At 26.0% G+C, this 144,179-nt stretch overlaps 1 protein-coding gene across 1 annotated transcript; it reads right to left on the bottom strand.

The window, feature by feature from the left end:
* Positions 1–27,729: 27,729 nt before the first annotated feature.
* Positions 27,730–29,610, bottom strand: LOC129609744 (protein SHQ1 homolog). The gene is made up of 5 exons (XM_055521859.1): positions 29,352–29,610; positions 28,998–29,292; positions 28,756–28,939; positions 28,550–28,688; positions 27,730–28,492 (listed from the first exon to the last, which is right to left on the bottom strand). The coding sequence occupies exons 1-5, from the start codon at positions 29,507–29,509 to the stop codon at positions 27,901–27,903; spliced, it is 1,368 nt and encodes a 455-aa protein (XP_055377834.1). The 5' UTR covers positions 29,510–29,610; the 3' UTR covers positions 27,730–27,900.
* Between the last annotated feature and the right edge of the window lie 114,569 nt (positions 29,611–144,179).

Raw genomic sequence — 144,179 nt, 5'->3', positions numbered from 1 at the left:
TAGATAAAATGACATAGGGTATTTCAATGTTAAAATTTTTTCCAAAATTTGATTTACAATAAATTACATTAGTTTTTCTACCGTCAACCGCTTATGTCAATGCCATAATCTTTTTTATTGTATTCAATCACATTATTCAACAGAAGAGAACTCTTTTATTTCATATTTTTATAGACTATTTAAAGAATACGGGAATTATTCTCCAAATTTTTTATCCTTTTGTTCCTATTGATAACACTTTTAGCTCTTCTTTTCTCTTTTTATTTAATACTATTTTTTTATTATTTTTCTTCTTTTTTTTTAATCTTCTTGGTTATTTTCCCTCCTATTATTATTACTATTTAAAGTAATTTCAGATTTAAGATTTTATTTTGCTTTACTCCTACTCTTCTTCCTCTTGCTTTTCTTCTTTTTTTTATTATTATAAGATTTTCTCTATTTCTTCTTCAATTTTTTGACATTTTATCCACTTGATTTCTTCCTTCATTTAAAAAAAAAAATAAATTCTTTCTCTATTTATTTTGATTTTATCTGATTGTTTCTTTATAAAATAAGACAAAAAAAAACTAGAAAAAGTAAAAGAAAGAGAAAGAAGAAAATAATCTTATAGGAAATCTATACAATATACTTTTTGTATAACGGTAATGAGAAGTGGTTAATCGGTCATAATACCAATTTTATGGTATTTTGGATTTCTCAATAAAAGAAGTTAGACCAGCAGAAAATTAGGTAAATATATTATAACAAAAAAACAGAAAAACAAAAATCAAAAAGAGACAATCAAATAAACACACACACATTTAAATATATTAACAGAGAAAAAGTTATTATTTCATTTTACTTTTCGATTTATTTTATTATTTATTTTAGATTTTTTCTCTTTTACCTCCATTTTATCTAATAAATAAATCTTAAATATAAATTTAAAATAAAATTTCAAGCTATACTTTTAGTAATAGGCACGAAACGTTTGGTTGTAGTATTGAGACACTTTGTGAAATATTAGAAAAATATTAAAATTTTAAAATGTTTGATTTTTAAGGATTAAAAACAGGAAAGAATGAAATTTTTTCATGCTGCCACTCCGCTCAGAAATAACCATTTAAAAATCAATTCTCTGGAATTTTTTAACCGAAATATAAATTTAAATACTGATATTGAATTTAAATACTGATACAGAGTATATTAAAATTGCTACTGAGTCATATACGAACTGTGAATTACAGTTAGAGTCAAACAGTATAAAAATCTCATAAATATTGGTAAATTTTCAATATTTCAGTAGACTTTTTATTTATTTTCAACTTTCACATAGACAACAATTGTTTTTTTATATAAAAAAAGACATTTTACAAAATTGCAGCAATAATAATCATTTCCAAAAGAAAACAATAAGTACGCCTTTAATTGTTTAAGCACCTTTAATTATTTCTTCTCATTTTATTCTTATGAGTAAGAAAAAAAGCGTAAAGCAAATCGGCTTACCAACTGGTCTGATTAGCATAAAATTAATTCAAGTATAATTCATAAGTTCGTTCAAATCATAAGTATAGGTTGGTACACATTTAATTTGGTACGTTGGTACACAAAATTTTAGTGAATATCAAACATTTAGTCCAATTTTTTTTTTATAACAGCCATTTATTAAAACATTGATTCTAATTTTCCTAACTCTCCATATATTGAATTATTAAATTAATAACAGCGTTAATTTTTATTATTATAACATTTAATATTGCACTTCAAAATCATTTATTTTTTGTGAATAAGATTTGGTTGGGTCTCCTATGTTTATTTAAAAATAAAATTTTGTTCGTAATTATTATTTTGGCGCATTACTTGATTTTTGAGTTTTTTTTTTTGTTTTTGCAATAAATTTGACTTACTGCTTTTTTTCACCAAATTTTATATTCAAAACTAAAAAGGATTACTGCCTTTTCCACGCAAATACGTACATAGTAAGCTATAGAGTTAAAAAATTTAATTATTTTTTTATAGTTTTCACTTTAAAAAATGAGCAGTTAGTTTAACTATTCATGTGGTGTAAAACGATTTTTCAATTAAAATTACATAATGTTTAACAAAATGGGTGTATATGGAGGGAAAAAATTCGATTTCATACAAAAATTTAATAAAATTGTAAATAGCAATCACAGCTATTCAAAAATCAATGAAAAATTTGTAAATATGTCCTCATAACTTGACAAAAGACACCATTTGTAATTTATTGCATTTGTATTGTTGTCTTTTCAGACACTTTCATTTTATTTTATGATAAAACAATGTTTGAATTCTTCTGATTATTTTCACGTTCTAAACCGCGTTTGAATCCAACTTCATAGGTAATCTTTTGAATAATAAAAATTTTTCTGTCAACAGCTTAGCTATGCATCAGTTTTTTCTGTTCAATTCAATTAATCAATTGCGATTGAACTGATTCTATTAGAATTTAGAATATTTAAGTTTTTTTTTTGCTATTACCAAAAATTTTTAATTTTTTAGATATGTGATCGGATGAATCAAAATATTATCAGCGATCAGTCAAATAATTCTTCGATGTTGAATTAGTAGTTTATAAATAAATCTTCAAAATTGAATTAGCACTGCCACAACGATTTGTTATAAAGAGATTTTTACTTGATTTTCCAGAAAATCAAGCCCATTTTATCCAACTAGCATATTTTCTTAAATTTTTTATCTCATTTCAACTCTATTTTTCTAGGAAAAACGTGGTAATGCGAGATAAACAAGTTGAGCTTTCAAGAGCTTTGCATTACTAAAGTTATCATGGAAAATAATGTACAAATCTTATGATTTTAAGTCACATAAGAAAAGCATTTAAAATTTAGTCTAGTCTTACGCTTATTATTACAAAAGCTTATGGCAATAAATTTAATCATTTTTATGGGAAATATACAATGCAATTTTTCTTTTTGACATAAATTTTGATAATCATTCACATAAAACTTGTTTTGTTTTTATTTACAATTCGAAATTCACCAAATTTGTACGACAAATCTACTTGGTATTTTATGCGTTTATTAAAAATATGAAATTGTAATTCTAAACATATTCTGTGCCATATTAATTCATTACTACTCATTACCGAATTTTCAGATATATTTCACATTTTAATCAGTAAACACCATTAAACTAAAACACCACATGCTTTAAATAGCTGCAATCTTTAATTCGAAATGCAAAATTCAGAATCGAAAATATATTATACCAATCGTAAAACCAATAAAATTACCCTATTTTAAAGTAATGCTGTCTGACGGCATAAAAATAAAATCGTATATAATTTTTCCTTTTGTTTTCTCTTTATTATTTGTATGTTACGTCATTCAGCTAATAACTACATAATATGTACACTTGCACATAAATATTTCACGTTAAGGACATGCATGTAATTCACAGCAACATATTCGAAAAACGAAAAATAACATAGAAACAAAAAATATTCACGGAATTTTGAAAGTAGTATGCAGTTAGACATAAGCTACCTACTTAAGAATAACATTACAAAAGATTGTCTGTGTAAATAACTAAAATTTTTGCAGTAACTCTAAGGTTTCCTTTACACTATTATTAAAGTTAAAATTTTCTATAAGCCCTCTGCAATATCTTTTATCCTAAACAAGAGTAAAAGAGATTTGAAAAAAAATGAAAGGATATGTAAGTAGTAGGATAAAAAGTGTATATGAGGAGCACATAGTATAAAATATTCGACTTATACAGAATATGATATTTACATATATATGAACAATAAATATTAAGCAGCTACATCTATAAATTTACAATGCATTTATGGTAGAAATTAAAATTTTCAACGTTTTTGTTTTCTCTTTCTTTTTTTTTTTGTTTTCGTTTTCACAATAGAAATTGGTTTTACAGTAGGAAATTAGATTTTGTAAATATACTTTAAAGTTATTTAAATTTTTATTGCTTTTTGGAAATATTAGGATTGAGTAAACTGATGACGAAGACATTAGTAAAATACTATGGCTTTTATAATTGCAATAGATCCTGGATGACCAAATGCGATATTAAATTTTTTACCTCTTAGCTTACGTTTTGGAATATGTTTGCAAAAAAACAGGTTTTAACTATATAATCCACTAATAAGGTATAAAAATTAATTTTACAATTAACAGTTCAGGCCAAGCAATAAGCGAAACAAAATTTTACGCCTAAATGTATGCATATTTTCACAATTTTCAATGATTCATTAGGATATTCATAAATATTATAATATAGTTAGAAAAAATCAAATTTTTGGAATTTAGAGTGGGCCCATTCGCAATTACTTTTTTCAAAGGCTTATCAAAATCGATTCAACCGAACTTAAAATATGAAATTAGTTTCTTTCTAAATGTCATTTAATTACATTTCTCTATTGTACATAAACGTGCAATTCTGCTGAGAGTATGACATGCAAAATTTGGCTATCGGAAAAATATGCCCTTATTCTATGAAATTAAAATGGAATTAAAAGGAATCAATAAAGTACTTAAGTGGCTATTTTAAATTGAAAAATAATAATGGTAATATTATAATGAGAACTCGAATATATGTACTTTAAATTTCTAATTTAAGCCAATAACCTGATATTGATTGAGCAAGTAAATGATCTTTTTTCAAAAAAAGGATAAACCAAATGTACATTTCATTATAATTATTTTATACTTAAAGAGAAAGTATTCATCAATTGGGTTTTGAATTTTTACAAGTACAAATTTCTAATTTTTCCATGAAAAGAAAAAAGAAAAAGAATTTAAAATCTATGTATTTGTAAAAATACCTTGTTTCATTATTGCCCCCTATACAAATTGTTTCGATATTATCTTAAAAATTCTAAAGAAATTCAATATTATGAAAATGAAAGGCATAGAAGTCTATATAGAAAGAAGTAAATTTTAATTGAAAGATTAGAAAGTCCTGAAATAATCAAAATTTATTGCAAAAGAACAGTAGTAGATTTTTATTAAAAAAGAAAAACAAACATTTTTGATTTTTTTTACTTTGGGGTTAAAATCAAAGTTAAGGACTTTAATAACATTTTCAATCCTTATACAGCCATTCAATCCTACATTCATTTTTCCTTATTAAAATCGAAAAAAAAACAAAATTTAAAATGAAAAATAATATTTGGTTTTGAATTTTATGATGCCTAAGAGAAATATTTTGTAGATTTATATCGGTATTCTTCTATTTCTGTTTCATTTCAGGATGAACGATCATCTTATATATCTTTATAAATATTATTTGACTGCAATTTTGTTCATTTTGATTTGTTATAGATTCACACAAATTAAACAACTTTACAAAATTTAATAGAATTTTGCTGTGCGTTTTATTTGGTAGAAATTTTTACCAAATTAGTAAATATTAGTGTATGTATATCGAATGATCTATAACAGCTTTCGTTAATAATGTTTTCACTTTTTAATCAAAAATATTTTATAGAATTGAAAACATTAATCTTAAAATGAATTTCATTCCAATCGAATAAAATAAATCAATTTTGTTAAATATTTTTAAATAAAAAAAGAATTGAACAACTTGTGTCCTTAAAAATAATTATAGCTTTATTTAAATATGAATAACTTTTTGAAAAGGAATAATTGTATAGCTTCAAAATTTCTCATAGGTTGCGGACAGAATGAAACTAACAAGAACATTGTTGTTTTCTAATTTATAGGAATTGTGCTAAAAATAGTTTATCAACACAAAATATTATCCTTTGCAAATATAATGTGTAATGTTTATCGACTTTCCGATTTGATCAACAAAAACAAAACCTTGCCATAACTTTATATTGGCCTTTCCAGCAAAAAAATTACTTCATAGAAATAAACAAAGAAAATTTCCTAATACAAGAAATTACAAAAAAAAACATCTATAGAATATTGTACAGAAAAGATGTTCTGTAGAAACATAAAAAAGGACTTTCCAACTTTTAATTGAATCTTTGGCTTACCTTTATAACATCATTGATTAACAAATATAAAGTTTTAAAAATTTTAAAATTTTTAATATTGAAATTCCTAATTATCATCCTTCAAGAACATATTATATTAACTAAAAGTGGAAGCATAAAAGTTTCATATCTGTCATCATATAGAGTATGACATTACAAAGTATCAAGCTGTTATCTCCAACCACGCATTGCCGCTACAATCTCTAACACATTTTGTATTCAGCTATAATTAAATTTTATATGTACCAATATTAAAGTTCATGTGATTACGAGTATAATATCGAGAATACTTGTATAATATAATATTATCTTATACATAAGGTTTGGCGGGTGTGGGAGACTACAAATATTTTCGTTTTGGAGATAAAGGCTGTTGAAAAAAAGGGTACTAAATTTTTCCTGAAATCATTATCAATAATTCAATCAATGTATTATTTGCACTCCCTACTTCACCCCACCCATTCAATTTTTTACTGAAAATTTATCAAAGAATCATCCCTGAAATTATTTGCCATATCGTGGGAAACGCCCTGCATAATACGAGTATATTAATACATCTCAAATTTATATAGTATATTAGACATTTCTTATATTAGTGATTGGGTTTTTGAAAAGTGTCTACAAATAAACTTTTATTATTGTTTAATTGAGTATTTAGGGTTAAGTCAAATGATTATAATAAGATAATATTATGTATATACCTGCATTTCAATAGCTGTCACACGTAAGACCCTTATTACTTTAATTTTATCGGTTTAGCAAAAAAATATCATAAAATTCTTAACTCGTTCATTATTAATATTAAATAATTTTAAATAAATATCCCAAAATATCAAAATATGTCTTGAATATATTCTAAGAAATATTAAAACGATTTCTTTTCAGATTACTGCCTAGAAACTATGAAAAGAACCATCAATAACAATCATAGCTTCACATTTTGTTGAAAATTTATTTTTTAGAATATAAAGTTAATAACAAAATCACTTTACAAACGTATTTAATTAAATCAATATTGTTGTATTAAAGTTGTCTTATCTAGTATGTTTAACATTATTACACCCACTTGGGTATAGACAAAAAGGATTGTCTATGTAAAATTTTTATGTAAGGAAATATTCGATTGTTTCTTTTTTTATTAAATTGAACAATAAGAAACGATTTGTTTAATAATACAAGGATGTATTGAATAACAGGAAAATATTGAAGACGAATGGATTTTTTTCCTATGCTTTTTCTGTTTCCACACACATTCTTACACGAAATAAAGTCTAAATTTTTCGTTTCCTCTTTATTCGACATCAATTTCCCTTCTGTTATTTAATTTTTTTTTTTAAGAAAATTTATTTTCTATTTTCTTTTTTTTATACAAATTTTTTTACATAATTTATTTTTTGAAGCCAAACAAATTTCAAATTTAAATTTTTTATTATTTTTCTTTTTTTATTCGTATCCTTAAATTCTATATGCTAACATAGCTGATTAAGTATGTACCTTTATTATAAACAAATACAGAAGTAGTAAAGAAATGACTGCGAAAACATTCTAAATCAAAATATTTTAAGAGCTTGCTGTAAATACGTGCAGTTTAAAGTACAAGCATATGCTGCACATCAATTAAACAGAATTTTCTTAGTAAAAAATTAAGTAGGTATTATAAGCGAATACTTTTCGCAATACGATTGAGGTTTCCGTTTTTAAATTGAAACACAGTCAACTTTAAATAAAAATTAAAAGTTTTCAGATTCGTATAAAACTATATTTTATTAACCTTCCCCGTTCTATTTAATAATGAAGACTCCACATTTTTTTTAAATAATTACAGGAAATTATTTGGTATGCAATAAGAAATCATTCTATGATCAAAATTCACTCAAGACCCTTAAAAGTTTTGCCATTTCTGCTATATAAACAATATTATATACATAATTTATGCAATAAAAGAACTGTAACAATAAATATATCATTAGTGTGTGTGTATAACGGTATGTTACTTTTCCAAATAAAAATTTGAGTAGATAAAGGTGTTCTACAAAAATATTATAAAATTTAATATTAAATCGATTAGAATTCCCGGAAAAATAATACAACTCTAGATGTATTACACAAAATATCGAATATGGTATCATACATACAAACATAATATATTTATTTATATTATTATTTATATAAGATTGTAGGAAAAGTGTTCGACTTACTAGATTTTCTTTTTTTTTGTAAAATCAAAACTTGAATACAAGTTAAAGTCTGTAGTGCAACCATATGAGACGCCAATAATTTTAATGCACAATTCTGATTAATATGTGCATTGCTTTTTCAGACTTATAAGCGTATTGCAAATAGCTAATTATCCCCAAAAACTTTAAAACAAATACAATTGAACTAGAATTTAGGAAATCATTCAAAATATTTGATTTGAACATTTAAATAGTGAAATGTTAAACCAAATTGTAAAAGTAAAAATTTTGGTTAAGTAAGAGCCCATTTCTGCGAATATAAACGTAAAGTGTTATGAGATAAATGAAAAGAAACAATTATTTTAAAATAAAAATTCTTAAAACATAATAATTAATTATGGTATTTATATTTATTCTTGCATATATTCCTTGCATATATGCATTAAATACGCAAAAAAATATTTTAATTAGAATAATTAGTCAATTTTTTCTGTTAAATTTTGTCTATAAAAGTTATTAATACTGGTTAAAACAAATTGTAATCTGCATGCAAACAGTCCCTTGGACATGCAAATTATATTGTAACCTAAAAATAGGCAGCAATTGTGTAGCAATGACTAAGAATTCAAATATTATCATACGAGAATGTGCACACAATCACAGTATTATTAAAATGGGTAGTGCTCGATATAAAATAAAAGTTTATAAACATGGAGTGTCTGGAGTGAATGAACATGAAAGAATTTTATTTTAAAGTTAAATTGGTGCAAACTATACAACATTTGCACAAAATAATTTTTCATAACACATATCAATAATATGATGACATATTTCTGTGAAGCTATGTGTTTTTAAATCTCTATTTTCTCGTTTTGTACTATACGTTCCTGATTTTTAAGTAACATTCCAAGTACTTTTAAACCTTGCTCAGCGAGAAGTACATTAGTTGATTCAAAAATGAAAACGTTCATTTCTAATTTTGAATGTTTTTAAAATTTGATGTCCTAAAAAGGCCTTGAAATAAAATTTAACAGATTCATGAATTAAAGGATTTATATTCAATTTTTCCAATTTAGTTACCAAGTTTTGTAAACTTTTCCGTAAATGATTAGTTCATAAAGAGTTAAGTCTGAATTAAGTTAAGAAAATTTTCCAGATCTATAAATTCCGATAAATTATTTTTCGAGTTTTTCGCTCAGATTTCGTTCGAATTTAAAATAAACAGTTTTCGTGTAATAAGTTCTGCCAGGAAGTATTTAGTACTTCCTAATTTGTACTTTCGATTTATCAGACTGGAACAAACGGATGAACGAGAAATAACTAAATATGGAAATAGATAAGTTCTCTTTTCTTTCAGATCTTTATTTCTTAGCTTTACAAATAAAATGATAAATTTAAAATTGAAGAGTTGGACAAGAATTATAAAAATTCTTTCATTTCGTACAATTGAATTTTATTTAGGTGATTTTAAACAATAAACCGCTCCTTTCTCACCAAAAGTTTCCAAAATAGTAACGCTTCTCTAAATGTACTACAAAAACACAAAAACCGAACTCAATAGATTAAAGTTTTTAAACTGCCCCAACGCCTTTCAATTGCACACACGCATCGAAATTCTTTAAAAATATACTCATAATTGCCAATTTTTATAAGGGTATACTAAATTTGCCTAAGTTCACTAGCTAAGTTCACCAAATTTTCACAAATGATTTATTATACTAAATGCCAGAACCCTATATTTAAATTGGATATGATCGAGGTACTGATTCAGGTAGCTGTCATACTACTTTAAAATTTATTTGACAAGTAATTATATAAGTTCTGTTAGGACCAATGTGTTTGATAAAAGTCGTTGAAATTGCTTGGCTCCTTCTAGTAACTACTATACAACTTGAAAAGTTATTTGGCATTATCTCAGAAATTATTGAAGCTATAATATAAAAATTTCGTAAAAACAAGTGTATTATTAGGGCTATTATGTGTGACAAAAATCAATGAAATTTCTAGACTCTATGATATATTTACCGTCAGCTATGATATATTTACCCGTACATTGGATAACAAATTCACACGGGTATCACAGTGTTGACACGGTCAATTCTATTTTGCCTCTTTTTTTTCAATATTCTCAACATTTTTTTTGAATTTTTAAAACTGATAAAGTCGTGTTAAATTATTCACTTAACTTGAATTTTATGAGACAATATTAAATTTTAAAATATTGTCATATTACAGTGAAAAATATTTTCATTTCAACTTAAATCCTTTTAAATACGAGCATTATTATTGCACCACAATAAATAAATGATGACGAACAAATAAATCAAATGCATTTAATTATATAATGCGCTGCTATGTACATACATACATACATTTTTTTCTTCCCTAAATCAATTTCATATAGAAAATAAACTCTGAATTCACAAAAAAAACTAAATGTAATAGTTCTCGCAAAATAAAATACGGTAGCATAATATTTTCTATACTACACAAAAGCAAAAGAACAAACCAACAAACCTATAGCAAATTTCAATTAACATTTCGCATTTTTTTTTTTGTAGTCCTTTGCAATTCCATAAACTTTGCAATCAATTGAAAAACGAAACTAAATAAGACTGGAAAAAAAAACGAAAAATATGTGTCTCATCATATCAAAATGTTGAGTATATGAAAATAAGTTGTACATATACCGTTATATACTATAACTTATTCTAACATAAATAATGTCATCATGAATATAATTTAAATGCAAAGTATAATATAAAACGAGAAAAGATAGAGTTTAATCATGTCAACTATGTGATACCCATACGAATGTTTTCCAGTATTGCCCAACTACGTACTTAGGCAACAACAAACTAATCATGTCGGAATAGAAGTCATATAAACAAACTCGTTCATGTAAAATTTTAACATTGTAGTCTTTAAAGTTTCTGATATAATGATCAATTTACGTTTTTGTTAACTGACGGTTGTTGTTAGATCTGAAATACCTAATGGTTTTCTTACTAAACTCTTTCAAGCAAAATTTCTACAATCTAGGCTTCAAAAAATTAGCTATTGCAAATGCCTTTTACACAAAATTTATCAAAATATTGGTCGTAGGCTTGAAGGTATCCGAAATATTACCAATTTACTATTAAAGCTGTATAACATCCATTGTACGACTAATTAACCCTTTTATTAGACACATAATTTTGCGGTTGTAGGACAGCTACTCGAATCTTGCTTCCACTTGATCGACTCAAAATTTGTCACACATAACAATTATTTTTGATATATCTCTATGTCTATTTCCAAGCGATATAAATAGAGTGGTAAACTTATAATATTCTTACAACATTTTGTTTGTGCGCTTATAAATATTAATAGAAAGCTATATACAAATATGGTAAATACATATATATTTGCATATATTAACTGGATATCAGAATAATCAAATTAAATTGGTATTCAATTGAGGATTTATTATCAATTCAGTCGCGCGTTTCGTTAACCAAATATGCAAATTAAAATAACAATGAACAACAATGAAAAAATATTATTTTTATATTATTATATATTAATATTATATTGTACATTTTCAATATATATAATGTTATATACGAGAATAATATGCAGATAATTTTAGTATATAGTATGTGCTATGTGTTCTTATATAAATACCACTTTAGATCAGAGACGGATTTAAGTGATTTAAAATGATAAAGAAACAAGTACGGAAAAACTTATGAAACAATTTAAAAAAAATTAGCTTAAGATTAAACTGAAAAATATTTTTCAAAAAAAAAAAGCTACTGTATGGTTAGATATTCCAAACTTAAAGAATTTGATTTAAAAATAATAATTTACTGAAGGGCCCTATCTATATCTAAAGAGAGCATTTTATATTTTTTACATTCATTTTAAATATTCTTATTAAATGTAAATTCACTTTAACATTTTATTAAAGTAATATATTCAATGAAATATTTATGTAATCCAACTTCCAATAAAATATCAAGAAGGTAATTTGGGTTAAACTTATTCTGTCGAAAACCCAGAATATTCTTTTATTCGTATGATTACTGTCCAAATTAACCGTATTATTGCGACTATTAATTTGACTCACACTTATTTAGTGCGTAATAGGACGCTGTAGAATTTATAGGCCCTGTTTTAACATTTGACACAACCGCCTCATATGCACTAAAACCGACTCTACTTTTTATTTATTATAATATCATATAAAATATTTATCAGGATTCTTTTACTATACAGACATAGAATTTTTTCATATTAATGCGCGAATACATCAACAAACCACGTGTTATACGATACCTACTTAAAACATATATCCCCATATACATACATACTTACCTGTTACTATATACCATATATCTGCTCAAGTGAATGAATAATATGCCTACATATATCATATTATATACAAGATTTTATTGTTTGTTAAATATAGAAAACTCTTTTAGCTTTCAGAGTTCAAAATACTTTTCTTCGAGGACTTCGACACAAAAAAAAATATAAATATTTCATGATATTTTTGCCGCTTATCTACATACATATAAACCTATATTGAACCATATTATATTGTACAATAATGTAATTGTAGTTCAATTGATATTATTGTTATATTACTACTGTTATAAAATGGTATATAATAGATTTTCATATAATCAATAATATATTAGTAAAAAATAAAAATAAAAAGAAAAAAAAAGCATAGTAAAGAATACAGATAAGTATGTATATATGAATGGTTGACATTATCGAGACAGTTATTTACACTTCTACTGTTATATTGTTTTTTTTTTATACTTTATTATACATTTTGTGTTATGTGCATTTAAAGTAAACGTATTTTCTCTTATTTTAACAGCGAACAAAATAATATTATTTTGTTGGGGTTTTGGCAGCACCAGTAGCAAATTGCTGTCGATTGTTTTCCATTTTTATTTTTTGTTTTCTGTTAGTGTTCATATTTTTGTTATTATTCTTCATCTTTGCATTTAAATGCAAAATGCCTGATAATGTCCTATTATTTGAAAAGAATGAAATTTAAAAATAATAAAAAAAAAAAGACCAAAAATTTAATACGATATCTTTGACTATAAGGCACGTTTTTGGCATAATTATTGACATGTCATATCGGAAATGTTATAATTTTAATAAATAATATGATAAATAAAATATATACAGAAAATAAGCGTATGTGTATGTGAGTAATAAATTGAATTGAAACCTTAGGGTTAAAAGTTATTGAATATTTATTCTTTAATCTTTCAAATTGGGGGAAATTCCTTATTAAGACAAAAGAGGAAAAGCAATAAAGCAATATTTTAAATTAAATATGCGGCGTATATACTATTTAAAATTTTCAGTTCTATAAACTCAAAACTGGTTTTAAAAAGTACCTAGACAGTGAAACTTTTATTACTTTACAGTTAAAATTGAAAACCTACGCCATCTACTTCCTCCATCTAAGTACGGAGTAGAATCGGCATAGAATCTAAATTATTCGACGTTCTCCTTTTCCAAACAAAAATTTGAAAAAATGTATAAGCATTAGTTGTATCTTTGTTAGCTCGTCCACTCAAAATCTATTCAAAAAGTTTCTAAATGCACATTATTTTGTGCACAAGCCAATTTTTGAGAATAACTTTTTCCTCCAAAAACCTTTTGTAGGGGAATAAAAACCTCTAAAACAATTTATCGTTTTATTTCCCTACAAATATTCCAGTTTTTGTCAGAAGCCGGCATCGAAAACTACAAAGATTGCTTAAATTCCACAGAAAAATAAAAATTATCACTTACCATTTTTTAATGTGAAATAATATATGTAGACACTTATGGAAATAATAAAACGGGCTCTAAAATGCCGTCATATAAAAACATTTCAAATTTTTAACATTATATTTCTTCTATAGACAGTAAATCTTAGAAGATATAACCATATAATTTCTTCTTTCCCAACTCATGCTCATGGTTATGAAAATTCGTTTTTTTTTTCAGTCTTATTTAGTTTTATTCTTCTTCTTTTCCAACTTTCGCAGCTCATATTTATGAAATGAATTACCAAACACAATTTTTGTTAAAATTATGTTAATAAATTTGCAATACAGATTGATAAATTAATAATCATTGATTTTTTTGTATTGTCATCCCGAAATTATGCAATAAGAGGACATAATAAATACTATTATGACATTATTTTGGTCACACAATTTCTAGAAGGCAACTAGTAATTTTATAGAAACTTTATAAGAACACATGGAAGACATCAAAAATAACTAATTTTTTAGTTTCTTAGGCAAATGTTTCGAATTCGGTAAGTAGGTAAACTAATTTGCGCTTATTTTGTAAATATGAGTCTAACCAAAATTAAGTAAATAATATTTTCTTGGTTAAGTGAAATCTTCTACTTTAGAGAGCATGAAATTGACTTGGTCCGAATTTTTTGAATTTTTTATTAAACGACATTATAAATATTAAACGAAATTTTCCATTTATTTTATCCAATATCATTTTGCTTTGTTGTTATCTGATACCTTGATATGCAGATAATGTTTATGTAGACAAACGCATATAAAAAAAATTTTGCAAAAATTTTATGGTTGAAAATTATTTGCACACCTATTGTTCCAATAATTAACATTAATATTAATTTTAATATTTGCAATACTTTTTAGAATTTCATAAATTTAGATATTTTGATAGCTGATGCTATTATTTATTTATAAAATGTCCAACAATTAAGTTTAAATTTGTTATCAATAATTTTGAGTTCGTTTATTGCTTTTCTATATTTGTATTAAATCGGAACAAAATACAAAATGCAGAAAGAACTGCTATTGAAATGATTTACCAATATTTTTTTACAGGTTAAAACTTAATTTTAATAATGTTCAAAACAGTTTTGAATCTCTTACATTGTAAAAGAACAAGTTATAAAGAGTTGTCGTCATAATTAACACGTTTTACATTTAAAATTGTAGATTGTAATGACATTTCTAATAAAATTAAAGAGCTTTTTAAGTCTTAAAAATTTATGATTTTTTTAAAAACCAATTATAATAAAAACGCTCCGTACAACAAACTATCTCTTAAAAATTCAGTACATGACTTACATATGTTGGTGAATTAACCCCACAGTGAATATTCACATTTAATTTAGAAGTATGGATTAAAATAATTCGGATGTGATGTGATGTCAACAGAATGACATTACATACCGAACCTTATTTTAACGGTTTATTTATTTCACTTATGATCGGCCTACAAAATTGTGCGATGTGAATAAATGTGACGTAAGGAAAGTGCGTTGTGAGAGAAAAAAAACAACGCCAACAAGATTTAAGTAAAATAAATAACTGTAGTTAAATAAGAGAAAATGTCGGCCCATACTACACAAAACTCAAAAACATTCTAAGTACTTACTATTTTATTGTAGTAAATTTAGTAAACGATGATTACCATTAACTAAAATTAGAATCATCCTGAATGTCATTGAATTGAGAACTAATTAGTATACTTTAAACTGCAATAAAATTCAATGGATATTATCAATCAGTTTGCTATATTTTAGCAAACATAAAAATGTAAGATTTTGTTAAATTATTCTAGACTTTCATATTGCAGTAATATCGTTTTTAAGTTATGTAAAACATAAATCGCTGAATTAAATTTAAAACCCATATTATAGATTAATATTGGAGCTCAAAAAGAGTATATTATAAAATTCAAAAACAGGTCCTTAGCACATACACATATAAAATATCAATATAATTTAATTTACAATAATTTTAATAAAATTTAATATAAACGCACATAATGCACACATACTTATAAGAGGTAAAAGATATTGCTATAAAATTTCTTAAGCTTTATTTATGTAAATAATATAAATAATAAATTTCATATATGTATATACCTACACATAATATACTTAATGTATAACAAAAATTGAATGTTCTCTAATAGCAGCTAGTATCATAATATTTTTTTAAATAGAATTCATTTTTTATTTGTTTTGTATATTTTTCGACCTAGAGAGAGAGAGAGAGCCATTTAAATTAATTTTAAAGAAACGCCATATACAATTATATTATATTTATAAGCATACTTATACATACATATTTTTCTTTGAATACTTATATAACACATAACCTATTATTTTATTGTTGATTTCAACTCTTTAACGGTATAAACTGCTGGTGCATTTTACCAATTTAATGTATATCGAAAGCAATTTGAACCCAACAACGAGAATATTTCTTACAAAATTTATAGAATATAGGGGAATAAAACTCTGAAATACGTGACCCTATTTAAGATTTTGAACAACAAGCAAACCATACCATATAGCTACATATATGCTATAAAACTAAAGTTTCGAAATATAACAGTATATTATAGTTCCTAAAGGTATGAGTTTTCACTATAGTTATAAGAACAAAAAAAAAGATATACACCATTAAAAATTGTCTAGTGTTATAAATTTTTTTCTTTATTTTTCAATTTGAAAAAGATTTCCATGGATTTTTCAACTTCAAAATGAACCAAAAAAAAACACAGCAAATTGAAATCAAAATTACATACACACTTATATACATGTAGATAAATGCACCCAGTACATTCAAGTGTACATACATTTTATTGCACTTATTGCTTTTTTTTTTAATAAAATTGAAGTTATAAATAAATAAAGCTCTTGAAATATGAAAGTGAAAATTGAAATTTATTATTTTAAGGTTGGGTTTACAATTTATTTATGCATGGATGTGTATTTTTTTTATACTTTTCAGTCTGTTTTTCATTTATAATTTTATAAAAAGAAAATTGATAACAAAAATTCGAAATTTTAGTTTAATTTCGGAATTTTTTTGTTAGAAAAGTAAGCTGAAAGTTTTTTCAATTAAATTTATTTTGACAGTTTAGAAATCTCTCCTCTATTTAAAATAGACCCACAGCTTAAATAAATGGTTTATAACGTAGCACGTTTTGATAATACCTATAGTATTTAATATGTTATATATTAAATACTATAGGTCTATATATATATATATGTATATATTATGCGAAACATAATAAACTATATATATACATATATATATGTACATATACATATATGTATATTATGTGAAATATTCACCTTTCTTTTTTTAAATTTTGGTTTTTTTTTTCAGATGAAAAGTCGTAGAAGTCTAAAATTTAAAAAATTTGTGTAAATTAACCAGTAATTTGATTGCCAGCACGAGATTATACCTAACTAACTACCCTCTCAAGTTATCATTCTCGAAAAATTCCAATTTTCAGCTTTGTTTTTCTTCTGAAAATTTAAACTTTTTGAAGTTTTTTTGAAAATTAAAAACTAATCGTAACGGTATTGCTATTAAAAAATTTAGTTATTCATCTTAACTCAACTAATTAGTTATCGAATTTAAACAGTACATCAAGACTTCTTCTTCTCCTCATCCTGAAGGTATGCAATTGTATATAATTTTTGATGCAATTGCATATATAATATATTACCGTAAATAAAGTAGAATATTGTTAAAAATAAAAGAAATAATTTTTCACATTCAAGAAATAATTTTACTCTTTATAAAAATTTTTAGAAGTTACAAAATTTTTTTGAATTTTAGACAAAATTCAATTTCTACGCATTTATTTTAAATACATGCCCATAATAAATACTTGTTTATGACATAATAGACGCCAGGACACGATCTGTATAAATTAAATTTATCCAAAATTTATATTATATTTTCTGATAAATTAATGAAAAATACTAAAATTTAAATTAAAATTTAAGGTTTTAACATTTTCTTTTTTTAATTTTATATTAGTCGAAAGATATACTTTTTTTTAAAATATATTTCACTCTTATAAAATTTCAATGAATTCGAACAACCCGCTGACTTTCGCATTTTTATTAAGAGTTGGACCTTGAACATATTCGAATTATTTATGTCAATCAATTTAGGCATAAATAATTAGAAAAGATTTCTCATTTCGATGTCTCTCATCATACTAAATTTTTTATACATAAAGTTTAATTATAAGTGTGCACGGATCCGACGTTTTCGAAATCTAAACATCGACCCGTTTTGGCTAATGTTTTAAGATTACCTATAGGAAGAATATTAGAATTATTATTAATAGAAAATTTTTTATTAAAATTGCATTACTAAATTTTAATCTCATTACAATTCTATAGTATGAGCTAAAGGTACTTGAACTGCTTTTAAAAATTCTTTTCTCTTTTTCTATTTAGTCAAATTTTTGTTAAAGTAGTATAGAAAAAATATTATATTTTTTATTAATTCTGACATTTTGATTTATAGCACTTTTTATCATTTTACGTACTTGCCTTTCAACCTAATTTTCAAAAAATATTTTTTTTAATTCATGTATGTACATACCTATACATATACATCTGTGTAGGTTATTTGCTTAAAAATAAACACTGCTTTTTATTGAATGTGGGGTGCTATTATTTATCAGTAAAAGTAAAAAAAAAACAAACCGTGAACAAAATATTCATCAATATTATTGAAAAAAAAAAATATGTCGTAAATAGGGCATGAAACTTGAAATAATTTTTTTGAATAAAAATCATCCCTCCAATTATTTCGTCACCTAATTTTAGAAAAAAAAAAATAATTTCACATTTATTGGTTTTAATGGTTTTCCCTGTAATTGTAGAAAAATAAAATAATAAAAATAAAAATTTTGAATTAAAAACACTTTGTTGGTTTACTGAAATATTTAAGTGAGGTTATGATGTTGGGTGTCAAAAATATCACCTTAAACATTGAATGGAATTGAATTGTGCATTTATTAATTTATTTATATAATGTATAAACTTTTTTATAACTAAGAAATTAATAATTTTAAGAGCAAATAATAAGTAGAGAATGTTTTGAAATTGATTTTTTTAATATATCGTCCCTGTTGGTTTAAAAATTTTAGTTTAAGACCAACATTCGGTTTGAAAACAAAAACAAATTTATTAAAGTGAAGAATTAAAATGCGAATAATGTTTTTTGAAGAAACGCATATAGAAAACAGTAGAACCATGGCGACATAGGGAGTAATTAAATTTGTATATAAATTTTTTGAATACTGAACGTCTGTACTGAAATTTAGAAGAGTAAAATATACATTTATATACAATAGTTGCGGTATGGTACCTAGTATACATGTCCCTGTACCGTTTGTACGGCATTTAGGTTACCTAAAAGGTGCCTATGATATTCTTATTTTAAAGTGCTTATGTAAATTTATATATATGAAGTGACTATAAGTTCTTATTTTATACACATACGTACATTAAAACCTACATGGAATAAACGTTTTGCAACCTCTAACTATAAAATTTATACGATATCACTTAATCGGAAATATGTACATTACAGGCCGCTAACGCACAGGTAGAAATCTAATAGGAATTCCATATGACACAGATCTGAGATTTTGGTTTTCTCTTATACATACATTTTCTCTTGTACATTCCTCTTATATTTTCTCTTATATTTAAAGTCAACAGTTCATCATTTTACCTTAAATTTACCAAAATTTGAGTTTATACTAATAATTGCATCCAAATAATTTTCAAAATGGCTAAATAAAAATATACTTGTATGTGAATTTTTTTTTTCAAAATATACAATATTTTACTGTTCTACAATATCCTTAAACCCAATTCTTAAAGTTCAATTACTTCATTTAAGGGAAGTTATTTCAAGGAAAATAATTTTATCAAAATTTAAAGCGCGCAAAATTCAATTAAAAAAATTCGAATCAAACCAATATAGCACATTTCTTTTAAAAAACAAGTACAACTTTAAAAACTTTCTACTTTTATTATTATTTTCGTTAATATTCATTAATATTTTATAGATAGCTAGCTAGGTATATTATGGAATAAAACATTAGGTGATTCGATATTTCATTCGAAATATGGTGTAAATTAACAGATGATTCATCAATTTATTTGGCTATATCTTAGAAACTATAAAAGCTGTGGTATTGAAATTTCCTCTAAGTAAATATGTTAGTAGGGCCTATGTGTGTCATAAAAGCCATTGAAATTGCTTGCCTCCATCTGGTAGCTGCCATACAACTTCAATAGTAGTAAATGGCACACACAGTATTTTGAAAAACACATAGTACTGCAATTTTGCATAAATTAATATGGTAAGTCAGTTATAGCATATTCATTCGCACATAGGATAACAAATTCGTACGGGTATCACAGAGTTGACAAGGTCAACTCTATTTTTTCTCGTTTTTTTTAGAAGCGATAATTCGAAATGGGGTTGGGTATAAAGTAAACTACTTACTTATTAATTATTATAAACTGTCAAAACCTTAGAGCCATGCAAATTACCGTCTAACGGAAAAACGAAATAAAAAATTCTTAAAAAAAAATTGGTTTATGATTATGGTGAATTTCAGACACATTTACGAACAGATAAACGCTCTGACGAAAGGACAGAGTAAATCTAACAAATTCATTTTTCCAATTTAAATGAAAATGTTCTATTAGCGGATTATATAATATATTGATATATAAATATATTTTTTAAAAACACGCAACCACAGATTATTTATACTGGACTTAATGAAATGCAGTATTGCGGGAGACTCCTACCTTTGTTAAAATATTATTTTAGTATAAAATTTTCAAGAAAAAAAAAATTCCAAAATAAAATTTTACATAAATTAAAATAATTTCTGAAAATGTAATATTTTAATAATATTTCAACGACAACTAAAATAACGGTGATTATACAAATAATAAAATTTAAATTATTTTGTATATGGATAACAAATTGAAAAACTATTTTGGGCCTTAATGCCGGATATTTAGAGATACTATATGCAATTATTAGGGCAATTTAACTGAGTATAATTTAAATTTGAATGTTCGTTAAGAAACCGCCAGTTTATAAAGTGTTAGAGTTTTATACGCTACATTAAAATAAAGAAAATGTTATACCAGACACATAATGTGTAATTAATTACATAATAAAATAGAGAAAATTTTCACACCCGCAAAAGGCCCGAAAATTTATTCTACATAGTAAATTTATTAAATTAGAGTTTTTTATAAACATTGACTGCTAGTTGTTAAATTAAACTGAAAAATTTATTTAAATTTACAACAATAATTAATAATTTTACTACTACTATATTCTCTCAGATTAATTTCTAAATTTCTGTACATAAAAAGACTAAAAATATATTATTTACTATAATGTATAACGCTATTTCATGTAGCCATAAACTAAATTTTTTTGTATACTCGTAATTTTCTTAATTTCATTTTTAAACAAAATTTGTAATTTATTTTTATAATATTTAAATTAATTGTATTTTTATAATATTAAAAACTTCCATATTTTTTGTACAAACTTAATTTATATAAATCACCTCTATTTTATCTTAAAATAAATTTCTAAAATAATAAACAAACAAATTTAAAAACAGTTGAAACCAAATTAGAGAAACTACTATATTGTATATAATATTTAAAATAATTTTCCGTCCTTTAAAGTTTTTGACAATTTTACTATGTTTTTTTTATATAAGTCTAATGAATTTTACTCTCAATTTTAGTAAAATTTCACCAATAATGTAAGGAGAATATTTTCATAACCTTCTCTTCATAACTAAATTTATTTCTGTATGACAAAATATATTTTTCTAATTTTTCGTTTAAGATTTAAGGTTTACTTAATTGAATTAAAAACTATAGTGAAAAGAAATGGTGACAATACCAGATTTGCATTTCACGCTAAATTTGGTTTATGTGAGAATTTTAAATTAAAATTCTTTAAATAGTTCCTTAGAATTCCATTTATCCTGATTTAACTGTATATGAAACGAAAAATCAGCTCTTAGTAAAAAAAAATAGAAGTTGGAAAAATAAAACCATAGCCCATGGGAATATATGTATAACAATAGTTGACATTACCACATAAAAACCTCAAAAATGCACTGTTCACATATTATTATATAGGTAAGCTTTATACGAGTATGTATAAAATACCTATATATATTATGTATTACGTAATATGTATATAATATATACAACTTATTATTTTATTATTATTATTATTATTATTATTATTATTATTATTATTATATAGATTCACCCCCTTGGTAAAATCTGTACAGTGACTTGATAAATTTTGAAACTTTTTTCCTTCTGTCATATTTCCAGAAAAAAAATTTAAAAAAGTGGTCATGCGTCCATCTGACCATTTGTCGATCTGTTCAGAAAATTTGTAGATTCTTGAAAATAAAAGTATTAAAAATATTCTTGAAGATAGAAGTATATTTGCAAATAGATATTATTTTAAGGGCAGCAGTTTGAAGGTTAAATAGCTTATCAAAACTAACATTTCTAAGTCACAAAAATGCAAATATAAGACTAACTGCTGCATTAGACTAACTTCAGAATCAAAACTGAAGCAATTATGTAAGTTGCGTAAATGAAAGCAGAAAACGTGAGATTGTTTTATTTATCTTTCAAACTATCCTCAATCCGGTGTTAAAGGACTTTTTAAGGTAATTGTTTTTTACAGTGCAACTTGAATTAGTCAATATTTTGTAACTTTGGAAATTTATTTTTTATTTCACAAAAATAACACCATTAATTAAGTAAAATAATTTTTGAATTGGAATAATTCGGAAGCACATTTTTTCCTTAATTTGTTGAACAAATGCGTGAAACGTAAGTTTAAATATTTATTCTATTGCCCGAACTTTAATATTCGGGTATTAGAGTAATTAAGTTTTATCAAAATTCTTGAACTAAAATTTAATAAATGCTACTGTTTATACTTTTTATGAACGAACAAGTAAAATTTTGTTTTTAACAACATAATATACGAATATGTATGCACATATGTATGTATATGCCTGATCATATATTTTTATAAGTACATATGTATGTATTAATATATTTTATATACATATGTGTATATATTTTTATAAGTACGGAAAAATATAGACTAAGGAATTGAGTTTTGCATGCTTGTCGAAATACGTATATAATACATCTGTATGCTAAAATCTAAATATATGTGTATATATCTATGTTATTTAAAGATGTCTAAGATGTACTATAATATTTGGGAGGAAGAAATGACAAAAAATGAGATGTATGACAAAAAACGCCCTGTTAGCACATAATAAAGTTAGTCATCTCTTGGTCATAAAATTGTATTGTTGTTTTATTCTTTTGCTTTTTTTAAAGTTCTCCTTATTTCTTTGTTTTAGTTTTTTACTGAGCAAGTCTTCAGTTTCTTACTATACGACGACATCATGTTTTTTTCCCCATGTTTTTTTTTATTAAATTTAAAAAAAAAAAATATATAAATTAGAAATTTAACAGTTGTTCGAAATGCTACTAAGGTTCTAGAACTAAGGCTTAATAATTAATCATTCATTATAGGTAAGGGGTAAATAAGAATATAGAGTAGGCTAAATCTTTATTGTTACTCTAATGATAAAGGCCTACTTATATGCCGTTTAACTTTAAGTAAAAAAGCAAAATTACCATGTTTTAAATATTCTATATTTATTTCAAGTAGGTAGAAACAAGGTAAGTAGAAAACAAAAGTATATCTAGGCATCTTAAACAATTCAAATTTGCAATTTCTGGTTTAATTTGTCCGCAAAATTTCAAAATTCTGTTTGCAAATGGTAAACTTAAATTGTAAACTTTTGTAAAAATTAATTTTCACGAAAAATTTTCATTTAGAACCAAAACTTACACTTGGGTATTATAAACCTACTATGATCTTGGTAAGAGCATATATTTTAATTATTAAAGTTTAAGCATTTCTTTTATATTTTTACAGAGTAAAAACAAACAAAACTTTTTTGTTTTTATTTTAAACGAATGCAATATTTTTTTTACAAAAATTGCACTTACCAAAAAACAAAATAAAACTGCAAAAGTTCTGGAACTAAACACCCCTTTAAACTACAATATAGAATTTTTGAATTTTTTTTTTAAATTTTTATTACCACAAACAATGAGAGAAAAAAAATAAGACAAAAACAAATTATCTAGAAAAAACGTAGAAAAATTTGTATATTTGGACTTTCATTTGCACGTCTGTATGTATTTGTATAAATTGTAAATTGCATAATAAACATAGGAATGGAGAACTATAGAAAGGACCAAAAATATTTACATAAACAGAACAAGGAAAAACCACCCATAGTAATTTTTAATATTTCGCCTTTCTGAATATTAAAAATATTAAAAAGTTTTTGAAATTTGTTTTTAACTTGTATCAGTTTTGTTTTTATTTTTTTCTTCTCTTTCAATAAAAAAATATACAATTTTTTTATTTTCTGAATTTTAAAATTTCGCCAGAGAAATTTCTTTAATACTCCTTTATTCCGGAAATTTCTTTCTTCTGAACTAAATTCTAAGATCCTAAAAACTAAGATTCTGAACTAAAACATATAAAGCAACGTACCTTTAAACCTCCCATAGAGAAGGTTACATATAGCTTTCGAATTTGAGTAAAAAATAAAGTCTGTGCATATTCTTTTAAAAAGGATTTCAGAAAAATAAAAAATTATTTTTTTTTTCTACTCAAATTCACCTTTCTACAGTGATAGACAATATAATTAATTACCAATATAAGCTAATTCATACTATAGTATTGAAACAAATGTGACAAATTAGAAAAATTTAAAATTTGTTATATAAATTTAAGGTTTAACAAGGTTCTGCAAAGTTCTAAATTTTAATTACAAAAAAAAAAATCGAATGAAATTTTAATATGACTCCTACTTTCTAGGATGCAAAAAGTTTTTTATAATTTTCATTAATTTTATGTGCGTTTTAATTGAATAAATAGAACCCAACCAAAAAGTTTAATGTTCTAAATATTCTATTAAGATTTCCCAAAATCAATCTCTTTAAAAAACTAATTTTTTCCTTGAAATGTAAATTTCCAAACTTAATTAATCTAAGTTTATAGTAGATTTTATCAATTTTTAACAACATACCTTTAAGAACATCTTTGAAGGTAAAAGTTCTAGCATTAAAAAAAATAATTTTATTAAGCCTTATTTAATAAAAATAATTTTAAATTCCACAATACTTATTCTCTTTTTTTACATTCTACCCAAGAATGTAAAAAATTTATAAAACTCAAAGGCAAATTAATATGAGTCTCTTATCAATTATTCAGTAAAATTGTATATGTTCTTGTGGCCTACCTACTATGTAAAAATGCTAAAGTCGCAAATTAGCATAAGTTGATGCGCGATTTGCAAGTTGTTTGGTGCTATGTAACAAAATCGCATGGCAAAATTTTAAACTAGCAGCATTTCTAAAATTTTTTGTTTTTGAAATTTCTGACAGCTTTTTCACTTTGTAAAGTAGTAAATTTAAAGTAAGCATTATTTTAAAATAGCCATACATTTAAATGTATATATATGTACATATGTATAATATTAAGGAGGCGATTATTGTTAATTTTTTAAACAAATATGGATAGCAAGACTTTTATGAAGGTTAAGATTTAAATATTGTTCTTGCTCAGCAAACCATTTTACTTATTATAACCGAAGTTTGTGAGCCTGCAGATGAAAAGTTCAGTCCCATAAAAATAAAACTGGAAAGGAGCAAAGTCGACAAAAGAGAAGCGAAACAAATTTGGCATAGTGGTATTTTCTTAAGTCGGAATAGTTTTGCATTTTATTTTAACCTATAATTATAATTATTAATTGCAAAAATTTAGTTAATTGCAGTAAATTTGAAATGCAAGGTTCTTTAATTTAATAAAGCAAATGTAACACTTATTTTGTATAAATTAATAAAAAGTATGCGAAAGGAGCATTCTGCAGTACCACTTTTGCTACTTTCCCATACGCCAATTTGCGATATTCGATTAACATAGTGTCAAAATTTAAAATGCAAGAATCGTTTAGCGAAAGTAGCACTACATAGTAGGCCACATTATGAAAACCAGAAAAAGTACAATAACAATTCGAAAGTAAAATAATTAGAAGTACCTATGTAGATATGCATGATGCAAAACTGGCCTAAATGTTATTATTTGTCAGAATATAATTATTATTAATTTATAAATTTTTATAAAATTTTTTAAACAAATAACCGTACAAAAATTCCTAATATAACGCAACCTCTTATTACCTTGTAGCAATTTACCTACTCATGTACAAATTCATTTATTGTGCGATAATTTATTTTTTTTCACATTTGAACTCCCCTATAATAATGTGCATACAATTAGTAAATTGTAGCTTAGGCAAACATCAGGCATTAGTTTTTTTTGGAATCTCCTATAGTATAATTTCATTTACAATTCTTAAAACATTATAGGAAGGATTACTGTATATATCTACTTACCTCACACCGGGATTTTTTTCTACTATAGATTGTTATGAAGAAAAGCGTTGAAATTTAATTTATAAAACTAATTTAATAATATTAATAGCGAAAATTTATGTACGTATACATGTAAGTTTTAAATGCATTTGCCTACATACATACTCGTGTACCTGCATACATTTTCTTTTGGTACGCTAATAAAAGATAAGTGGACAAAAATGATTAAAATTTACGATTATGAAGCAAACTTCAGTTTATTCACCCCAAATCAAAATACATAGTTTACTTATCTAACACATAATAACAAACAACGTAATAAATATGTTTTCGTTATTTTTCCTATAAACACATGCTAAATTATAGCAATGTTTTTTCCTCAAAGTTAAAATTTTTATCAATATGATAAAATTTAAACAATATTTTATTCCTCCCCTTTAATGTAGAAAAGCAAAAATAAGAAAATTACTTGAATTGTTATACAAATGCAAGGTTAAAAAAAAAATTTCGTAGTTTGTTTACAATTGGTGTATATTATATACGTAATATGGTATTCAAATACATATATATATATATTTTTTATTCGTACTTCACTCCTGAGAGGAGCATAGGACTGGTACACGATATTGACGAGCCTACCGTAGTTTTATATTAAATATTTAAGGTCATCGATATTTACTATTTTATTTTGCTGGTATTTTTAATATTGGATATTATTAAAATATGGCAATTAGTTAATATTTGTAAAAAGCTATATAATATTGAATATAATTTTTACAGTGCCCTGACTAGGCTTTGAATACATATATACATACTTACATTATATTTATATATTATATCCATACATAGAGACACATTGTATTATTTTTTTAGAGATTGCTTAAACTACCCTAAGTATGTAAATATTACATAGATATGTAATATTTACATATAAAGTATGTAAATATTACATAGATAATACACAGATCCGGATGCACTTCTTTATTAGCCTGAAAACAGGGTTTCACAATTCAAACTTTGAATAACAAGGATATGCTATAGAGAATTGTATATTCTAGCAGTACTTTAAGTTGGAATCAATGCACTAACATTATTTTTCTTTCATTATTCTCACAAAGAAATAAGAAATTACAATTTTAAATAATTTGGAAATAAAATAAATTTTCATTTAGAGTTTTATTTCTTTTTTCTTTATATTTTATCAAGTAAAAAATTATTTATAAATCCACGCAAAAATATAAATTTTACAACTTACAATTTTCCATAGATCCATTATACACCCACTTATTATATTGCATCAATAGTAATTATGCGGTGTACAACAGAGGAAATTTTTATAAATATATAACAACCTATTTGTAATATTTGTTATTAGTGGAACCGGAAGTTTTTTCATTTGTTTCGTCATCTGAAGAAAATAAATCATTATCAATTTCATCATCTGAAGAAGATTCGTTTTCATCATCAGAATCATCTGAGTTCGTTAAATGAATATCCGATATTAATTCTTTTAAAAGTTCTGTTTCGATTTCAAGCAATTGTAATCGTAGGCTTTTTTTTGATACTCTCAAAAAAGAATTTTTCAAATTTTTTGCCAAAAATTTGAAATTGTCTGGTGTCGCAACTGTATTCACATATATTATATAATCTTCAATGAAATACTTATTTAAAAGTTGCCTACTATCTTCACATTCCAAAAACGAATAATACGTTAATATTAATTGCTTAAGAATCCATTTGAAACCTTTTTGTAAAGCGTGAATAGCATCTTCGACACAAAGTCTACCCAAATCATAATTGCGATATAAAGGATATATTAAAGACCTTCTACAAAATATTTCAATTGCACTTTCCAAATTCAATGTTGGTTCAAAATAACTTAATGCAGGAGAAAGAATTGTTCTCGTCCATGCACTTTCACAATTTTGTTCGCCACCATTTGTTCTAAATAAGAAAAAAAACTTATAATCATGAAGCTTATGAAAATTTATACAAAATTACCTGACATCGTAACAAATTGCAAGTAAAATTCCTATTAATTCATTATCGATTCTTTGGCGGTTATGTTCATTAAAACAAAATGATGATTTGGAGCATATAGTCTTTAAGGTATATTCTTCTTTTGAACTTAAATTTGAATCTAAAATAAAAATTTTCAATTTCTTTAGTTTTTCAAATATGGTTATAAATAGTTCAAAAATATTTACCATTTAAATTAAAAGTATAATTCATAGGGTTTTCATGACCATCAGGTACTTGTAATTCAATAAAATTTAATTTATATTGGTCTTGAGAAAAATCTTTGTATTCATCACGTTCTCTTTTACAAAAGCGATCAATAGCACTTTTATGTGAAGGGTTTCTTATTTGGCAAATTGGTTTCAAATCAGTCTACAATTAGAAAAAAATATTTTGAGACAAATTTTTTTTTAAATGTATTAATAAGTACTTTAAGCATAGTAGTATCTTCGAAATAGTTTCCATTAAAGCCATAGTTATATGAAGTTTCTATTGGTGTTTCAACACCGTCTACCTTTAAAATGCAGGTGTCAGTAATTTTTTTCATTTTTAAAATATCAAAAGTGTCTCCATTATTATCGTATACATATTTTTTATCTGGAACTTTTTCTTTTTTATCGCTCGGAAGACAAGGAATTTCAAAAGAAATATCTGAAGCACTTCTATTATAGTTTATTATAAGGCTTTTCAAATCTTTTACATCAAATTTATTGGAACATTTTATCCTTTAAAAAAATTATTTTATTATTAAAACATAAAACATAAATTATTTTTTTACACTTACTTTTTGTAAACATTATCCCAGTTAAATAATAAAATGTTCTCATTTATCCATAAATCACAATTAAATTTGGACGTTTTTAATGATTCTTTTTCAATATGTATTTGAATTTCACACATTAAATCTTTTGGAACGCATTCAGTACTATGTAAATAAAACATGGCGATAAATTAAATTTATTTACAAAAACTATTTCTACAGTATATTTAATATTTTCAAACAACCAACAAAGTTATTTTGTAAACAATAATTTTTTTTTCTCTTCTTTCACGTGTCTTGCAAAATTTCACTTTTTGACATTTTCAGTGACAGTTATCAAAAATTATATAACAGCAATGCCAGTATAATAATTATATTCTTTCATCGAAGTTTTTACTCTTAACAAAATAGAGTTTACACTATTATGTCATTTATGCCTTCATGCGTGTCTCTACTGCATAGACATACATATAAAATGTTAAAATATCCGCAAATTCTTTAACGTCAAAATTTTGTTTTCAGTCTGCAAACTGTCTGACGTATAAAACTTTTACGGACAGAAATGTAGTAAACTTTTTACCCGTAATTGACTTTGAATTTTGATCATCCGTAAACGTCAAATCAAAAAAAAATATTTTTTTAGATTTAAAATAATTTTACAGTTACATATTAAAAATTAACAAAAAAAATATTTTTTATATTATTTTTAACGTAATGATAGTCACTCAATACATCAAATTTATTTACTGAATTACTACGTCAGACTGTCTGCATGTAAAAAAAAATCTACAATTTTGACGGTTAATTGACTTTTTTTAAACGTTTAAGAATTTAAACTTTGACTGAAAGTAAAAACGCAGTAGAGTATTCGTAAACTCAGACAACTCAGATTTTGTAAAATTTGACGTTTAAGAATTAGAAAAATTAGATTATCCGATATACTAGATGTATCTACTGTTCGAATAAATTTTAAAAATTAAATATTGACTACGCGTATGAAAAATTTTTTGGTTTTCATTTTTTTCTTGACAAGTCATTATTTTAGATATAATTTTGAAAACATTGTCAAATATAATTAAATTTGAAATTTTTGGAATTGTTGTGTAAAAATGTGAAGTTTTAATTCCATTTTTTTTGTATATAAATATGCATATGTACCTCAGTTCTAAATCTTAAAGTTTTCCTTTATATGACATAAAAATGCTAATTTTTGAAATTTTGAAGTGATTTTCAATTTTAAGAATTTTATAAGAAGAAAATAGTTGCAATAATAGAGAACTTTTCAAATCTCGAGAACTATTTTGATAATATGCTGCCATATTACTATAAAAAACTGGAATTTTTTTAATTAGATGTTTAAATTATGGCAACAATAATATGGTACACATTTATTCATTTCGCGTTACGTTGCTTATAAATTTAATTGCGCATGCTACACGATATGCATTATACGTTAATTTGAAGTGAGCCTTTACGTAAAAGTTATTAAAGAATTATAGAGAAGGAATTTTTAATATGTAGTTTTGTTGTACTCCGAAATGATTTTTGGAAGTTTGAGATTTTGAAATAAAATTACCTGTTTTTCATATTATGTACGATGAAATTAAAATTTTGACAGTTTTACTTTATTGAATTTCATGATTTTTATTTTTACATTTCGGGCATTTTCGTATATTACATCAGAGGTGAACTGATTGAGATTTGTCGAAAAAACCGCGTTGGTTTTTAAAAACAGGATTCTCAGATTACAAAAGTTTTAATTTTGAATCTGATGAGATTCAATCTATGAGTTAAAAAACGAGAACGTCGTTAATTTAAATATCCCTAATTTTGAAAAGTGGTGAACGCCAAACGCAGTTGATTCCCGTTGTTAGCCCAGAACAACAGCGGAACAGCAACATCAGCTCCTCAATATTTTGCATATAATGTTATGCACACATGGAAACAGGTAATGTAAAAAAAAAACTTGCAGCCGTAAATCAGTAGTATAGGACTTAACCGTCAGGGTTAAATTCGCTAAGGCAATTTGCTTGTGTTTTTTAAAATGTGCACATATATGAATTGTTCTGTTTCTGTTATCAACTTAAACGAAACATTCATTGTACTAGCGATGTGATTGTGGTATAGAGAAAGAAAATAATGAACATACTAGTGTATTGATTTATGTTTTTTTTTCGATTTATTTTTTTCGAAAATTTTTTTTTTTCAATTTATGTACACATTTGTGTACATGTATGTATATGTATGTTTGGGTATATGACAGTTTTTTTGATTTTGAACTATATTATCAGAAATTGTATATTTATACCCGTACGAACGTATGTTCGAAGGATACATTTTTACAATTTTTACAATATTAATATATACCTTGACGTTTGTTTAAAAATTTCAATTTAAAGTTCTGTGCAAATCTTAATTTTTAACAAGCGTCGCCACATCATTAAAAACATAGCACTTTTAAACTTACTAACTAGCTCTTTATTGCTCAAAATTATTTAATTGGTTATTTCTGGCAACGTTTAAATGACATGTATAACAAGAGCTAGCTTCGTTTTTTCCATACCCAATTTACTTTTATTTTACGTATTAACTACGTATAAAACGCATTTTGGGAAAGTGTACAAAGTCAAGAGTTTTTATTAAACTTTTTGGAATGTGATTTTGTAAAGTTTACGATGTAAGCCTATTATTGAAGTCACGGATTATGAGAATATCTATTAACTTGAAATTGAGGCAACAGGCCTGAAATTGAATTGCTTCGAAATTTTTCCCGCCGGTATCCCAATTACATGCAATTGCCGGCCAAGTAATGGGTCTGAATGGGTATTAGATTTGTAGTGATCTTGAATAAATATATTTCTTGATAATTCTTGGAGCACTATATCTTTCTTTTATTTTATGAATAAGCTATGGCAGATATAAATTTGAAAAAATTGCACAATTAATAAAATTAATAAATTTTTGGCTTTTATCTAGTCAATTAAGAATTATTTATAATTCTTTTCTATGGAGCACTTTTATCTTCTCAAACAAATTGATTTCTCAAAGCAACGTAACTCTAAGTATTGATTGAAAACGTAATATTTCGTTATTTACCATTACTTCTTTTTAAGTGAACTTTTTTAAATATCGTTTTTTTTAAATATTTATCTCTTATGTAAATATATGTAATATGAAACCTAATACAGATAATTTTTACACATTTTGACATTTATTGAGCCATTTGAATGTTAACAAATTTCGGAATGGAAAAAACAATATTTTCTTTTACCAAATGAGTTCCATATGTTATACTGAAAATAAATTCAGAAGTTTATTTTCTTTTTAGGTGGTATAAAGTGGAATGGTTGCAACGAAATCCAGTCAATTTAATTTGGAAATGTTATATAACGTAGGTACAGATAAAAAGAAAAAAATACAAATCAAAGAAAATGTGGTCTCTAGTATTCAACAAAAGGAAATATCAATCTGGTGACTAACTGAAAATGTTATTCGTTCATTACATTCGATACAGGTGAAAATGGTTAAGAGAGAGTATAAAATAATAAATTTCGTTATATGCTTTATTATAACCAATTTAACTTACGAATTTTCTAATAATATGAGCCGGGAAATATTTTATTGAAAAACGAGCGCATATTATATACCCACGTTTATAATAACAAGCGTAGGTAGATTTAAGAACATAATTATATGTATGTAAGTATGTAATATGACCTGTAAGATTTGTGATATATTTAAACTTACATAATCATATTCCACTTTTTATTTGCTTACTATTTTATATTTGTTTATGTTAAATATATAAACCAACCTCTATAAAAAAGGGTGAGCATTATATTCTGCAAATATTTAGTGAAGGAAGATCAAATCAACAACACAATGAAAAATAAGATGAAACTCCTATTGGAAAATTCCCTTTCAACTTTGTTTTGCTTTTTTTTTCTTTACACAAAAGTCATAAAAGGCAACAGGCAGCCGCACATAAATTCACATATGTTTAAAATTGTTTTGGGAAATCGCATAACGTAAAATGTAGAATTATATTTTGTTTTATTTTATATGAATTTTTCTTCTAAAGCCATAACGGTACATATGCGCACATATTCATATGCATAAAAGCATAAAAATAACATAAAAATTCAAAAGAAAAAGAAGCATTTTTTTAGCTATCCAAAATTGCAAAAAAACTGTAACATTATGAAAAACAAACAACCAGAAATACGAATAAAAAGCAATGAACCTTGTTAACGCAAAGCTCAGTTCTTTTTCCTTCTTCTGCTTTTTATATTTGATAATTTCACATTTTTGTAGCATTATTCAAACCAGAAAAAGAAAGTTATTCCTTTTTCCAATTGATTTTCATAATGATATGCGTATATTCTTAGTATGGTTTATTCTCTGCATCAACAATGATTTAAAATCGAGGTGAATCCGTAACATGAGGTGTATGATTTTCAAAACTGATTGATATCTCTGAAGGTTTTAATAACTCATTTGTTCCTTTTTAACTCATTTGTTCCTTTTACCTGTTATAATTAAACATTGCAATTAGGCTGGTATGACTTTTTTTGTTGCACTACTGCAATTACGTATTATTTTTGTTCAGTCAACGAATTAAAGTTTTGCCGTCAAAAAAGTATGTTCCAAAATTTAGAAGGTTCATGAACTTTATTTGAAAACTAGAACACTGAAAAATGAAATCAAGAAAAGAATCACAGTTTTCCAGCATTACTGTATGTTGCACATGATTCATTTGAAATATCCTCTTTCAACCGGTGAGTTAATCATATGTTAAATTCTCTGATTTCAAAAACCAATAGTTAATTGAATAATCTTAATTTTAAATTTAAAACACACAATCACACAATATAATGCAATTTTATTTTAAAAACGAGAAAAAATAAAGTTGACTTTGTCAACTCTGTTATACCCGTACGAATTTGTTATCCTAAGTGTGAATAGATATGCCATAACTGACTATGGAACAGACTTTTACTTTAAGTTGCCGTGCTACCATAATAATTTATGCAAAATTTCAGTACTTTTTTTCAAAATACTGTGTGTGCCAAACTACTATTGAAGTTGTATGGCAGCTACCAGAAAGAGCCAAGTAATTTTAAGAAATTTTATCAAACACATCGGTCCTACTAATATATTTGCTTGTGTGAAATATCAATATTACAGCTCTTATAGTTTCTGAGATATAGCCAAATAACTTTTGAAGTTGTATGGCAGGTACCAGAAGCAGCCAAGTAATTTCAACGTCTTTTATCAGCACATTGGCCCTACTAATACACTCGTTTGTGTGAAATTTTAATACCACAGCTTTTATAGTTTCTGGGATATAGCCCAATAATTTTTGAAGTTGTATGGCAGTTACCCGAACCGGTACCCCGATCACGTTCAATTTAAATAGGGTTCTGGCACTTACTACAATAAATCATTTGTGAAAATTTGGTGAACTTAGTTAGCTCAATTAGTTTTTGAGTTATCGCTGGGACGGACTGACGGATGGACAGACAAAGCTAAATCAACTCAGAACTCGACGCTGATCAAAAACATACCCTTGAGTCTATACCTAAGCCTGTCATTTCTTAGCGTTACAAACGGTAAGGCAAATTTAGTATACCTTTCGAACATACGTTCGTATTAGTATAACAAGCAGAAGCACAACGCTTATTCAATTCATGCAGTAATGCTGTTAAATTTTTGAAGAATATTCCGTTTATATAAAATGAAACATTGTGTAGGTGGGAGTGTACATATGTGTGAAATTACATCAAATAAAATTTGAATTGAACTTTAAATATAAAAATTATGCCAATTTTGAACAAATATGTGGTACATACATAATAGAAAATTCCCATAAATTTTTAAAAACATTGACATACATATGTATATAATCATGTAAATACATACATATTATTTTAAAATATTTAAAATATACTATGTACATATACTAAGTACAAGCAAACATTTTTTATATTAATTATACAAAAGTAATAACTTCCTTTTTAAATTTGAAATGTATATAAGAACCAATACAAAGAAAACCATAAATACACACGAGAATTTTAATTAAAGACTGTTAAAATATTTTTTTTATATTATTTCAAAATAATAAAAAATGGAAAATAATTTCTAAGGAAAGCTTTAAGGTAAAAAAAATATTTAATTAAAATTTTTTTTCGTTTTTGCAGTTGGAATTTCATAAAATTTACACTATTTTTTCAATTATTCCATTAACATTTTTCATTTTTTTTTGTTTCTGAAAGAGAGATTCTTCTATATTATGTACTTATATTTCAAGTGAGAAATTGCTAGTACAAAATTGAAATTAATTCATGGTTTGATATTTTATTAGTTATAAATTTTTAATAGTTTGGTAACCTTGAAATTTTAATATGATACACGTGAAAGTATATGTTATGACTATATATACATATAAATATAATTTAATTACAGTGAACATTTTTATGTAGATACGTTTTATATTTAAATCTACATGAGTATAATATGTAAGTATATATGAGTATATACAAGAAGACAAAACCCTTGTTTTGAGATAATTTTGGACTCTAAATAAATATGAGTTTTACGATTATTTAAAATATTAATTAAGTTTCTGGTGAAATCATATTTTTTCAAAACAAATGCTAAAATTTACTATCACACGAAGGCATGCGATATCTTGGGGGGTCTCTCTATTGTGATTGGATCGCAATTCTGGCAGAGCTGTGTGGTCACCATAGTGTTACAGTTCTTTGGGTCACCGGCCGCCATATTATGCCGAGAAATAAACGGATGGATAAGCTGAGTAGGTGTGACTCGGCCATTAACATTTTCACGACGGAACAGGTTTTATATTCCAATCAATACAGTGAAACTGAATATAATATACACATTACCTATCGTGCGCCGACCGCAGGTGGAAAGCTCTGCCTAGATGCGGAAGAGCAAGAAGAATGTAGCCAAATTAGAAAAAAGGATTACCTTAGGAAAAAGGATTCGATGGGAACAAAAAAGAACCTTCTCGATTTATAAAGCCTCAATGCCAGTTTTTCTGAAAAACCGAATGATTTTTACATTTTTACTTATAACTTGCTGCATTTATACTTAAATTTTCAGGAAGAAAGTGATGTTAAGAACTAAAAAAGAAATCTTAGGAAGCAAAGAATAGCCTAAGAAGCTTTTAAGTGTTATATTTTGGTTCTGTTACACAAATTTACGTTATATAGATATTACAAATTACACATCAATTGCAACTGCAATTGATTACGATATTTTACAATATTCTGACGTAATTTCCTCCAAAATTCAAAACTAGTACTTTCCAGATTACTAGACTCATCGTTACTGCACAGCACAGTACATTTTAAGGCTTCAATTAAAAATATAACTTTTTTTTATAATATTAAAATATTTTACTTTATAGTTATTTTAATTTTATTTTGCTATATGTAACGGGGATTATCATATACATAACACTACAGAACCTGTGTTCCAAAATACTTCAAATTTAACTTGGAAATTTTACAGAATTTTAAATAAAATACGAAAAAAAAAAAAAGAGTTGACTTTGTGAACTCTGCGATACCCGTACGAATTTGTTATCCTATGTGCGAATAACTAATGTGCCATAACTAACTATGGGGCAGACTATTACTTTAAGTTACCGTATTACCATATTAATTTATGCAAAATTTCAGTACTATGTGTTTTTGAAAATACTGGCCAAACTACTATTGAAGTTGTATAGCAGTTACCAGAAAGAGCCAAGAAATTTTAGCGTATTTTATCAACCACATCAGCCCTAATAATATATTCGCTTGTGTGAAATTTCAATATCACAGCTTTTATAGTTTCTGAGATATAGCCAAATAACGTTTGAAGTTGTATGGCAGGTACCAGAAGGAGCCAAGTAATTTCAACGACTTTTATAAGACACATTGGCCCTACTAATATATGCGTTTGTGTGAAATTTCAATAACAACGCTTTTATAGTGTCTGAAATATAGCCAAATAACTTTTGAAGTTGTATGGCAGGTACCAGAAGGAGCCAAGTAATTTCAACGACTTTTATAAGACACTTTGGCCCTACTAATATATGCGTTTGTGTGAAATTTCAATAACATAGCTTTAATAGTTTCTGAAATATAGTCAAATAACTTTTGAAGTTGTATGGCAGGTACCAGAAGGAGCCAAGTAATTTCAACCACTTTTATGAGACAATACCACAACTTTTATAGTTTCTGAGATAGAGCCAAATAAATTTTGAAGTTGTATGACAGCCGCCCGAACCGGTGCCCCGATCATGTCCAATTTAAATAGGGTTCAGGCCCTTACTACAATAAATCATTTGTGAAAATTTGGTGAACTTAGTTAGCTCAATTAGTTTTTGAGTTATCGTTGGGACGGACGGGCAGACAAAGCTAAATCAATTTAGAATTTAACGCTGATCAAAAACATACACTTGAGTCTATACCTAAGGCCGTTATTTCTTAGCGTTACAAACGGTAAGGCAAATTTAGTATACTCTTCGAACATACGTTCGTACGGGTATAAAAAAGATTTGATGTGAAGAGTCTCACAATAGAACTTTCTAAAATATTAAAAAATACTTATTGATTGCTCTTTTTAGTTTTCCAAAATTAAATTTATTTGCCAGAATTAATTGAAAACGTAGAATTGGACTAAAGACCCAGCATAAAATTAAAAAATATGTATAATTATTTTTCTTAACTCACACAATTAACCCTTAAAATCGAGCATTATGTTAACCCCTTTTTATATTAATTTTTGCTTTATTTCAAAGACTGCATAAATCGTTCATCCTAAAAATATGCAATCCTAGAAAGAGTTTTGTATATGAATGAAAATAATTTTAATAGTGTGATAGGTATACATAGACTGTATTTAAAAGCAAAATTTTCACTTGTTGAAGGGAAAAGTGCTACAATACAAACCATTGGTTTGACCCAACTTTATTTCAAATAATCTTGCTTCTCCAAAGTTTTGTTTCATTTACATTAATGCGTATTCTTAGACCTCATTTTCTATATCGACTTTATATTTATATGTACGTATGAAGATGACATTATCATCTTCTCATTTCATTGCTAATGTTTTATTATATATCTGTCAACTTATTATACAATGATTATAATCAAACTTGCTTGGGTAAGGAATGTAGATAAAGAGACAGTTGACAAATAAATCGTGACTTCAAGAATGCTGTGGTTCATTATAATTTTGCTCGGGTAAATGAAAGTTACTTTACTCTATTTTTATAGTAAAAAATGAATACTATATGTATACATATAATATCCTTTAATATAATAGAAAAAAATGGTAATAATAATAGAATTGAAAAGGGAAGAAAACTCAGAACAAAATGAGTACAAAGCGTTTCTCTTAAAACAGTAAAAATATTTGTTTTTCCTTCTACCCTCTTATATGACAAAGTTCGTGTTATTATAGTGAAGAAAATATGAGTTTAGGCATGGAATTTTGGAAAGTATTTAAAGTAATAGAGACAAATAATAGTTAGCTATATGATTAGGTAAATTTTTCTATACTTGTCATCAACTGTCCATTATATTCTACTACAGCTATATTTCATGAACTCTGACAAATTCTATGCTGGTATCCTAAAAAGCTTTTCCAAGCCCGTAAATTAAAATTCCTTTAAAAATTGGCTTCTCTTTTGTGTAACTTTTTTTAATCTTAAAAAATCTTTTGTAACTTATTATTGATAAGTCAATTTAATTACAGCCGACTTCTACGATTGAGTTTTTATACTATACCCTAATAACTTCGTTTATTAAGAGTATTCTTCATTTCTAAACTTCAAACGCTCCTTTGTATGAAAATTGAGTTTTATAGCCTTACATAATAGTTTCCGAGGAATGATTGAAATGATCTCGATTTTTTCTTTGTATTTTTTAAATTCACTACTTCTTTTTCTTTTTGATTTGAACATATTGTTTTACAACTCCTACTTCATGTAAATAAATATGTAATTATTATTTCTCAACTTCATTTTTTTTATTTTTATTTCATAGTAAATTATGTGAGAAAATTAAAGTTTTCTTTCACCTTAGTTTCTCATCTCATCATCTGCACCTCATTTAACGACTATATCTGTTTATGAACACACATTATTATTAAAATAAAAGAAAAAAGTGGAACAGAAAACTTGCGAGAAAAAAAATTTAAAAATGTGAAAAGAAAACAAAAATATTTTTGAATAGCTCGCGAGCAGCATCACACAAACATTATGAGAGATAACGTAAAAGGGTTGTTGCTGTTAGTTACTTGTACTGTACGTAATCTGCGTAGTATACATAGCAAGTTTAAAGTATTAGTGAATGAAACTTTTTTTCTTTTTTCATTATTTTGTAAATTTTTTCATAATAAAAGTGGGGGTAAAAGAAAAGGAAAAAGAAAAAATTAAATAAAATAAAAAAAGTTTTATCCTTTTTTTATTTTTTTTTTTTTTTATTTTTGTTTTCCTCTATAACAAAAACTTTTTTTTAACGCTACTGTTTTTTTTTCTTCTTAAATAGCGTAAAGGATTTTTAATTAAAATGGCATTGAAAAGTTTTCACATTAGAACAACTTCGGGGCAAAATCATGCTGGGTTTAACGAATATTCACATACATATACGTAAAAATTTATTTATTTATTTTGCTTTTGTTTGCTTGCTCCTGCTTTTGTTTTGCTTTTTTTTCCTTTAATATCCTTGACGCGTTCATGAAATTAATTATGAGCTATGACTGAATAATGTTACAGTTATTTTATATTTTGTTTTTTTTTTTTTGTTGTATGTGTAAATCGCTTAGGAGGAAACACGTAGAAAAAAAAACACAAAATTAAATAAAAATAAAAAAATGCTGAATGAAAAAAAAATTATTTGAATAATATAGAAATTTTTTTATTACTATCACTGTTTTTTTATCCGTCGCACTGAAATTTTTAATATTTAAAGGAAATTGTGTCTACCTATATATCCTAGATTAACTATAGGAACTATGCTATAATAATATTAAAAATAAAATGAACAATTTTTAATTATTTTTATTGATTAGTAGAGCTGCAGTAGCTCAATTTATAAGATACAGATATTTTTAATATTTTCAAGATTTGAGAATTTTTTGTACACAAAAATGTACTTCTAGATGGGAGAGATTATTTATTGAAATGAGAAATCATTATTTGAATTGTGGGTATATTGGCTGAGTTTCAGCATCCTATACTCAAATTGGGAAGACATTTTTTACTATCTTTATTTTTTAATTCAATAGATTTTATTATTTATATTCCTATATTTTGTGAAAGAATTTATAAAATTCAAGCTATAGCCTTTGTTTTTCTCTTAAACTAACAGCAATAATTTGGAACAAATCAAAATATAATTCTTTTCTTAGAATATTATGGTTATTATAATTTCTTGTTTCTATCATCAAAAGACTTGTTTAGATTAAAAATTCAATAAAAAATTAGATTAATTTTGGATAATTGATCATTTTCTGTACGTATAAAACATTATTTTACCACTTATACCAATTTCGAGAAACTTTTGTTCTGTGAGCTCTATAGAAGCAAATAATAATTTGTTTTTTAAAGAAACAAATATATATTTATGTGTTTCTACTTTCATCTAGGAATTTGTTTGAGATGTCCACAAATTTTATGCATATGAATCAGTTAAAAGAGCAGTTCATGTAGACTACAATGCAAATCTAAAAATATTTTAATAATATCTTAGAAACTGTGAAACATAAAGTTACTCAATTTTAATTATACTTAATTCTCGTAATTTTGCTATAGAATTTCAAAAAATAACAGATTATTCTTCGGAAACGATATAAGGCCTAGTATTTTACTTTAAAGTGTAGAAATTAGACAAATATTTCGACAAAATTATTAAAATTTCGGTTGCGTTAATTAATTCGAGAATTTTCAAGAAAACTTTATTAACACTACCAACATTCTATTGAAATGTTAACAGCATATAAGCATTCTTATCACAAAACTCTTAGCAGACATTTGTATGGGTATCAAAGAATTTTCAACTATATTTTTTCTCATTTTTAATTAGCATTTATTTTAATGAGAATGTAATTTCTTTTAAAAATGAGAAATACAATAATTTTTTTTGTGGGAAGAAAGAAATCTCTTTAAAATATTTTGAAGGAAAGTTTCTGTTCTCTGCGTATTTTAATTTTTAGTTTTAAATATGCTATATATAACAGGTTTAATATTTCAGAGAGAATTCTATATGAAAACCATAAAACTCCCCAGTCTATAAGATACTATCAAATTGGTATAGCTATATTTTTTCATATAGTTTAAATAATCCGAAAATAAGAGTCTTTCTATAAAATGTGCATGTAGATATTGTGATTTTTGTAAAATTTCAAAATCACAATATTTTTATTTAGTATAATTTTTAATATACAATAAGCTTTTATATATGTGTATAAGTATTTATAAAAATTCGCACAACACAATATTTAATCCAATAAAATAATTTTACCCTACAGTCATAGTTCGTTTATTAAAAATTTAAACTTGATTTTGGAATATATTTATATTTTTATAACTTGGATAATTTTTACACCATGTATACACGTACGAGGTCTAAATATTCACACTATTATGTATTCTAAGTCTATGTTGTTTACAAGTGATTGTAATTTGTTTTGATTGTTGTGCTTGTTGTTATTTTTGTTTGATAAGTTTTCCATTTGTTTTTGATTTTTCTTGTTTTTTTTTTTACCCAAACGATAATAATGTGTGAAAATATTAAATTTTATAAAAATATTTTCAACTGTTTTACATATTATTGAATATAACAGTTTTTTTTGTGAGAAAAAAAAAAATTTGGTACAATGGGGAAAAATTTTCATACCACTTTTTTTTATTGTTTTATATTGTTATTTTTTTTTCAAAAATTTTTATTAGAATTTTTCACCTAAATTGTTAACGTTTTGGGTCGTGTACGTGCTGCTTACTTTTTTTTTGTATTTTTCATTTTACTCTCCTGCGAAGTAAATATTTGATGCGGTTTTTGTGGTTATTTGTGTGTGACTTATCCTATACTCATTTAAAACATTATAAATTTGTAACAAAATAACCTTATGTTAACGGTTTATAAGAATAAAGCACCAAAACATATAGGTATCTAACGTTTTTATATCTTATAGAGAAAAAAAATATTTTTAGGTTTATTTTGTACATACGAGTAGTTGGTATTTTTATTATTATACCATTCGCTATTGCCGTTTCATTTCAGTGAAAGTTAAATATGAAAAATCAAAAACAAAATACTAAAAACAAAGAAAGAAAAAAAAGGATACTTAAATAATGGCATCGCAGTTGTACTAAGGGTGCTTGGTATACAAAATCACATATGAACATTATTGAAAATGGCGTCATATGGTTTGAAATTATTATTTTTTTTTATTTTGATTTTTTGTTTTTATTTTGTTTAACTCAGAAATTTTTCAAAATATAAGAATAAAAATAAATTTCATTTTTATTTATTTTTGTTACTTTTGAGCATATTCCCAACATGAATTGGCAAATGTGTGCTTTTTAGTTAGATTTTGTTCATCTATCCTTGTGTTTCAATTTTGCGAAAGATCATAAGAAAATGGAATAAATTTTCGTAAAAAAATTTTTTTTTGTAAAAAATTTCTCGTTTTGCTCTGAAAGTTTTCTACCACAATATCAAAAATGGCGTTATATTATGCTTGCTGTGTCTAAGCTTACACTACAAGATTTCACAATTGTCGAAAAATAACGAATTGCATATTTATCAATCAAATATACCAATAGCATTGTTGAATCGATGAGCCTTTTTGATTCTGTTTTTTTTTTATGCCTACCATATTTTATACGGGTGTATTCACTTTAAGCTGACATATGTAACACCAAAATGAAAACATTTGCGACCTGGTGAAATACATAAATATATTCTTTCTTATAATAAAACTCTATGAATAGGGAACCTAGTTACCTATTCGTCTGTTCGTCTGCAGTTCCATAATTTTACTACATTCAAATTCGTATTAAGAGTGAGCGAGGTTAAAACTTGTTCGTTGCGTGCAAAGTCCCAGTAGTGTCTTTAGAAAAATTAATCAAATATGGTTGTGCAGAACATTATTGAAAATGTTTAATTTTCAACAAGTTATTTTAAAATAGGATTTTCAAAGTCTTATGTCCTGAGAAAAATGTTAAAAAAATTAGGCTAATATTAGGCAGGCAGTTTATCATTGTAAGAGTGTTGAAAAATTCTACCAAAAAATTTGCACTGAATTTTCACTTAGATGACAAGTTATGGAAATTTCAACATGTTATAGAAACTAATAAATTGTTTATTTCAATAGAATAGAATATTTTTTCGTCATCCATCTGTGGTCCCCGACAACCAAAATTTTAATTTCCTGCAATTTATTCCTTTGAAACGTATTCCTTTGAAACGTATTCCTATCTGGAATGTAATTATCATTGTGTATGTTTTACTGATCTAAATAGCCGTGAAATGCTAGCATTAGGTTCATGTATTTTTTTCACTATAAGGGGACACCGTCATGATATTACAAGAAAAATTTAAGTAAGATATTGTTTAATAAAAAATATTTTTAAAATTTTTTAGAATTTTAAGTTGTTTGAGGGAAAAACGGTAAATTTGAGCTGGAACTAAAATGAAATTTTATTTTTTTAAAAAGATATAGCTACTAGTAAATCACAAACATATATAAAAATTAAAATTTACAAGTTTTTTAATCAAAAAGTTTAATAACGAGCACATTTTCATGTACTAATTTAGATTTATTAGAAAATTGTTTTATGCTTCTTTTAGATTCTCCACATACGAGCACATTCTATGTATATTCTAAGTAATCTATCTATATCTACATCCTAAGTAATCTATTAAAGAAAATTATTTAAAGATGAAGAAAATTCATTTAGTTTAAATTTTTGAGCATTTAATATAATATTAGTACTCGTATTTAATTTGATTATAAACTTTGGGATCCTGAATAAACACATGATACTCGTATAAACTTGTATGTACGCATATTTTATGTATAAAGATTTTTGCTAGAACCATCTTGAGTAACTAAAATGATCGCAAATAAAGAAAATTTGATTTACGAACTCTTCCGTAAATTTATTAACTGTAAAAGTATACAATTCTGCAGAGATAAAACAATGGTACTAAAATTATATTTACTTGTAATAAGCCCCTGAAATGTGTGCACCTTATAAGTTGTACTTTCCGTAAAATGTTATAAATGTATGGTTGTATATCTTCTATTATATACAGCTATTATGTTTCATTTCACAGTAAAAGATAACATTCTAATAAAACACATGGTGTGGTGAAAATATTGGTAAAAAAAATTCTTTTCTTAATTTGGATTTTCTAATTTGATTTTTTTCAATAATATTTAAGAGTTCTCCCACGCGTTTTTGTGTAAAATTATTAAAAATGTAAAATGGTTTATTTTTAATATACCCAATATAACGTGTAAATTTCCTACATGTAATATTTTTTTTTAGTTTGTACACATAGAATGATTTTATTAATTTTTATAAATATTTAGAATTTTGAAAAGAAAAAATGAGATTTTGTAAAAAAAAAATATTTTTATGAAAAATATTTATGAAAAAACAGCGGATAAATAATCGATCTTATTGAATCGATAAATCAATTATTAGAGTATGCTTATTAAATATAATTTCATATTGTCTTGGCAGGCACAACTCTATATTAGTTTAATGTTAAACCACATTTTTATATGACTGAATCATAAATTTTAGATAACGAATTCTATTTGGTCTCTCAAAGCTACAGTCAATATGAGAGTTGATGAATATAAACATGAAGATATGTGACTAAACCATATTTAACGTTGATAATTGTGTTGAATGATGTTCGAAGTCTCAAAAATAAAAATACAAAAAACAAAACAAAAAAATCGCCTTGCTTAAAGTTTAACTAGTCTTCTAAGGTAAATAAAAATTAATTAATTTTTGATCAAATTGTCAAATGACCGAATCTGTTAACTCATATAATTCCGAAAAATTATTAGACTTAATAGTTTTAACCACAAACTATCATAGATTTATAAAATACTTAATGAAATTGAATTGAAGCGTATAGGTGTGCTATAGGAAATCATATTGAAATTCACTAAAAATGAGTTGAAATTAAAGTGTCAGTCACAACAGTTATTATTAATTTTTAAAAAACCATTACGAGTAATAAATAAATTTAAAATCCTTAAATTTAAAAATGAAGATATTAATAAGAAAACCATTAATGAAGTTTACACTCTTCCAACTTCTCTTTTAAACAAAATAATAGTTTAATTATAAGCAATAGTAACTTTTTTAATTCATTATAATGCAATTTCATTATTTTTTTTATACTTAATAATAGAGAATAGAAAATAATATAAAAAAATTATAAGAGAAAAAAATTCACAATAGATGAGATAAGAATGTCAAGAAAGTTCAACCTAATTTAACTGAATACCTACATATTTATATTACGATACGATGGCGAGAAAGCAAAATTGATAGTAAAATTAAAAAGAAATAAAAAAGAGCGAAAAAATTGCAGCACGAAGAAAAAAATGGAATAAGAAAAGGCTACTATAGAAGATAGGGAATTATTATGACCAGCACAACCGAAACAATATAGTAAAGGTTTAAGTTAAATACCTAAACTAAATTTGATGAGTTTTTTTAAAACAATACCATGTGTTACCTACGTACTAAACGTTTACTCTGTACCTACATTCGGAAGTAATACTTTTTCCATGAGGAGTAAAATACAGCTGAACATACTCTTGGTTCCGGTTGCGCATTGAACAAAAAAATGTTTGGATAGATTTATAGCGATACGTATTCATTGTTGTTTTAAACTTTTTTAACTTAACAAAAATTGAAATTAAAAAAAAAACAATTGCTTACGTTGAAATTCCCCCTATTAGACTTACCTGCTTTATAAAACTTACTATACTGAAAAAATAAATCTTAAACTTAACAGCATTGCAAAATTTTTTCAAATAAATTTTTTAGATCACTGCCTATTTAATGAAATTTGATTGACATTTAACTATTTAGTACAATTTGATTAAAAGCTAATTTAAATTCTCTGGCTTCTCCAATCAGATCAGGGATTTATTGCTCCAACCACATTTTAAACTTTTGCAAACGGCTCCACAATATTTTGAATAAATTTAGATAGTATTATTAAACCCATTTGTGAAAAACTTCATTATTCTATAGTCTGAACTGTGTTTGAATTACAAAGTCTGTTAATCATATTTAAAACTGAATAACAATTTCTGGAATTGTTATCTTGATTGAACTCACATTAAATGAGACTCTATATACTAAATTCATTTAATAACTTTGTGCTTTTCTTGTAAAATTTGAAATTTTGTAAACTTTATTAAATGAAGAGCAATTAATCATTTGGAAGACCCTTGGAAAGGCAAAAGAAAAAATCATTATTTCATAGCATCATAATTGGAGTGATAAATTGATATAACTGTACAGTTTAAATGGATAAAGATCGAAAATTACCAAATATTTTTCAAAAGAGTAGATCGAATAATTCTGTAACATTTTCATTTCATTTATGATATTAAGTAACTGCGATTCTTGTTGAATATTTCACCATTTTGAGCAAAAGTTTCAATTTATTCTGAAACGCGAAACAGTTCCCATATTTTCACCTAATAACGTAATTTTTTACATGCAATTCAAGCTTGCACATTTCAAAATTTTTTATACTTTTTCCAACTGAATGTATACGAGTATTGTATTTCAGTGTTGTCTGGTTTCTTTAGCCATACCTACAATAATTTTTTTGTTTTGTAATAATATTTAATGGAACATTGAAATAAATTATTATTGCTATCATGCCACAAATACTTAACAGCAATCGTTATTAATGTATAATGATATAAATTAGGTGTAAATTCTTAAGACATTGAATTATAGATGCTCTACTAAAGAATCACAACTAAGAAAGGTTAATGAGTTAACGTTATAATAAAATCACAAACTTATATAAATTTCTATTAACAAAGTTTTAATTCTCATTTTTTTTTCATTATCCTCTTTTTTTCTTCCCTTTTTAATTGCTAATATAAAAGTTCTGACAAACCTATAACGTTTTTGTTACCCTTTCAATATCCTTTTGTCGTAAAAAAAAAATTTATTTCTCTTATACTTTTATTGTTATTAGGAATTTTATGAGAATTAAAAGATGAATTTTTTATTTATTTATAAGAAATCTCGCAATATTTTGGTTATAATTTTTTGAGAAAAAAATATGGGAATTACAGTCTTGCCTTGTGGTATTCTGTACGAAGTATTCATAGAATAAATAGTCTCTGTAATGTAAAAGAAGCAAGTCTATATTAAGGAAGTGCTAAAAATTATTTAAAATTAATGTACCAATAATAAATTCCTCATATTTCTATATTAACATTTTGGGGTCTTATGTAGGAATGAGGATGGCGTATTCTTACAGAGTAAATAAACTTCCATATTTTTTAGTAATATCGAAAAAAGAAACACTGAAGACTATAATTTTTGTTTAAAGTAAAGAAAAGTCATTGTACATGAAACTAAGAAATGTTATTTTTAAATAGAAAAAAAATCTAATGTGGCCAGCACATAACCGACCGCAATGTGTGTTGTCTAGTTAAGTGAAAGTGTTACAGAATATTATAAAAATGTCTGTCAAATACTTCTTTCCAATTTTTAGGACATTAGTAAGCTTATAGTCAACATACCTAGAAAAATGTGAATTTGGCTCTAAGTAGAGTTTCGCTTTGTGCTATCCGAATTCCGTGAAATGCTTGCCAGTTAGTTTGGGTAACAACCAGAACTCAAATATCAAATTTCAAGAAATTCCATCAATTCGTTCCGTAGATATGGTGAAAAATGTAAAATCGGCCCGCAAATCAGTTTTCGAGCCCTAATCCTTTCAAAAAATCTATTTGTTCATTGTTTCAATACGAAGAATTTAAATATTAAATTTCAATGAAATCGGTTGATTATTTCTCTTTATATACGCAAAAATGTATATTTGGCCCGTAGTAAACGTCCAGTTGCTGACACCTGATTTCTTCCAAGTTTCTTTCTCCTAAAAGCAGATTTCGCGGACGGTCGAGCTAAGCTTATATATAAAATTTCAGGTAAATCGGTTGAATATTTTGTTTAAAATGGTCAAAAATGTAAAACAGGCACGGTAAAAAATGCAGTTCCCGAGGCCTGATACATCCCAAAAGTTGATCAATCCGTGCCATGGTCGAAATAAACTTACATATAAAATTTCATCTAAATCGGTTCAGCCCAACTTGAGATACACGCGTGCATACACAGACCGACACGTTGCTAAAAATAGTTTATTTACACTTTTCTACCATGGGGAAGTGCATTCCCACCGAAAACCCGATATGCAAAATTTGTTGTCATCACACAACCTACCTATTGTATACACAATGCGCTCGGTAAATATAATATGTATTGACAGTGAGTCAAACAATATTCGTGTATGCGTAAATTCTATAAAAATATTACACTAGATTAACGGTAATATCCATACCCGTACGAATGTAACTTCGAAGGGTATTATAGATTTGGCTTACCGTTTGTAATGTTAAGAAATAATGCAAGTGTATGTTTTAAATCAACGTCAAATTCTGAGTCGATTCAACTACGGACGGACAGTCCGTTCCAACAATAACTCAAAAACTAATTCAGCTAAGTTCACCTAATTTTCACAAATGATTTATCGTATGATAGTAATATACCATATTCACATTTGAATTGGATAATTGGGTATGATGCGATCGAAACAGTAGTTCAGATAGCTAACATACAACTTCAAAAGTTATTTTGCTACATCGCACAAGCAAATATTTTCTATAACATAGAAATTTCTCTCAATCAAATATATTATTGGGACTATTATGTGTAATAATAAATACAAAAGTGTTAATTTATTTCAAGTCGTTGAAATTTCTTGATTCCTTGTAGTAGCTCTCATACAACTAGTATTACAGTACTGATATTCTGCATAAATTATTATAGTAATATGGCAACTATTATTTCCGTGCGAAAGTATATTTGAAGGATATTATAAATTCGCCACTCTGAGATTTTTCTTCCTTATTTCCCAAGTGAATGGTTGAATACAGCCACATACAATTGACCAACACCACATAGACAATTTATTTCTCTTTTTGAAAACAAAACTACTTTTTCTCGTTTTCTGTTAAAATTATATATAGATATAAACATTATATAGAATTCTAATAGACAATATTAAAAAATGTGTGATTAATTTATTTAGTATTCGATTGGATTACTATTTTTGTAGTGATTCTTAATTTAATATTAATGGATAAATAAGGAATGAATCATAGCGTTTTAAATTTTGAAATTTTATTATTAGCTAGCGTGTAAAGAATACAGCTAACCGCTTTTAAAATATGATATAATTTTAAGTTTGCTCTATAAATCTAAAATTGGTTCAAATTTTTTGCTTATGTTAAATTAATTTTCGATTCTATTTCGTATTTCAAATTAGAAATTTTTTATAATATTAAATTTTAAAATGTGAGTTCTTTGACAAATCATTGAAATTTCTGTAATATGTCACGTACCTGTGTATGCATATGAAAAAGTAAGCTAAAAATTTAAAAAAATACGCAAATATTTAATCTTTTTAAAATCTTTTGAATATTATGCAAATTGCATTTCCTTGACAAAGCTTTGATAACATACATATAATGCTATTACTACTATTATAGTCTTGCCAAGGATTTAAAATACGAGCGTATAATCGTATATAACAGCAATTCTATATTGTCCTATATAAGTAAATTTATTTACCACAATTCGAAAACTTCATTTTGGTGACCTTACACGTCTATTAAAATGCAAAATTATTAATAAGTAGTTTAAAAGTAAAGTTATATATACAACTTTGATTTTGTGAAAATCAGATATCAGTCAAATTTCCCTTTTAGATTTTTTTAAATGATCAAAATGAAAAAATGTGAACGATTTAAATAATTTATTCACAGATTTGAATCTTTAAAAAGGTTTGTTCCATAAACGCATGCAATATTATGTCAAGACTGTATCAGAAGTCGCATAGCCGTAATAATTTAAATTTTTTAATACAATTATTTAGGTAATATTACAAAAAATAATTTTTTACAAAACCACAATCATCTTTTAATAACTTAATGGTTGCATATATTTATCATGACAACAAACCTAAAATAATTATCCGAATTAAATTTGTTATTTAAAATATTTAATTAGATTTACTGGTAAGAAGATATTTCGATATTACTTGAACAAAACCACAAACAATAACCTCGATTCCCTCTCGAAATTTAAAAAATTTGAATTTTTCGGCAGTTTTGTGTATTTTGGCATATCAATGAACCTGATTTAATTAATATAATAATATTGTTTTTGAAAGCAGTATTGTCATTTGTTGAAGAGAGAGTTGGTTTTTTTTTCATTGGTTTGACTCCACTTTATTAATTTCCTTAAAACTTCTTTGAAGCCTTTTATGAAAATATGTGAAAAAGACAGTCGAACGTAACTGGAACAGAAGTGAATTCGATTTAATACAAACAATTACTGTTTATGTACCTACAATTAAAATTTTTGAACTTAAAATATTTCGAATACATACCTACCTTTTTCCCTTCATTTCTAACATTACGCTAAGTAATTAGACACTTCCTAATTATCGTATACTTTTATTTTTTGGTGTTTTCTTATGAATATGTAATAAAAAAACAAAATACTTTTGTTTTGCTGATTTTTTTTTGTAATTTTACAGCAAAAAACATTTAAACAACTGGGTTGAATTTTAAAAAGTTCTATAAGTTTTTCATTTCTCATTAGGGAATTTAAAAAGGAAAAAAAGCAAAAAAATGAATTCGGGAAAAAATCTATACATAAAAAGTATTGTAATTCATTCATTGGATCGTACAGCGTAAAGGGATCGCCTTAGTTCCCAAGGGGTAAAAAGTTTGGTTTTATTCATTTAATTCACCATATTTCCCATTACTTTACAATTTATCTTTTTTTACCTTCTTGCAAATTTATTTTTTTTTTACTCCGAGAATCAAAGAATACTACTTTCTTTCGAAAATGTTGAACAAAAAGTTTTTAGAAAATCTTCTTCAAAAGTACTTGTGTTTTACCACATTGATGGACAAAAAAATATTGTAATGCTTTATTTGAAAAGGACATGACAATACCACATTCACCTTACATATTTAAAAATAATATTGTATAAAATGAAAATGTAAGAATGTTGTTATATGATTTTAGTAGCTTAAAATCTATACGTATATCTTTATTATGTATGTCTGTATGTATAATATATTGTGTAATTTGTAAAATGAAACTCAAATATAGTTTTTAAAGTGATTTAAAGATGAATGAAACCCACTATTTTAAAAGGTATTATGAAAAAAATTTTCATTTTAATATTGATCGTATGAAACTAGTATAAAAGCGTAAAATCTTACAGTATGACAGATATTAGCAACTGTGGCGTATTCGAATCCAATATGCATCGGAAGCATTGACAGGCATAATGTCAATTCATTATATTAATTATAGCACTGACACTTTGGCCAGACGAGTTGTCTAATCTTGGAGAATGCTGTCGCTGATACTGGGCTCTTATGTGTTTTGTAGTGTCATGGGCAATCTGACAGTTTATAACAAGTTAAGCTTATTAAATTCAAAACTTAGAGTTTGATGGAGTTTGTCCAATCGAGAAATTTCACCCCAATATTTGGGTTCGATATTTGTCTAATACAAATTCTTCAATTCTGTCTTCGTTTACTAAAAGTGTAGTGAAAAGGTAAGGAACAATGTGACCTTCAAAATAACTATCGATGACGTAAAATTAGAAATTTTTAAAAGTACGATTTTTATGTAAATAGGCTTAATGAACTTAATTCTAGCAAATATTAACAGAATCCTTAAAAAAGGAAAACTGGAATCGCATGCAGCAAATATTAATTAAAACAGTAAGAGTGAGTTGGTCTCATATAAGAAATATTTTAAATAAATAATTTTTTAGTTCCAAAGTGATTTTCTTAGACTAAATTTATTTGACGGTTTCACAGCTTTAATAGACAAATATTTAAATTAAAGTACGCTTTTATAATAAAAGAGTACATTAATACACAAATTTAAAGAACAATATTGAAGAAATAGAAATTCTCACTAGGCCTCACATACTGGGCGTTGTTATAAAATGTAATAATAAAATTCCAAAATTATAAATTCTGTGAGGTTTTCTAATTACAAAATTTATTTTAATAATTTTCATGTTGTAAAGAGGATTTCCTTTTTTATCTCTATAGTCCCTCAATAATAAAGTACAGACATCTTCATTTGAATTTATGTTGTTATTATTTTTTACTTGCATCTTATCCTATGATAATCTAAAAATCAATTTTCACTTACTTTAATTTATGTATACTTTTTTATTATTAAAATTTTTTCTTGTACTGTTTGAATTGTTTTTCTTTTTTGCTTTCAATTTTTTACTTAGCTTTTTAATCTTGAAATTCCCTTGATAGAACAGAAGAGAGGGAGGCGGTTTGGAGTGGAATAAAAACAAAATAAGAGCAAAAGAAAATTTGCAAAAAAATAAAGAGAACATGATATTTTCATTCGATGCACACGTATAAGACTTTAAACTGTACAGTACTGAAAAGTGTGCACTATTTCCTATAGTCAGATGTATATAGCTGTAAATAAAAGTAAGTAGTGATAATCCTCTAGTTATTTATAATGGGAAAATGTGCATGTATGTATGTATTTAAGATTTTTAAGTATTTTGCTGACTTTTGTATAAAAAGCACTTATCAAAAAAGAAAAACTTTCTCGCCGCATGAATTTTATTGCTAAAAACGGTTTTAAAGTCTTCAAAACCTTTGAGAAATAAAGAAAAAAGTAGCCAATTCTCTTTTTGTATTTGATTACATGGTTCCTACTAAAATAAGAAAAAAGGAAAAAAAACGAAAATAATCGGAAAAAATTTAAGTTAACTTTTAACCTGTTTATTATCCTAAGGGGACATTGAGTAATTCCCATCCCAACTAATCCTAATCATAATAAATATATTGAAGTAAACATAATAACTTAAGATTCAGGCCAGAATAAGAAATAGAAAAAAAGAAATAAGAAGACAAAATAAAAAATGTCGCGGGTATCGATTCCTTTTGAACTTTTTTTTTCTCTTGGTTCATTGTGGTCTATTGGGAAAAATGAATTTCTGTAAGTATAAAAGCGATAAAGAAAAAAGAAAACAAACAACATTAACTTTGTTTCTTTCGTTTGGATGATTTGTAAATGGAATGAGTATCTGGGGAACGGTTAATATTTAAAATTATTTTTAAAGAATTACCAAATAAACTGGATACCATTTAATGTAATTAACTCCTAGACTTCCATGCATCTATACTGTATCGGAAAAAGAACGAAATATATAGTATGATAAAAAATAATGAAACCCCATTAAAGGACATTAAGGATCATAAAAAATACACGTGTACGAAGCAGAAAATACAAATTTTTCAAAATAATATGAAATCCTTCACTTATTTGAAGCATATTTTTAGTTTTAATGAGTTATGCGGGAGAATATTTTAATATAATATTATTGTTTTGTAAATCAATAAAAAAAAATATTGCAAAATTGGATAAAAGTTTATTTAAGAGAGTAGTATACTATGTTTCATACAAGCTATTTTACCTTAATAAATTTAAAATAAATTTTAGTAATTTTTATTATACAACCTTAATTATTTAGATTTTACAATAGACCTCATAAATATTCTGTTGTATTCGGCAGTGTCTGCAAAATTAGAAACAAAATTAAGTTTTATTAAATATTTTGTTTTAAACTCTAAAGTCTCTGGCAGATATGCAATTTTTAGTTTTGAAATTATAATTTAAATGCAAATTAATTACGCGCACATCTAAGCCACTAAACCAGCCTGGGCCCTGAGAAAAAAAGCAATAATTTTTAAATTCAAAATGCGTTGTTTTATTTTTTTTGCGGTCGCTTCGCCAAATAATGGCAACGTGTTTTTTAACGTTTAGTTTTTGAATGCGAGTAATTTTCATTGTCCAATTTTTTAATATTCAAAATTAATAGGAAAATCATAACACTTTTTTTGTTTTTTTTTTTAAATAAAAATTCTTTGTATGTATAAAAACATCAATATAATATGTCAAGAACCTGTCAAATTTTGACATAATAAATGACAATAGACTCATCAAAAACTTTTTAATACTATTACATTGTACGTGGATGAAAAAATACCAAATTATTATTTAATAGAATATTTTTTATACATTGGCATGTTATGCACATATTGTGTTTATATTTTATACACTATGCATATGTGTGTATGATACAGAGTATTGTTGAATACATGTACCCACTCATACTCATGTTATCTCATACATTTAGTATGATAGATGATGTTTTGATATTTGAAAATGTTTCAATAAAAATATGCTTTGTCACCGCTTAAAATTTCATAAAAATTATAAAAAAAAATAAAAAGAAAATAAGAAAATTTTTATTCTTCATTTTCTTTTTGCTCTGAAACTTTTTTAAATAATAATTGAAAAGTTGTTTCTTTTTTTAAGGATATTTTGTCCTAACTATAGAAAAAAAAATGAAATTAGCAACAGATGAATGATTTCATTGTATTTTCAATAAATCATTATGTTTTTTAATGGTTTTTAGACATTTTTAAAAGATTATTCATAAATATTTTAAAATAATTTAAAAGTGATGGAGAAATTTATGACTGTCAAAAGGAAAGCGTGTAACATAAAGTTTTTTTTTAAATCAACTATAAAAAATTAAATATTTTAAACCACTTCCAGAGAATTGGAAATGAACGACGCGACATACTAAATCTTTTACGTAGTTTTTATATTGCTGTTGTTTGAAATTCAAATGATATTTTAAAAGGTAATTTTAACATGTAACAGAATTTTGACATTACGTACATTAAATGTACAAATACCTTACGTTTTTATGTGTATATGTGTATATTATAATATTTATATCAATGTCACAAAAATTGGTAAAGTAATACTCTACGATTTGCCGAATTTTCATGTAGGAAGAATATTGAACAAGGAAAATTGCAAATCGGCCAAAATTAGTCGAATTGTTTTAAATGCTAAGCTATCAGTTGTGTATATTTTATAGTGAAATCCAATATTAAATATTATAATTAATAATTTTATAAGAATTGATTTTCAAATATTTTTATATTACATCAAAACGAATGTAAAGTGAATAGAAAAACAGCGAGATTTATTTATGTTAGTGTGAAAATTTTTTAATTTTACTTAAGACTAAGTATTTTATGATAACGATATTCTGATTAATTTTTTATATTACATAGCAAGTACATATTACGGGTATTCATTTTAATCTAGGAATTATGGCGGTTTTATTAAAATCACCAAAAATTCTACTACTAACAGTCACAGAATTTTTTAGAGTTCAAGATTATTTTGAATTACATACTTATCTTCATTACTTACAATCAATTCTATTATTGCTTTAAGAAAGTATAATTAATTAATAAAACGATAAGCGAAACTTCAGTTTCCTGATTTCCTTATATCCATATATGGTAAACAGGACGATAAAGGTTAATTCAATTTTAATAAACAGATAAAATTGAAATTGATTGATTCTATGGTCATCAAACCCCAATATAATGGATAGGATATCCCCATTTATGGCTCTTAATTTGTATAATTTTAAAATTTCGACCTCTTCTAATACAATATTTGACATATGAAGAATTTCAATTTACAAAATTATTAATAATATGTCTTTTTTTTTCAATAATAAAAAAAACAGAAAAACTAATAACATTTTCCACATTTTTGACATTGAATGATTTTGAAAAGGTTAAAAATTATCTTTTAAAATAAATTTTTGTTTCAATAAAAATTTTCGTTCTGTAAAAGACATCAATGTCATATTATTTGCTCTTCTTTAATTTTTTGTTAATAGGAGCAAATAATATCAATGGTTATCGAACTATTTTTCAAATTGAAGAACTGGATTTTTCTTTATTCTTGTTTTTTTTTTTTGGAAAATTTTTGTACCAAAACTCTTGTAAAATGATTTGGTATAGGACCCACAGAATGTACTTCTTACATATACATACATATATGTATATTAAATATATATACCTACTATATTTCAAGGTCTACTGAACTCTTATGATTCGTTAGGGAATATTATGATGTAAGTGCATATTACGTATGTAAGTATGTATGTATGAGTATTTTATAATGCTTTGCTCTTATAAATTGACATCAGACGAGAAAATCATTATTTTAATGTACACACTTTTCATGTATTCATAATATTTTATTTATTTATAACAAATCGATTTTTGAATCCGCAGTGGATGTGCATATACATACAAACATTTATGTATCTATGTTCATATATGTAGATATACATATAAAGAGAAAAATAGGATCATTGTAATTACCTGGAGATTTTTATATTTAATTGAACATGAAGGTTTTTAGTTTTTTAATATTTTGCGATAAATTTTGCAAATAAGGAGAGTGTTGTGTGTGTGTGTGTACGTAAAAAATAAATTAAAAATGTTGCTTAATTAAGATTTTTCTTTTCAATAATTTTTATTATGTAAATCAAAAGATAAATGTGGCACTTATTATACCCGTACGAACGTATGTTCGAAGGGTATACTAAATTTGCCTTACCGTTTGTAACGCTAAGAAATAACGGTCTTAGATATAGACTCAAGTGTATGTTTTTGATCAGCGTCGAATTCTGAGTTGATTTAGCTTTGTCTATCCGCTATTTTTTCCAAGCGATTCTATTCCATTCTATCCAAGCGATAACTCAAAAACTAATTGAGCTAAATTTTCACCAAATTTTTACAAATGATTTATTGTAGTGAATGCCAGAACCCTATTTAAATTGGGCATGATCGGGGTACCGATTCGGGTAGCTGCCATACAACTTCAAAATTTATTTGACTATATCTCAGAAACTATAAAAGCTGTGGTATTGAAATTTCACACAAACGAATATATTGGTAGGGCCAATGTGTCTGATAAAAGTCGTTGAAATAACTTGGCTCTTTCTGGTAGCTGTCGTACAACTTCAAAAGCTATTTGGTTATATCAAACTCATATAGAAACTGCAAAAGCTGTAATATTGATATTGCACACAAGCGAATATGTTAGTAGGGCCGATGTGCTTGATAAAATTTGTTAAAACTTCTTGGCTCTTTCTGGTAGCTGCCATACAACTTCAATAGTAGTTTGGCACACACAGTATTTTGAAAAACACATAGTACTGAATTTTGCATAAATTAATATGGTAATACTGCAACTTAAAGTCATACGAGTAGTCTGCCCCATAGTCAGTTATGGCATATTTATTCGCACATGGGATAACAAATTCGTACGGATACCACGGAGTTGACAAGGTCAACTTTATTTTTTCTCGTTTTATTTAAAATTTGTATTCTATACTATTTAAAAATTAATTTCGTTTGTGTTACTCAAGTATTAATTAGAAAAAAATTAGAGATTTAAAAAAAAGTGTGCCTCATTTTGAAATCAATTAATATGAAATAATTAATTTTTACCTTCTTAGCAATAAAAATATTCCAAAATAATTGGTGATTTTTTTGTGTTTGATTCCTGTATAAATTTTTTCAAGTATAAGTACAATCACTTAAAATTTACATAAAATAAAATTGAGCACAACTCGTGAGCTACGTTAGCGATAATATTAGCAACAGTGATATTAAATTTTTAATTTAGAATTAAATTGTTTATAGTTTAAAAATATAAATTTAAGAATTTAGTTTAATTTGTACAAATTTAAATTTACTTCTGTTGTCTGATAAAGCTAAATCGACTCAGAATTCGACGCTGATCAAAAATATATACTTGAGTTTATATATCGGATCATTATTTTTTAGGTTTACAAATGGTAAGGCTAATTTGTTATACCCTTCGAACATACGTTCGTATGAGTAGAAAAATGTAGTAGGGGTAATGAATTGAATATTTTACTTAACTTTGGGTAGTTGATGTTGTAACAGTGTAACCGGTTATCAAATCATCCGAATTCGTGTCTAACACATTATAAAACAAAAGATCATTTATAATTTTTGTGTAGGCAAGGAAAACGTACCACCAACGAATGATATCTTCCTTTTTTCTTTAATGGATATTTCATTTTCTTAATAAGATTATTCATTTTTTTAATTGGGTTTTTCAATTTTTTCTCAAATTACCAATTGAACTAGTGAGATAAAGAATCAACGCCTTCAGACTGTCAGGTTCTCGTGCCAATTGATTTCTGTTTGTATTCAGCAGGTATGCGTATTAAAGAAATAACTATGGCCTAAATCAACTTAAAGATTTGCTCAACATAATTTTATGTGTTCCACCCTCACACATTATTTAATTATACACACTACCGATGGTAACTTAATTCCAATTGACTGAATATTCATAGATTGAATATTATGAATGTTGTGCCGAAGGTGTATAAAAATAAATACTTACTTCAATGATCGTACAACACTGTTGAATCTGAAATTATATTTTTATTTACCTATACTCTTATATAAATTTTACAAATAACACTTTCATTTGTACACATATTATGAATTTTATTAAAAATAATCAATCAAAAAGATTATAAAAATTTGTGTATGTGAATTTATGTATGTATGTATATTTAAATAAGAGTGTATTTTATAGAGGCCTTTGTGTTTATGCAGATGAAAAGGATTTATTACAATTATTAAAATTTTTCGAGCCAAATATAGAGATGATTTAGTTTTTTTGTCGGTTTTTATTGAAAAATTCATAAAATTACGACTTTTAAGTTAATCGGGTATTAAAAAATTATTATTTATTATGATTTATAATATTTTTTTTATTAATTAATAGCAAAGTGTTAAGTTTTTAAAAAAAAATGTTAGAAAGTTAAAAGGTTTTTAATAAAAATATCATATTTTTTTTTAATCATATTTTTTGAAATTATTTAGAATTATTCAATTATTCAGAATATTGACCTTAATACCCTCAAGTATTATGATTGATAAAGTATTTATTATTAACAAATAAGTATGCACATACAATATAAAGAAAAAATTGTGTATAGGACACACGATCGAAAATGAGTTCACTGAAAAAATAAGTAAAAAGTTTTTTATTTTATTAATAAGTTGATTTGAAATTTGATTTTTGAATTCAATTGGCTTCGCAGATGAGTATGGTAACTCCAACTCCGCAATTATTGTAAATATAGTTGGATTTCGTGATATGCAACAATGTTTAATAGGTTACAAGTTAAACTCATATTAATAATTATTTCTTTTATATTAAGTTCTTAATTATTAAGAACTTTCTTATAATTATAATATATTGTATATGATAATCAGGCAAAAAATTGTAGAAGAAAGATTTTTTGGTTATGGATGAATAAAAATAAAAAATTAAAGTGCATTGTTGTAAAAAATTAACTAAAAGTTGTAAAAAGGACCTTAATTAAAACAGAGTTTTCATTATTTTAGTTTTTGGAATTTGATTTAATAACTTCAACTAGACTTATAGGAGGACTGTTATCATTATCTAATAGTTTTCTAATATATTTTGTGTGAAGTCGATTAAGGCAAATTTGTTCCATTACGACTCATATTTACAGCTCAAGTATTATATTATATTCTCGTGAACTATTTTCAGTGATGAATTTATGGGGATATGTGCAATATTCTGCCAAAACTACTTTCTATTTTTCGGTGTTATATAACAGTAAAAATAAATAAATAAACTTTAACAAACTTGATTGACTGGCTTCGGCCAGTGGCACTTATTGACTTCTAAGAAGCAAAGACTAGAAATTAGCAAAAGCTTTTAATTACGACCAAAAAATATAAAGCAATGATTGTAAAAAGCATGTATGGTGCAGATCATAACAAAAAAAACAATAAATTTAAGGGTTAGAAAATAAATAAAAACTTGCAGATACATAAATTAGCAAAGTACTGCCTAGCTGATTACAATTAGCATCATATTTAGCGTAATATGCATTGGCATTAAATTAATTGTTTTGATTTCGAATTAGAAGAATTTTTTCTTCAATAAATAAAAACTGTAGGGAATGCTATTCCGGAATAAAACTAATGTCTTCATTTCTGACGAATAATTTCTGGTGCATATTAAATGGCTTTGTATCTCCGTCAGATCTTTTTTCCGCTAAAGGCAATATTTATACCAAAATCATTAAGAATTTCATACTACCGAATGCAGAAAAAAAATATTACAAGAAATATAGAATTTCATTCAATTAATTCAGATTTATTTACGGGCATAAATAAATTATATATAGTTAAAATGTGCAATAATATGTGCCTGCTGTGAAGATTTTAATTTATTTTCACTGCTGCACTTAATGTCAAAATGAAATTATACTCTCATATTAATGACTCGTGTCCATTAAATGAATAATATGTTCATATATTATTTTAAAGAATTTATCCACTTGCAAACTGTCATCCATGTACTCGTACGAGTTCATGTACATTGAAATAATTTGCAGCCTCAAATTACTATACAAGGTGAACTGTCTTTATAAAAATTTAATCTTGATTGACTGAACTTATTGTTTTTTTTTTTATTTATTAAATTATCTCATATATTCACTATAAAATATTTCCGTTAATATTTTATATTGTATGTGGAATGTATCTAAGTCCTTTTTGATGTTAACGATTGCAGTTTGCATATATACCAAACAATATTACTTGCGGAGGAATTTATGAATTAAAAATGTATCATGTAATCATCATGTGTAACACAAATTGTTCCGCTTAAAGCACTTTCATAATATTTTGTATAGTAACTGTAAAATGTATAGAGAATGTTTTCAAGTTAGATAAGTTATTAAAAATAAAATTGAAAAAGTTAGCACTTTTTGACTTATTCTTCTTAGTAGTACTTGGATTTGGAGGCTGAGATCAATGTCATCAATACCTTATTATCAGAAAGATTCAAAAGTCTTAACACTAAATCTATTTATTATAAATTTTTCAATAATAGATCTTCAAAAACTGCTCCATATGAATTTCATCAATGCAGGTTTTTACGAGGTACTATGAAGTCCTAAGAATCAAAATTGTTTGCAGTCATAATTTGATCCTGCTTAAATCAATTTTTAATTTAAATTAGTTAAAAGCTTAGATGAATTATAATATTTGTTGTTACATGAATACAAAATGAAATTCTCATTTTTCGACGAAATTTTAAATTGACCAAAACAATTTGCACGTCACACACGTTACTGTTTATAAGAGGGAAATGATTTCATAAAATTAAATCATTTATTTATAACCATTACTTTTAGGTGCAATAACCTGATGCTTTATGTTGCTCATCAAATATAATGTTTCGTTTATACATATACATAATTATGTTTGTATGTATGTACATATAGAAATATTTATTATGTATATAAACAATTTTACTTAATCGGTTTTTTGCTCCTCTTCTTGCTTTTTCGTTTTTTTTCGTTTAAATTTTTTTTTTAACAACAAGAAGAAGAATTTTCATTAATTCACCTGCATGTCCTTCAACAAAAAAATTAAAAATATTTTTTTCATTTTCATCCAATGTCCTTTTTTCTTTTTTTAGTTATTTTTTTTTTTGCTGCGATTAACAATATAAAAATGTAAAAGGGTCAATGTTCAAAATACCATTGTGTTTGTGTTGCAAAAAGGGAAGTTGTGTGATAGCGCCAAATTTTGAATGCCGTGTTTTCGGTAGAATTTGCATTTTTCCGTGATAAAAAATTAGAGAATTAAACTTGTTTCAGAAAGATGTCTGTCTGTCTGTGTACGTCTATTCCTGTAGTCTTGTATCACGGTTTGGTTAAATCAATTCTAATAAATTTTGTATATTTCACATTACATTGATCATATGTAACAGATTGAACAACTTTTGTTGTATGCCAGGCTGAGTCTTTAGTACTATTGTTCATTTTTAATTAATTTCATAAATAAATTAACAGATTTTCTAACATAAACCACATCTGCAAACAAAATTAAAAGCAACATTTAGTAAGTATTTTTTAATATTTTTGAAAGTTCATTTATGTGCCTGTTCACATTAAACCTTTTTTTATTTATTTTGCTTCTATCATATTTTATTTAAAATTTTGTAAAATTTCCACGTTATTTTGTCCTGATTTTAAAATTTTGCTCCTTTTTTGTTTTTTCCATATAATATGAAGGTACGTTGCATATAATTTTAAATAAATATTATAAAACTTATAAAGATTTATATGTATTATTTTTTTATAAATTTGAAGTATTTTGGAACACAGATTCTGTAGTGTTATGTACATATATGATAATCCCCGCTGCATATAATATAGCAAAATAAAATTAAAATAACTATAAAGTAAAATATTTTAATATTATAAAAAAAAAATTATATTTTTGATTGAAGCCTTAAAGTGTACTGCACTTTGCAGTAGTGAAGAGACTAGAAATCTGGAAAGTACTAGTTTTGAATTTTGGAGGAAATTATGTCCGAATATTGTAAAATATCGTAATCAATTACAATTGCAATTGAAGTGTAATTTGTAATATCTATATAACGTAAATTTATATAACAGAACCAAAATATAACACTTAAAAGCTTCTAAGGCTATTCTTGACTTCACGAAAATTTAAAAAATTCAAATTAAATTGAAATGATTTAATATAGTAAATGATAAAAATTTCAATTCCAATCAAATTTTGGTTAAGCGTAGCTATGCTAAAAGTATATGTGAAAAGGTGTACAGAGTGCAATATCGTTTGCTAAAATTAAGTGTGTTAAGACTTTTTTCTTTTGAATTAAGTTTAGCTTCAAAATTAAAAAAAAATTACTATGGATATATTTTTGAACAGAGCACATTAAAATATTACTTAATTTGTATAATATTAGAGCAAGTTATAAGCAAAGCAGCAAGTTATAAGTAAAAATGTAAAAATTTTTCTGAAAAACCGGCTTTGGGGCTTCATAAATCGGTTAGGTGGCTCAAAAAAGCAAAATATCACTTGATGTTCTTTCTTCCCAACCCATTCTATTTCCTGGTTGTACCTAATTCAAATTTTTCTTGCTGTCTCTCATGTGGACAGGGCTTTGCATTTGCGGTCGGCCCACAATAGATAATGTCTATATATATCTAGCCACACATAGCCAGCTCAATCGCCCGTTCATTTCCTACTATATTGTTGGGCGATTGACATTTTCTTTAAAACTAATTCATATTTTAGTTTCTGAAAATCTAATTAGTGACGCTCCTTAAACAATAATATGTTCCTAAACAATAGTTTGAGGGAGTGGTTCTGCTAAAAATTAAATCTAATATATTGGAATTTAAATTACTACAGAATTTTTGTTTTTAGATTTAGGAAATTTTTTTCTCTAAAACCCAGATTTACGTTTATTTTTAGAATTTTTAAATTAAAATTTATTATATTCGAAGAGATATTAAAGTTTTCCTTAAAAAATTCATTTTTTCTTCAATGGAAGTGCGATCGTATTGCGGTTAATTGACCAGTTAAAATATTTAGTGTAATTAAAAATAAATTTCAATTAAAAAATGGTGTGGGAGGGGCGGAGAAGCAAGCAAAAACAGCTTTTTTACATTATAATTTTCTACATATCTAAATACACTTATTACATTTGTACCTATTGTATGTGAATATATGCAAATATATTTACATTAAAATTTACTTTGTTTTGTTTAAAAAAAATTAAAGAATGTTAGACGCGATAACATTATTTAAATATCACTTTTGGGAATTTCGCATTAAAACAAAAATTTCAAACATTTGTCTTTTAGGGAAACAAAAAAAATAAGGAAAATGAAACAAAAAATGAAATATAAATTCAAAGGATGGCAGGTGATGGCTACAAAAAAAGTGGCATAATAAAGGGAGAAAAACATTAACCTGGAGTTGAAGTACAAAAAAAAAATTAAAATTCGAAAAAATATTAAAAATCAACCTTAATTTTTTTTGTCTTGTTCAGCTAAAATCTGCATATGTACATACACGCATACATTTATTTTGTAAGTACATTCTAAAACATAAATTGTTTTCAAAATAAACAAGAAAAAAAAATTCGTATATGTTTTGACAAACATACATGATATATAATATATGCCATAAATGTGGTATGACATATCAAGGAGCACAATCATGTGTATTCAGAAACTTCTCTGGTGCGGTTCTTTACGTTTTATTTGCTTGAATGTGTGTACATACCTATGAGTATATACGTACATGTATATGTAGTTATGTTATGTTTATTGTAGAAAAAACTTTGACTTTTCGCTTAATTTTTCTTCATTGCTCCGTGTTTTTTTTTTAACATTCAAATTCACAACTTTAACCGGAAGGGTATGATTAATTTCTCCCTGCTTTATCACGCAGTTATATGATGCAGAAGATGAAAAATGTGATTATATTATTACTAAGACATCACATACAAATTGAAAATATTTACGGGTTCATAAATTTATGTTTAAATGGAGTATTCTAAAAAGGGTTATATATAAATAGTAATAATAATGAACACGATTTGTAGCTATATATACACCTAATGGTGGAATTTTTTTTAATTTATATAATATTCGCGAAATAGTTGAGAGCGGTTTTTAAATGGAACGTAAAATTTCATTGTTCACTTAAAAATAACACATGCATAATTAATCTGTTTTATGTATTTCTATGCAATCGAACTTCTCTTATGAGAACTTTATGTTAATTTAACTTCTCTTCAAATCAAAAACTAAAATATATTCAAGTTAATATTTAGTTAAATTTTTGGTTATTGTATCTATATTAGATTTTTTCTAATTCAAAATTCATTCCTGATATTTTTGTTTGATTAATTCTTTATGGTTTTATTGAATCGTTGCGTGAACTGATTCTGATGGGAGCAAAGAAATCAAATATTTGAAAGGAACTTAGATTTGGCTATAATAGTAAATATATTTGGAGCTTTCGAAGAAGGGGGTGATTAGGGGGAATTCGGTGGAGGGGTTCTGCATCATAAGAATCATCATACCAAAAATAAATTCTTGTTACCAAAACAGGCTTCGAAAGAAAAAGCAACGAGAGGGAGTAGAGCAAAGGAATCCTTAATTAGGAAGAATAAAATATTAGATTATATCTGATTAATCGTATATAGAACTTTAAAATATATATATACCATGCCAATAACCGAAAATTTTAGCTATGCTCGGGAGCAATACCTTAAAGATAACAGGACTCATTTTCAAAATTTTCTTTATAAATTTAAATAAAGTTTAGTCAAACCAATGGTTTGTATTGTAGCACTTTTCCTTCAACAATTCTGCTTTTAAATACAGTCGATGTATACCTACCACACTATTAAAATTATTTTTATTCATAAACGAAACTATTTCTAGAATTGCATATATTTAGGAAGAACGATTTATGCAATCTTTGAAATAAAGCAAAAATTAATTTAAATAGGGGTTAACATAATGCTCAGTTTTAAGGTTTAATTGTGTGAGTTAAGAAAAATAATTAATTTTTTTAATGAAATGGAATTTACCGTTAACTTTTTGCGTTTATAGAAATTTGTAAAAGTTTGCAGTTTCGGAAATATAAGGTGTCAAAAATTCAAAATTCACAAATTTCAAGGAGCGACACCTTGAGGGGGGGTGGTGATGGAAAAAAATTTTCTTCTAATGAAATGAACTATTTGTTAATGTCTAAAATGCTAAAATTTCAGACTCCCACAACTTGGGGTCGAAAGAAAAACAACATCAAAAATTTGGAAAAACGGATTTTAGATAACGGTAAATTTTAATGGCCATTTTGTTTTTTTAAAAGTTTAAATATAGTATGTCGCGATAGGAGAGCCATCCTTTCTGCGTTTGCAAAATTTGAAAAATGCTTATAATATAAATAGTTAAAAAATGGCATTTTTAAGGTTTTAGGAGGCATAACTTTTAAGGGGGGGAAGATAGGTAAAAATTTTCTTCTATACCAATAAGCACTTTTTTTTCAAAAATTTTTTGGAAATGTGCTAAAACCTGAATATTTAAACCTGGAAATGTTACATTAAAAAATTTATAGAATTTTGTATATGAGTTGTTATAATAGTTACACATACATGAGTATTTTGCGTTAAACACATACTAATGCGTAATATATATTATTATTTACGACTATGTGGAAAATTCAGTCTACAGCAGTACTTTTTTTTAAAAATTTTTTTTTTATTTTTCTTTTAAAATTATTGTTCTTATAATTTGTTTTTTTTTTTTTTGAGGTTTTCGAAGGTTCATATCAGATCATTCCGGCTCATCATTTTTCATTTTAGATAAAAGATTTTTTCTGTTTAATTCCTTTTTTCGTATTTTTTTTTAAATCACTGTAAATTTTCCGCGGTTTTTTTTTTTTGTTTCTCTCTGTGCGCCTCTTTGTGTTTTTGTTTTTCTTGTTATTTTACAGTTTAATGTCTAAAAATGGAAGTAAGTAAATAATCATAATATGTACATATATCGTTATGTATGACGTGTGCTGTATAAGAGGGTTAAAAAAGAATAAGATTACACAGAGAAAATGATAGAAATCGGAGATGAGATTTTTCCTGAATCTTTAAATAAATTACTTTTGAAGAATTAAATGTCGAAGTTGATGAAAATTTGTTCACGTTTTTTTCTTTTTGTGTTTTGTGTTTTTGGGATGTAATTTTTTTTTATAGCGGAAAAAAAATATCAAAGAATATCATCAATTGAATGATTTATTGGCATTAAAATATGGTATAAAAATCAAATAAAATTAAAATCAAAAATTTGACTTAAGGTGTTAAAAATTTTTAAATTTTTAATGCTCATTTTGTGTGTTGATATGAATTTCAATTTTTTTTCATATTTTAGGAGTCTATCTTAGATTTTGTAAGGGGTTTTTGCACTTTTTTTTAAGAAATTGATTTATTATTCAATTAGAATATGGTAGGAACTTTCTAGTTATCTAGAAATGGAGTAGATAAATTAAATTAGGAGTTTGGATTTTTCTTAAGAACTACATTATTTTAATGTTTTGAAAAAAAAGCAGGCAATTAAGGAACAAACTAAGCTCTTTAATTTTATTTGAATTTGAATGCTGTCCTCCACTCTTTTAACATTTTTAAAATTAAAGTAAATTGATGTATATTCAGTTACTGTGCAATTAATCTTTATAGATATTTGTGAGGAAAGTAAAATATAATAAGTAAATCACATTATTGTTTAATTCAGTGGCTTCAAGCACAAACGACTTAAGTCTGTTTCAGTGATTTCGACATCAGCGCATATTCAATACCCTTCAACACAGTAATTTACGAATGATGGTAAAGGTTTGAAATCCAAAATAGTTAAGGGTATTAATCTAGAATTTTGAAATTTTTTAAAGTACATAATTTATCGAATCCGATTATTCGAGTCCAAACAAATGATGATACTATTTCGCAGTATATCAAAATATAAACGTATAACTCGATGTATAAAATGTAAAACAACTAAAAACAAGGGGTTCAGCACTGGCTTCAGAGGTTTCACAAAAATGAAAGAATATTGAGAATTTGTACATACACGCTAGACCCAGCATAATAAACATGCTTCAGATAATGCCAGAGCTTTTTAGCTCATTCATATACAATGTAGATAATATTTTAAAAGAAAGTTCATTTAACAGATTTTGGATTTTTTCAAGTTAACTATCATTATAAATATCATAGGGGAAAAATTTAAGTGCTGTGTAAATTAAACTTAAAAAAATCTTAGAATTTATGGTAGAAAGTAAGTGCACCTCTAAGTCAAAATGTTGTGTAGTTTCTTAATTTTAATTCATTAAATTATTACGATTTTAACTAAAATTGTGAGTTAAATTGAATAGTTCTTAAAAATTACCTTAATCCTATATTTAATTATATTGATTAAGAACAGCCTTGAAAGCCCAGAATATCGATTTTTATATTAAACTTAAATTTTAAGTGAAATAAAATTTCTTCAGTATTTGAAAGAATTAATCAAATTTTTTAAGATTATTTTAAAGAACTGATAATTACGATTAAAATTTCTTGAACTGAAAGAATTCGTTTTTGTGTACGTCAATTTATCATTCTGACGTTTGTTGCTCATTCTAAAATGACAAAAAATATTTAACAAAGTATAATTTGCACGTCTTTGCGAAAAGAAGGACAGAGCATAATCGCCAGAGCATTAAATATTACAGGCTAATGAGAAAAATTAAATATTCTTTCCATTTTAGCACGCAATCGCATATAGGATGAACTTATTCAAGACAATCGTCAGGCAATTATTTTGTAAATATTTTTAAATTTTTGAACTGTCGGAAATATTTTCATTGTGTAAGATGAAATTTTATAAAATGACAATTACATGTTTGTATCCCGAGGTGAATCGTTGAAATTCTAATCGTAAAATTTTCTTTGTAAAAATATTTTTTATTTTGTCGGGAAGGTTTTATTGCTAATACAATATAAAAACTAATTAGTTTAAATATTCATTATACCTGCTAAATGCTGTACCCTTGTATCAAAATTTTCATATAAATAATTTGTATATATGTGTGTACATATTCGCTTTGTTTTATTATCTCGGTATATCAGGATGAACATAATAAAATAGCGTACTTGAGTTTTTGGTCATAAAATTTGACAAAATGAAAGAGAAGAAAGAAGAAAAAATGCACTAAAATTAATTATTTGTTTTGTCCTTTAGATGCTGACATTCACCGGCACCCATGAATATGTACGTATCCCATGTAATGTTAGTATACGCAAAAATTATGTTAGAAGAAACATTAAAGGTTGCAAATTACGCCCAGTGTAATAGTAATTTTTTAATATATGTATGAATACATATATGTATGTGTAAATAAATTATAAGTTTTACAAGTTTTTTTTACATATAAACATAAACTTATACAGACATGTGATGGTTAAAACTTTTATCTTCAAATTTTTTTCTTAACTTTCATATTCAGCAGAACTTTATAAACTAATTATGCAAAATATATTTATGAGATATACTTCGTGTTCATAATGGCTGACGAAATTGGATCAGTTCCACAAAAATTATGTTGGAAATTTTTAATTGGATTAGTAAATAAAAACTATGTTGCGAATTTTTAATGAGTAAAGGGGGCGATTTTCGTTTACTCGATTCTTTAAATTAGGGCTTGAAGTCTTTAAAAGATCTACATTGAATTTGAACATGAACTGTATTGAACTATAACTAAAATATATTGAGCAATTTCAATTTTTGTTCTGGTATTGCACTTTGAACTTACCTGAGATGTATAATGGTAACAAGTTACCTAATAAAAATATTTATTGCAAAGTTAAACCAATTCTTTTTCAATAAATAAAACTGTTAAGTATAATAATACGAAAATCTTTGAAAAGTTTAAAGAAAAAATTAACCGCATAAGTGTAGCATCCAAAAGCTTAGTTTTAACACCAAAATTCGTAATCGAAAAAAGTAAAATTATGTAAGTCAAAGTATGTATTTATGACCATATTTTCTGACAAGAATAAATTATTGCTAAATTTCTTGCCGTTAATGAGGTTTCGTCGAGAAGAGAATAATGTGGGGGGAAAGTTTTTCTCTCTAACTAAATAAACTACTATTTATATTATTTTATATCATAAAATAAATTTATGAAAAATTATGCGAATAGAAGTGAAATGTTATTTTGTTATTTTATTTTTTGAGTGAAATTTTTCCAGGCCATTCTGCGAGACAGAAATTATTCTTGACGAGATATCATTTTTGTATTTAAAAATTAAAGTGTATACAGATTTCTAGATGGACCAACAAACGGATGAATAAATATTATTTTCCTGTTTTATAAAAATTTAATTAAATTAGAAATATTTAATTTTTTTTTAGAATTTTCATTTTAAAAATCTTCAAAATTATTTAGATTTAAATGATACCCTTAAAAGTGAATATTTTAATTACAGGTCTAAATATTCATTTTAAATTTGTTTTGGCAGCTGACACTCATGTTTTAATTAAATAAAACTAGATTCTATAATATTTCATATAATATTACTTAGTGCTCAGTTCTTGTCAATTTCATGCCCACATGAATAATTTTTGTTTGTTTATAAGATTGATATGTGAGGTAGTGATTATGTCAATCACCCATTCTGCAATACAATAACATTTCGATACTAATAAATCTACAATAATAAACTATTCTTATTTGATTGTTGAAATTAACATGCTGGTGAGAAGAAAAAACAAAAACAAAAAAATAAACCAAAAATAATTTTTTATTTCAACTTTGTATTTTGAATGCAAGTTGAAATTTATTTTTATAATAAATTGTATAACCAAAATGTATAATATTTTCAAACACATTTACATACATAAATATAATTAGGGAAATTTAATTTTATTATATAAAATATATGAAATACACAAGTTTAAAATGTAAATAAATTTAGAAAACAAAAAACCTCAAAAATATTTTTGTTTCCATTAGAAATACACTCATGTATGTAGGTATTTATGTTCACGTATAGAAAGCCATTTATAACGGGTGTATCTGGGCCAATAAAGAATAAAGATTAATACTGTTAAAGTCACAATACCTAATTTTGAAAGAATCAATTTTAAAAACTTCTATTTTCATTAAATTTAGGGAATTTTAAGAATTATGCATTTTCTTTAAGTTATTGGGGTTCGTATTATACATTCATGTGTACCAATGTTAAATTAAATAGGTTCGTATTACAACATTTCAATATCTCTTTGCATGTAAACCGCTACATTTACAATAATTTCCAGTAAAAATAATTTTAATGGAGAAATAGGTGATCAGATCATATTCATTAATTTGATCAAATTAATTTGATTTCAAACTCCTCTTTCAACAAATTTTTAAGCTCTCCTTTCCAATTCCTTTTATTATTTATTTTGGAAGGAAGTGTCAAAGGAAATGCTAAAGCTTGAAAATTAACATTATTTGGTGAACGCTATTTAATTCTTCAAACACTATTTTTGGAATATTTTTATTTTTTTTTCAAACTATTGATTCTCTGCAATTTATTAATATTGTATCGAACAGCTTTATAATATCGTTCTATATAGCTCTATATTAGTTATGCCTACCAGAATATTCGGTGGGCTTTGAAGAAATTATGCAGCTTTTCACAACTTTATATATATGTGCATATTTCACTCAAATAGAGGAATCTGGTTGTCTTATTCTAGCTTTGCGACGTTTTCTAAAAGGTGTTGGCTTTTGGTGTCAATGGGAACTGCAGTTTTCTTATTTTTCTTCTATTGAGGTCACATTAAGTTCAAATGCAATTGTTATAAGATTTTTGTTTTTTAATTAAATGCTATATTTATGTATTATCTTGTAATACGCGCAAAATTAAACGTGAAAAAATAAATTTTCACCCGGTAATAATTCACTAAGGTAATAATTTTCTCTTGTATTTTAATTGTTTCAAAAACACAGTAATAAAATTTAAGCTGTATTTGAAATTGTTATAAAATTTCATTCTAGGAATTAATAATACTGTAATAATAAATCACAATTAAGCATAGAAGGCTTCGAATAATATTTTAATATCAATAATTTTCATTTCTATTAAAATTGACTTAGACATTTTTTTGTTTTATACCAAATTAATATAAATAAATTATTTCGTAGTTATTGTTATATTTTTAACATCTCTTCAAATCTATAAACAATAATAATATATGAAATCTATAACATAGCGTACAAAAGCATCGTACTTTTTCAGAAATTTTACTATAAAATTTTCATTGTGTTTATTGTAAAGTAAAATTAGAACCATAAAGAGAGCACAATACAGGAAAATGTCACATCAATATGGGTTATACACACGACATCTCTTATATTCAAAAGAATGTCACATTTCATGAAAAATATTTTTTAATGTGTTTTTTAATTTTTTTCTACAAATTATGGTTTTTTACGCTAAAATAAAATTCACAAATAATTTATGTAAAATTACATTTTGTAATAAAATTATTTTCTTCCCATTTCTGGTATCGTTTATAGCATTTTTAGATGGTTATAAAGAATTTTGTTATTTTCCATTTTTTTTTTTGGTTGATTATTTTTTGTTTTCATCCATATTATATAATTAAAAAAGTAAAATAAAAAAAAAAAAACAAAAAGGGTAATGATGAAAATTTTCAAAATTTTTGTATAAATTTTTAGTTGAGAAATGAGTTTTTCTTGTTTTCAAAATTTTTGTGTTTTTTTTTTATTTTCGCTACGTTAATGAAAAGTTTTTTAATTAATGTATGTGTTTAGTGTATATGTCCTTATAAAATGTATGAACTATGTATGTTAATTTAAGAATAAATTAAAAATTTTATTATTATACATAATTATATTTGCGAGAATTTCAATCTATTTCAAAATTCATTTCTAAGGATGGATTAAGGAATTAAAATGGTTTATGTATATGGACGTCTGTTGGGGGGGGGGGGGGGAAGTTAGTCCATGCCAGATTGTAATATGCTCGCGGGAAATGAGGTATTGTTGAGAGCCCGGAAATTAGTTTTAACTGGAATATCGATTTTACGAGAAAAGGTAAAAGTATGCTGTCGTGAGTATGGAGGAAAGTTAGTAATACTTCGAGTTCATTTTATTCTGGAATATGATTTCAATGATCGGATTTACAGGTGCTCTTTCTGAATTTTTTTTTAATAACACATTTTGTATTTTACAATTTTCAACTTTGTAACGCGATGCATTGAAGTATACATTTTGTTTACTTTCATTTTACATTGTATATATAGTGCTGTAATAATTTTTTCTATTTTATATGCAAATTATATCAAAACCTTATTATTTTATAAAATTTAAAAATAATTTAAAATTTTTGTGACAAAGCTTTATAAATTTTTTATTTTAATATTCATAATAACATGAATTAAAATTTTTCACAAAATAAAAATCCACTAGCTATATGAATTTCAGTTAAAGTTGCAAAATAAATTTAAAAAAAAATTATTAGTGAAAAATAAAAAATTTAATAACCCTTGGAAATATTATGAAAAGTTGTGAGAATGTGAGAAGTTGTAGTGAACAATAAGTGCAAAGTATTTTGCTAATAATGAGACGATTCGCAAATGAAATACTAAGAATGAGTGAAATATACAGGGTGATTCCGAAAGGTATACAACAACATATACCATTAGTTAGAGTGTCGAAAATGGGTAAAACTTTTGTTCCGAAGTAGGTGCGAAATCTCAAATGTTTTCGAGATACAGGGATTTTAACGAATTTTCACGAAATTTCTAGTTATCTAAGCTTTTTTGATTATAATTTCTGTTCCGAAAAAGATAGGGGCTTGATACAAACAGTTTCTGAAAGGTCTAGTGAAGGGCTTAATAAACATCTTGCTTGATTATGTATTTTGTGTACTTTCGGAATACCAATCGTTCGAACTTTAGGAAAAATCAAATTTCTCCCCTTTTTTATTTTTTCAGTTTTTTCTAACCAGGTAATTTCGTTCGAAAATTTTTAGAAACTTTGAATTATTTTTACAGAATTTTGGGCACTTTCCCCAGCTTTAATTTAAGCCACTAAGTGTTGAAAAATTTTTTATGGTACAGAAGATATAGCACGAAAACCATTTCTATATTAGGCGCATAAGGCTTCAAACAAGTTTTTGAGTCATTCGTTTCAGTATATGTGCTTCGGTACCAATAGAGTGCACGATAGAATTCTGGCAGAGTTCACGACATGCGATTCCTAAATACGAAGTTAGCAAGCGATTTATAATTTGTAAAATTTCTAATGTATCTGTTTTAGTAAGCTCATAAGAAATTTTACTAGATTTGTTTAAATTTTGTTTTACATTTTTGAATTCAAACCAGTAGAAAGGGGTTAAAATTTTATAAGAAATGGCAAAAACAAAAAAAAAAAAACAACAATTCAACACTATACAAAAAATTTATTTTCATAAATATTGTGCTTGAGAAAACTTTCGATGCATGTAATATTATATGAGACTCAATAAATTCTTATTCAATTTAATGGTTCAATGAATAATTTTTAATATTTTCATTTGAATTTCTACTTTATATTTTTTTTTTCGGAAAAGAAATCTCGTTTCAGATAAGAATCAGAATTTTCGTTTAGAGTGTAAGAAAAAAACAAAAAACAATATAGAAAGTTAAATATTGTAAATTTTTATTGAATAATAATTTAACTGGTGGTATGCAATATTAGTATTTTGACTAAAAATTGTAGGAAGTATACATTGAGGTAAATTCTTTAGAATTCTGTGGGGAAAGGAGAACAAATAAATTTAAATGTAAATTACAATAAAACAATGAATTACTAAAATCAGTTTAATTATTATTAATGAAAAATTAAATTTTTCAATATGTAATTAAAATTTTCTTTGCTTATAAATGTAGATTTCGTAGATTCTAAGGGAACCGAGTGGGACAGGAGCATCCCCCCAAGCCACCGCAGCCATTTTTGACTTATTGTAGCCACCCCACCCTCCCGTCTATAATATCCCCGTCCCAATCACAAAGCCGGCGATATCCCTAAGGGAGTTGGACAATAGTTCCCGAACACTTAGGGACCCATGTCCAAGACAATTACGGCGCCGAACAGCCAGTGCCGGACAGTCGCAGAGAATGTGCACGGCGGTCTCATCGCCACCCCCACAAAATCTGCACAGGGGGGAGCCCGACTTCCCAAGCCTGTGCAGGTGGTATTTCACCGGGCAGTGCCCCGTGAAGAAATTCGCAATAGTGCGAACCCGGCTCCTGCTCATCCCCAGCAACTCCGCAGCGAATCCGCCGGAGCACGCCGGAACAAACACCTTCGCATGACGGCACCCCTTCGTGTCCCGCCAGTGACGACTGCATTCCGCCGCGAGTAGGCAGGCAAGCCTGGCCCCCACGGCGGAAGAAGGCAGACCACAGAAAGGCAGCGGCTGCACAAAGGCAGCCCCAGATCCCCTCCGCGCCAACTCATCGGCAACTTCGTTGCCCGCATGGCCACTATGGCCCGGCACCCAAATGAGCATCACTCTGTTTTCCGATGCCAATTCCATAAGTGCAGCAAGGCAGCTCCAGACCAGCTTGGATGTAACCTGAGCTGAACGGAGCGCCAGCAGTGCAGCCCTGCTGTCTGAGAACACATAGATGGTGCGGTTTCTATACCCCCTTTCCAAATTGATTCTCAGACAGATTTCTATTGCATGTATTTCGGCCTGGAACACTGTGCAATACGGGTCAAGGGTTGCATATACACGCGTGTCCGGGCGGACACCGTATACGCCCGAGCCCACCCCCGACCCCGTTTTGGACCCGTCCGCATACCACACGCTCGAACCCGACCTAAGTACCGGACCACCCCGATCCCACGTCCATCGATCAGGAAACAGAACCCTGTACTTGTGGTCGAAGTTGTACCGCGGCAGACAGGTATCTGACATGGTTATCCTTAGAATCGGATCGCCCTCAATGAAGTCTCTGTGAGTTCTGTGGGCCAACTTTAGAACTGCCCCGTCCTCGCCAGAGAGAAGTCGGTAAGTCACCAGCCGAGCTTCCTTCAATATATGGAGGTGCAGCGGCGGCAATCCGATCATCACCTCCAATGCAGCGGTGGGAGCCGTCCGCATCGCCCCGGTCACTCCCAGGCAGGCCAGCCTCTGTAGCTTTTCCAGCTTGGCCCGCACACCCGCCTGCTGAGCCTTACGGCACCATACAATCGAAGCATAGGTGGCGATGGGCCTAGCAAGGGCCGTATATAGCCACAGTGCTATTCTGGGACTAATTCCCCAGGTCCCCCCGATGAAACTCCTACACGTCCACAAGGCCGCCGTAGCTCTCCCGATAACTCTATCGATATGGGTATTCCAAGAGAGACGATCATCCAGGGTTACCCCCAGATACTTCACCTCCCTCGAGTAACTAATACGTTCACCAAAGAGAATTGGGCTCGTTAATCTGTCCCTGCTTCTGCGTCTGGTGAAGGCGACCAAAGTGCTCTTGCTTGGATTTATATTCAACTCAACGCCTTTGCACCACCTTTCCACAACACGTAAATTTTGCTGTAGAAGATCAGAAATAGTGCTCTCAAATTTTCCCCGCACGACGAAGGCTTATAAATGTAATAAATTAGACTTCCAAATTAGCCTTAACTTGTTGGTAAATATTTTTCCAATACAAAATTAGACTTTTGTTTTATAGTTTTATTTTTTGATTCGCTCAAATTTTCAAATTGTACAAGTTGATTGTATTTAGAAAATTGGTCAGCAAATTAAACTATTATAAATTTTATTTAAAAATTTTAGTACAATTTCGTAAAATTGCAAGTAAAATAACTAAAAAAAGCTGGTCTGGAGCTGTCTTGCTGCATTCGTAGAATTTCCATCCGCAAACAAAGTCACGCTCATTTGGGTACCTGGCTACAGTGTGCATGCGGTCAATGAGGATGCCGATGGCTGCCTTTCTATGAGTTGGTTTCGTCTGCCGTGGAGACTAGGCTTGCCCGCTTGCCTGGAGCAAAGCGCGAACTTCACTGGCGGAACACGAAGGGATACCGTCTTGCAAGGTTAAACGCGGATTTATTGGGGATGGATAAACTGGGGATATATAACTTCCTCTTGTGCAAATTTTGTGTTTCACATTCTCTGCGACTACCCGATGCTGGCTATTTCGTGTCACAATTGTGTTGGGCAGTGTTTCCTGAGCGTTCGGGAACTTCTGTCTATCTGTCTAAATCACTTGGCGATTATTCCTTCCCCTGAAAATATCTCGAGCTTTGTACATGGAACAGGGATATTATAGGCGGGAGAGTGACTAGGCTGCCCGGAGAATATATACGGAGATAAAAAGCCGGATCTCTTGAAATCTGCCAATCTACCAATCTAAATAACTAAAAAAAATAAAACAAAATTAGTGTCTCAAATATTATTAGTTCATTCTTTAATTTATACCTTCAGTATGCTGGAGTCATTCGAATTACAAAATTTTCAATTGATTCGGCATTAATTTTATCGATTTGATTTCTTCGAATTTCTCTACAGAAGCACGCATAGTCCTTTGGTTTTTTATTTTTTTATTGACACAATTTTTGTTTTTTTCGTTTAACAATAAAATGATAATTTGTAATTTCTGTGAAAAAAAATCTTATTTATTTTAAATTTTTTTAAAAATTTTGTAAGCAGTTATGTTGTTTTTTGAATTTTTGATTAGTATGAAAGAAATTTGTGTATAAAATTCTAAGTAAAATGAAATTTAAATTGAAATGAAAATTAAAGAAAGTTTCGAGCAAAGAAATACAAATTTTATGCGTCTTTATTCAAAAAAGAAGAAAAGGGAAATTTTATTTAATAAATTAATTTAAGTTTATATTGAATATTCTAAGTAATCTGACAGTCTTATGATTTTTAATTATTAAATAGAATTTATAAAATTGAATATTTTCTAAATAACTGCACGCAGGCTAAAAGTTTTTCAATACACAATATCTTAAGGATATTTACGAGTATTTATTTTTAAACTATAAAAAAAAAATTATTTTTTCTGCTTCCGGGGACATTTCATTATTGTTTTTCAATAAGTTTTACTTTCTTGATGGTATGCATGTATAAATTTTCGTCCCTTGGAAAATGTTTGTGTGTATTTGTATGTGATATAAAATGCAAGTATTTATAGTTGTTTAAACTTTTATTGGAAATAAATGTATTCAATGAAAAATAATCAAAAAAATTACTCAAAAATGTTTTTATAGAACTCTGACCTTTAAACCAATTTCTTAAAAAGGAAATTCTTGACCTTTAAAATTTTAATTGCGTACTTTTAAATAATTTTCAATGTGTATTTAAATTGTGTTTTTTTAACTGTTAATTTGAAACGTATTTTACTTGTGTACACTAATTTCTAGTTGTTTCAGTTCAAGAGTACGATAATTTTAAGAGACAGAAACAGAAATATAATAACACCGGGAAAAGAAAAGCAAATGTTTTATTTAAAAAAGCATTATTTTCGGAAAATTTCATTTTGCTAAACACTTGTATTCGGTATGTTTTTAGTGTAGTAAACCGAATATTGAAATGTAAAATTGAAAATTAACTATTTTCATTTGAAATGAAAATTCATACGATTCAAACAGTATCGGTGTCATTCCTGAACCATTAAGTAATTCTTCATATCTCATAGGTCAATTTGAAACGGTGAACATAGGTCTATAACTGATTTCTTAACAGTATGAGATATGAAGAGTATAATTCATCTAATAGTTTTTAAAATTTTGTTTAGTTCATTTTACTTAACATTTAGTACAATATTTTATATGGTTTAACAGTCTTAGCTTTTTAAACTTTGTGTAAGTTTAGGGAGCAATTAGGGAGGGTTTATCTAAGGGAGCAATTTTATTTGTTCTAATATAATAATCAACTCCTACAGAACTAGAACAATTATTTTGTTAATTGTTTTAATCAATTTTGTTAATTGTTTTAAACAATTTATTAAGGAAATGATTTCTTCTATAAGATGCCGTGTAAATTTTTTTTTGTATTATAACCAAATTACGTAATTTTATTTGATATATAACCTTGTTTTACAAAATAAGAAAACAATCACAAAGTATTTGTATTTTTGTTTACATCTCTTAAGTAAAGCAAGTGATTTTCAACATTGAAAGAAAAATATACTTATTAGTTTCACTCTGTAGTTCCTCTGTAGTGTGTCAACGAATTTAACAAAACTTCTTGATATTTAACACAACTTATTCACATATTGGTACTAACAACAGAAAATTGGTAATTCACATATTGGTAATCTGTTAAAATGTACCATTAAATCATCATTAAAATGTACCGTTATGTTGAGTCACGTATTATTTTTCCTATTTTTCCTAATACTAGAAAACTAAAAAATCTCAAATTTGTTTTAAATAAGTGTATACACAAAAATACTTACTATTTCCTTAAGTTGCAAAACCCGTCAAAACTTATAAAAATTCAATTTTCGCCTTCACAATAATTTCTTTAAAATTATAAGCTTTATAAAATTTCTGTAAAGCAAAGAAATAATATCAAATTACAAAAATGTATTAATATTCGAAATGAGGACCATTGTTTTAATGGCTCTTTTAATTATTTGCTCCTTCTACAAATAATGCAATAAGAGAAAACATAATGGTATTATTTTTAGCTTTATTTTTAACAAGAACTACCTTAAATCGTTTAGGACTCAATGTGCTACTTTAAAAACCTTTCGTTTAATCCATTTATGTATTTATAATGAAGTTGAAAAAGTCCAATTGTAGTTAAAATTAATACTATTAATCTATTTTCTTACAATGCTCCTATGAAGAAAGAACCAAATATATTTCTTTTTTATATTATATAATGAGAGAAGATAATGCACACAAAAATAATATACAATATGTATATATATAGTATAACGGTATATGTTATCTCAATATTATCCTTGAATATGATTTATTTTGTACATTGAAAAGCTAATATTTTCCATGCAGTACATTGCAGTTTTCAAATTTTTATTTTTCCATTATTTTCTGTATTTTGTTGTTGTTTTTAAAGATTTTTCCTATTTAAATTATATTTACATAGCTATATACCCTATTTATTTCGTAAATATATTTTTTATAGTATGTAAGGATGTTTATAGTATTTATTTTTAGTTTTGTTATATTGTTGTTGTTAAAATCCAATTATTTGGTAATTGCACCACAAGGATCTAAGAAAGTTTATAACGAAAAATTTGTATAAAATTCGTATATTTTGAAATAGAATATAAATCTGTATATATGTATAATGTCTGTATATGTATCTATAATATATAGAAAAAAGAAAAATTTATGGTGAGAACTTAACATCAATTCATCCTGATTATCTTTGTAATCGACGAATTTTTCCTTATAATGTTTTTTAACTCTTCTATATTGTAAAAAACACAAAACTTATGCTAGGCTGTTTTATACAAGAAGATTGTTATATATATATGTATAGTAAAATCAACAACAGTATAGTACCTAATATAGTATTAGTAGTTGTACCAGTAATAATACTAGCAATAATAACAGTAAGACATGCTCTTAAAAAGCAGTTGTTGTTTTAATTTAATATTTTTGCTTTATAACATTAACATTTGTAATAGTAACATGCATAATAGTACCAATGCACATATTATTTTTGGCATGAAATTTTATTGTGCTTATATTATATGCATACAAGTATAGATACAAGTATATAAGTATGGTAGAATTGCAGGCATTAATTTTATTCAATAAGGATATTTTCTTGAATTCAAAATCATAATGCATGTATTATATATACGAGTACTGTTATGTATATGTAATTGTTATTTATTTATGCATCATTATTGATAAAGTGCAATTTTAAGCGTACATTCATGCATATGGTTGAAAATAAATCGTTTATTCTTATATATTATTTTGTTTATAAAAGTGAAAAATCTTTTGAAATATTTTAATTTATTGTGATTTAATTATGTTGCATTGTTCGATAAATGTTTTCTTTGTGTATAAAAGTAAAGGTATTTTATTAAGTAATTGTATATTCATACATAATATATAAATGTACGAATATGAAAATCGTATGTAATATTCACATTTTATTCGCAATCGACTGTACTGTCGTTGGTTGCATTATTTTAAAATAAATTATATAAAAGTAAAAAAAAATTTTATTTCTCCTTTTTGTTTAAAGAAAAGCCTATAGGTCACCAAGTTCAACTCGATATATTTTCAGGTTACATGAAATGGAGATAATTATAACAACTCAAAGTAACCTGATTTTATTGCAACTTTGAAGCATCAAATTTGATAAAATTTTTGAAACTGAAATTGTAGACTGCATAAGGATCTATTGCGACCTTCACTAGGTATGGGACACGCTCTTATAACATCAACTGGAGATCCAAAAAGAAGAGGTTACATTGACCCAATCAAACATATTTTTTGATCCCCCTTTACTTATCGCACAGTTTTCTGCTAATAAAGACGCCTTAAAAATTCTCCAAACTTAATATCTATAATATATTTCTTGTAAAGTTGAAAATCGCACTTGATATTCTGTTTCAATATTCTGTTTCAATCTTTTCAAAGACCTTGTGGCCTCTGAAAATTGTTAAAATCTAAAACAAATTTTAAAATGGATAAAGTGTTATTTCATTATTTCATTCTCTTTAGTGGGGCTTCTTCGATTTGTAAAGCAGTTTAACAATCAAAAATGTCGTGCTTAGAACTTTGAGGATCACCTTTTTTATAATGGTCGTGGAACTAAAATATTGTTATTATAAGGTTTTTCATAATATTTTGGATGATCTCAAGCTCCCAACTATAAGTTAGTCACATCTTGGGAAAGCATCACAAAAGTAGGGTTTTTATTTGAAGCTTATGTGGCTTGTATACATAAAATTAATTTTTTTTCATTTAGCTAAAAAAAACAAGGAAACCAGATTAACAGGTAATTTTATTTTATATATAGAATTTGTTTTTCAATTTCTTGCTTACATTTTCCATGGTATCCAAAAAAGATGTACATCATCAAATGAACGTCTTCATAGAAGAACATTTCAAGAAAACTGGAAAGCTTTTTCCGAATTTGGTACATTATATGCACAATACATATATATGTTTTCTTTTATATTCATAGTTGTCAATTATAGTTAAGTTACTTATCAAATGATATGCAAATTTAGAAAAATTGTGTTGTGTGTTTGATTTAAAACAATGGGCGGCTTGGTATTTTATGTGATTGATATTAAACTATCAGAGCATTTTGTAGGAATATATGAAACTTGGACTTACGCACTCATTTTTAGGTACACTATAGATGCGCATTGATATAGAATTAATTTATATATATAAATGTAATATTTATACAGAAAATGAATAAATTGCATAGTTTTGGGGGAAATTTTATGATTCGGAAAAAATAACAGTTTTATATAACTATCATGCAATAGACACGTAATTTAAAGAACTTTGTACTTTTTTTTTTTGTAGAAAATAGCATTATAAATTATTTATAAAGTCATTTCTATTATAAATACAAATTATTTGATTTAATAAATAAATTTTTGTTGATGAAACTGGAAGAACATTAAGATTGAAAGAAAATGAAGGTTATTTAAAATTAAACTAGAAAAAAAGCTTTTTTCCTCTAAATCAAATTAATAAAATTAAAGGGAAAAAGGAAAAGGACAGGTCAAGGATTTTTTATTCAAAAAAAAAAATCATAAAATTTTTTCATATTTACCAAATTAAAATCATACATTTTTTGTTTCATTCTTTCTTGTACAATTTTTATTCTGTTCTCACTTCTTTTAATATTTTCGTTTTTTTGATATTATTCTTAACATTATTATTATTATCCTTTATTCGGGGATATTTTGATTGTGATTTCAAAAGTAATCAACTTTTTGACACTTAATTATCACCCACAATAATTAGATTTTTTTATTTTTTGTGTTTCAACATTTTGTTTCATAATGTTTTTGATTTTAATTTTTTTTTATTGTTTTTAGTCACTTGTTTGTCGTTTTTTGTGATTTCTATGCTCATTCATATTTTGTGTTAATGAATGCAATGGTAACGAAGGGCATATAAATTAATAATATAATACGGTTGGGAACATTGTCTTGATTAAAGTCACTAAATTTGAAATTTATTTGATATTTCAATGTAAATTAAAATTTTTTTTTATTTTATTTTCATTTTCATTAGTGTGATAATGAAAACAATAAAGAACTATCAAATTTCAAGGGCTTATAACAAAACATTAAAAGCGAGCGTTTTTTGAAATGTTTAAGGTTGTTCACGATAAAAAAAGAATTTAGGTTTTGGATTCAGAATTTTTAATTTATCATAACAAAAATAAATAATTTTTTTTAATAAATGTCGACTGGTTCTCAAAATTAGTTCAACTTCTCAATTAGTTCAACTGGTTCTTCAAATTAGTTCAGAATCTCAACTGGTTTTGCGGAATTAGTTCTTGTTTATTAATAAATTCAAGTGTCCTATTGTTAATAATTGAGCTGGTTTTTTTGAAAGTGGTATTTTGAAAGTCCATTTTTTCATAAATTGAGATATTTAAGGTTTTGCATTTGAATTAATTAAAAAATATTGGCAATACTATGTTTGTTTTATGTCTAAGTAGAACTCTATGGAAATTGTGATTGTAACTATGGAGAGAAGGTGTCTATAGCTCATCAAAATTACCATTAAATTAGTCTTTTTAAAAATTCGACTTATACCACTTTTAAAAAAACCAGCTCAATTATTTCATACACTGTACTTATGGTAAGTACTAATGGTACGGTCCTTTCCTGTTTTTTTTTAGCATTATTACCCTTGCTTGTTTTCCGTAAAGACGGGAAATAGCAATTGTTTAATGCACTATTGAACAAAATTACGTATTGCAAAGTAATTTTTGGGCTCATATTCCTTAAAACTATGTTGGGTATTTCATTTATACCGTTGGACATTTTATTTCTAAGGTTCTTAAATATTTTATTCATTAAAGCATTTTGGCTCATTGAAATCATCATGCGGAAGTGCGGTTCCTGAAGAACAAAAAAAACGAAAACTTGTTTGAAGGACTCCAATAATTCGATACAATTTACAAGGCACAAAAGACTATTATGCACAATTGAAAAAAATTGTGTTTAAAAAGAAGTAAATTCTTCTTAAACTTAAATTAGTTTGTGACTCTTTATAGAGTAACCAATTATAATATTATTTGCCAGTTTTCTGTGTCAAACATATTTTTTTAAAATTTTTCTTATAAAAATTTCTTTAATTAATTTAAATTTAGACATTAACTTTATGTATTTAACGCACAATTAATGTACGTATCTTTCTTATTAGTTTCGGAATTTAGTAAAGATGTGTTCTAAAATTAATGGTTTATTTCGCGTATCCTCCCATTCCAAATTGTCTGTATATCGAACCTTAAATATTAGGTACTTAAATTTTATTCCATTGCATAAATTCGACAAATAACTCAAACAATAAGTCAATAAAACGTAATATGTTATTTTACCTTGAAAACTTCATTCTAATAATTTGTAATTTCTGTCGGTCTGTCGGTCTGTCGGTCTGTGTGTGCACGCGTGTATCTCAAGTTCTTTCTGCTGAACCGATTTTGATGAAATTTTATATGTATAATTTAATTTATACCATGGCACGGATTGATCAACTTTTGGGATATATCAGGCCACGGGAACTGCACTTTTTAGCGGGCCCGTTTTAAATTTTTGAACATTTTGAAGAAAATATTCAACCGATTTCATTGAAATTTAATATTTGAATTCCTCGTATTAAAACAATGAACTTATAAGTTTTTTGGAAAGATCAGGGCTCGAAAACTGGTTTGCGGGCCGATTTTACATTTTTCACCATATCTACGGAATGAATTGATGGAATTTCTTGAAATTTGATATTTGAGTTCTGGTTGTTACCGAAACTAACTGACGAGCATTTTAGGGAATTCGGGTCGGGTAGTACAAAGAAAAATTCTACTAAGGGCCAAATTTACATTTTTCTAGGTATGTTAACTAAAAGCTTACTAATGTTCTAAAAATTGAAATGAAGTATTTAATAAACATTTTTATAATATTCTGTAAAATTTTCACTTAACTACACAATACACTTTGTGGTCGGTTATGTGCTGACCACATCAGGTTTTTAAAACAATATATTCATATAAAATTTTAATAAAAACTTTTGTAAGTAAATTAGTTTCAAAAAAGACAACATTTTGCAATACACAATAATATTAGTAATGCATTTTTTAGAGACACCTTATAGCTATTGGTTGCAAATTCTCTTTTAAATTGTTAGATTAAATACAAAAAGCATGAAATTCATAAGATTTACTTTAAAATCACGATTTAATGTTAATTAGGTCTAGACAAAAAAAATTTCTCATATTAAATACACGTTTTTCAACCAATATTAAATAAAATTGCATACATACAGGAGTAATTAGTAAAGTACATATTACTGTACAAATTAACAAAAATCACATGGTAGGTATAATCAAATTATATCATAAGTAAAAATATACAAAGATAATATGTTGGATTTGAATTAAAGTAAAAAATGATTACATGTGATATGAAAAACAGAAAAAATGAGCAAAACCAAATTTGAATTTGTGTACCACATACGAGTATAATAGCTATGTGGGAACACGTTATGTTTTTTTTAATTATAGGACCTTTAATTAAGTAAAATTCAAGGTGAACCTAAGTATAATAAAATAAAACTAATCTCAAAACTGTCATTATAATGAAAATGAGTTAATATTGAGTAAATTATAGTATACGACCTATATGATAATATTTACAGTATGAGCTTAACAAAACTTGTAATGCATATACTGGCTTATAAAGTTATTTACTGTCTGGTGAGAGATTGTTAACATACAATTATATAAATTTGAATATTACTTGTGTCTGAATGTTAAAGAGCATGCGAAATATTTTTTTGAGAGATTATTAAAATGAAAGAGACAATCGCTATCCTGAGAAAAGATAAATTGAGAAAAACTAATTTATTAAAATAATTAATACGTTGGAAAAAAATCATTGTTATGATAATAACATTAGTTGAAAAGGCAGTACTATTTATAGCTATAAATTTGATAACAATTTAAATTATTTTTTAGGGATTTTAAAAAAATAATTCAAAGTAGTTGTGTGGATGTTTGAGGAATGTCATTTATAAAAGTAATATTTTATGTTCCAAAGTCTAGTACAAGTGTTTGTTATTCATGTTCTCCGATTATCAATAATATTGTAGAAATTGAGCAAGATAATAATTATATATAACAGAATTCAAATGCCTAATATTGTCGTGTAATAGTTTAATATCTAAAACTAGGAATAAGTTTTTAAAATAAATTAATTTATAGCACCAAGATACATTTTTGAAAATTTCGCTGCACCTATTTATTAAAACATTTATTCTTAAATTTATTTTAGTTACACATTATCAAAAAATATAGACAGAATTATTATGTTAGTAACATTTTTAAATTATTTTCAACATTTTGTATTTGCTTATTTTCATTTCAATATGCTTCATTAATATAATATTTATATCGTCGTCTGAGTGTAATTTTGGCCTATATGACATATTTTTTGAACCAAGAAATTCGCATCTGAAGTTTGGCAGTATTTAATGTTAAAATAATACGATGGAATTTCTCGTCATTGGTTTCATAATTAAGGTTTTAAGGTTTTGCCCAAAGTTAAGCTTCCTTAAACACAGGCTTACAGAGTTATACGAAGTTTAGTAAAAAAAAGTACAACGAGATTTTGATTCATATTCACATTTTTGTTCTTAAATATTCACCTCGTATGATGCAGATCAAACATTTAATGGATATAGATCCAAACAGCACAAATTTAGAAAAAAAATATTTGTTCTCATTTTTTCACACACTATTGTACCATAAAAAGATTATCACCCGAAATTTAATTAATCAAAATTGCTTTGTCATGTGACGATACACATATTGAATAACATATTTATAATACATATAATATGACACAAAATCTTTTCATATTAACTGATCCTTAATGTGAAATTTGAAAATGACTGTTACTTATTATGTATTTAACACGAGTAACAGGTCGCACATTTCATGGATTTTGCTACATACTTATTTGTAGCGAAAAGAAAATTAGCTATTACTAAAACTTTTTTAAAATTTTCTAGGTTTGCGGAAACGTGGCTGTGAAACAGCAATATAATATAAAGTAATTGCATACATGTACAACATTAAAAATTTGATCATGAGAAGGTTAGTAATGATCAAAATGTATTAATAATATTATAAATTGCAGTCTTAAAATGGTGTAATTGTGTAAAACTTTAATTTTTATAGTAATTTTAATTATATTGCCTACAATTTAAATTTAAAATCATAATATCAATTTGTTTTCATCATCTATAATTAAATTAACAAAATATTTATAAAATACACACCTGTCATAACTATATTTAAATTTAATTATAAAAGTATACGAAAAAAAAGTTTTTCAGTTTTTCGATTGTTGCTTTAATGAAGTCTTTTATTATAATATTTTTTTCGTAAGGCATCCTTATTACAAAATTAAATACAAATCTCTTTCTTTTAGTCAAACTAAAAAGTCACGTACATTTTATATTTTACAATATTACATTGTATACAATAACCAGGTGTAAAAGAGAAAAAAGTAAAACTTTAATTTCTCATAGGTATGAATGTATGTATACCTACAACACAATAGTTAATTCGCGTCTCTACTCGAATAGCATGGCAGTTTAACTTTATATTGTATAATGTACACTTACTTAGTATTACTGTAAAAATCTACGGTAATGTAATAGTTTAAGTAGGAAAAATAATTTTATAAAGTCGATCAAGTACATTAAAAAAGCAACTTGATGTTTAGATAATCTTTAGTTTTTGTTTTTTTTTTAAATAGACAAACTTTTTTTCTCACAACTGTTAATAACGTATAAAAGTAATAAAAAAGGATCATGTATACATCGTTTTTATAAAACTAATAAAAAAAGGCATAATAATTATAAAACTTTGTATATATTTAATAAAATAAAAGCAAAAAGTTGACCTGGCGTGTGGTGGTGTATTATGAAGTAAGAAAAATGAAAAAAAAAGAAGCAGCAAGTAAAAAAAAACAGCAAACATTATGATAAAAAGGTGAGAACTTTTTGCATTATAATTATAATAATAGTGTTAATGATTGGAGCTAGAAAGTAATTTTAATTTTAAAGCTAATTTTTTTTTTAAATTTTCGGTTTTTTTTTTTTTGTTAATTAATATATCGCAGTTTAATGTTAGACTATGTAGTTTAAATAATTTGATATAAAATTGAAAATGTAGTAAATTGTAACTTTTCGGATAACTCGTAAATATGTTAATGTTTGATGTAGGTCGATTCCAGGAATTTGTTGCAATCCAAATAAAGCAAATTTTATGGGCTAAATTAAATTAAATTTTTGGAGAATTTCAAGCGATTGCTTAATTTGAATATAATTTAGAAAATTTTGAATTTTTTTTAAATTTGATGAGTTTTTCAGCTTTTAAAAATTCTTTAAAGACAACGATAAGTGGAACCAAACTGTTATCAGGCCTATTAACATTCAAGGACTTTAACCCAACCTAAAACTCATCTGGATGGTTATAAACTCCTAAAACTAGTCAAACTGGCAAACCATTAGTTTTGTTCTATTGTGTTTTTGTGTCTATATTTCGTGAAGGAAGGCTTGGATAATTCGAGAAGTCGCGTTTGCTTCACTCTTTTTGTCCAAACCCTCTGCCCTAAATACCAGGGAACTACCACCATATTGCGAAGGACCTTGCTCAGGAAAATTTTTTTTTTTGATGTGTGTTTTTGCCTTTGATGTGCGTTTTTTTTTTATGTGTTTTGTTTGACACAATCCCATAGCTGTAAGCCACATGTCCAATGGTTTCATGATTTGGTTATATATCAACACCTTATTGTATTCTGAAAATTCAGACCAATGACCTAGCATCCAACAGTTTTCTCTATATTTGTTTTATGAGTTTAATGAAAGTTATATTTTAATTTCAATTATTTTCAAATATTGACATACTGTTTATTGTAATGGGGGCTGTCCCAGTAAGTATAACCGTGGCAGTATAATGGTTAATAAAACATACTCATTAGTTAAAAGAAAAGTATAATTTTGTAAATAATTAAAATAAATTCATGATACAACTAAAGATCGAGTTTAGAGTTGTCATTTTTTCCGTTGTATTTAATTATATAAATTTTTTTTTCAACTTTCTAAGATAGCATAAAATGTAGTGACAGAATTATTAATTAGTGATAATTGTTAAGGATTTGCAACATAAAGTATGTTTTTCAAGAAGTTTCTCAATAATTTCTGATGAAATTATCTGGTACACTTTCAATTGAATGAAATTCTTGTCTTGAATTGGTATAGAAAATTTCAAATTTGGCTGATTTGGTACTAATTTTTGTGTTTATAATATAAAAAATTTTTAGAATTCCCCGTAGTGTACTCATATTGGTATTAACGTTTGAATTGCAATGAAAAATTGCTTTTCAAACTCATATTAAAGGCAATTTTGTTTGAATCTTATTTAAAATCTGTTACAACATTGGAAAATATGAACGTTACCGAAATAAAGTTACCAATATTTGCCGATAAAAGTAACTTTGTTGTAAAAGATTCCTTTATATCCCAACATGGAAAAATCTCCAATTTTCCAATTCTAGCCCATTAATAATGTAATTATATTTTTCTGAAATTTCTTTGTTTCATGTGACTCTTTGTTGTAAATGCTTTTAATTTGCATATTATTAAAATGACGTCAAAACTACCGCATTGTAGCAGTTAAAATAATAAAAGATGAAAAGGAAAAATAGTTTTGAGTTTAATATTTTAACAATGTGCAAACATTTAGCGTTAGCTACTTTTTTTCTTTTCATAATCTGTTAATTAAAGTTGTCAGAGTTGTTAAAGCTTAATATAGATTAAAAAGAAAAATTTAATTTTAAAAGTTTAAGAAAAATTTCTTTTATCTTAATTCTTATTAAAGGAAATCTTTTAAATCTTTATTTATTCAAAGACTGCAGTTTGAAAATTCTTTAACTAATTACGATAGTAAATAAAAAAGGAAAATTGTCAGGAATAAGGGATAATACACATTTTGAGTGAGGAAAATAAAAAGTATATATATTTTAGCATATATGTTAAGGTATATACATACCCGCAATATACCTAAAATACGTAACTATTATTATACGTGGACTCTAAATTTTACAAATCATTTTAATAAATTTTTTCACATTTTCATTTAATTCAAACACCTACCTTTATTTATCACACGCATTTTTTTAATAAATTTTAACAATTTATAATTTACTAAAATATCTTAATTATTAAGGAACAAAAATCTTTAATAGCTTCTAATCATTGATTAGATAATTTTGATAATTTTGCATACGCTGCGGGGTTTTATGTACCCATTTAAATAAATACAGTGAAAACTGTAAAGGTCGGACTCTGTGAGAGGCGAAAACCTGTTTTTATCGAAAAAAGACAAGCTAAAGCCCCTTTTAAAAATATTTGTAATCGCAAAGGCGGTAAAAATTTTGTAGAAAATTTAGAACATTTTAAACGTTTTTGTTGTTTAAGTAAACGGAGAAGAACCTATTAAAAATAATCTGATGTGATCAGCACATAACAGACCGCAATTTATATTGTCTAAATTAGTAAAAGTATTCCAGAAGATTATGAAAATACGTTTTAAATACTTTTTCACATTTTTTAAGAATACTAATAAGCTTTTATTTAATATACCTAGAAAAACGTGAATTTGGTTCTTAGTAGAGTTTCATTTTGTGCAGTCTGAATACGAAAAGTTCGTCAGTAACTTCTGGTAACAACCGGAACTCAGTTATTAAATTTCAGGAAATTCCATCAATTCGTTCCATAGATATAGGCAAAATATGTAAAAATCAATCCCCTGTTTCCGAACCCTGATCTTTCATTATTTTAACATGTCGAATATTATGTAGGAGGGGTAGCCCGTGGTAAACGTCCAGTTGCTGACCCCTGAGTTCTTCCAAAACTTAGGAGGTTTTGTTATTGTTACTTGGATTTATCAACTTTAGGCGAAAAGAATGAATACTGTAAAAGTCTGGAAATTTCAATAATTTTTAATTTTTGTAACAGAAACTGTCCATTCGGTAAAATAACGTTGGTGCCTTTCGATTTCGCCTTGCAAGAGTGAAAAATAAGTTTTAAGGTACAAACATTTAAAGCTTCCATTTTCAATAATTTTCTGAAAAATTTTCATATTTGACTAACCTTGAAAAAATTTTCTGGTTGAACTTACAGTTTTGAATAATTCTCATAAAAGCCTATAATGTACATAAAAATCAATTTGGCTACTCAATTTGTTATTCTCCTCATATTTTATAACAGTATACATAATCATTTCAATTTTGAATACGTACGCAAGACAAGTACCGATAGTAAACATTCTAGTAAAGTAATGGCACACACTAGCAATTGCATATGAATGAATGGAAAAGTTTGCAGTTTTAGTACCTGTAATAATTTTGACAGACTGTATAAATGTTTATAAGTGTTTAAACTATTTGTTAGAAAGAGTTGAAGATAATATTCATCGAGAATTAAGATCCTGGTAGAAAACAACTTGTTTTCCAATAGGTGAAGTAAGTACGTCGCGCCTGTAATACAATGCTTAGAATCCTTAACAAATGCTGAAATTTATAACACGCTGAATTCAAAGTTTTACTCAAGCTTAAAGCAAAAGAGGCTTTTTTTATCTAGATCCAATTTCAGGTTCTGATGCGGTAATTAAAACAATAAGGGATAGAGCTTGCTTTTAAACTTTTTTAAAAAACAAATTTCTTGAAAAGAACGGGTTAAAAAAATTAAAATGTCAGCTTCTGTTAAGATTTAGAAAGGAAAAATTATTAATTTTATATTTTTAATTCAACTCTTTTAGATTATTATTCAGTATAGAACCTTTTCAATTACGTAAAAAAATAAATTAAAAAAATTTAATGAATTCTTATTGATTTTATTTCCCTTTTAAATAAAAAAGTGAATAGCGTTAAATTTCAATTTGGTTAACACTAAAAAAAAATTTTGTCTACATTTTAAAATTTGATTTTTTCTATACAATTATTATGGTATACAATATTGTACATTATGTATAGGTAGGCAAGTGGTGACTATATAAAAGAATTGCTATATTTTTTCTATTTATTTATTTTTTTTAACAAATAATTATTGTGTTTGAGTGTATTATAAAATCAGTAAGTCTAGTACAATTTCCTGACGTTAATAGCTGTCAAGGTTTTGTTCTATTCATGTTTTTTTCTATTTTGCTTTATGTTGTCATGTCTGGAGTAGAACCCGTCAAGGATATCATTTAGAAAATTGACTATAATAAAAAAGAGTATGCAATATTAAAGTTTAAAATAAAATCATAAGAAAAAATAAATAAAGTTGGGTCAAACCAATGGTTTGTATTGTAGCACTTTTCCCTTTAACAAGTAAAAATACTGCTTTTAAATACAGTCTATGTATACATACCACACTATTAAAATTATTTTCATTCATATACAAAACTATTTCTAGGATTGCATATATTTAGGATGAACGATTTATGCAATCTTTGAAATAAAGCAAAAATTAATATAAAGTGGGGTTAACATAATGCTCGATTTTAATGTTTAATTGTGTGAGTTAAGAAAAATAATTATATTTTTTAATGTCATGGAATTTACCGTTAGCTTTTTGTGTTTATAGAAATTTGAAAAAGCTTGCGGTTTTGGAAATAAAAGGTGTCAAAAATTCGAATTTTACAAATTTTAAGAGGCGATAACTTGAGAGGGGGTGGAGATGGAAAGAAATTTTCTTCTAACTATGAACTAATGATGAACTATTTGTTATTTGGCTGAGGTCTAGAAGAAAAACCAAATCAAAAATTAGGAAAAAAAAGACTTTAAATAGCGGTAAATTTCAACGGCATTTTGTTTTTCTAAAGTTTAAGTATAGTATACCGCGCTAGGGAAAGCAAGCCGCTGCATTTCTGCGTTTGCAAAATTTCCAAAATACTTACGGTTTCATTGCAACAAATAGTTAAAAAAGGCTATTTTTAACGTTTTGAGGGGGTATAACTTCTAGAGGGGGGGAGATAGGTAAAAATTTTGTTATACGGAAGTAAGTTTCTGGTAAAGATCTATATACATATAAAATTTCAGCTTTCTATCTTCAAGGATGTAGAAGTTTTGTAAACAAAAAAAGTGTCCACGGACGGACGGACGGACGAACGGACGGACAGGGTGAAACTAATAAGCACTTTTTTTCAAAATTTTTTTGGAAAAGTGCTAAAAACGAAACGAAGACAAAAACATAATTTTAAACCGTTTTGCTTTTTTTAAGTCATCTACAAGTTTATTCTATCACACAATGTAAATTTTGCATACATACTTAGATGCAATATTAAATAAGCATTTTGCTTATGCTTACGTTATCACCGGTGCGGTGCATTGAATAAATATCGTAGTTTAAGTGTGGTGGTATTAAATTTCTTTTCCTAGGAATAAAAGAGTTGAGTTGAGCTTTTTTATTTTACTTTTTTTTTAATTTTAAATTAGATTTCTTTGAATTTTGTTTTTCTATGTGTACCAAACATGTTTACTACATTTGTAAATATATTTATTATTTTTGTTGCTTTATTGTCATCTACCTACTCTTTCCGTTGCAATAACTACAATAGAGAAAAAGAAAACAAGTACCAAGTAAAAACAAATTGTGTATTATTTTTGTATTTATATATTATGAAGGAAGGGTGAAAAAAAAGAGAACTGAAAAAGAGAGGACGAGGGGAAAGAGAAAAGGAGATAAAAAATTGAAATTAAAATTAGATTGACGTTTATGTTTTATTAAATTAAAATGAGATAAAAATGTTTCAATAAAAATTAAAACACAAGAATATCAAAGACACCATTGCCAGGATAATTTTTCTAAAATATTAAGTTCAAGAAAACCCGGACAGCCTAGAAATATTTAGCGTTAGTTATTAGACTCAGAGCTAGGGAACTCAAGATTTTCATGGGATCAAGTTAAGCAAACAAAACAAGAAAAAGATGAAAGTGTAGAAGCAAAGCGAAACTAGGTATATCCCCTCAGTTGAAAAATTAAATATAATGATATTTTGTTTCCATATTACTTCTAGGATGTACGGTATTGAGCAGCTCTCTATATTAAACTACTGTAAGTTAATGCTATAAAATAGATCTAAAAATCTCAAATTTAGCGCTTTATTACACATGTTTGCAATTGCAAATTAATGTTTGACGGATTGTAATTATCAAATAAAATCTGATTGCCACTGTCAATTTTTGCAAGTATTTGGATTACCTGTTGTTTTAATAATATGTTGAGTAAAATGTTGTTTGCGCTTTAACTTTTTTTCAATATTAATCTTGCTGCAATACTTAAATTATTTTTATGCGATAACTGTAACATTTTACATATTATTATAATTTTATTTACTGATTTTCGTTTCACTCCTTTTTGTCTTCTGTTTTATTTGCAATTTTGTTTTTTGATTAAAACCTAAATCATATATAAAAAATAAAGACGATCAAACCACCGGTTTTCAAATAGCCGATTTCGTTTTAACGATTTGAATCAAAGTTGAAATTTTAGAGCCACTTAATTGCTTTGAAGTATACGTTTATTTTGAAGTATACGTTTAAGAGGAATGTAAAACTAAAAAAAGTCAATAAAGGATCAGAGTGGAGTCAGGGTGACGAGTCGAAGAAGATGTTAACTTTTTTTCGACTATAATTTTATAGGAATATTTTGTTGCAATGAAAAATTTCATATTTCTGATGGAAGAATAAGACGAACGAGATCTAAAAAATTGAATATATTTCAAGGAAAATTAATTTTTTATTGATATTTCCTCCATACTCTTAAAATAGTTAATGTCTTCGAGTAGAAAGGAATTAAAATGACGTAAAATCTATAAATTCATTATAGTTCGAAGAGCGAGGACGACTCAGAAATAATTAGGAAAATTTTCCCAAGGAACAACTAAAAGACTGACAAGATAAGGGAACTTATCGTATCTAATCTATTTAAATATATTTCTATTCAGTTTTGAAGTGAAAGGAGCAGCGGAAGAATAGTTAAGCAAATGAAACGTACATAAGTATATTTCTTTCAAATTGTTTTTTCGAAATGTGCTAAAAATTGAAATAAGACGACGAAAATAAAGAAATCTGCAAATAAAAATGAGTTTATTATTTATTTTCATTTTAGTTTCCGTTTCTTAAATATTTTTTTTATTATATTTCGACTTTGACAAGAAAAACACAAAAATAATATACATACATACAAGAGTTTAAAAACACGAAATAAAACAGATTAAAATTTGACCTAAATGTTAAATTGAATTGCATGTTTTATTAGATTGAAATCAAATGATTGTGTCAAGCAAAAATTTTAAACAACCATACATTTTTTCATTATATTCTCCCATCATTCTTATTCATTCCCGTCCTACTGTTATAGTTTTACTATGCATTTATCTTTTACTACACAATGCTATTGCTCTTGCATATTTTGACTTGTAATATTTACTTATAAGGGGGTGGTAAACTTTTTCATTATAATTGGAGATAGTAAAAGCAAAAAATTAAGTTTACATAAAAATCAAACGCAAAAAAATTTAATAAGGAAAGTAGACGAATCGCTTCCTACATTTTGTAATCTGATTTTATTTTTGCTCTTTTTTGATAAAATGCTATCAGTAAGGGTAAATCTCTAATTTTTGTAAGTTGTTTCGTTATGTATGTACATAATATGTGGATGTACGTATTTACATAACATGTTTTAAATTATTTTATTAAAAAAATGGGTATATTTGTCAAATAAATTTTCAAAATGTAAAGCAAATAAAGTTAAGAATTTTAAATGTCTGAAAATATGTAATTTATTATAAAAGAATGATTCCAATACATTATAAGCAAAATTTCAGTGGCGGACAACATTTTTCATATATAAAATTATATTTTCGTGTTTTAGTTTATTTGAGGTTTGGTGGTGCTCGCGTTTGTTTTCGACTATTTTCTAATTTTCTTTCTTGTACCAAATTTTTTGGTTTTTCTAACAGTTGTAGTCAAATATTGAAGTTGAATTTTATGTCATTTCGTAATCAATTTTTCTTCAATTGTATTAAAAAATTTTTGTTCTTCGCTCGTGATCTCCCTAGGTCAAAGACTAAATAATCCTAAAAAAATTAGAATATTTAAATAGTTTCTTCTGCACATTTTTTCAATTCTAAAATAAAATTTGTGGCTTTAGAAAATAAAAATTTCTTTATATAATATAGTATTTGCTCGGTTAAGTTAAATTACTGTCTTGAAGGGATCCTTCATAAATATATTGAAGTTAAATACAATAACCACGATGGGAGTGATAAGAACATTTTGACATGAATCCTCGCTAAAATGAATTTAGTGTAGAAATGCACAAAAGATTTATAAAAAAATTAAAAATGCACTTTCGTGGAAAACAACCACCTAAATATTTGCTTTGCTTAATAAATCTGTATGATATTGAAACCATATATTTTGGTTAAAAATCAACACAACTTTCATCCTAAAATTGAGAAAATTTCGTATTAACAATTTTAAAATCGTTTTCGTATAAAAGTAAATTTTAGAATTTTATTCAGAAATTTACAACAAAATATAAAGCTATTTCAATTAAAAGAAACGTCGATAATTTGAAAATGTAAACTCGCAGTTGTATGTCAATGAACAATCATTGTTAAGATAATACAATGTAGTACTTTCGAATCTTCCTTATACGAGTATGGGAAGGAAACTGCTACAAAAGTCTCATATTTAAGATTTACAAAATACGTGTATGTGAAAGTCATTAAAACTACAAAGTCTATACATTATTTGCATATAATGCATATTTTATAAAATGTTTTAAAATTTTTCTAAGTAAGAATGAATTCTAAGTATTCAGTTGCACATATTTATATTAGAGATTAAATTAAATCAATATTGAAGCGCAATGCGATGATGAATAACATTAATTTAATTGATTTGAGCAAAGTCAAGCGATCAATGTTTGCGTAAGTACAACCATGATATTGAAAAAGTTTCTTTTATTTTCATGAATTCTTTTGGTCAGTTTGGTAGTGTTAAACTGTTTTGAAAACTCGTCTTAGCTGTTTCAACAAAGTTTTTATCTAAGATACAAAATACATTCTTTTGACTTTGGTAATAAAAAGCAAGAGTATTAAGGGTTTAAATTTATTTGAAAATTCAGAAATCTCAATTTTGATAGCTCTTGGTTAACACCCTTACTGTCACGATATCTTAAAGGCTTTATTGAATAGATTTTTGTCAGTCAAAAATACCTGGAAAAAATAAACTAAAAAATTGTTTTGGCAGACACTTCGACCAAACAAATTGACTGACTGATATTACAAAATTTTCGCGGTGATGGAAACCATTTTAATAATTTTGAATATGGAAGTTTAGCAGACGGCGTTTCAGGCTTTTTTTATCTGACACACTAAGGGACCAATAAACGTGTTAATTATGGAAACTAACTGCCATCTGTTTAATTTATTAGGTTCAAAACCTGGAGGGACAAACTTGAAAACTTCCTATATCAAGAACAAAAAAAGCAAGAACCAGAAAAATATTCAAAATTTTTTAACTGTCATATTGTAATTTTTGAGCTCTGGAATGGTGGTAGCATTTTCTTGCCAATAAACTGACTATTTCACTGAAACAATTATAGCTCAACGTATTTTTTTCAATTTCTTTATTCTTATAACGTAAATTATATCTTCTGAAATTTGCAAAATGACAATTTTTGATAATTCCGTTTTTTCGACATTATAAATTTTAACAAGGTTTTTTGAAAGCGGGAACTTAATAGTTGAAATCTTTGATGCCAAAATTATTTATACTGCTTATAAGAAATAATATTCTTAATGGAGCTCTGGAATGATTCCTCCTAAACGTATGCAATATTATTTGGCAGTCTGAGAGTTATTTTAATTGATCGGTTGCATTGTAATTATCGAATTCTGATCCAAATTTTTATAAATGCAAGTTCTAAGTTTAAATATTGTTAAAGGGAAATTTGCTATTTAACAAACCATGAATTCGATAATTCGTGTAATAGTCAATAATGTAAAGTGCCCTTTTACAATTTATTTCCGAAAACATTTTACAAAATCTAATTTATAATGTCAGAATATTCTTTAATTTAATAATAATAATATTATAAAACTGTTTCTAAACTAAATACACTTTTAGCGATAATCCTTTTAATTATTTATTGCTTTACTAAACTACTACATAAATTTTAAATTTCTAAAATTTTAGTTTTGTGGGCGTAATGTGACATAAATTATCTGTTATTTTATTATATAATGGGAATTGCATTCAATTAATTTCATTTAATGTTTTAAATATGGTTAATGTTTTAGATATACAAGTAGCATTATAAAAGTTTTTACTGTATATATATGTATATACGTATTATATGTGTTAGTGCATGTACATGAAGATTTTAGTGTAATTGTAGGTCAGTTTATTGTGAAAATAATATAATTTATTCAACTTTTTCGTTTTTCACGTTCCTTCTACATAATACATTCATTTTTTTTTAACAAACTACTTTATGTATCCTTTAATATCCTTTTATTGTAAAAACATATATTTTTCTTTTTTTTTTCGAAAAATAAAAGATTTTACATTTTATTGGGGATGTACTATGGAGCCTTCCTTTACTTGTTTAAATATTTTTTTAATTTTTTTTTGTTTTTTTGCTTTTCTCTTGTTTCCTGTATTTATACTGTTTTTTATCGCACAATTTTTCAATTAATCTAAACGTCAAAATAAACCGCATAATAAATACATAAAACTGAGTACATCATAATGTATAATCACATAATACACATGGCTTAAACTGATATGGAATAAATATTTTACAGATATACATCCATATGTGTACATGTATGTAATATATAAGTTGATGCACAAATGTATGATATAAAAATATAAGAATAATGTAAAAAATAATGTAAAATTGATCTGGATGTTTCTAGGATAACTTAAGTTACATTTACATCCAGGCTATCAGCGTATGATTAAGGTTTATTTATTGGAAGACAACTTGACCTGGCCAATTACATGACGTCCAAAACTAGTGCAGCAAGTACACCCATTGCATTGGATATCCTCAGACCAATAACTCTTATGCTAATATTATTGATTGATAGATACCCGTCCGCTAGGTCATTGAATACGACCAATTACTTTTAAAAAACTCCTAAGATATGCAAGATTATCTCAATAAGAAGCGAACATCCGCTTAGAACATGTCACAATATCTTAAATAACAGCTCTGATAGATATCTTTAGGTACCTTTAGTTGATATTTCATTTATGATTTCGTATTTTCCATACTAAATTAGCATTATAATCTATTAATTAAATTTATAATGACATTGGTTAATAAAAATTTTTGCACACCGGTTCGGGAATAATAAAAGTTTTTAGGATGATAAACAAAATCTCAATAGGAGCTTTAAATTATTATTGCAAATATGCATATTCAATTTGCATTTAATGTATAAAAGTTTATTTTTCTACATGCAGGATTTTAGTTTTCCTGCATATAAAACGTATGTTTGTGAGTATAAATAAAATATTATATAAGTCTATACATTTACATATCTAGGTATACTACACATGTAATAAACTGCATTTACTTTCTAAGGCTAGATTTTTTTTGGATTTTATTTTGTCTTCCTCCTTTTTAGCACAGGTATAATAAAAAAACCAGAGTTTTGCATTCATCCGCGATTTGTTAACTTTGATAACCTGAATTTATTGTGTACGTACATATGTTTTATAGTTTGAATATTAAATGCAGATATGCTTGTGTAAATATTATGTGGCTATTTATATGTAGTCTTATTCCCGGTTGGACTTTTCGTCAGTATTTAATATTTTTGAATCATTTATGAAAAATATAGTTCAGTAATTTTCTATTTAAGTCTGAAGTGATTAATTCTAAATCTACACAAAATAATAATTGAAAAAATACAATAAGAGCAGTGATAGTGTATAACTATAACTTGAAATAAGAGGAAAATCAAAAATTTTCATTTGAATTTCGTTTTTTTTGTCCAAATAGCGGGTTTCGGCAAGAAAGTGTGAATTTTTCGCTAAAACAAGATATTGGAACAGGAAGCTGTTAAAACAGGTTCTGAATATTTTCTGTGATCTGTCAACTATCTACTGCTAAAACAAAAACATTCTAAGAAAAGTTGGACGGTGTGATATACGAATACTTATTAGTCTTTGTTCTTTAATTTGGTTAAGATTCATAACTTTGCTAATCGTAGATTAAGAATAGTCACATTAAGTTTCTTGACGAATGTCAGAATATTTAATTGACATCAGGTTAATAGAATATCTATCACTGCAGTATATTAATAGTTCAGGTACAAATTGGTGATAGATTAACTATCAGTTTAATAGAATAATCAGAATGCAGTAAATAACGACGAGTAACTAATAACGAGTAAAAAAGAAGAAAGTATCTCGGTCAGACAAGTATTCATGAATAGTACAAAGTAACTGGATTGTTTATTACTCCGGCACTATGCCCTAAATGTAATATGTACTAGATCTTAGTCGAAAACGATTTATATATTTTCTCAAAAATTCCGTTTGGGTACATTTAATTTTGTAGATTTCTCGTATGTATGCATGAATACACCTCACAACACATCTAAAAGAGAGACATTGGTATTAATAAACAAAGAGATAGCGAGAAGGAGACCGTATATATCATTGTGATTGTATAAAAATTTTAGTTAAGTAAACTTTGAATATTATTCTTTATTCTAACTTCAATTTATCCTTTTTTCCTTATGTTTATTTATTATATCAATTGTATTGTATACACCGAATCAAAATATCCTTTTTTATATACAAGTTTACATATGTGCACAAAATATTCTTTGTTTTTTCATTTTATATGTATTTGATTTTATTGAATTTGTATAGTATTGTTACACTGATATTTTTATTTACAATCAAAATTACCTAGATACCTACATATTTTATAACTATTTTTAAAACAATTTACAATTGAAAACACCAAAAGACAAAGCGCTTAAATAAGAGTAACATTTTCAAATGTAAAATCCATATTATGTGTTTATCGATCTGTTTGGCTTGAAATTAAGTTAAAAGTTATTTTTCTATTTTATTATTCTTTACAAAATATGAAAACAAAAAAAAATCCTCGTACCAATACATTTTATTATTGTGTATGAAAAGCAATATTTATTTTCAATTGAATCCATTTTTAGTGCAAAAATTTAACAATAGATATTGAGACAAGCGTTTTAGTCATACATACGAGTTCTATAGGCACATATCATTTTGGAGTGAAATTTGTATTTATTTGCTACTATAGATCCTATTGAACTCCGTTTTTGATCGTAATATTTCTTATTAAGAAGTTATTGTTATACATAATAATAATTGTTCTTGTTAAAATATGTTACACTCAGAATATAAGATGAAAATTTAAATTTAGATATATAGAAAATGAAAAAGAAAATATATTGAAGCAGGATTTTAAAGTTAATTGGTTATAAACGCAATTTTATCTAAATAAGAAAAAAATATTATTTTTAATTCTTTTTACAATTTAATTATTATGTTAAGTATAGAGAAATTCAATTGAGAAATAACAAATATAATGAATGTTAACGATATTTTAATATCGTTTAACTATAAATTCCAAACTTTAAAGAATATAAGAGAATTCTTGAAAATAACTTGTTTCATCAAAAATGTTCATTACCGTCTACACTCACACTTATTTTTGTAAAATAATTTACTCACACTAGGGTCCACCACAATTGTCCTATTTCTTATTCAAACCCATTATTTAATTCATAATTAATCAGAGGAAATAGGTACTCTGCGTCAATTTTAAATAGCGGAAAAGTACAATTTGCTCGAAAAGGAAGATTTCTTATAGTATTCCAGACCCCAGTGTGAGTATTACGAGTTATATAAAGTAGAGCATATGTTATTAAATAATTAGGATAATATGCAATACACTTTATAATGTTAAAGAATTTATGCTAGTATTTCAGATTATTTTTTTTGTTAATATTAAATAACAGAATTAGCAAAATATAATAAAGTGTTTTGAAATTTAATTGAGTTCTAATAATTGGAATTAAAATTTTAGGTTATAATCACTAAAATGTTTTGAGAATAATTTAAGTGCCCATCAATAATACAAAAAAACAACAGCGAATTAATCAATTGATTTGTAAAATATCAGATTTCTTATTAAACAATTTTTTATTATTTTAAGAAACATAGATGGAATTTATATTTACCGTATGGTTTAGGAAATACACAATTGCCGTGTAGTTGGTAGATAACAATAATTATTAAGTAAAAAATGTCAATTAGCTATTTTGACATTCGTGTTAAAATTAAGCTAAATATTTGTAGCATCTGTTCATTTGTATTACTTAATTTTCGAATATTGGTTCTATAAAATTAATACGGTTAACTCTAACTAATCCTCAGTAAACTCAGATATGTGGTTAAATAAGCCTTGTTATACAAATTCTTGTACCTAATTCAGATAAGTTCTTTTATATTTCTATATTAGCTGAAGTAAAGTTAGAAAGTCCCGTTAAAGCTTATACATATACAATAATTTTTATTAGCAATTCAAAATTAATCTTGTATTTTTCTGGGGGATGATTTTTATTCTAAATATTTTTATTCAACTTACATTGGGAGTGAGTAGCCCAACAAAAATATTGACTTCATCAATCATTGGATTGTTCTTAACTTTGTTTTAAATTATACCGAACTCATTATTGTTCACAATAATCTATAGAATATATTATATTCACAATAATAATATATTCTTTTAGGTATAATATCCTATTGTCATCTTTACACATAATGGAAAATATTGCATTTGCATACGAAAAAGTTTGAAAAATGCTGCAATACTTGTACCCTCTTTTATCCTTTTAATATTTTCAAATTTTCACTTGTATATGTATGTATAATTCTAAATGTTCAATTATTATAGGGTTGTTGTCACTATTAGGTTGTGGTAATTAGACATAAAAATTAATTATATCAATATTGTAGCGATTTAGAAAGAATATTGTTAGCATAGTGTTTTGGTTTTAGAGGAATATGCTTGAGGAAAAATATGAAAGGAAAACTATTGAAAATATTTTATGGGTTAATTTCATTTTGATGAGTTGAAGAAGCTTTTAATTTGTTGAAATTTGTATCATATTATATGGAAAGATTAATCAGATTTTTATGACATTGTATTTTTGGTATATAGTTAAAGTTTTCTTGAACGGTATAATTTGTAATTATAATCAGTTTTTCGAAAATGATATTTTAAATAAATTTCTTCAACAATTAAATTTTTAAAACTATTATAATTTCTATAAGCCTGTGTATGAATGGTTACAAAATTAAAATATTGTCTTCAATTGCAAATATGTGTCTTTTCTCATAAAAAAAATTGATTTTACTATTGAAAATTGAGCGCTTTGATCACTATATTTTAATTTTTAAACTCAGCAGAGCAAAATAAAATGACAAGTAAAATGAATGATTTTTGAATAAGAAAGATTGTGCTTAAGTTATATCTTTCCTCTTTCATAAGTCGAAATAAATCTGTATTCAAGATTCAGTCAGTTGACATAGTGCTGACTAAATCGAATCGAATTGTGGCTACAGTGAATGATATTGAAAAACAATTTCAAGTTATGACCTAAAAGAAAATATTTGAATTTAAATTTAAAAAATGATTTACTAAAATTTTTGGCACATGTTCAATTATTGTAAACCGATCTTGCCATCTTGGTCAACTACATTAAAAACCGCGTGACTATAACTCATTAATTTTTTATTCATTGGCTTATTCAATTGGATTGTGTAACAAGAAAACAGAGGTGACAAAATTTAAATTAAAATTTAAATTCAAATATATAGTAAAAAACATGCTTTAGAGCTTTGTTATACTGGTTAGTTTGTAAAATGATGCTGTCCCGTGCTATTAATTGAAAAAAAAATTTGACATATTAAATAGCGATTAGAACAATTGTTTTATTTTTCAAATAGTAATGACACTGTTGAAAATTTTCACTTTCTAGTAACTTAATATCGCTTAAATATGCCTTAGCAAAGATAATGTATTAAATCTAATTCATTTTCTAGTATTGTAATATACCTTTAAGTGGGTTGGAGATGGCCTGAAGAGGCCCTCTTTTTTAAACTGCTAAAAATATTTTAAATTTCCGAGGAGTTTATATATAATTTCTGAATCACTTTTATTTTAAATCTATTAATGTGTCTAAAACAAAATAATTTTTTACTTTTTTTTTGATTTGATGCATTTACCACAATCACAAACTAGGACTATTTTAAAATACATTTCTATAGTCTGAGATAGATTTAAATTGTCTGCAATTGAATGAACGTACACATTTATACATGCATACATAAATTGATATAGCACAATGTAGTTATACTAATGGAATAACAAGAAATTCTCTTTCGAATACATTTAAAAATACAAGCATAATATGAAAAGAATGCGGTAAAGCAAACAGGGATGTAGACATAATATGGTAAGCAAATTGAAAAGAATGAAATAAATTTCTATTTTGTTTTGTTTTATCTTCTGTGTTTGATTTCCTTGCATTTAAATTTAATATTATTTCTACTCTTCTTTCTAAATTTTCCTATAACATACTAACATACATAATGCTATGCATGTAAATAATTATGTGAATATCCTTAAGCATATTATAAAATGTATTCGTTAATTCTGATAATGATTCTTCAGTTTGTTATTGTCACCTTAATGGTTTTCATTTGTGGTGTTCAAGTAAATTAAAGTTGGGAAAAAAATTAAGAAAAAGTAAACATGGAGAGAAAAAATGAAAAGTAATTATAATAGGAAATAAAAAAATAATTAAAAAAAATCATAATAACGTGCAATATTTTCAAAATATAACAGTAAATTTAATGTGGTCAACATATGATCGGTAAGTCGATTTAACCTGCATATTGGGTAAGCCGACTTAATTTTGAAAGTCTTTGTTTCGTGCACCTATACATACGTACAAATTGAATAATAGTTCTTAAACCGGAATAGACGAACACCGGTGAAAATTATATTCAAAATATATTGAAAATTATTATTATTAGAACTTTCATTCTGGAGACATATACTTATGAAATATCAAGTTAAGGAATAAAAATTAAGAGGTTCTAAATAATTTCACTTTATGTAATAAATGATGAGAAAAATTTTTGAGTTATTGCTATTCTCTAGCTACACATAATTCTCCCTAAGTTTTTACTTGCCTGATGATCACAAGACAGTGAGATAAATAAATGAGATCCTAAAATACACTAAAACCACTAAATTATATATAATTGAAGTTGTATTAGCCGCTGACATTATTTAAAATACGCACTGATTTTATAAATAATTTATACTTTCTCAAAAAGCATTAAGTTTCTTAAAAGTGTTAAGTTTTTATCAGAAAACACATATGGTGCATCACATCTCAGGTGATTCTATACCTTAGTTACGATTATCTGAAACCTCCGGTTGTGTGTCCATCTAGTTCTGTAGTATCTCCAGGTTCCTTATGAAAAATATGTTAGGGTAATACGTACCTTATTCTTTATCAGAAATGTCCAATTATTTTTAAATTTTTATTAATCAAATTTTTGAAATTAACTCTAAAAGCCTTCTCTGAAACTATAAGATATGACAAACTAAATAATTAAGCAGATTTTAATGTAACATCATAAAAAGTAGTCGACGCTAGCTGATATCTAATATGAGAATGTGGTTTTGAAGTGAAGTCGGGTTATAGTCAGAAGAGAAGAACGATTTGATTTCAGCTATAAAAAGAAATTCTAAAAAAAATTCTAATCCAGAGATTATTTCCAATAATTTACAATAAAATTTCTTATTTTTCGATTTGTATAAACGGACCGAGGTAGCAGTGCTGCCATAATTTTCACAAAAGATCAACTACCCTTAATGCTTAGCTATATTTGAAAGGAATATTTTTAATAGTTGCATTTATTTGACATGGATATACATTTTGCCTTATGTGATTAGAAAAAGTTTTTTTCCTGTTTGTCTCACGAATTGAATGTCACATATCCTTTAAACTTGTATTTAATCTAATAGTCCCTATAATATCTACACAACGGGGCTAGTTGTGTAGATATAGGGACTATAAGAAATTTTAAGTAAGTTACGCTCTAGAATAACAGGAAACTAAATTAGTATCAACGTTACTGTGTTTATTTTATTCAAATTTTTCTTTTGAATCCCAACCAATTTGTATTTGCACAACATTTATTCGATTTGCTATAATTTTGATTTATAAATGTTATAAATAAGTACAAACATTTTCTCTCTATACGTAAGTATAACAATTTTCACTTTTTATTTTATTTCAAATCATCTGTGTATTCTCTAATTTTATTTGTTAAAAATATTTCAGCTGTTAAATTCATTTGAATCAAAGAGAAAACCTGTATTCTTTATCAACACAATTTTATACTTAAATAATAATTCCAGTTGTTGCTCTAATTTTTATAAAAATCAATAGGCTATACTTTGTAAGATATACAATGTTGCATGTAGTGTATATTGTTGGTAAATATTGACAAAGTTTTTCTACAATATTTAACAATAAATGAAAAAAGGAAAAAAAGTGTACAAAATTTTATTTTTCTAAACATTTAAAAATTTCAATGGTTTCATTGATGTTCCATGTTGAATGATAGAGGGAGTTGTTAACAGTATAGGCAAATATTGCTTTTGTCTGCGAATATTATAACGATTTGATGTATGTATATATGTTGAGAAAAAAAATACACAAAAGAACAAGTATAAAGTGTAGGTGTATAATCGGTGTATATTTTGTTAAGCGTTTCATTCCTCACTAGCTCTACACAATTTGTATATTATAATGTTCTATATTTTGAATATATTTGTTTCTATAAAAACCAAAATTGTGTCAATATTAACATTTTTTTAAATATTTCGCTTTCTGAGGTTTACTATATATTCGTTCTTGCATCTTTTTGCTTTATAAATGTATAAGTATGTTGTTGTACCTCCAAACCCTGTATTTAATTCTGACATACATAAATATTTAGATGATTTTCATGCTTTTGTATTAACAAAGAATAAAAAATTTATTCTTTTGGTTAAAAAAAAAAACAAATTTAGTTTTATGTTTTCCAAAAAAGAAGAAAATTAAAAAAACAATGAAAATGTTACATGCAATTTGAACATGCAACACTGAGTATTCCAAATTTATTTCTATGTCTGTTTCTAACTATATTATACAATTATAATATTATGTATAAGAATTATTTCAATTTAATCCGAATTTTATATTCAATGACCGTCATCATAATATTATAATTATTATAACACTGTAATATCCAATTTTATGTTCAAATTAATCACTTAATCTTCTTTTAATGCAATCTATTCGTTTTGTGTTTGGATTGTGTCTTTGCAAGATCTCAAAACAAACTATTGAATAAATAGAAATTTAAGAGATATTTGTTATATACAAATAAACAGCAAGTCGGAATAATATGAGTTTAATGGGAATTTAACCCTTTTGCGCCCAAAATTTAAATTGAAAAGTAGCTGAAATTCTTCTACTAAAATAATTTTAGACAAAATAAAAAATATAACACGCTCAAGACAAAAGAAAACAATCTTAACAGGCAAAATAATCCTCAACTAGTAGGCCGTATTTGATCTTTTTCCAAAATAGTATTTAGTTTTAGAAATTACGAGTAAAAGGGTTAAAAAACAACTTTTTTTGTGATAAATTTTTTTGATTTCAATTAAATAAATTAAAAAAATGTGCGATATTTCAATTAAATTTTGAAAAAAAGAATTTTCGTGCTGGAATTTTATGGTTAAAAAGTATCGTTTTTAACCATTAGAAATGTTCGTGTATTCGATTAAATTAAAACAGCTTCTCACGACTTCTAGAAAGAAGAATATGATTAGATTAAAATTTTTTTTTCAAAAGTATAAATATATCAGGGTTATAGACTGATTTTTTTAAAAAACAACGTATCTATGATGGCCGCAAAATTTTATCAGAGAATTTAGAAATTGTAAAAAAAGAAATTGCATTAGCAAAATGGTAAATTTATGACAATCGCGGAGCCGACTGTAATGGTATACGCAAGTTTGTTTTATGCTAACTTTGAACGCAACTTGAATTTTCTAGTCACTAATTTTTATAAAGTTCAATAAGTAAAATCCAAAATTATACCGAAATTATATTAACGAAAAGTTGGGGTTGTTTGTGAAATTATTTCGAAGCTTTACATTTTTAGGGGCAACAATTAAAATTTAAGTTTGTATTGAGGCTTGAAGACGCCAAAAATTTTTTGTAATTACTTGAAAAAGAAACCTTCTATACTTATACGAGTATTCGCATTATAGAAATGTGCTTTAAATACAATTTGAATTAGAAATTTTCCTGTAGTGGACGTTCTGCTGGACCTGTTCCGAAAGTGTGTCACACACGTCCAAGTTGAAGCAAATAATATTCATCATTGTTTTTTTTTTTTGACTATATTAAATTTATTTAAAACTAAATATTCTTTAAGTATTTGTCGGTCAAATCGATTAAAAATTTTTATCTTAAAGAATTTTCCATTTAATTAAGTCTTTGGGGTTGGATTTGTGCTAACCAAATTCAATTAATTTCTTTATTTCGTTGGTTTTGTGCTCTGTTCTTTGTTCGTTATTTTGTTTTTTCCAATTTTTTTTATTTTTTTTTTCTCCTTTAAGTGGTTTCCCATGATTTTTCAACCAAATAACGCAAAAACAATAAAATAAAGAAATAAGTAAAAAAGAAGAACATACAAACAATTACACAAAGGATAAAATATAGAAGGTGACTGAATTATATGACATTCGCGTAGGTGTAATTAGTATGGGTAAAATGCTAAATGATAAGCTGTTTGTTTTTTTGTTTTGTTCTTTTCATTTGTCTTTTAATTTATTATGGACATTTCACCGCTTAACACTAATCTTGTAAAAAGTAAACAAGATAATTTGATTCATTAATTGCCTCTGTTTTGCTTAATAAGTCTTGTAAATTATGGTTTGTATGTTTGTTTTTTACTTCTTTTGTTTTTGTTTTTTTTTTGTAAATTAGTGTGTCAGCTTTGCGTATATTAACTTTTATATATTTTTTATGCTCTTTAAGTACATTATTTTTGCTATTTAATCGGGTATTAACCCATTATTATACTTGGCAATGTAAAATACTCGGTACAATATTGTAATTATACTTATAACTGTTATACACATGATATTCTGAAATTCGTAGAAAAATTTTTCATTCTGCATTAAAAGTGTTATAATTTTTAGGGTTCTAGATGTATTAAAAATTTAGTTGTTAGAATTTAATATTTTAGAACTTAATGTTGAAGTGTTAATTGCGAAAATAAAACTTTTGCGAGTTAAAATTTCGAAAATAAAAATTTTTTTTCGAAGTGATGAATATAAAAGTGGTGGAGATTAGACTTCTGCGTGTTGATTTGAATTCAAAACAATAGTCGATGTTGACGTTGTTAAAGAATTATTCCTCGTGCAAATAGGTACTATGCATTCATAAAAGTGGTGCTAATGTATGTAGCAATTTTGACATTGTATAACAATTCAGTACTGAGTTTAGATAAAATGAAGCAGGTTTAATGAATAAATTGCGTAAATAATTAATAATATAGGCTTTCACACATATCAAAGCGTGCAGTAGAAAATATTGTGTATGAGAAATTCACAATACTGCCACAGTCTCAGAGCACAATATACAAACTTCGCTGGTAAAATTATATAATTGCTTATACTTTTACTTTTATAACGTTAAACCTTTTATAACGATAAAACGTATATTCTCCAAAATTTGTATGTTAAGTTTTAGTTTTTCATATACAATAATAATTTTATGCATTATATTTTTTGATTTTATGACACTTATTTTGTATTTTAAGTTTATTAAATTGTATGTGTATATATATGTATATTAATATAAAAGCAATCTTAATTTCTGTATATAAGTTGAAATTCTGATTTTCTATTTTAAAAATGATTTGCAGGAAATTCATGAGAAAAAGAAAAAAACCAGAACAAAACAAAAAATAAAATGAAATGGAAATGTTATGATTTAATTTTGTATCCCCATTTAAATTATGCTCAACATATTTAAGCTGTCAAAAGGACATGACATAATTTGTATTCAATATAATAAATTACTATTTTACAAATAATATTATGTAATTTAGACACTAAAGAATTGATATTGTTTATAGAATCTACTTAGATAATTAATGTGAGCATTAATAGCTATGTATACACATCTATACCATAACTTGTAAAATTTATAATAATAAATAACTACCTAATTGTTTCCTATAGTGTAATACATCAATGTATCACAAATAAATGTACAAACAAAATTTTGTTATATGTCATTCAAAATTTATAACGCTTGTTGAATATCTTGTACTATTTACAATTTAATTCAAGAGTACAATATAAACTTGGGTCAAAGTTTATAGTTGTTTTTGAAAAAACACTCCTATTATTGCTGAATAGGAATACTTTAAATATTTAACCATTGCGAAACAAGTATTTTGAAAGACGATGTTACAAGTGTCTAGTTTCGGTGTTACAAGTGTCTATTTTATTACTAGTTAAGTTGTGAATTGCTTTTTGAAAATATGTAATAAAAATATTATTTTACAGATCGTTGCATACTTTTAGGGACGTACAAATTTATATAATGAGTGTAATGTTTTATCATTTTACCTAAGTAATTTCGTAATAATTAAAACCTTTGGTTTATAAATTTCACAACCATGAAAAATGTATATTCTTATATAAGAAATATAAGGTAAATAATTTTTATTTTATAAAAATTAAATAAAAAAAAAAGATAGCATAAATCAAGAGTTGTTGTAATGCACACAGTTACAATTTTGGATTGGAAAAAATAAAACGAATTTAGATAGAACGAAATAATTTGCTGAAAAATTGAAATGTAATACGCATACTTTAAGAGCCACTCTTTTAGGGTGAAGGAAAGTTATAAGAGAAAACTTCATTTAAAGAAAATAATCAATAGTTTATTATTTTTCAATAACTCATACAGCATTTTTATGTTTTTTCACTTATGAATGAGTCTTTGATAGGTTTACACTACCTCGATTTACTTTAACTATTATGTTTACAACACAATAAACCAGATCCAAGTTTAAAACCCAGATTTAGAACGGGTAAATTATTGATTGAATTAAAATTTTCTCAGTTGCGGTTCGGAATTTGGTACATGCGCTTAACTGAACTAATAGCATTCTACAAAAATTTTCTAATAATACCTCACATGAGCATATACGATGATCTTTTAGCAGACAAGTGTAAAATTTGTACATAATCTTAGCCGCAGCAAAATTCTTACAGGCCATAAGAATGAGTTTCTTCAGTAAAAGAAATCAAGGAGTTTATATTTTATCATCACAAGTATGACAAGGCGTCCTTATACGTATTTGAATACTAAGCAATTCTAATTTAATGGAAGATAAAATATATTGTCAGTGGTAAGAATTTTGAAAATTTTTCTATAATTTTAAATTTTAGAAATTTAAAAATGTTAAAGAAAAATTCTTAAGAACAAATTTAAAATAACTCAAAATGTTGAATTGTCCTTGAATTTTTAATTTTAAATTTTTTTTTTCAACTTTATAAATTTCTCATGAAAAAGAAATAGGAAAATTAGAACATTATTCAGCAATAAAAAAAATAAGTAAATAAATTTTATTTTTTACATACTCGTTTTCAAATACATTTATAGAAGTAAAATATACAAGTATTGAAATGTTTGTTCAAACTCAAGCCTCATGATTACACAATGATATACATATAAGCACTCATTAATGTTTAATTTTATGATTATTTCTGAAAAGAAATAAATTAAATTTTTAAAATAAGTAAAGAAAGATACTTTCTTTTTTCGTCAACATTGGAATGGCTCAGACCATCTTCAAGATGATGTGGCGAAAGCGACTTGCAAATTTATTATCAAATGCAAATTTATATGTGGTTGCTATTATATTCAACGTTATATTAAATCAACATAATTTTCAAGGATATAATTCATAATATTATTGCATTCATATATTACTGTGATTATGATAATGAATACAAATATTCAATTGGACCGATATACCGCAAAATTTAAATGATTTTGATTAATTCAATAATAAACTGCCATGCCAATATGTTTGTTATAACTATGTACAGATAACTCATAACTGTACAGAATATTATTGATTGCGTTTATTATAATCTATGATGTCCCAATGCATTACATTAATAATAGCGATGTTTAGATACCCTTGAGATTATTTTGAATTTTTGATTGGGTTTATGCGCTAAGTTGCTGTGCAATTAACAATATAACATATTATATTATGTGATACAATATTGTGAATTAAGTTTTAATAATATTTGTTAAACAATTTCTTAAAAACTTAAAACTGAGTAAAATTGAAAATTTATTATTTTTTCCTTGAAAATTGAATGTATGAAATTTCTATTACAATACGTGCACATCTTAACAGTTTAATTTGTAGATTTGTAGATTAGTACAACTAGGGTAGCCGTGTATCTTATAAGTGGTTCATATTTAGATCTATTATAAGAAGGTCTTCCCAGTTTCCCTACAGACCTCTAAGTAGTTTAAGTTTTCAGACGCAGCTTCCTGAAATTTCCCCTGAGTCAGCAGAGCATCTACAAAGCAAAGAGTACAACTTTACTTTGTAATGAATTTTCGAAAAATTGTACTCTCGATAAAGCTTGAAATAACCAATAAAATTTACATTACATTATCATGAGAATATGAATATGATGAATGCTTTTTACTAAACGAATACTTTATAGAACCCTTCTAGCCGTATGTCGTAAATAACAAAAACTTGACAAAGTGCTTCCAAATTATTATTATAATTATTATTATAATTTTTTTACTTATTTTTGCAATATTGATTTAAGAGCTGAGCCATCAATTGGTAACGGACGGCAGACTGTTTACAAAGGTATATTATTATAATCTTCTCTAGCGCTGTGGAAGTTTCTTATATATTTTTAGATTGTTAAATAGCATAATAAAACAGTCTCAAATAATTATTGTGTGCCTTTTAATATTCCTGAAAAAATTCCACTTTTTAATGTTCCACGAAATGTAAATTAATTTTTCGAATGTTGCCGTTTTCCTGTTATGTAATACATTTTTCCTGGTTTTTCTTTTTCAAATTTCTTAATACAGAGTTTATTTAAGTAATTTTTTGATTACTCTGTTACAATATTAACATATTTAATTAAATAATTTAACTCTTTTAATTATACAAAATGTTAAGGGAAAAAATTTAAACGAAATTAATTTTCGTATGATGTCTTCTTCTTCATTTTTGTTAATTCTTTTACGGTTAGTGCATTAAATGTAATCTTCCATTGAATTTCTCAATTTTGTTTTTAACTTCTTTTTATATCATTAAATTTTCTTTTTATACTTACAAAAAAATTTTCCAATTTCATCTTTTCTTCACTCTTGTCTCCTTTCGGAATTTCAAGTACATTAAAATTTTCATCCCTTAACCCAAATAACAACTTTTTTTTCTATTATTTTATGTGTCGAAGTTCCTTTATTTTTGCCAATCCTCTTACGTCTTTTAGTCTTTTAGAAGAATATTGAAGGTAAAAATAATCATTGGTAACATTGTATATTTTCAATTTTGTATTTAAATTTCTTGATTGTTATAATGAATTTGTTGTTCCATAAATTTTTCAATTTTACATCTTTCATGAAAATCTAAGGCTTTACTATGTGACTCGATTTCCGTATTCGGAGAAATGGTAAGGTGGTACTAATCAATTTGTATGATACTGTATTTCCATTTCTGCAAATACGAAAATCGAGTGACATAATAAGAGCCTTGTAGTTTATTGATCCAACTTAGCATTTTGTTTCATAAACAAATCTCAGACAAACAATAATAGTTGACATATATTTAGTAAGATAAAATCTTATTTCCTCGAAAATGACAAGTTATTCTTATTACGGCATTATAATAAACTAAATGTAAAGGAAAGTTGGAAGCTCTAACATGATTATTCTAAACATTGTACTGTCTGTGGAATTATTGGAAAGTTGAGATGAGATACTTTTTTAGCATGCTAATTGAAATCTAGTGCCATAGTATCACTTTAGAAAAAATTTGGAATCAAAATTAAATATTTGAAGTTTTTTCTTTCTTTTACGAAATTTAAAATTCTCTTGGACATAATTCTCAAATTTTCTTAGACTCAAAAACGATATTCAATAGGATATTACTGATAGTTATAAAAATGCTTATATAAACTCTCGATAACAAATAATTTTTTAATTTGAAGGAATTAGTCATATAATTTACTTGTTCCTTCGAATACCCTAGAGTAAAACTTTCTTTTTAAATTTTCAAAAAGTGTTCTTCAATTTTATTTTTTAATATTACTGTGATTTTCATCTGCGTATATTTCGCCACAAAAAAAAAGCAAGAAGATGGGGGTAATATCAAAATAGTCAAAATTAATGTATACACATAGATATTTACTGTTAAATTTATATAGCTATCTGAATACTTTTAAAAATGAAGTTCACAACATCAAAGACTTAAAAAGTATCCCTTTTATGTTTTAATGCTATGTTGAATATTGTCCTACATTATACAAATGTGTATAATTATGTAGTAAAAGATCTGTCAGGATAAAATTCTCCAATTAAGTTAAGCATTTTAAAAGAAAAAAAAAAAGATGGGATAAAAGAAAAAAATAAGAACAAAAATTTTAAAAGCAAAATTTTTGGAAAAGCGGGAAAATGAAAAATATTCTTTTGTAAAAACAGACCCCTTCAAAGACTACAGTGGGTAAGTTGGTTTAAAGCCTAAATTTTATTTAAAGTTGGTTCCACACTTCACTTAACTGTTGAAGACTGCAGCTCTAATGTAGAGTATTGAAAAATTTTAATGGGACTACTGAATACACGAAAGCAATATGTAGTGAAAATGTAGCCAATACTTGGCTCTACATTTTCTTCGATGATTCGAGCTTACTTGTTACTTGTCAATAATAAAAATTTCTGTAAAATTAATATCGATGACTTGAAATTATTACTGCATTCACTTGAATATTTACTCAATATATTGTTTATGTCCTTTGTAGATTCGGTTTATTCCCTTTGTAAATTATGCTGAATTCACTAATCCTAGACATCCCCATGTAGTTCTATTTAAAGAACGATATTTAAAAAGTAACAATATTTTAATTGAATTATAAATTTTGGAGGGAATACCTTAAATAAGGGCATTTTGACTTATAAGGGAAACTTTGTACTTTTTAAAAGGAAAAATATGAGACAACTTGTTTGGGAAAAAATTCTTTTTTCACCATACATATTTCATCTGAGAATGTTATGTGTTTGTTTTCATTTTATTATCGTCATTTTAAATATGAGAGTAATGTTAAAGAATTTTTAGATTGTTTATTCCAGTCGTGTCCTTTTATTTTTTTTTTGGAGTTTTCGTACTTTTTGCCTTCTTATTTATTCATTTAATTTTTTAATTTCTTAAGGTGAATTAAAACATAAAAGAAAACACCAAAACAATAGGGCAAGAAAATGAAAAGACAAATAAATGAAAGAATGAGGAACAAAAGTCTTTTTAAACATACAAAGAGAAGAATTGAATAAAGGAAAATCACTGTAAAATGAAATTTTACAGAAAATTGAGTAATGAATTTTTTTTTTTTTTTAAATTAATCTACACTCATCTCATTCTCCAGACGTGTTGTATTAATTTTATTAAATCTAAATAAAAACTTGAAATTTGACATTAAAAGTTTCTAGAATTTTAAATTTTATTTTTGGCGATTGCATTGCATACAATAAGGAAGTTATTATGATCAAATGGAATTCCATACGTTTTTAATGTTTTTTTTAATGGAAACTCATTTCTCCAAATAAGAGAAATGTTAGCAACTTATTTATTGCGAGAAATCTTTCGGTTCGCATATTACAATTTCAGCAGGATCAATATATTTATTAAAATTATTAACTTTTTATGTATAATTATAGGGTTCAGAACATGTGCTTCTATTTTAAGCAGATTTTACGTTTTTGAATAGTTTTGAGAAAATAATTACAGGTTTTCCGAAAAAATTTTTATATATATGTACAAGAACTGTCAGAGAATATAGGGAGCTGGCGGGCTTTTTGTAGAAATTAGCTTCCAACAATCGTGACTTTAGCAGAGGCTAATTATTATTCTTTGAAATGTGATTTTTCAATATTAAACAATAAATCAATTCAATCCAGGGTTCAGAAATTGAGCTTTCACCACAGTTGGTTTTAGACAAAGAAAACGTGATTTCATGAACTTTGACATTTAATATTGTGCCACTGCCAGCAAAACTGACAAACATTTTATGAAGATGCTAGATTCAGAACCTTAAAGGTATGGACTAAAAAGTTATAAATTTTCGTAAAATTTTCAATAAGTATGTTCATCTTATTGGCTTGAGTAACATAATGTCTGTTTAAATATATATACATGTTTATTTGTATAATGATTTTTATTGACCGAATTCTGTATACAATAGGTAGGTGATGTGATGGCAACAAATATTGCATATCGAGTTTTCGGTGGGAATGCACTTCTCCATGGTAGGAAAGTGTAAATAAACTATTTTTAGCAACCTGTTGGTCTGTCAGTCTATCGGTTTGTTGGTCTGTCGGTCTGTCTCTCTGTGTGTGCACACGTGTATATAAAGTTTGGCTGAACCGATTTTGATGAAATTTTATGTGTACGTTTATTTCGACTATGTTCGGCACGGAGTGATCAACTTTTGGAACAAATCAATCTTCGGGAACTGCACTTTTTAGCGGGCCTTCTTTACATTTTTGATCGTTATGAAGAAAATTTTCAATAAATTTACTTGGCATTTGATATATAAGCTTCGCTACACCATCCGCGAACTTTCCTAACTTTTGGAAGAAATCAGGCGTCAGCAACTGGGCATTTACTACGGGCCAAATATACATTTTTGCGTATATAACGAGAAATAATCAATCGATTTTATCGAAATTTAATACTTAAATTCTTCGTATTAAAGCAATGAACATATAACTTTTTTAGATAGATCAGAGCTTGAAAACTGATCTGCGGACCGACTTTACATTTTTCGCCATATCTACGTAACGAATTGATGGAATTTCTTGAAATTTGATATTTGAGTTCTGGTTGTTATCAAAACTAACTGGCGAGCATTTCAGGGAATTCGGGTAACACAAAGCGAAACTCTCCTACGAGCCAAATTTACATTTTTTTAGGCATGTTAACTAATAGCTTACTAATGCCATAAACTTTGTAAAGAAGTATCTAACAGGCATTTTTGTAATATTCTGTAACACTTTCACTTTACTAAACAATACACACTGCAGTCGGTTATGTGCTGACCACATAAGCTTTTTTTATCTTCTGAAATTTGGGGCATGGAGTAATTGTACGAAAAAACCTTTGTTTTACTCAATAAATGATTGTATGGTTCTAAAAATGCATTGTAAAATATTCGAGGTAACAAATACAAATCTGTTTTCTTGTATTACATGCGAATAGATTGATAATTTTTTAAGAGAATTAATAAGAAATTTGAAAACATTTCTTATTGTATTGATACACCATAGTGGAAAGTTTATCGGTTCCTTTGTAATGAGACATAGACATTAGATAAATTGATAATTAGAATTTAATAAATATTTTCCTACAATATTCAATGAAATCTTCCAAAAAGTAATTACGAAAACTAATAAAAGAAACAACGGAATAAATGAAATAAGATCAAATTAAAAAAAATTAAATTTATAATTGAAGAACCTCAAAAGAATAAAAAATAAGTGCTATATGAGAAGTATTAAGTTTAATTGCTTGTTTTCAATTTATTAGAAAGTAAGAAAAAAAATTTATTTTTCTTTTCCAATTTTCTTTACACTTCTTTTTTATTCTGATCCCCTTTATTCTTTTACGTGTTATTACATTTTGAAATCTAGTGCTGCTTCATACAGACATAGTCTAAGACACTTTATAGTTTCTTTTGTATATATAGAATACAAAAGTTTAAAATTAATTATTTTATTTTTTTATACTTATACGTTCATGACACTCCAAAAGCCTTTTTCATTAACTATTGAAGTGTATTATTCATATGAGTTTCAAGAAACACAAATAGAACACCTATAGAAGGTAGGGAAGAGACAAGGTACAAACAATCATATTAATTGTATTACTTTTAATATGGACACCTTTGTTTTAATTTTGTATTGCTTCTCTTTATTCTTTGAAGTTCTTCTCAAGTTTTCTATTTAAAATAAAAATTTGTTTTCTCTATTTGTTGTGTAGAGTTTTATGAACATTAGAAAAATCATGATTCTATTTAATGAAAATATTTTTTTAACTTTCATAAATTTTTTTAAAGGGGAAATGTACATTATTTTATGTGGACTTGCCTTGTACAGCTAATTTGAATATTTTATTCTTATTATGATGGGTGGGAGAACTTTCGTAGTAACAAATTATTCTTGCATATGTTAGTTGCTTTAAGACTTTTGTCTATTGATTGATTTGTCTAAAATTTCATAGAGCTATGTATGTGATTCTTAACAAAACTAATGAAAGCTTTTGCATTTCTACACAGAAAAACTCAATTTTTTAAAGAGTTACGTGGAAATTTACTTTACACACGGCAGTTTAAACTATAATTAAAAGAACTGACACTCTCCATAACATTTCATTCTCAGCATTAATGTTGCTCTTTTACTTTCGTGTAAACGTTTACGCATTTTATATTTTCATTGTAAGAATATTTCTTCTCACCCACTGATTCTCTTTGATATTTAATACAATTATCTTAATTTTTAATTGTTTTGGCAACTATTGTGAATTAGGGCAAATTACAAATCATGAGCAAATTATTATACTTTAAAAATTTACTTAAAATTGGATGTCATTTCGCATTTGTTCATATATCATTATTCTTGTTCATTTTTCTCTCAACGTTTATTATTTTGGCTTCTTACCTAGTTGACGCAATTTGTGGCGAACAAGGTCAATGTATTCACAAGCGTTCACAAGCTTCATTTTAGCATTTTCAATAAGCAATGGAAAATTCACAAGCTCAATTGCATACAACAGGTATTCATCGGAATATTATTTGTATAACAATAATAAAGATAATTGTCACATCAAAACTGGAATTATACTATAAATTTACCTTAATTAAAAGCATTGTAAAGTATTTTCAAAATAATAATACGATTTGAATTCTTATTTTATTATAATAAATTTATTTAATATTAAATTAGGTAAAATAAAGCTTTATATTATATTGCAAATGCCACCTATTGTTATTTAATTTACTGTGGGATAAAATGCATTTATGACTTCCTTATAAATTTTAAATCATACTTAGTTATTTATAACAGTTGTTAGTGTTCACAATTGTAAATATATAGAGACTTTTGGACGTGATTTTATGAAATTTCTGGCAGACAATTTCATTCAATTCAATTAACTATTATTATTGTCACATCACAATATACAAAAATATTGCGGGTATTATAATAATAGAAGGTAATACAATAGAAGAACTTAATAATACAACTACATAACTGGTATGTTGATATTAGAATAATAATATTAAAGAATTTTTAGAATAACATTAATATTGCATCTTTATGAATTTAAAGTAATAATATTGTATTGCTATTGTATAAGAATTTGTTATTATAGTACAATATTATCTTTTCTTTAATATTTATTTATTATTATAGAAACAAGGAAATTAAATTAATATTAAAATAACTTAAGGATAAAAATAGTTTTATTTCTGATTATAGTTAACGTTAAAGCCAAGAGCCAATTGAAGAAACAATGATTCACGTCATTGAGACAATGCAGATTGTTTTTTAATATATTTGAAAATATTAACAACAAAGAATTGTGCTGCTGCCTTGTGTATTTTGAATTGCAATTAAATGAAAATAAAATAATTCAATTAAAATGAGTACCATGTTTTGGAAAGTGAAGAAAAATATGATTCGGTTTTGAAATATCCGAGAACCTCAAATTTTTCACATTAGTTTTTGTTTTAATTTTGGTGAAAAATTGTTTTAGTTTTAATTTTGGTCTCATAAAAGACCCTCCTCTTTGGTGTGTAGGAGTAGTTTTTTTTTATATAATTAAAATGCAATTGAAGTGCATAATGAATTTAAAAACATGAATCGCAGTAAAATTATCAAATTATCATCAAAGTGAATCTGTATGTAGCAATTACTTACTTTGTAAAACAAAAGCACGCTTTCCTTATAATTTATTGGTGCTTCAAAGAAAACAAAATTTAAAATTACATTGGTGGCATAAAGTTTGCATAATCGCATTAAGATTTTAGTACAGGAATTGTGCGATTTACAAAGCAAGTGCGCACGTTAGAGTTTTTTGAAGGCTTTTTATACGTACATATAAACAGATTGCTAATTACTATATAAAGTAATTTCAATATGTGCGTAGTTAGCAGGAATTTTTTACAGTACTATTTAAAATACATATATATTATATATTTACACTAATACATAATTAGGTACAGGGTGTTTCGCATAAGATGGGAAGTAATTTCAGGAATGGCTCTGTGATTGATTTCCAGTAAAACAATTGTATTTTTGTCGATGCGCCACTATGCGATCTAAAAGTTCGTCGATATCAAATATTCCTTTATTTCTCATAGTTTTTCTATTAAAACGTGTTAAATGTGTTTAAAAATATGCGCAAAATGTAAATTTCTGATTTTGACGAGCACTTATCTCGAAAACTATAGCTCAGATCAAATTAATTGTAACCGAAAATAAAGAGCAATCATTTGCTCGTTAAGCAAGGTTTGCCAAATGGTTACTCTATGTCGCGTGGTTCTGAAGTCATAATCGTTTATTTATTCGGTGTAACTCGAAAACGAAAGTAATTACAACAAATGTACCCACCATACAATTTTCTTGCTGGAAATTGATCAAAGAATCGTACCTGAAATTATTTACCATTTTATGCCAAACACCCTGTGTATAAAATATATTCTTATATGTTTACCGTATCAGGACTTTAACATATGTACATAATATATAATTTCAAAATAAAATTACTATTTATACAAAAAAAATAATATTTTGAATTCAAGCCTTACAAGTTCATTCAAAAAATGTTTTTTTGAAGTTTCAATTTTTTCCAGTAGTTGTAGGCAAAAAAGCGTAAAGTTATAGAAAAAGAACCTCTCTACTTCACAACTAGTTCCAAACAAAAATTTTAGCCTTTTATGATGATATAAATTTGTTAAAGCACTGGTTGTTGAATGAATTTATTTAACATACAAATGAACCTTCAAATAAGCAATATACGACAAATAAAGGAATAACAACTAATCTACTAAATCCAAGTGTAATCGAACATTTTTTTTCTTGCATTTTGAAGGTTAATTGGCCGATTGCTGCAGATGAACGGGTTAACTACGGTATACCACGTGTTATAATATTTGTGAATTTTATTAAAAATTTGGTGGGACTAGTTTAGACATAAAGTAATTTTTCAGTTTATATCAAAAGAACTATATGTTTTTGAATTGCTAGAATTTGACGTTTTCTACTTCTGTAAATTTTTATTTTTGCATATGAAACGAAAGAGAGGGAGAATTTCTATTTTTATTCTCATTACCACTCTTAGCGTCCCTTGTTTTTCTACATAATGTGGAAAACAAGGGATCTTGGTAAAAACTTGCGAAACATCAAAAGCGAATGGAATCGATTTTAATTTTTTAAATATCTAACTATGACTCAATTTGTTTTTAATTCAAAATTTTTCATTCATTTTACGCCATTCGACCCGTTTCTCTTCTCTATGCCTCTACTTTTAACAACTATTTTTATTCGCTTTAAAATTAATATTACTTCTTAAGTTTTCTAAAACATATTTTCGAATTTACTCTTTTACCTTAAATATTATAACAATATTATTTTGTACATAGAACCTTGCATACACCAATATAATATCTAACATAATATCATGTATATGTGTTTGTATTATGTGCTTTTTTTACTGAATTTATATTACAAAGTAATAAAAAATTAACGGAAAAGGTCGGAAGCCACTGTCTGTAATTTCGTTTAACAGGAAATTATTATGTAAATTATTTTTAACACTTAAATGAACTAAAAAATAAAACAAAAACAACAAAAAAAGGCAAAGGTAACTTGTTAATTATATCATGCCACCGTTATATTTTACCGTAATTTTTATAGTCCTGTAGGTTAAAATATTATACTTCTCGTTCTTTTAAACTGGTAACTTGGATAAGATATTGGTAGGTTGGTTGGTTGGTTGTTTGGTGTACACATGGGTGGTTATATACATTTTTTTTACTACTCCTTTTTTAATTTTTACCGACCGTATTGTGTAAACAATAGGTAGGTTATGTGATGGCAACAAATTTTGCATATCGAGTTTTCGGTGGGAACGTACTTCTCCATAGTAGGGAAGTGTAAATAAACTATTTTTAGCAACCTGTCGGTCTGTCGGTCTGTCGGTCTGTCGGTCTGTCGGTCTGTCGGTCTGTCCGTCTGTCGGTCTGTGTGTGCACGCGTGTATCTCAAGTTCGGCTGAACCGATTTTGATGAAATTTTATATGTAAGTTTGTTTCCACCATGGCACGGATCGATCAACTTTTGGTATATATCAGGCCTCGGGAACTGCACTTTTTAGCGGGCCTGTTTTACATTTTTGAACATTTTGAAGAAAGTATTTAACCGATTTACTTGAAATTTTATATATAAGCTCAGCTCGACCGTCCGCAAAAATTCTTATGTTTTGGAAGAAATCAGGCATCGGCAACTAGATGTTTACTACGGGCCAAATATACATTTTTGTGTATATAAAGAGAAATAATCAACCGATTTTATTGAAATTTAATATATGAATTCCCCGTATTAAAACAATGAACATGTAAATTTTTTTGGAAAGATCAGGCATCGGCAACTAGACGTTTACTACGGGCCAAACATACACTTTTGTGTATATAAAGAGAAATAATCAACCGATTTCATTGAAATTTAATATATGAATTCCTCGTATTAAAGCAATGAACATATAACTTTTTTGGAAAGATCAGGGCTCGAGAACTGATTTGCGGGCTGATTTTACATTTTTCACCATATCCACAGAACAAATTGATGGAATTTCGTGAAATTTGATATTTGAGGTCTGGTTGTTACCCAAACTAACTGGCGAGCATTTCAGGGAATTCGGGTAGCACAAAGCGAAACTCTACTAAGAGCCAAATTTACATTTTTCTAAGTATGTTAACTATAAGCTTACTAATGTCCTAAAAATTGGAAAGAAGTATTTAACAGACATTTTTATAATATTCTGTAACACTTTCATTTAACTAGACAATACACAATGCGGTCGGTTATGTGCTGACCACATCAGATTTTTTTTTATTGTGTACTGTTTAATTTTTTGCTGAATAAGAGGGAAAATTTTTTAAAAAAAGGAAAGTAAAATTGAAAGTTTATTTGTTTTTTTTTTTTTTTTTTGTTATAAGAAGAAAGGTTTTATACAAGAGAAATTTGTTCATTTTTTTTATTGCACCTACGAGAATATGCGTTAAATTTAAGGATATTAACAAATTGCTGCAATCTCAGCAGATCTGTGACAAATTGAATTCTTAATTTGATTTTATTTTTTTCTTGAGAAAAAAAAAATTTATTGTAATTTCTAAACAAATTTATTCAAAAAGCCTACACAGAATAAAGATTTAATTTTTATTATTTCTAAAATTTCGAAATTAAACATCTATTTTAAATTACTCAAAATAATTCCATGAAAGCAGCAAAATTTTAATAAAATTTTAAACTTATTTTGCAGGTGTGAAAAAAAATTCTATCGTTAATCCTCATATTATTGTATACGTAATTAAGTCCTTAATATGGTATCCTTTAACATAATAAAAAAAGAACAAAATAAAATGATTTTTTTTAAACCATTTGAAAACTCAAATTATTTTAATTATTCTTGTACATGAAGTAAGATTCAAGTTTTAGAAAGAAAAAATGTTAAAAAATTTAACAATTTTTAACCTATGAACAATTAAAAACCTTCTACAAGTATATGAAAAGAAAGAGTGGAAACATCCTTTTTAGAATAATCAAATCTGTAAAATTATTTTCTTGAAAAGTGTCAAAAGTAAAATTACTTTTATAAATTTTATTGCACACATTTAAAATGAATTTGCAGAAATGAAATGTTTTTTTGAAGGCATTGACCAAATTACAAAAAAAATACGTAATATTTCCGTATATTTTAAACGTTTACTAAAACGCTCTTACAACATTTGTGAAATTTTATTTTATCAAAAATTTAACAACATTGCTTCAGTACTTGGTTCAAACATAATATTATAGTGAAATAAGTAAATCATCATCATGAAAAATGAATGGCTTTATGAAGAACTGCCGAAACATCTTCCTACTATGGCTCGATTGAAATAAATTAATCATTTAAGCTTTTTAAAATAAATTTTATTTAATACAATTTGATTAGCGTCGGAGAAAAAAAGGTCTACATTTTTTGAGCATATTTTTGAAAATATTCGCATATTTTTTTAGCTCCTTCATGTACTTCGTCAGTCCGTCCCAGCGATAACTCAAAAACTAATTGAGCTAACTAAGTTCGCCAAATTTTCATAAATGATTTATTGTAGTAAGTGCCAGAATCCTATTTAAATTGAACATGATCGGGGTACCGGTTCGGGTAGCTGCCATAAAACTTCAAAAATTCTTTGGCTATATCTCATCAGAAACTATAAAAGCTGTGATATTGAAATTTCACACAAGCGAATATATTAGTAGGGTCGATGTGCTTAATGAAATTCGTTAAAACTAATTGACTCTTTCTGGTACCTGTCATACAACTTCAATAGTAGTTTGGCACACACAGCATTTTGAAAAATACAATACTGAAATTTTACATAAATTAATATGGTAATACGGCAACTTGAAGTTATAGTCTGTCCCTTAGTCAGTTATTGCATATTTATTCACACACAGGATAACAAATTCGTACAGGTATCACAGAGTTGACAAGGTCAACTCTATTTTTTCTCGTTTTTACATAAATTTCCAGTCGCAATTAAATTCAGTTCTATATCAGATTTAAAATTTATCCAAAAAAAAAAAATTCCTTCTTTCCTACTTCTTAACGTAAAAGCATTAGTTTTTTCCGTAACAGCATAATTTGTCAAATTACATACTAATATTTTTTTCTCTTTATCCAAAATTTTGAAAATTATTTTTAACAAAAAATTTGATCAGTTTCAAATTTTATATACCGTCGCTTTATATTATAGAGCAATACTTATTTTGAATTTTCATTAGCTATAATATAGAACGTGTTTATATATTTGAAACTGAATAAATGTAGGAAATATCGATTAACCGAAAAATCAAGATATTTTATCGAAAATTGTATTTGTTAGAATAAAATATCCTTTCTAAAATTATCTTTAAAATATTGAAAAATCTTTCAAATTTGGGATTTCCTCTTATGTTTTTGAATTCATATACTTCCACAAAACCAAAAATTAATTAATGCAGGTCGTCATATTAAATAAATACGCTTATGATCTTACTAAATTAAATTAAGATCTGAGAAAATTTTCCTGTGCCTGATAAATATTGTGAAATTTCACCATAAGATTCCACTTAAACTTATAAAACATTAATTGGTAATTTCGATAAAACATTTTTTTATTATTATGAACACTTAAAACAATAAATGGTAGTATCGAACTAAACTAGAAAGCACATTTCTCATAATGACACTATTCTACTACGACATTATTTTATAAAATAAAAAGTCTAAGAGTAATCATATTTTTACCAAAAAAAAATACCCTCATGCTTAAATTAAATAGCAATATGATTTAATTTTCGAAAACTATTGTATTATCTTTGAAATTTACCCTAAAAATATGCAAATTTTCATAATTAGTGATAAGAGAATATTATTTCAAAATATCATTCTCATTACTCTGCCTTTAAGCTTACGTATATGAATAAATACAAACTCTAGGCGTGAATATTGTTAAAGACAAAATATGCCCTTTTTCAAATATCGAAGAAGTTTTATTCAATTTATTTGTATTAAATTTTTGTTTATAGTAAATAAGAATATGGAAATATTTTTAAATTTTTGTTCCAAGGAATTTTCATTCAATGGTAAAAAATATAAGACAAATACATAAAAATTTCAGAGCCATACCAAACAGAAAAATATGGAAAAAGAAGAAAGCAAATAATATTAAGCTTTTCATTATATTCTCTACATTAAAATCAGACAAATAACCGTTTTAAATCACACATACTACAAATCATTATGGTTAATTCACATATTAACGCTTTATTATGCTATATCTACATGCACATTGTATAAAATATTTGTTATACAAGTAACTAACTAAAGAATAAAGAACGAACAAACTCACCCTGATTTTTATTTTAATTTCCTTCTTTAAAATTAAATTGATTGTCAAAATCTTCTTTATTTCCTTCAAAACATTAAAATGTATTCAATTTAAAATTCTTCAGAATATTTTTAATTTTATTCTTTTTTGTTTTCTTTAATGTATTCGAATGTAAATGTATGTATGTAAAAAGTAATATACACATTTGGTATGTACAAAATAAAGAACCCTATAATTTCAATATGAAATAGAATATCTAATATAATAATACATATCCATATATACATATTTTATTAGCAATTTACGCGCAATATAAAGGAATAAAGTGACACATAGTACACCAATTTGATTTGTTGTTTGTTATACTTTGAAATTAAATAAAATATGCAATGAAATATTAGATATAATGTTCTATTGTTTAACTTTGAGTTTTTGTACGTCTGTCTCAGAATGAATTTAGAGAGTTTTTAATAATATTTGATTTAGTTTAGATCAACCGAATTGGCAGTCTTTGTGATAAATTAATTAAATAAATTATAGTTGCGGGTATTTTCGTTCTCACAAATCAAACAAATTTTAAATAAATCAAACAAATTGTTTGACATTCTTTGTATGTGACGCAGATTCAATAACAACTTATTTTTAATTACAACAAATTTTTTTATTCGAATTTCAAAATCAGTGTTGCATATTGCTGAAAATTCAATTGTTGTCATTCCCCATATATTAGATTAGAGTATAATATTATATGTTTAAACAAGGTTTGTTTGCTTTGCTTCATACAAACAGTACATATGATTGCACTAGGTATGGTGTTTGAAAGAGTTTTCCAAAAATCCTTTTTAAAGTTTACCATGAAATTAGCAGTTAATAATTAAATCGATTACTTATACATTATAGCGGTCTTCCTCCTCCGTTCCAACATTACTAAAGCTCATGAATATTATTTAATAGAAAATACCATTAAATTTTCACCAAATTTCATGTACAATGTTTGATATCTAATAATTTAAAAAAAAAATAAAATTTTGTTGATTGCAGCTTGTTCTCTGTTGTTATGTTAATTTGTCAATTTGGATTTCGTACTCTATAATAATAAGTTCACATTTGAAGATTTTCAGAATATTGAAGTTCATTTAACAGAATATACATATCTGTTTCAAAAAAAAAACTGCTCCTTCAAATACGGCCTAAACTATCACCAATTACTTTAAATTCTATATATCTGCTAAAAACAATTTTCACTACAAATTTTTGTCAATTTTGTATACAATATTTATATACACATACATATGTATTTATTTTATTTTATGTCGGTGTTTTCTTTTTTAAACTAGACAGAATATATGTTCGGATTTCTTTATGCAAAAACATAAAAAAGATTTTTCTGTAACGAAATATTCGTTTATTTTATGTATGAGTGTAATACATTTTGTATATTTACATATATATACATACGAAAATCCATATACGACATGAAACATGTATTCAGTCATTTTAAGCCATAAGTATGTGAAGTGTTTGACTGGTGTTTGAAATAAAAATAAAAGTAAGGAAACTAAAAGAAAAAAAAAAATAAAATAATTTGCATTAAAAAGCAATTTATGTCAAGTCAAAAGCTTTGAAATTCGATATAAGTACGCTTTCATTTTGTTTGCTTCAACAAAATTTTTTTTTTCCTTCTCGTATTTTAAAATCTTTCAATGTAACTATGGACGAATGAGTAGATATTGTAATCGTATTAAAAATTGCATACTTTAAAAAAAAAAAATAAAACATAAAATAAAAATTGTTTTACAGCTCCTATATAGCAAATTAATTGAAATTTATGGTACTTATATGGTATTGATTAACAATTCAGCTAATAATTGGTAAATTGATTCATTCAATTTGAAATTCTTAAGGTTTGATTGGATAATTTACTGACTATGTAAGGTTTACTATTACTTATTTTAAAATATACGATATTATTTCGTAGGATTTCACTGTCCTTTTATACTTTTCTGAAGTTGCAATCATTTTAACAAAAATATTAATATTAAATGAATATCCTGAAAACTTTCAATATTCCTTAATCGATTATTGTTATTTTATTAAAAATATTACTAACATAAATTTTGCTACTATTATAAAATTCTTAAAATAGTTTTAGATATTAGATTTTACCTCTTAAAGCAAATTAATCTAATGACGAGTTTTTTTGTTTTAATATATTGGATTCTCTAAAAATGTGTTGAATATCATAAAAATTTAGATTAAAGAATTAGCGAATGAACATTATACTATTTAGTTTCAAATATTACAAAATCTCTAAAGAAATGAGTTTGTTCTGGTTTAGTTGGTAAAAGGAGCAAAAATTATACAAGCGTAAAGTCTGGGCTAAAAATAACTGTTATCAATTCCATTCTTCAGTAATAGTTTTAAATTCCAGTTGATGGAGGTGGACAGGTATAGTCAGCCATAAACTTTTAAAAAAGAACGCAATCGCTACGAAATCTAATAAATTTAATTCAGTTCTTTTTTGTGACAACTTTCTTTTTTCTAAATTTTTTCTATAAGCAATATTTTATAGTGTGTATAACAATTAGTTTTACAATAATGTTATTGTTATAATACCGTTAAATTGTACAATTTAAGTCTGAGTTTACTATCATTTTACTGATTATACATGCATTTCACTTTTCTGTCAGTTGACTTAAAATCTGTTAACCAAAGATTTTTTTTTTTGGTTTTCTTTTGAATTTTTTTTGTTTTTTTTTTTTATTTTAAGGTTTTCTTCTCACTTCACTTAAATATTATATACTTCTATTATGTCCTGAGAAAGCAAGAAAAATAAAAAAAAAAACAAAAAATTAAATTTTAACAAAAGCAACAAAGAATTTTGCCTGAAAACTTTACACAGACAAACCCACACTATTTTATACTTTATAAAATGTTTTAAGGAGGGTATAAAATGGCATTATAATAATAAGCAAAAAAAATTTTCTTTCAATTTTTGAAATATTTAAAAGAAACGGAAATTGCATTTGTATAACAAGTAAAAAGGAAAATAAATTAGAAAATATTCTTATATCATTTTGTATTTTACAGATAAAAGGTGCACTTAATACTTTATTCGTTGAACGTTTATACCTAAAATTTGAACTGGTTTTTCATGTTCGCTGTTTTGGATTGACGGTCATTTAGGTAATAGCTCAGGAGCTAATCAGGATTTAACGCTATATCTGCTTTCCATTGCGTCTAAAAATTGGTTAAAGTTTATCTTTTGAGTAATGGTGGCCAGTCCAACAAATAAATTAGATAGTGACGTAGCATAAGAAAAAATTTTTTATTCTATGCGTGACGATCATTTGGGGAACGTGTAAATTGTGTTCCGAAACTGTAACGGAATTTATTGTCCGTCAATTGAAATCAACGAACAAAAAAAAATCCAGCTTTACAACATTTACCTTACGAACAACTTACTATGCATCAAGATTTAGTTTAAAAAAAGTTATAAAAATAAAAGTTTTTTGGCATAGGCTCCAAAAGTTTTGGATTAGGCTCTGAATAAATTCGCCATTATAATGATGATCGATCGTCAGCACTATTATTATATTGTATTTTAAGTGTTATTTCTCATTAAGTTGATATACTGACCCGCCAAAAATCTTTTAGAGTCTTTTTTTATTGTTTGTGTTCAATCTGTTCATTTTTTTTATTAAGTTCAATTTTGCTACTTCCAACATCTTTCCGGAGTCAGTCTTGGATCTTTCTCAATTCGATTCCCAAAAAGAAAATTTTTTACATGCAAGCCGAAATGGATTCTCTAACGAGTCAATCGGCGCATTTCCTCAGTCAAAAGGCCTTTTTTTCTTAAAATTTTCAAATAAATTATAAATCTCACAGTCAATCGAAACAACCAATTTTTTTGCATTGTTTTCTTTGAATAAATAGTTTCTTATTATTTGACAGTAGCATTTTTCTTTCTTTATTACTAACAAGTTAAAAAAGAATTTATTTTCGTTATAATAGTCCAGTGGAACATTGCTTTCAACTATACTTGTTTGTAGCTAGTATAGTATACCATACAGTTGATGCGTTAAAAATATTTAAATTGAGACGAATTATTTAAAGGAATTTAAACCTAAAAAAAAGCAAACAAAGAAAAATATTGTCAAATATTTGCACTAGTATTAGTGAAATTACATAAAAATTTCATAGAGATTTTCAGTGATTTGCTTTCAACGTTTTAAAGCAAGTTATTTAAACAATCACGGCTATTTATTTTAAAAATTAAATATTTTAAATTTTAAAATAAATTTTAAATGTTTTTTCTTTTTACTTTTTAAATTAGCACAATGCCGAAGGGATAAATGCGAAATTATAAAAATATTATTATAAAAAAACTATAAATCAAAGTGTTTTAAAAAATAAAGTTCTATGTTTTATAATGTAGGACCGATAGAGAAATTTCTATCAAAATTTATCATAATTTCCAGATGGATAAAATAAAATATACGTAAATAAGTAGATACTCGTAGCATGTAAATGAAATTTTAAATCCACTTATAGTTTCGAAATGTACAAATTCGCAACACTAAAACGAGTGTTTGTAAGAATAATTACAGTACATAATGTTACAAAAATATAAATCGTTTGTTGTTGAAGTATCGCAAAAACGAAAACGAGGAGTTTCAGGATTTTTTCCTTATGAAAATATTTTATTCTGAAGAAACTGTTTAAAATTATAACATATAGAGTTGCATAAATTTTTGAAAAGGAGTATCATACTCCTTACAGATTCTTGGCAACTGCAATTAAATTTTATTGAAATGGTCATCTTTTCTTTATAGTTTTAAAGATACGTTCAAGTTATTCTAGGAGTTTTATGTTAGTTATTGAAAACACTAGCTTTGTTCGAATTCAAATTAAGTAGTCTTTATGCTGTAGCTACCATATATATATATATGTAATTGTGCAAATTTGTTTTGTCAGACTCAACGTTTTTAATATTCTATAGGTTTTCTATGGAATATTAAATAAGATACAGGTAAAGTTTGAAATAGCTTTTCTAATATAATTTTTTTTTTAAAACTACAATTCATTTTCTAAAATTTCTTCATAATTCCAAGGTCATTCCGTTTAGGTGCCTTATTTCTAAAAGATTTTTCTCTTATACTTTAATATTCTCTTTAAATAGTAAGCCAATTAAGTTTTCAACTATGAGTTTAAGATACACATATGTATATTTTTTTACCTTTAAATATTAAAAATGGTGAAAATAAAAAATCGAAAAACAAAAATATTGTGAATCAAAATTTAATATAAAAGTTGGCTTTATATTGGTGTAATATTATATTTAAATAATTTATAATTTATTTAGTAATTTTTTTTTAATAATTTAATTTCTATAATATGAACAAGCTTATTTCCATTATTCTTAAATTTTACTCTCAATGGAATAAAAACAAATTTTTTTCATCAAAAATATTGAAACAATCTACAAATTTTACCTACTCATGCTCTTTAAAAAAATCAAAGAAACAAGGCTGTGTGAACATAAATAAGAGAGTAACATAAAATACAAATTGCTATTACTACTGCCATCTATCTTTACAATAAATAAAAACAGAAATTATAAGAAACGCGCAAAAATCATAAGAGCAAAACAAACAAAACGTTCTTTCAATATTATACCGTTATTTTAGATAATTTTTCAAAACGGGGAACAGCAATATATGAAAATATAAAAAAAAATATGAAAAAAAATAACAGAATAAAATAAAGGGAACAAGAAAGAATAACGGTAACAATTTCATTTTTATTATTTCGTCACATTTTATTATATTTTACATTAATCATCACTTAATTTTTTATGATTTTTCTCTTTCACGAACACCTTATTACTCGAATACCAAAGAATAGGAAACGACTTTTGGAAATGAGTGTTTTATGCTACCGTTATGAGATGAGAAAAAAAGTGAATTTTTTTTTATAGAAAAAATATTTGGGAAATTTTTCTATTTTATACAAACATGCATACAAACATTCCAAAGTAGAAATTGCTAACGTAAGAAATGAAAATGGTTCCCACCTAGCAAATTATTGGAAATCTAATTGAATTTTCATGAAAATCTATATGAACTTTTTGAAAGCAACTATAAAATTCTAAGTATATAATATATTCTAGCTAAATCTTGACAATCAACTAGCTAATATCTCCCGTTTTGATCTCAGTTCTTAGAAAAAGAAAATAGTATTTAATTTTATTTATTTCTTTTAATGATTTAACTATTTTTCGAACCCAAAGATATTTTTCTCCATGCAACATATGAATCGAGAAAAATGAAAAAAAATTATGCTCATTTTAAAGCTTTCCGGTTACCTCACAAGTGATCTCCTGATAAATTTCTATGTACAATTGAAAAATATCTGTACTATGCATAAACCACGTGTTTTTAAAATTTTTTTCTCTGAAGCTCTTTTTCAAACCCTGAGGTCCCACACTGCTGTTTTCGAATAAACTCCCGAAAGAAAAGTGCTAGGTTTGAGGACTTTCAAATTTTAATATATCAGAGCTTTAACTTGGACCCAAGATGTCAATTTTTTTTCCAACCAGCAGGTTCTTTAACTTTTTTATTTTAGAAACTATTACAGCATTTTTCCAAACCGCTTCACAGAGCTTCATCATTACTATCAATCAAAAATTACAATACTCCATAATTTTTTAGAAAATGCACAACATCATCATACGCATGCATTTTATTTCAAAATGTTATCTACTAGTAGTAGTTATCTGTATCAGGATAGTCTTAAAAACAAAAATTTTGAAATGAAAAATTTATCGAACCAATTAAGGAAAATTTTAAATTATGTTTTTCCTCAATAATCTTTAACAATTTAAAATTCTATGTTTTGATTTGGTTAGATTTTTCAAAATACTAATTTCAATAGTGTTCAAATCCTTGTAAAATTTTTTCTCACATTTATAAGGAAGGATTCTTTAAAAATATGCTATAATATTGCTAGCTTATATGCTAACTTTGAAATTGTGCTTCCCAGGTTTTTTTAGGAATTTTATTAGCGTAAAATTACAAAAAAACGAAAAATTGTTTTGGTAGTTATTTAAGAGTATAAATGTATCTATATAGAGTATATGTATGTATATATGCAACATATATAACACGAATATGTATGTATACGAATATATGTTGTATTATCTATTATCTAGGGTCTATAGGAAAATTTTGTTTTTCCAGCAATATTCGATATTATCTCTATAATTTCTTTATATTATATTTCCATTTTCAGCTGTATCGAAAATATAGGAAAAAGAATTCAAATACACATAGAAACACACATTATACAGTTATAATTTTATATTTATGTATATAAGGGTATATTACATTTATATTACAGTAAAGATAATATCACCCCGAAAAGTATACTAATAAATTACATTAAGTAATAGTTTTTGTTTGATTTTTTTTTAAATAATTCAAAAGAAAAAGAGAAAAAATTATGCCAGAAATAGAATTTCATCAAATATTTTTCTCATGTAGTTTAGCTCAGGTAAATATGGAACAAATAGTCAAACTGCTTTAGCTACGGGCAGTAATATCTGTGGATGTCTCAGAAAATAAATTTTATGAGTAATCGTAATGCTGAACTCGACAACAATATTTTGCTTTTAATCAATTTTTATAATTAAAAATATGAATTTTCGTAGAGTTTTGTAAGCATTTTTTTTTCATTTGATTATGCGAATAACGTATTATAATTAGACCTTTTTCCATTTAGTTTGCTTAGCCAATATATAAAGGTATAATTAAGTTATGCTGCAAAAGCGTGAGTAGAATGTTTCTTGCACTTGTGAACTTACAATAATATTACAAACAATTTTAATGAAACTAATAAACTTAAGATGTGGGTTTGTAAATATGTGATTCCCACCTACATGTTACCAGCTACATCTTTCTTAATAAACTAAATAAGAGAAAACATACATTATAATAAAACGGTACTTACGAAGAACTTTTAACGCGAATAATTGGTTTACAACACATTTGACAAAAGTTAAGATTTTTACATTTTTCTTAATTAAACAATCATTTTTTAACATTGTCAATTTTATTTTAAATTAATTTTACATTTATTAAAATTAAAAATTAGATTATGGAAATTAAATTATATATCCTGGTATAAGTATTAACAAAAATTAAAAATTTTCATTCTTGCCATTAAACTATGGAAATGAAAAATTTTCTTTTGTCATACATATTATATGCATAATATCGAAATATAATATTTCATACCGAATATCTTATATTCTCGATTATTGTTTGCAATATTTTAATTAAAATTGCTAAAGCTGCAAATATCAAGCATGAATATACGATAAAATAACAGTTCAAGGTGTCAAAGCATTACTGAATCAAAAAAATACATTAAAGGATATTTTATTCCCGGCATTTATGTTGCAATGTCATCATTAAAATGTTGCTCCTTCAATTTCTTCTCAATTTCTAAATTTTTCCGAATATTTGTTATTGACGCATTTGGTAATTTAAAAGAAAGTTTGGGAAAAGAATAAATAAATTACATTGTAAGTACAACAACGTCACAGTTTCAATACTCCTAAAGAATAAAAAAAAAATCGGTTGCATACTTTTAGGCGTGCAAAATTTTTAAATACTATATTATGTTTACCACATAATACAAAATAATATTTTATGCGTACATTTCTATAGGTTCTTCCTTATATTTTATTTTTATTTCATTATTAATAGTATTTTATATCGTTGAAAATATGTACAAAAATATTTTATTTCTTTTTCCATAGATACAATAATATTTTAACTTCTTTATAATAATATTCCTTCTCTCTTGATTTTTTCTTTCTTCTTCTTTTTCTTCTTAGTTCTTCTTCTGCATTTGATGTATTTTTACCTTTAAGACTTCTTTTTTATATTGTGCCGCGTATGTATAGTGTATAAAATCTGTTGAAATAGGAGATTGTAGAGAGGGAGAGCAAAGTGAGTTGAATATTTTGATATTATATAAGAATAGGAAAATGAGAAGAATGTATACAAAGTAGAGGCAGGGGAGGAAAAGAATTATTTATGACTTGATCTGCCTAGACATTATTATAAATATAAGAGTGTAGATATATTCTCAGATTTTATTATGCGTATCTACACACTTGTTATATTAATATAAATTTGTTATTTTTTGCTTTTTTATACCAATTCTTGCAATTTTTGACGCTCTATTTTTCCAATGATTTTTATATTATAAGAGTACCTATAAGTATGCCTATATAAATTCACCTTTATAATAACGCACCTATAGAACATTTTATTTTTGATAACGTTTGATTTAGTTACTGGGTATAGATATAAATATACGTATATTTTTAAATTTTCATCTAAATTTTTTTATTATAACAAAAATGTGATGACAATGATGATGGTATTTTTCTATCATAAAATACTCGTATAGTGTTATATTCGAAAATAAAATGAATGTTTATCATCTTCTAACTCAATATATTGTCTTCAATATAATATACTCGTATATTCTTATATAAGTTGTATTTTATATATTTAATTATATAATATTATGTGTATATTTAGAATAAATCTAATATAAAATATTTTATGAAGTCTTGAAGAAATAAGAGAGAGAGAATATGATTTATAGCCAATAAACATAATGAAGTATCTATTGGGTAAAATCTGTTGCCTTAATTTAGGACATTATTTTATTTCATAAGAGGAGAAAAAAAAACAAAAACAAAAATAAAAATAAATTAGGAACAAAAACAAATACAGGAAAATCAGATAAAATGGTAAACTACCCATCAGTTAAGAGCAAAATAACCATAACGTTTAAAGCTTATGGATTGTAAAATACGACATTTAAAGTAATAAAGCAAATATAAAAAAAAAATAAAGAGAATATTCCCTCTATTTTTTTGTAACATAATTTTCCGCTTTTCTGATGAAAAAATAAATTTAAAGCTAAAAAGAAATTTAAAAAACAAAGACAGGAATGAGAACATGAAAAATATTGCATTTAAAAATCTTTTCTTTTAATGTGCTACTCATGTGTAATTTTTTATTAATTAAAATTGTTTTTAATTATAAATGTACCGATAATTTAAATAGAATTTGTTTTATATGAATTAAATTGGTGGGAAAAACCTAAAATTACATTAAATTCTAACATAATGAAGATAAAAATTTAGTGAAATATCATACCACTCTTGGTTGGTTGTTCTTTTGGACTAAGTAAGATATACTATTGCTATCGAGTTGGTAAAACTAATTGTAGCAGCACTAATTTTATTGAAGTAACATACAAGTAGGCTGTTGATAGAAAAATTAAAAATTTTTCAGACTTTCTAAGTCGATATAATATTATAGTGCTGGTAGGGTCCCCAAAATTCTAATAATCATCTTTGAAATAATAATAATTAGTTTTTTGGGAAAAAATCAACGGCTGTAATAACCGATTCTTAGAGTTTTCCGAAAGGCAACCTTTCAGTGAATATCAAATAATTAAATCTAAATTCCGGCTTGTCTATACGAATCAGCGTAAAAAATATACCATTTTCATTAACACTTTAACGGCTTTCTAGGCAAGAAATTACTATTTTGTACTTCGTGTAAAAAATTGTTTCTGAAAGTAGGCTAAAATAAATTTAAGTGTCATTTTCTTTCTTGTATCAATCCAAATTAACATATTAAATGACACTAATTACTCTTGTAACATGTGTCCTGAAAATTGAAAATGCATTTAAGTTTTGAAATTGAAAAATTATTAATTTTTCAGTTTATGTCTTTTTTTTTTAAATTTTATTTTTCCGGTTTAAATTTTTTTATACATAGCTATAAACTGAATTAAATATCAATTCCAAGTGCATTATAAATTTTCTTTTAAGTAGGTTTCTTTATCTTAACTTAATTATATAACATTTTGGCGATTCTGTTATCGTTATACAATGATTATTTTTTGGAATTCATACATACAGATATCAAAATTATACATCAGTACATTTGATTATGGAAATCAGTAGATTTGATTATGGAATAGTGATAGAAATTTTAATTAATAATATATCTATATTATTAATTAAAATTTCTCCTTATATACCTATATAAGGAGATCTTCGGAACTGAAGTAAAATGGGACCCTGTCTTATCCACAATAAAACTTTAAAACTAAAGCCATTTGACGTGAATTCACGTGCATTACATTCAAAAATAATACTCGCTTATATAGGACAAAACCCGCAATCAAAAACTTGAGTGGTATAGGAAAAAACTTAAAAATAGTTTAGGATTTGTAATTATAAATTCAGCAATAAAGTTTTTTAAATTGCAACTAAAATTTATTACATAGACTAAGGTGCTACCATAAGTACTAATTACTATACTTACAATATTTATATATTAAAAAGAATTAAAGAAATTGGTTCAAATATTCAACTTCAACTTCAAACTTAACACTATAACCAATTTAAATATTTTTGAATTACTAAAATTGATCAAAATATAAATTATTGATATAAAAGCGTTAATAATATACAAAATTAATATTGTCTATTAATTATACTGTAATTAATAAAATTATGCTGGCAATTAATTTTTACAAAATGTAATAGACTTTGATTATAACAGATATGATTGACATTATGTTTATTGGTATTTATCGAAAATTCTAATGAATACTAAATTTTAATATTAACTGTAGTTGATACAGAGTTGACATCATGCATTTTATGGAGAATTTTCGTAAATACTTAGCGCAAGTTTAACTTTATTAATACAAAATTTAGGAAACTGATATTGTATAATTCATGTTGTAATGTGTATGTTTAGTCCTTTTTGATAATTTTTGCTGAATTCACCCTTAGAGCATATTACACCAAACAACATTTTTATAAATTTTTAGTAGTAATATAATGAAGTACTAAAGACTTCGTGAAGATAATATTATTAAAAGCATAAAAATGAAATACTAGAAGTGAAATTCGGATTAGATTGTTTAAAATGATTTCTAGTCTTCTTCCTACATCTTGCGAAAATAGACTAATGTTACCTAACTGAATTGAAGAGGAAATTGAACAAAGGGGTTAACTTACATTTGAATTTTAACACATTTTTTCATTAACAAATTGTAGAACTATTAATTTTTTGTTACTTATCTGCTATGTGCACTGTCAATCTCGTCTTCTATTTAAGTTTCTAGCTATATAAGAGTAATCACAGTTCAAAATATATGAAATTAAATGATATTGTATCCGAAAAGCTCGACTCGATTGTGGTGACCAAAAATTCAAGAGTAGCAAAGACGGCTTCAAAGAAGCCATTTTTTAGTAATTAAAAATTTTAACTAAAACTTTTAAAGTTCAGATAATTACGATATTTTTTAAATTCTTAAATGTAGATAAATATAACAATACCAATTGCCGTGATTTCAAGTAAATTTCAGGTTCTTTTGTGCACAATTTCGAATTGTGAGTTTGAAATTTTAAACAGAACGATTTTTGGACTTAAGGTACAAGTTTTTTTGTTATTAATGGGCAAAATTGTTTTCTTTCAAATACACCATTTTAAGATGTTAATTTTAATAGTCTCTTTTACATAAAAATAAAAATTTTAACTCTTTTTTAAAGATAACGAAAGAGAAAATGATAAAAAAAAATTTAAGTAAACTGTTTTAAAATAAAATCTTAATTGGTATTTAAATTAAAAACTTCCTGAATTAAATTACAAAACTTTTTTTAAAAAAAGAAAAAGTGAAATTAAATATTTTAAGAATTTCTTTTTAGAGAATAATAATAAGAATTTTCTTTTTAGAAGTAATTCCAATTGAAATTACAAGATATTTCTTGAAAGACAGTAATGCAACAACAGTGAGAGCAACAAAATTGTTGTTACTTTAATAACCTATTGTTAAAATGAATAATTAAATCTTAAAATTTAAACGATTTGCAATTAAATTAACTCAAATTATTTTTACTGTCTCGACAAATGTTTAATTGCATTGTTTTTTTATAAGAGGCAACAATTACAAATTTTTTAATTTTATTTCATTTTATCCTGTTTTTTTTTCTTGCTTTCCTTTTATCATACTTTTTACCGACCGTATTGTGTAAACAATAGGTAGGTTATTTGATGGCAACAAATTTTGCATATCGAGTTTTCGGTGGGAATGCACTTCTCCATAGTAGGGAAGTGTAAGTAAACTATTTTTAGCAACCTGTCGGTCCGTCGATCTGTCGGTCTGTCGGTCTGTCGGTCTGTGTGTGCACGCGTGTATCTCAAGTTCTGCTGAACCGATTTTGATGAAATTTTATATGTAAGTTTATTTCCACCATGGCACGGATTGATCAACTTTTGGGATATATCAGGCCTCGGGAACTGCACTTTTTAGCGGGCCTGTTTTACATTTTTGACCATTTTGAAGAAAATATTCAACCAATTTACCTGAAATTGTATATATAAGCTTCACTAGACCGTCCGCGAAACCTCCTAAACAGGCCTCAGCAAATGGACGTTTACTACGGGTCAAATATACAATTTTGCGTATATAAAGAGAAATTTAATATTTGAACTCCTCGTATTAAAACAATGAACATATAATTTTTTTGAAAAGATCAGGGCTCGAAAACTGATTTTAGGCCGATTTTACATTTTTTACCATATCTACGGAACGAACCGATAGAATTTCTTGAAATTTGATCTTTGAGTTCTGGTTGTTAGCGAAACTAACTGGCGAGCATTTCTGGGAATTCGGGTAGCACAAAGCGAAACTCTACTAAGAGCTAAATTTACATTTTTCTAGGTATGTCTACTATAAGCTTACTAATGTCCTAAAAATTGGAAAGATGTATTTAACAGACATTTTTATAATATTCTGTAACACTTTCACTTAACTAGACAATACACACTGCGGTCGGTTATGTGCTGACCACATCAGATTTTTTTTCTTGCTTTCCTTTTATCATACTTTTTTTTTAATTTTATCGCTTTTGGAAATTTTCACTTTTTTATTATATTGTCTTTCTTTTAATTATAGTCGTTTTCATATTTTTCTTTTACAGCTACTCTATACAGTTATTTCCTTTTTTAATTTTTGTTTTTTATTTTATTTTAATTTAATTTTTTCTTTTTTCTTGCAAGAATTTTAATATCCGAAACTCCTTTTTCATCCTGTTTTAAATTTTTCGTTTTGCTTGTTTTTTCTTATTGTTTTCGTTTCTTAGAAGTATTCTAATGTTATATTATCATTATAGTCTACAAAGGATATTTTTCCAGTTAATATTATACATACAAAGTATTTCATTTAAATAGGAAATTATTTTTTTTTGAAAGCAGATATAAAAATTGACAATGTCATTAAGTTTATAAGGCTGCATTTGATTATCACTGTATAATACGCTTTAGTTAAATTATAAAATTAATTTTAAAATAAAAATTATATAAAAATTATAATATAATCTATATAAAAGATTGTATAAACTGTTGTAATTGCTGCAGCTCTATTATTGCTCTGAGATTCTTAATAAGCATATTTCTTATGCCTTATAGATTTCACATCTAAATCTTTCCCACGAGGTATACCCTTATAGTAATTTCAAATATCTTGTGATTTGAAACCCCCTGCATATTTTTTGCCATATGAGAACGTGTAGTTTTTTCTTTATTCTGGCAATTTAAGTGAGCACGTTTCATTTAAATAGTATAAAAGTTTCCTTGCGGCTTTCTCACAAAAAAAAACCTAAAAGAATTCCCGTATCACATATAATATATAACTTTAGTCAAATTTCAATAATTATCTTAAAATTACTATAGTAATAATTATAATAAAAATATCCTTAATTGGTTTTTGAAGTTATGGTAATAAAGAGTTTCTACGCTATTTATTGTATAACAGTTATATTTACTGAGAAAATTTTTAAATCAAATCAAATTTATTCACCCAAATTCTGATAATCGCATCACTTGACGTGATGGGTTGTACTCGAAAAATTCTCTGATTAAAATAAATTCCGAAATTCGAAATTCTATACAGAAAAACAAAATTCTGTTCAATAACAGCCAATCACATTCAGTGATGTGCTTAACAGAATAAGGGTGATTGTTTGTATTTTATTCACTTTACTAGGTATAGCAGCGTTTGAATGAAACACCTTAAATATATTCAATTTTATATAAGAATTTACATATATAATATAATTATACTAACTCTATGTATGTAAGTATAATAAAATGTACTCATATATATTAAGAAAGCATTAATTTTTTGTATTATTTTTTTTTCTACGCTTGTTTTGTTTTAAGATTGAAACTTGGACATAATCAATCATTGAAATTAGTATCTATAAACTTAAATTACTGATTGAAGCAGCGAAACAAAAAATAAAAAAAAATAAATAAATAAATTAAAAAGGAGACTGAGCAAAAACGAAACAGTATGAAAAATAAATTAAACTGTGCATTTTTATTACCTTATGTATACAAGTATTTAGTCTTAGTTAAAATTTATTGGCATCGTAAATTAAAATAATAAATAAGAAAAATTTTCTAAAGAAATTTGTATCTCCTTTGTTTTTTATTAATTTATTTTTTATACTTGTTACTGTCAATGGGACAGAGAAATGGCCATAATGATAAGAACAAAAAACAAGATGATTATGATGAAATATATTAAAAAGATGACGGGCAATAATATTAAAAGTATTTATCGTATACTGGTCCTTACCACTTTTGTTATGATGATTACGTTATACGTATAGGTATGGATATACAAACGCACATCATGGAAGTATTTATTATCAATATTAATTTTTAACGATTGAACAATGCATAGGTTTGTAATGGTGTTGTTGTGTAAGAGATTTTCTAAAATATTGATTTTAGGAAATTATGACGGAGAAAAGTTGACAGAGAACGTAGTTGTATTACAATTTGTTGAGCCTATAATGGAAATTTATTTGTATATTGTTTTGAATGATTTTTTCTGGATGTTTTCAATTATTAAGTTCAATACCACTTTAAAATTGAAACTTCTAATATAAAGATTTTGAGATACATATGTATGTTATTTCAATTTTTATTTTGAATCTAAAAAAAAGATGGGTTTCATTTTTAAACAACTTCAAAAAGAAGAAGTGACTATATCGAAATTTGTATGTATATAGATAAAGGCATCAAAATGAGAAGAAGCGTTTTACAATCATAGTAATCGAATTATTTTTTCTTTTTTATGAATCGAAACGAAATGAATTAAAATGTAGATACCTTTCGAATGGTGGGAAACACAGCTATTACAGAGCAAATTTGTTCCAATTATATTAAAAACTTAGAACTCAACAATTAAGCAGATTTCTTTGCAAAGGGTCTATGTTTACTTTATTCTTATGATAAAGCTTTAAACTAAAATAAAAATTTCGTATATTTTTTGGTACATTAAAAATTATATTAAATATTAATAATTCAATGAAATTTAATACTGTAAGCTATTTCTATTTTTTTTCTACTATGGAAACCACAAAATCCCTATATTGCATGTAAAATTTAGCAAAACAAATTTAAGAATGTTAATAGAATTCTAATCAATAATTGCTGTTTTTCTGTATATGTCCGTACTAACATAAGACCAGGAATGTGTCTTCGTATGTTATATCTTATAAAATTATTGAAGCTATAATATCGAAGTTTCGCATAAACAAATATTTTATTAAGGCTCTTATATTTGATAAAACTAGTTGAAACTTCTTAACCTGTTATGCTTAACCTGCGACATAGCTTCGAAAGCTGTTTAGTCATATTATTATGGAAACTATTGAAATTCTCGTTTGAGTGTATGTAATAACTGTCATAAATGTGTGAAAGCAACATGCATGTGAAATCGTGTGGTTATTAACAGAGAGCACTTAAAATCATTCTTTCGTACGAGTTGAAACGGTCAACTCTACCTGTGTTTATTTTAAAACATTATCTATGAATTCATCAACAAAAACTATCAGGCGAATTACTTAGACCAAGCATGAAATATTATGGAATCCAACATTGTATGAAAGAGCAAAAACATTCATAATTTAGACAATATTTAGACACAATATGCGGCTATATAAAATTTTCAAGCAAAAACATCATCTCTTAATGAGAAAGGAAA

The sequence above is a fragment of the Condylostylus longicornis genome, unplaced genomic scaffold, assembly GCF_029603195.1.
Source record: "Condylostylus longicornis isolate FDR11 unplaced genomic scaffold, ASM2960319v2 ptg000040l, whole genome shotgun sequence".
Taxonomy (NCBI): domain Eukaryota; kingdom Metazoa; phylum Arthropoda; class Insecta; order Diptera; family Dolichopodidae; genus Condylostylus; species Condylostylus longicornis.
Note: the sequence above shows the minus strand (reverse complement) of the source record. Positions and strands in the feature narration are given on the sequence as shown.

Bases quoted from the DNA above. Each gene is read 5' to 3' on its own strand.
- LOC129609744 (XM_055521859.1), bottom strand. From the start codon at position 29,509: ATGTTTTATTTACATAGTACTGAATGCGTTCCAAAAGATTTAATGTGT. The intron at 29,293-29,351 runs GTAAGTGTAAAA...ATTTTTTTAAAG, and splicing joins TGGGATAATGTTTACAAAAA to GATAAAATGTTCCAATAAAT. The intron at 28,493-28,549 runs GTAATTTTGTAT...TTTCTTATTTAG, and splicing joins GCAATTTGTTACGATGTCAG to AACAAATGGTGGCGAACAAA.